The sequence below is a fragment of the Dipodomys merriami genome, unplaced genomic scaffold (assembly GCF_024711535.1).
Source record: "Dipodomys merriami isolate MVZ:Mamm:240054 unplaced genomic scaffold, mDipMer1.0.p SCAF_5, whole genome shotgun sequence".
Classification (NCBI taxonomy): Eukaryota; Metazoa; Chordata; class Mammalia; order Rodentia; family Heteromyidae; genus Dipodomys; species Dipodomys merriami.
This window is the reverse complement of record NW_027206068.1, coordinates 51907055-52025951: the sequence shown is the minus strand read 5'-3', so window position 1 is coordinate 52025951 and position 118897 is coordinate 51907055. Positions and strand designations below refer to the sequence as shown.

The 118897-nt window shown below is 37.5% G+C and overlaps 2 protein-coding genes across 3 annotated transcripts; both read left to right on the top strand.

The window, feature by feature from the left end:
• The first annotated feature begins 1383 nt into the window (after window positions 1-1383).
• Window positions 1384-49312, top strand: Asz1 (ankyrin repeat, SAM and basic leucine zipper domain containing 1). Its single transcript, XM_069997289.1, has 13 exons — window positions 1384-1494; window positions 2250-2349; window positions 4886-5008; window positions 7303-7414; window positions 27903-28014; window positions 28678-28812; window positions 30836-30960; window positions 31925-32000; window positions 37913-37969; window positions 39059-39168; window positions 45482-45587; window positions 46319-46432; window positions 49015-49312. The coding sequence occupies exons 1-13, from the start codon at window positions 1387-1389 to the stop codon at window positions 49165-49167; spliced, it is 1431 nt and encodes a 476-aa protein (XP_069853390.1). The 5' UTR covers window positions 1384-1386; the 3' UTR covers window positions 49168-49312.
• A 22107-nt stretch (window positions 49313-71419) lies between these two features.
• Window positions 71420-116688, top strand: Wnt2 (Wnt family member 2). 2 transcript variants are annotated; one of them, XM_069996625.1, is made up of 6 exons: window positions 72361-72422; window positions 72996-73103; window positions 74562-74788; window positions 80140-80417; window positions 96896-97160; window positions 116089-116688. In XM_069996625.1, the coding sequence occupies exons 3-6, from the start codon at window positions 74566-74568 to the stop codon at window positions 116316-116318; spliced, it is 996 nt and encodes a 331-aa protein (XP_069852726.1). In that variant the 5' UTR covers window positions 72361-72422; window positions 72996-73103; window positions 74562-74565; the 3' UTR covers window positions 116319-116688. The 2 variants fall into 2 exon arrangements, with proteins under 2 accessions (XP_069852725.1, XP_069852726.1); XM_069996624.1 differs by lacking the exon at window positions 72996-73103 and having other exon boundaries at window positions 71420-72422.
• Window positions 116689-118897: the final 2209 nt, after the last annotated feature.

Below are 118897 nucleotides of genomic sequence, written 5' to 3'. Positions count from 1 at the left end.
ACTTGAGTCATAACTCCACTTTCAGCGTGTGTGTGTATGGTTAATTGATCATAGTTTCATGGACTTTCCTGCCCAGACTGGCTTCAAACCGGGATCCTCAGATCTCAGCTTCCTGAGTTGCTAGGATTACAGGCATAAACCACTGGCACCCAGCTTCCAGCCTGGCTTTTTGCTGGTTATTTGGAGAAGGAATCTCAAGGCTTTTTCTGCCTGAATCGGCTTTGAACTCAAGGTGTTCCAAATGTAAGCCTCCTAAGTAGCTAGGATTATAAGCATGATCACCTGGTGTGCTTTCATCTGATACAATGGCTTTCCCTTAACAGGTGGAATCCAGAACTGGGCTTGTGGCCTAAAATTCTTCAGGTTTCATTGAAACCTGAAGGGGGAACTGGGGGAACTGAGGAGTTCCCCCAGTCTTCTTTTCCCTCAGGGGTATCTGCATTTCATAGCAGGACAGTACTTAGTTTCTAACTATAGGCAAAGAGACCTGGGATCAGGGGAAATGTAAAGAAAGAATCCTTAAAGAGGTATTTTTGCCTGGCTCCTTGTCACCCCACCCCACCCCTTGTCCAGTGGCTTTCTGAAAGTTTAGGTGATGTTTCTTCGGGATATAATCTGGCAAATTTAAATCTGTCTCCCAGGACACATTACGGTGAGAAAGGGTTTGGCAGGGGGAAATAAAGGGAATGAGAGAGCGCTGAGCCTTACTTGGCTTCTGCTACATATGAAGCATTTCTTGCCAAGGGAGAATATTACCTTAAGAAGAATGCTTAATTTCAATTCTCTGAAAGGAATTGGTTGTGGTGAGCTGTTTTTGCCAGTCCCACAGGCGAAGCAGGATGGGTGGTTCTCCACTGACTCCTTCAAGAAAGGTTGAAGAAGCCAGGTGCCAATGGCTAAGGCCTATAATAATCCAGCTACTCAGGAGGCTGAGATCTGAGGATCATAAGGTCAAAGCTTGCCAGGACAGAAAAGTCCATGAGATGTTTATCTCCAATTAACCACACGTTGGAAGTGGAGCTGTGGCTCAAGTGGTAGAGCACTAGCCTTGAGCACATAAGCCAGGCCCAAGGTTCAAGCCCCAGGACTGGGACAAATAAAAACAGAAGAGAAAAGAGAAGAAAAAAGGACAGGTAAAGAAAAAAAAAGGAAGAAAAAGAAGTGAGGAAAAGAAAAGTTGATGACCGGGTTGGGAGGGAGGGGGTTGCATCTTAAGTGATCTATGCGCAACGAAGTGCACACACGCCTGCGCAGTAAACTCCGAGCGCAGCTCTTGCTTCTGCGCATGTCGGTCGGTCCTCAGGGCAAGCCACGTTCCTGCGGCCCACGCGGGGCACAGTGCGCAGGCGTCAGGAGAGCTGTCTGGAGAGTACGGCGGCGCCGGGAATGGCGGCGCCTAGCGAGCTGCGGGGCCCGTCAATGGCTGGCGGACGCGAGAGCAGCGACAGCGAAGATGACGGCTGGGACATTGGGTCTCTGGACCGGTCATCTCAGGTATGGGAAGAGGCCTGGATTCGATCTCGAAGGCGAGGCCTAGTATGGTGGGCTGAATTCTTCCCGAATTTTCCGCCAATCTCTCCACCTATGGACGTTTGGCCTTGAGGCAAACCCGCAGATGTTTCCTCTTGTTTCCCAAGTGGGTGTTGTGAGTGTGCGCGTGTGCGTGTGCTCATCGGATGCAGTTCTTCGGGCGGTGAAGTGGGCCCTGGACATTGCCTTTGGGTTGACCCTAACCCCCGATTCTAAGGGAGCGCCCGGCCTTTGGTCCTGCAGGCCGCGGCCGACGCCATCCTCCCGCCACCTCCCCGACCCGGTGGGGAGCTGGGACGGCCTGTCCCCCGCTACCACCTGCCAAGCTACACGTGAACTCTTCCAGAGTTTTATGGATCTGACACTGAAACAAACGAAGGGGGAACAAGGGCAGTCTTGGTACTCACCAGACATTGTGTTGAAAATGAACTATACAACTTGTGGGCAGAGACAAGAAGGAAAAACGGAGAAAGAATTAGGGAAGGGCTGACATTGTCCAAAAAAGAAATGTACGCATTACCAGACTTAATGAAATGGTAACCCTTCTGTACATCACCCTTATAATAATAATAATGAAATTTTAAGTGACAATGAAAAAAAATAAGAAAAATGGAAAAAAGAAAGAAAAATCTCACCTACTTATCCAAGCATTATTATTATTTCATGGTGGCAGTAGTAATGAAACTGACGTTTTAACTTTATGCAATTTTTTTTTTTAGAAATTCAGAAGGCCATTACCAGTTGAAGAAAAAAATGAAGCATTTAAGAAAGCATTGACCACGGGAGATATTTCCTTAGTGGAGGAGCTCCTAGATTCTGGTGAGAGTTAAGGATAGTGTCAGGTGAATGCAGTTAACTTAATTAAGGTTCCTGATTGTAAAAGGTTGGTGGTGTGTTTCTGATAGAAACAACCTTATGTGTCCATTTGTATGTATCTTAGTTGGATCTGGAATAATAACTGCTTTAAATGCTCTCTGTATACTAGCATTTGGAATATTATCCAATGTCAGATGTCCCTCAGACCTACTTCAGGAATCATAGGCTGATTAATCCTATCTCAACCTCTTCCTCCTCCTTCTCTTCCTCCTTCTCCTCATATGTTTTGGTACAGAGCAAATCCTTGCATACTTGTTCCAGTTTTATTACATACTGAAAATGGTTCTTTACAAAAGGTACTTCCAGTAACTTCTAGTGCATCAATCTCTTTATGTAAAATATTATTCTGTTCTGTCTCCCATATGTTTTTCTGAGGATTCAGTGTAATATTTTGAATTACCTTCCTATATAAATGTAAACTATGGACTATATGACTGAAATTATTCAAAATTATCGCAGGCACTCTAGATACAAAACGTTGGTACATAAAATAAATGTAGCTATCAAAACTTGCTCTTTAAAACGCTGCAGATGAAAGCATATGAATTTTTTTAAGATCATAGCATTACCAAAAATGTGCTGGTAAAGGTGGGAAGAAAAAGAGGAGTATATATGGCATTTAGTATAAAATATCTTAGTAGTCATCAACTCTAATATTTAATCTATTTGTGAGAACCAAAGTAAGGCATCTTTCAACAATACCTATATGCTTATGCTTAATATTAGTTTCTATTGTTGTGGTCAATTCTGGACTTGAACTCATTACTTTGCACTCTCATTCAGTTTGCTTGCTCCACTGGAACTCTACTTGTAGAGTTCAATTCAGCATGGCTTGTTATGTTTAAAATAGAGTCTCTAGGAATTTTCTGTCCAATCTTATTTAAAACAGAGCCTCTGGATCTCAGCCTCATGAGTATCTAAGATTACATGCATGAACCACCAGTACCCAGCCTTACTTTTTTCTGATGGTACTTGAACTCCTGGCCTCATGCTTGCTCAGCTTGCTTGCTCAGCTATCCTTCTACACTTGATTCATATTGCCTGCCCTTTTTTAGCTTTTCTAAATGAGCTTTAAAATTTTGTTAATTAAAACCAAGCTTCAAATGGTTGACTAAACTTAAATTTTGATCTCCTTTTAGAAAAGGCTTTATGTTAATTTTATGGGCTGTTTCATCATCTTATTTTATAGTCATTCTTATATTAGATGTTCTTCGTTCCTTCCCAATTTTAGATCAGTACAGCCTTTTGTTTTATTCAATAAATATGACCAAACCAAGTAATGTTTTTTGAAAATCATATCATTTCAAGGATTTGTACCATTAATAATTTGAATATATTTAGTTCACCTGGTTTCTTGTCCTTTCTTGACAGTTATTATCTATTCCTTCCCGTCTGAATAGTCACTATTTTACTGAGTATAAGTAGCTCACACCTATAAATTCTAGCTATTCAAGATGCTGAGGTTTTAGAATTTTGGTTCAAAGCCAGCCAAGACACACAAATCCAAGAGACTCTGATTTCCAACTAACCAGCAAAAAAGCTGGAACTGTAGGCATGGCTCATGTGGTAAAATGCTAGCCTGAGTGAAAAAAACTGAGCAGCATTGTGAGGCTCTAAGTTCAAGCTTTGTAACCAAGGCTTTTTCTTATAAGGTACAACTTGGTGGGTAGGGGAGTCTTGACTCAAGACTTAAGACTTAGTGAGTATGCTACCACTTTGAGTCACAGTGCCACTTCCGTTTTCCTGGTAGTTAATTGGAGATGAGTCTCAAAGACTTTCTTTTGGGATGGCTTTGAAACACAATCCTGTAATCTCAGCCTCCTGAGTGGGTAGGTTTACAGGAGTGAGCCACCAGCACCCAGCTGTACGGTACAACTTGATAATAATTTTTGCCTTATACTTTTTTATTACCCTTCTTCAAAATAATTTTAAATTCTGATCTTTGGATATCCTTTTATTTTCCTTCCTTTTTCCTTACCCTATGTCTCTCTGTCTCTGTCTCTCTCTTTTATCTACTGCCCTTTATTGTTTTTTCTACTTATACTTATGTACTTATTACTGCCTTTCTCTTGTTTTTTTTAAATATTTTAAAGACGTATGATTCTGCATCAGGATAATATTCTAACTTAAAAGAAATTCTATCTCTGTGGAGCAAAAAGGAGATAGTATGTAAAAATCTGTCATGCTAGAGATACTTTGAGAGAGAGAGAGAGAGAGAGAGAGAGAGAAGAGTATTATGGTAAAACATTGCTCACACCAATTCTCTTTGAACATGCCTATAGTGAAACTAAAGTTAAAATATTCTGTTGAAGTCCCAAGCCATTACTACGAAGAAATTCTCTTCTAAACTGCATGGTATTTGTTGCTATGAGGATATACTTCACACATATTGAGGTGGAAGTAAGATTTTTTTTGTCTTTTTTGTTTTTTATTTTGGCTTTGTTGAGGAGGTTTTTAAAACTTGTTTTTAAATTGACAGGTATTAATGTAGATTCCAGCTTCCAGTATGGATGGACACCTCTTATGTACGCTGCCAGCGTTGCCAATGTTGAACTGGTTAGATTCCTTTTGGACAGAGGTGCTAATGCAAGCTTTAGTAAGGGTAAGGTATTATATTTTAGTGCCAGTATTGGTGCTTGAACTCAGGACCTTGAACTCTCACTTATCTTTTTCTTTTGCAGCTGCTATTCTACCATTTTAAGCCGTGCTTTTCACTCTTCCAGTGACAAAGTTACAGCTTTTCAAATTGGAGATAAGAATCAGATTTGTCTGCTAGATCTGGTTTGATTCTCGGAGATCAGCCTCCTGAGTAACTAGGATTATAGACATGAATCACAGATGCACGATTTAAGGATTATATCTTTACTATGATTTTTTATTTCCAGCCAGAAATTATGCAATATGAAAAAATTAAAGCAATTTGAAAAGCCCATTCTACTAGTTGTATTAGGTAAATAGTGAACAAAATGAAGTTAAAAACCTGTTTCAAAAAACTTCCAAGATGATTCTAGATGTTATCTTTATAATATATACTTTATAACATATACTTTTAAGTTCTGTGCTAGACAGCTTTGACAATTTTCTTTTCTTTTCTTTCTTTCTTTCTTTTTTTTTTTTTTTTTTGGCCAGTCCTGGGGTTTGAACGCAGGATCTGGGCACTGTCCCTGAGCCTCTTTGTGCTAAAGGTTAGAGCTCTACCACTTGAGCCACAGTGCCACTTGTGGATTTTTCTGAGTAGTTTATTGATGATAAAAGTCTCATGTATTTTTCTCACATTCAATAATGCTCTAAGTACTTTTAAAGAGCAAGAGTACATGTGTAAATCTAGTGTCATTATTATATTGAATTATTCCATACTTTGACATTTTTAATTGTAATTCGGATACAGGTTTTATTTTAGAATTAATTTTCATATTAATTTTTAGCTATATTTGCAAACCATCTCTATTCTGTAAAAGTTCCTGTCTTAGTTACACACTCCGATGTTTCTACGATTTTATTTTTAATTATTCAGTGAAAGCTATACTTCAGAGTTTTGAATACCACCTTTACAATAGCAGTAAACACTCATTAAAAAGAATGAGAGTTTTGAAAGTAAACAAAATATTCTACTTGGGAGGTAGAGATCAGGAAGATTATGAGTTGAAGACAGTTTATGCAAAAAGTTAGTGAGATCCCTATTTCAATCAATAAGCTGGCCATGGTAGCACTGTGGTTCTTGCTATGGAGGAAGATGTACATGAGGTGGGGAGTGGGGACTGGGCTTAGGTTGGTTCAGGACAAAACTATGAGACCCCACCTGAAAAATAACTGAAGCATAAAAAGGGCCTGGGATATGGCTCAAGAACAGAGTACCTGCCTATCAAGTGTGAGACCATTTAAATTCAACACCACATATATGTATATATATAGCACTCAAACTGTTTGTTTTTTCTTCCATCTTCTCCCTCTCTGTAAACAAAGAATACTTTGTTGTAAAACATTTTACTTTTTAAATTTTTTTCATGTTACATTTTTAAAGTCTATGTACACATAAATTTGTTATGTGTCACAATAGCACATTAGATAAAGAAAGTAGGTATTAGTTTCATGCATTAAATATGATACAGTCATGAGAACTATAGTGTATTAATGCAGAAGTGGGACTAGACTGTTATGTCAGTATTGCACCACTAATGTAAAACACGGCTATTGTGAACAGACTTAAATTCCTGAGTTTTTAATTGATGTGTTTTTATGTGTTGTTAATATACTCTCTTCTCTTCTGATGCCATAGGAACCAAGTGAAGAAGAGTGTTAGGAAATAGGATGAATTCAAAGAGATCAAGTAAAAAACTGAAAAGAAACTAATGAAAGTAGCAGTTTATGATAGATTCAATAGGGGAAGGCATATTTCAAGCATTGTCAAATAAGTGAGAAAGTGAAATCAGAGACAATATATCGTTTTCCAACCATGAGTTCAGCTACAAAAATTTTGATCAATCAAAATTTACTCATAATAAGGTCTGTGGTATAATTACATTCTGGTTGTTGTGGGTTTTTTTTTTTTTTTCATTTTTGAGACAGTATCACAGCCTAAACTGGCAGGAACTCATATAACTCAGGTGGGAGCCCAGGTTCTCCTTGAACTTGAAATCCTCTTTACTTAGCCTCCTGTGATAGAATTATAAGCATGAACTACTATGCCTGGCCAACTTCTTTTTGTTCTCCTGAACAAATGGAAATAGGAGAAAGAAGTTAATATATGTGCTTTTTAGATGAAAGGGATTTATCCCTAATCTCCTGTTTTGTAAAGTGTGCCAAGAGAGAGATCTGGGAAGGGGTGTAAGGAAGTCAAGTAAACATGCTTCTTAATGTGTAAGGATTTTTTTTCCCCTTGCTTTTTATTCCCTATAGATAAGGTGACTATTTTGATAACTGCCTGTTCTGCTAGTGGCTCAGAAGAACAGATCTTGAAATGTGTAGAACTATTACTTTCAAGAAATGCTGACCCAAATGTTGCTTGTAGGTAAGAGCTTTACTATCTTCAAAAGTTTAAAGACATTTGCCTTTGACTCTTGCTAATCATTTGATACTGCTAATTTTAAAACTGATGAATATTACTTGGCTAAATAGTTGTTGATTGATGAAAATAGGTCACAAAGTTGTGGTTCCCGGTGTAAACAATAACAGACTCTATATTTAATGTTTTGGAGCATGTTGCAAGAGTTTGGAATGCAAGCCGGGTGCTTGTGGTTCACATGTGTAATCCTAGCTACTAAGGAGGCTGAGATCTGAGGATCGTGGTAGGAAATTATCTCTAGTTAACGACCATAAAAGCAGAAGTTGTGCTAAGTGGCTCAGAGTGGTTGAGCACTAGCAAGGACCAGTGCCCAGGCCCTAAATTCAAGCTCCATGATCCACCAAAATAATAACTGGAATGTGAAAGAGGACAATAAATTATCATTTAATGTTGTCATAGATTGGAACATCAGAGAGCTACAAAGTAAAACTTCATAAATATTTTCTCCTTATAACATTTTACAACTATACGAATGGTAAGAAAATATATATAAAATATTTGACTTTCCTAATTAGATACCAATTTAATTGTTTTGGCCAATTTATTAAGTAATCATGTATGTATAATAGTGTTTAGGCACATAAAAACAAACTAAATATATTAAGAATCTATTGAGATGTCAATAATAGTTAGAATGGATCAGATTGCCTACAGTTTCTGCCACATCGACCTACTTATGTGGCACCATATTCCACTCCACCTTCCTGTTAAGCCCGTTTGTCTTTTATCTAATCTTCAAAATAGAGAAGTAGGAATTAGCCTGTTCCACAGAAATGTCTGGCATGAATAGAATAATTGTTCCTAATTTATCAATTCAATTAAGATCTCTTGCTTGGTGTGAATAGTCATAGTCTTATGAGGTACTCTTGGGCTGTAGGTCATTTCCAGATATTCACTGGAATAATTTTTTTAAAAGCAGATCTAGTTTGAGTACTTCTCAAGCAAAGTAGATTTTGCCTGTCTATTTTAGACATTTGGCAATGTCTAAATGATTGTTACACCTGAAAGATGGTACTAGCATTTAGTCACTTAGGGGGATGCTGCTAACATTTTACAATTCATAAGATAGCCCTCCCAAACCAAGAATTACCAACCTCAAAATATCAATAGTGCAAAACTTAAGAAACTGATCTAGTGTGAAAAAGGAAAAGACTTCCATACTAGATAATCACTAAGTAAGTAAAGATTATAAAGAATTTAGTCTATCTGTAGATTTTTAGTGTTTCAACTCACAGGACTTTTATTCTGTCATTTATGGCATAACTTCTAATTAGATTATAACTAATTAAGATGTACCTTGAAATTGGACATGTGCTTTTAGCACATCTAATTAAAGCGAACATTCATTTATTCAGTGGTTTGGAACCAGTGATCAGGCTTGCTAGCTTGCCTCCCTGAATTCAATGCAGATTTTTTTTGCTTAATGTTCTTCAACTTTTTACAAACCACTTCTACAAGATAGTATAGATGTGGCTAAGCATTGATGGTATGCACCTGTAATCATAATGCTGAGGAAATAGAGACAGAGGATCTCAAATTTTGAACTAATTTATACTACATAGCAAGACCATGTCTCAAACAAAAAAGAGAGAGATACTGTAAATAGTGAAAGCTTTATCTTCTCAATCACTTGCTACCTTAACACAATGAAGGAGAGGATATAAGCCAGTATGTCATACATCCTAAACTATCCTTCCTCCCCAGGAACTAGATAGCATATTTTAATATACATTAGATATATCTGGAAAAGAAGACTATTTGAATTTAAATAACAAAATTTGTAGCTGATACTTTGACAGAGATTTAAAGTCAAGAACTTGCTTGCTTTCCTGGTGCTTTACCACTTAAGGCATGCATCCAACCACGCTGTTTTCTGGGTATTTTGGAGATGAACTTCAATGATTTTTCTTTCCAGGCTGGCCTCAAACTGCAGTCCTTTGACCCCCAGTCTTCTGAGTAACTAGGATAAAAGTTCTGAACTACCAGGAGGTTGGGATATTCATGCTTTGAGGCTAGCTAGGAAAAAAATGTTTTTCAGACCCCATTTCAACCATTTAAAAACTTGGGCATTTAACATGCACTTGACAACTAAGTTGTGCAGGAACTATAAAGAGGAAGTTCAAAGTCTGAGCTGGCCTGGGCATAAATGTGATATTGAATTTGAAAATAATAAAAACAAAAAGGACTGGGATGTTAGATTGCCTACCAGCAAGGGGCTCAGTATTAAGTTCAAACCCCATCACCCATACACACCCATACACACACACACACACACACACACACACACACACACACACACACACACGCACGCACATACACACGTACTCTTGAACTGGTACATTCAGCACTTAAAATTAGTGAGGTTTTTGTCTATACTAAGCTGCAACAGGTATTAACTCACTTCTACCAGTCTTGGTATTTTACTAAAGAATGCCTAGACCCGTTTTACACATCCAAATACCAGTTAAACAGCCAATGTTTCTGGCAAAGCAGTTGTTATATTCAGATTGGTCAACCTTTATATATACATACATATATGTATATGTATGTATATATAACATTTATATAATATATAATGTTATATATTATATATAACATTTATATACATATATATGTATAAGCATACATATATATGTATATAAATGTTTTTATTGTAAAAACTGTACAGAGGGGTTACAGTTACATGAGTAAGGTAATGAGTACATTTCCTATTAAATATTATTACCTCCTTTGTTTTTCCCCTACCATCTCTTCCCTCCCAACCTCCCCAACTCACACCTCCCACCCCCGGCCCCGCCAAAGTTGTAAAGTTCATTTTCAACATAGTGTCTTGTACATCTCATTGTTACAATGGGTCAACCTGTATCCTTATTTAAGCATTTTGTTATTTCCCTTCCCCTCCCCAAAATGTACATACAAGAAAAATGTACATATAAGATGCAGGGCACTGGAATCAAATACAATGAAAACATGGATTATACCATGGGGGAAGAAACAAAAAAAATCACATAATACATTATAAATACATTAAAAACAATAGCAAGAAAGAAAAGCCCACTTGTGTCCCTATCTTGGGGTTCATTTCACTTAACATCATTTTATATGGTCATATGTACATAGCTTTTGACTTTTTCTGCTTGTCCTAGACATATACTAGTTATTGCAAATAAGGAAAACCATGGACCTATGTTTCTTTGGGCCTGGCTTACCTCACTTAATATAATTTTTTCCAAGTCTTTCCATTTCCTAACAAATGGGGTGATGTCATTCTTTCTGATGGCGGCAAAGAATTCCATTGTGTATATATATATATATATATATATATATATATATATATATATATATATGTATATATATATTATATGTATATATAATATACATTATATATTATTATCTATAATATACATATATTAAGAAAATGTGGTGCATATATATATATATATATATGTACACACACCACATTTTCTTAATCCATTCATGTACTGAGGGGCATGTGGGTTGGTTCCATATCTTAGCTATGGTAAATAATGCTGCAATAAGCATAGTTGTGCTGGTAGCTTTAGTATGGTCTTGTTTGTGATCATTTGGGTAAATGCCCAAATGTGGGATTTCTGGGTCATAGGGGAACTCTTATGTGGAGTCTTTTGAGGAACTTCCATACTGCTTTCCAAGGTGGTTGAACAAGTTTATAGTCCCACCAACAATGCAGAAGGTTCCCTTTGGCCACATCCCCACCCCCACCCCCATCCCCAGCATCTGTTATTAGAGATTGGTCAACCTTGAAATAAGAGTTTCATAAAATGATGTGGCATATTAATTTCAATAGATGTTTTATTACAATTGATAAACTAGGACACATAAACTAGTGCCCAAGGTTTTGATATAATCATTGTGTGATTATTAACTGGTTGAATGTTATTGTCTGTTTTAATAAACAACAGAAACCCTGGGAAAAATGTTGCTTTCTTTCTCAGATTATAAATTTAGTTATAAATGTCACTAAAGCAGCTTCGTAGATTAAGTGCAATACTGGTTTACAGTATTAACTTGTTTTCCAGTGTTAAGTAAATGTTTGACATAATCTTTTGAAAACATAGAAGCCACAAAAACATTCTTTCAAAACTATTTTTAAGTAGCTAATTTAGGAAAGCATTACTAGAGCTAAAGGTATGACTCAGTGATAGAATGCCTGCCTAACCAGTATGAGGCTCTGAGTTCAAACCTTAGTACTGAGAAAGAAAGAAAAAAGAGTTACTAGAAATTTCCCCCTTTTTCCTAGCCTCTTTAAGCTCATAAATAATACATTTTTATCATAAAACATCATTTAGCATACATACACATAGGCACACACATACATAGAGTTTTGAATTAAAAAATGAGGTTGGGATATTGTCAGCACTTAATGAGTATATCTCTAATAGTTATATAGAATTTATTAGTGCACTGTAATTAATTGAACCATTATTGTGTTGATAACATTTAGATTGTGTACAGTTTTTACATTTTTCTGTTACGTGTTGGTATAGAATAGTGCTGGGGTACATAGCTCAGTGGCAAAGTGCTTGCTAGCAGGTGCAGTGCTCTGGGTTCGAGACCCAGTACTAGTAAAAAAATAATAATAAAAGGACACTGTCTCATGAGCCAGATTGCCAAGTTTTGATTCCCACTTTATCATTCATTAGCTCAGTAATTTTAGAGTATTTTTCTTTTTAGTTTCGTTTTTATAATACGAATGTCATGTAAAAAAGGAGGGTTTTTGTGCTTTAGCTACAGAATAAGGATATGAAATCATTTTTACTAACAGGATAATAATACTACTGCATACTAGTTCTATAGAAAGACTTCTAAAAGTAGAATTATTCAAAGAGCTTATAAATTTAAATAGTCCTCAAAGTTTTTTTTTCCACTTTACACTGTAAACTGTATGAGGGAGCATCTGTTTTAAAAATATTCTTGACATCTTTGTAGGCTTGGTGATTTTAGCAGTTTGATGGCTAAAAATGGCCAAGTTAAGATTTGCTTTATTTTTGCAGTGCTAGGGATCAAACCATGGGCCTATGCAAGTGCTTCACCTCCGACCTGCATTCCTAGCCCAAGCATAGAACATTTTTCTTTTTATGATTAATTTTAATATATTATTCACTATTGGGCTGGGAAGGTGGCTCAGTGGTAGAGCGCTTGCCTTGCATGCATGATGCCCTGGGTTCGATTCCTCAGCACCACATAAGCAAAAAGCAAAAAGCTGGAAGTGGTGCTGTGGCTCAAGTGGTAGAGCACTAGCCTTGAGCTGAAGAGCTGACGGACAGCCCCCAGGCCCAGAGTTCAGGCCCCACGACCGGACCCAAAAAAGAAATACATATATATATACACATATATATATCACTATTAATTACATATTTCTTGTTACCTTTTTTAACCTCTGTTCTCCTTATATATAAGAACTGATTTTAACTTTGTTAACAAGTTGGATTTGAGGGTTGTGTTACGTGTTCTGGAACTAGGGCTCCAACTCAGGGCCTTGCACTCTTGTTTTGACATTTCACTCATAATTTGTAGTCTACAACTTGAACCATGCCTCTAGTTCTAGTATTTTTTTCTGTTTAATTGGAGACAAGAGTCTCATGGATCTGTGTAATATAGCTGGCTTTGAAGCTAGATCCTTTGACCTCAGCCTCCTGAGGATTGTAGGTATGAACCAACAGCACTTGGCTTTTGTTAACAGCTTTTCTTGTATGTGGTAACAAGTATCTTAGTTTAACTTTGCATACTTAATGAAAAGCATTTAAGCATTGGTATTTATATGCCTGGAAATCTACCTGGTCCTTTTGAAAGCACAAAATGAAGAAGACAGAGGTGAGAAAGCTAGTTAATAGAAAGCTTTTAACACTACTTTCTCAAAACACATCTCCAGAAATCAAGATCATTCATACACACACACACACACACACACACACACACACACACACACACACACACACACACACACACACACACACACACACACACACACACACACACACACACACACACACACACACACACACACACACTCTTACATTAAAAACTTCCAAATATGATTCAACTTATTAGTATCTAGTATAAAGTTACTGTATTTAAATTGAACTCAGTTGTACGTCAAGTAAACTTACTTTGGGTAATTGGTAAGTTTCTCGATCATCATGATGTTATTATATATGCTGATTAGGTTATACTTATACAAATGTCTCGATATTAGTTCATTTAATAGTTTGCTTTCCTGACATTGCCCCATTTGTTAGGAAATGGAAAAACTTGGAAAAAATTATATTAAGTGAAGTAAGCCAGGCCCAAAGAAACATAGGTCCCATGGTTTCCCTTATTTGTAATATCTAGCATATGTATGAGTCAAGCGGAAAAGGTCAGATAATGTGATGTCAGGAAAATGAACCCTTAGATGTGTATTTTAATGTTTTTTTCTTTCATGCATGTGTTTCTAACACATTTATAAGATTATCTCTTTGTTGCTTTGTATGTCCCTCCCCCACAGTATAACCCCTGCTTTCACTATATTTGATGTCAGTATAACTTGTGGAGGAGATGGGGAAAAACCAGTTGTTTAAGGATACAGGTGGACCTGTTGCAACAATGAGAAAGAAGTACAAGTTGTCATGTCCAAAACGAGCTTTACAACGTCGGTGCGGGCGGGGGGGGGGGGGAGGGAGGGAAGGAGAAGGATTGGGATGGGGGGAAGGGGGAGGCTGGGAAGGGATGTGAAGGGTAAACAAAGGAGAAGGCTGCAATGCTTGGTAAGAAATGTACACATTATCCTGCCCATGTAATTGAACTCCTCTGTACAGTATGTTCACAAATAAAATAAAATAAAATTAAAAAAAACAGAGTCAGGGGAAGTGACAAATATATGTCAAGGCCAATACTTGTAATTATTATGAATAATGACATTAATAGACTTTTGATATTCTTTTTGGCTCCAATTAGGTTGTTTTATAACTATCATACAAAAATATTTTTCATTAAATACAAAGACAGTATATAAATACAAATATAAATAAAAAGTGAAATACTTTTCTAAAAACAAAAAAAAATAGTTTGCTTTCTTTTTGTCTATTGTTGTATTTTAAATTCTAGCTTTGAAACTTAAAAACTTTTTTGTTTCTCTTTTATGCTGGTCCTGGGGCTTAAACTCAGGAACTGGGTGCTTTAGTTAAGCTTTTGTGATCAAGACTAACACTCTTCAACTTGAGCCACAGCTTCACTTCTGGCTTTTTTGGTGAATATGATGGATTTTCTTACCCTAGCTAGCTTTGAACTGTGGTCCTCGGATCTCAGTCTCCTAAGTAATAGGATTACAGTTATGAGCCACTGAACCACAGCTCAGTTTTCATTTTTTTTATTGTGAAAATACTGTACAGAGGGGTTACAATTAAATGGGCAAGATAATGAGTACATTTCTTATCAAACATTGTTGCCTCCTCTTTGTTTCCCCTTCCCATCCCTTTCCATACTCCCCCTCTCCCCCCCACCTGATTCCCCCCCCCACCAAAGTTGTAAAGTTCGTTTTTCGACATAATGACTTGTACATCTCATTGTTGCAATGGGTCCACCTGTATCCCTAGTTAAATGATTTGTTTTTTCCCTTCCCCTCCACAAATTATACCAACATCAAATACAGTGAAAGCATGGGTTATACCATGGGGGAGGGACATACAAAACAATGAAGAAATCATCTCATAAATATGTTAGAAATAATTGCGTGTAAGAAAAATACACAAAAAAACATTTGAATACTTTGGAAAGCAGTATGGAGGTTCCTCAAAAGACTCCACATAGAGCTCCCCTATGACCCAGCAATCCCACTTTTGGGCATTTACCCAAATGATCACAAGCAAGACCACACTAAAGCTACCAGCACAACTATGTTTATTGCAGCATTATTTACCATAGCTAAGATAGGGAACCAACCCAGATGTACCTCAGTAGATGAATGGATCAAGAAAATATGGTATATATACACAATAGAATTCTGTGCCTCCATCAGAAAGAATGACATTGCCCCATTTATTAGGAAATGGAAAAACTTGGAAAAAATTGTGTTAAGTGAAGTAAGCCAGGCCCAAAGAAACATAGGTCCCATGGTTTCCCTTATTTGCAGTAACTAGTATATGTCTGAGTCAAGCAGAAAAGGTCAGATAAGTTGATGTTAGGGGAAAGAACCCTAAAGTTTGTTTCTCGACATAAAGGTTTATACATCTCATTGTTGCAATGGGTCCACCTGTATCCCATTTAAACAATTTGTTTTTTCCCTTCCCCTCCACAAATTATACCAACATCAAATACAGTGAAAGCAGGGGTTATACCGTGGGGGAGGGACATACAAAGCAACAAAGAAATCATCTTATAAATATGTTAGAAACAATTGCATGACAGCAAAAACATTTGAATCTTGGGGTTCATTTCACCTAACATCAACTTATCTGACCTTTTCTGCTTGTCTCAGACATATACTAATATACTAGTTATTTCAAATAAGGGAAACCATGGGACCTATGTTTCTTTGGGCCTGGCTTATTATGTGATTTTTTTTCTCTAAAATATTGCCGAAGAAAACCTTCAATATGTCATATAACAAATTACATCATCCTACATAACTGAAATAATGGCTTTCAAAATATAGGATTTTTTTCATTCTAGTATAAAATTTCTTAAAGAACCCACAAATTCAGGGAACTATTATAGGAGTATTATATAATATAAACTATTTAATAGCATATAATATATAATCATGCATGTGACACATGAGTAATATACTATATGGGTAGTATATAATATGTTGTTTATAAATTACTTAACTTTAGTGCATTGTTCTCAGCAGTATAGTACTAACCATAAGTTTTCAGTGAGAATACAAAAGAAACAAAATGGTATACTACTATATGAATATTTTTTCTCTCATTTGTCATTTTGTACATTATTCTATGTTTTTATATAAAATTGTGTAAATTTTCACTGTTAAAACTTAAGGAAAACTACCAGGTGCTACTGACTCATGTCTATAATCCTAGCTACTCAAAAGGCTGAGATCTGAGGATTGCAGTTGAAACCAGCCTGGGCAGGAGAGTCAATGAGACTCTTCTCCAATTAACTACCTAAAAGCCAAAATGGCTCTGTGGTTCAAAGTGGTAGAGAACTAGCTTTGAGCACAAAAGCTCAGAGATAGTGCCCAAACCCCAGGATCGGCACACAAAAAAATTGAAAATTATTTTGAGGTATTTTAGAATCAGAAGTTTATATTGTAAATTACTTATTTGTTTCATGATCTTAAGAAGCCTGTGATTGTCAAGCTCCTTGATGCTGTCTTCTAAGAGAAATGGTAACTTTTTATTGGGTTCTGGGTATTATAAACATTTGTACAATTCTGTTTGCTTCCAAAAAATACTTAATTTCTTTCAACTGATAGAACAATATCTAGTCAGATATTGAGATGGCTCAAGGCTAGGTTTCAGGATTAGTCTGTTTTCCTTGTATTCCTTTAATTTGCTCATCTTAAACTAGGACAGTTTACCTGAGTCATAAAGTGTCAGTTTTATATTTCCTCAGTCTTACAGAAATCCTGAAAATCCTCTTTATAGCTGGTTTTAGCTTGGTTGTAGCCCATACCCTCAGCATGCATTTGTATAATGTTATCAAACATAAATATTTTGAAGACAAAAAGCTTAGCAGATCATTTCTCGGTAGGGTCAGTTTCTTTTATTTTCCTTTTTCCAGATTTTTAATCTTTGAAGCTTTTGGTGCTGTGTCAGCTCTGAACTCCAACTTATGGTTCTAGAATTGTGAGAATGCTTATTGGTACTACTTTCTACTGTTGCTTCCCAGGAATTGGCAGATATCTTCCAGAAAAATAAAATTGCCAAGACTGTGTGGGATTTAATTCACAAATACTTCCTTTTTACCTAGGGTCTTGGCTTCTTAGGGTTTCCCAGACTTGGCTTTTCTTTATGTTTTGTCATTGTAACAGAAATACGTGAGGCAGAGTGTATAGGGGGGAAAAGTTTTATATATCTCTTAGGGGTTTTTTGTTTGTTTGTTTGTTTGTTTGTTTGATCAGCATGGGGCTTGAACTCAGGGCCTGAGCGCTGTCCCTCAGCTCTTCAACTCAAGGCTAGTGCTCTACTACTTGAGCCACAGCACCACATTCGGTTTTCTGGTGGTTTATTGGAGATAAGAGTCTCACAGACTTTTCTGCTTGGGCTGGCTTTTAACCACAGTCCTCAGATCTCAGCCTTCTGAGTAGCTAGGATTACAGGCATGAGCCACTGGCGCCCAGCTATCTCTTAGTTTTGAAGGTTCAAATCTATGGCACCTCTGCATTAATTTTGTTCTACTGAGGACCAGTAAATGGCACATGGCAATGTATGAGGAATCACAACTCAAAGCAGGAAGCAAGTCTAAGTGCAGCCAGCTCAAACTTATATAACAATTCTCATAAGAATTAATAGGAGTCAACTTGGAGGAGAGAGGGGAGAAAACTGGGTGAAAATGAGGGAGCGAGTGACACTATTCAAAAGCAATGTACTCAATACCTGACATGTAACTGTAACGCCTTTACAATTAAAAAAAAAAAAAAGAATAGAAATCCCCTGAGAATACTTTGATCGTGCTGATCATAACCCTCACCCCATCTCTAAAAGTTCTGCACAATCTCTTGTCCTAGTACACACTGCAATTTCAACATTAGAAAATTTGGTGGACACTCAAGCCATATATAAGCCATTGAATGTATTTGCATTTTATCAGCATTTCTAGCTTTTCTCAGAGCTGATGTAATAAAACTTTAGCTGGAGGTTAAATTACCAATTCTTAACATTTTATTGTTGCCAGAACTTTCATCATACTTGCTTCAAAAATCTCTTGCATTAAAATGTGGTATATAAACACAATGGAATTCTATGCCTCCATCAGAAAGAATGACATTGTCCCATTTGTTAGGAAATGGAAAGACTTGGAAAAAATTATAGTAAGTGAAGTAAGCCAAGCCCAAAGAAACATAGGTCCCATGGTTTCCCTTATTTGCAATATCTAGTATATGTATGAGTCAAGCAGAAAAGGTCAGATAAGGTGATCTTAGGAAAATGAACCCTAAGATATGTATTCAAGTAGTTTTTTTTCATGCATTTGTTTCTAACACATTTATAAGATTACTTCTTTGTTGCTTTGTATGTCCCTCCCCCACAGTATAACCCCTGCTTTCACTGTATTTGATGTCGGTATAATTTGTGGAGGGGAAGGGGAAAAACAAGTTGTTTAAATAAGAATACAGGTGGACCTGTTGCAACAATGAGAAGTACAAGTTGTCATGTCAAAAACAAACTTTACAACTTTGAGGGGGAGGGGAGGATGGGGGGGAGGCTGGGAAGGGATGGGAAGGGGAAACAAAGGAGGAGGCTACAATGGTTGATAAGAAATGTACTCATTACCTTGTTCATGTAATTGTAACCCCTCTGTACAGTATTTTCACAATAATAAATAAAAATTTAAAAAATCTCTTGCATTTTAAGATGATTGTTGTAAATGATAAAAACTTGAGTGTATAATACAGAAATGTACATAAAAATATGTATACAAAGGCAGTTTATGATTAGTACAGAGAAATGAATTATTTTGAAAGTACTTTTTCTTCCTGTCAAGTTGAGTGGTTTATTTCTTCTTTTCTTTGTATGCCCTCTAGTGGAAGTTTTATTGAAACGAAATAACTGAAAAATAAGACCTGGCTCTGTATAATCCCCTAAAAAAAGCATTTTAATTACATTCTGTAATGTACATAACCTAGTTTTAAACCAACTGTTAACTAAAAATTTTAAGGAGGCCTGAAGAAAATGAAAAAAACTCCTTAATATCACTAGTAAATTCAACTGCGTTTTATTAAAGTACTTAATATATTTTAAGCACTTAGAAAAAGGAAGAATTAAATCCATGCTGCAAGAATTTGTCAATTAGTAGAACAGATGACTAGACTAGAGTAGGATACAGCAGTGTAAGGCAAATGGTAGTAGAAAGTGTCGCTAGGAGCCAGGTACTGCTGGCTCTAGAATGTAATTCTACCTACTCAAAGGCTGAGATCTGGAGGATTTCCATTTGAGGCCAGCAGACAGAAAAGTTCACCACAGTCTATCTTCAAAATAAGCAGGGTTGGAAGCATGGCTTATAACAGTAGCGTGCCAGCCTAACAAGTCTGAAGCCCTGAGTTTAATCCTCAGTACTATCAAAGAGGAAAAGGAAAATGACTATAGCAACATACAGTAGGAAAACGTAACTAAGAATTGGATAAATGTGACCTCTTATCTATGACCCTGCTTTCAGACTTGGTTTGCTTAAAAGTCTTTTCTATTCCTCTCACTCTAGACTTATATTTGTCAATGAAATGTGTTCATTTAGGCAACACATAGTTGGTCTTGTTTTTGAATCCAAGCTTTCCATTATTTCTGTCTGTATCCTCACCAACATTTGTTGTTTATTAATTTGATAATTTTTATTCTGACTGGGGTGAGATAGAATTTGCATATCTTTATGTTTAATAATATTGAGCACTTCATGTATTTATGAACCATTGGTATTTCTTTTGAGAACTGTTCAATTCACTTGCCCATTTATTAATTTGATTATTTGTTCTTATGCTAGTTTTTTGAGGTCCTCATATTAAAGGCTAAAGGATGTTCATTTGAATAGTTGGCAAATATTTTATTCCCATTCTTTGTTCTGGCAATTGTTTTGTTAAGTGGAAACTTTCTTTTTTGGGGGGGGTCCAGTCATGGGGCCTGAACTCTGGGCCTGGGCTCTGTCCCTCAGCTCTTCACCTCAAGGCTAGTGCTCTACTACTTGAGCCACCGCCATTTCCGGCCTTTTTTTTTTCTGTTTATGTGGTGCTGTGGAATCGAATCCTACCCAGGGCTTCATGCATGCAAGGCAAGCGCTATACCACTGAGCCACCTTCCCAGCCCCCAAAGCCACCTTCCCAGCCCCATGAGTGGAAACTTTCTAATCTGATGTAGTACCATCTGTCAATTTCTGGTTTCGATTCTAGGCAGTTGGAGTCTTATTCTGAAAATGATAACCTGTGCGTCTAACTTTGTGAGTTTTCCTGTAGTATATTTTAAAAGTTTCAGATCTTACTTTGAGTCTTTTGATACATTTGTAGTTGATTTTTATGCAGGTTTACTAATAGGAGTCAAGTTTCTTTCTCCTGCAGGCAAACTATTTGCTGAAAAGACTGCCTTTTCTCTTCAGTTTATGTTTTTGGCTCCCTTGTCAAAACTTAGATGGCTTATAGCTGTCTATATTTACTCCTGGGTATTCTACTCTGTTTCATTGATATTCAGGTCTAATTTATGCTGGTATCAAGTTTTTGTAGGGTTTTTGTTTTTGTTTTTACTGTGGCTCAGTAGTATAATTTGAAGTCTGGTATTGTAATATGTACAGCAATGTTCCTTGTGCATTACATTACTTTTGCTATTCAGGATATTTTATACAATTTCACATAAATTTTGGATTTTGTTCTATTTCATTGAAGAATTACATTGTAATTGCATTGGAAATGTAGATTGCTTTGACAATGTTAATTCTTGCAATTGAATATCATAGGAGGTCTTTCCAACTTCTGGTATTTTCTTTAATTTTTTTCTTCCAGGTTTTATAGTTTCATAGTAGAAGTCTTTTACTTCCTTAGTTAATACTTATATACTTCCTTGTTTTTGAGGCTACTTTGAATGGGATTATCCATTATTTTTCCAAATTCTTGTTCATCTTGTTATTTACTGATTTATAGAAAACCTAGTTTTTTGTGTTAATTTTTTTATCCTCCTATGTGTCTGAAGGTATTGACTAGATCTGGAAGTTTTTTGGTGGAGTTCATTGAATTTGTTAAATTTAAGATCATATCTGCAAATATGGACAATTTGACTTTTTTCTTCCTCTTCTGAATCACATTTCTTTCTCCTGTCTTATTGCTCTGACTAGGAAATCTTATACTTATACTTAAATATGAATGATGGGGAAAGTGGACACCTTTGTCTAGTTCCTTAGGGGTAATGATTTCGGTTTATCTCCATTTAAAACGAACTTGGCCAAAGATCTGTCATTTATAGTCTTTACTAAGTTCAGATATGTTTACTGTATTCCTAGTTTCTCCCAAGCTGTTGTCATGGAAGGATGCTGAATTTTATCAAAGGCCCTTTCTGCATTGAGATGATCATGTGATTTTTGTTCTTGATCCTATTTATGTGCTGTTTATTGATTTATATATGTTGAACACTTTTTGCACCTCTGAGATAAAACCTTCTTGGTCATGACATATGATCTGTTTTGTGTGTGTATCTGTCATTACTAGGGCTTTTAACTCAGGGCCTATGCTATTGCTCAGCTTTTCACTCATGACTGGCACTCTATTGCTAAATACAGTCTTCAAGCTGACATTTTGCTGGTTAATTGGCAATTGAGTCTCAGACTTTTCCACCAAGGTTACCTTTGAACCACAATCCTTAGATTTCAGACTCCTGAGTAACAAAGATTAGAGGTCTGAGCCACACTGGCCTTCAGCATAAGATCTGCTTAAGTATTGTTGATTTAAGTTTGTGAGAATTGTATTGAGAATGTTTACACAATGTTCTCTTTGATGTGTATCTGTATAATAATTAGAATGAGTCCAATAGTATCCCTTCCCTTTTTATTTCATGGAAGTATTTGAAGGAGTATTGATGTTCTTCTTCAAAGATCTGATAGAACTAGACAGTGAATCCATCTAGGTATGGGTGTTTCTTTTGGGGGAGACTTTACCAATTACTTCAATCTCATTGCTTGCAATAGATCTGTTTACATGTTTATATACTCTTGGTATAATTCATTTTTTCTAGTTTCTCATTTATTTAAGCATAGGTTTTTCAAAGTATTTCCCTATAATGCTTTAGATTTTATTTGTATTTCTTGTGATAATTCCTTTTTCATCTCTCATTTTATTTTTATCTCTTTCCTCATCTTTTATCAAATTAGCTAGGAGCTTATTAGCCTTCTAAGAGCCAATTTTTTAATTTCTTCATGTAGTTTTTTAAAATATCATTTTCATTAATTTCTGCCTTTTTTTTTTTTTTTGGTTGGTCATGGAGCCTGAACTCTGGGCCTGGATGATGTCCCTCACCTCTTCAGCCCAAGGTTAGGGCTCTACCACTTGAGCCACAGCACCACTTCTGGTGTTTAATTGGAGATAAGAGTCTCATGGACTTTCCTGCCTGGGCTGGCTTTGAACTGTGCTCCTCAGATATCAGCCTCCTGAGTACCTAGGATTACAGGTATAAGCCATGGGTGCCCGGCTAATTTTTGCTTTTTTATGATCTGTTAATGATCGATTTGGCTTGTTGTTTTCCTAAAAGTCTGAGTGCCTCATGTTTGAAAGCTCTCTCTCTTTTTTATTTTTATTTTTTGTATAGGAACTCATAGCTATAAATTTTCTTTCTTAGCACTGCCTTTACTATTACATGCTGGAGCTTTCAGTGTATATTGAAAGATATGTTGTGTTTTACTCTTATTTTGTTTTTAATGATGCTTGCTTCGTTATTTTTCTTTTTAAAATAAGTTTTTTACTGTGAAAATACTGTACAGAGGGGCTACAATCACATGAGCAAGGTAATGAATATGAGTACATTTCTTATCAAGAATTGTTGCCTCCTCCTCTGGTTTTCCCCTACCATACGTTCCCTTCCATCTCCACAACGAAATTCCCCCCCTGCCTGCATCGCACCCCCAGCCTGAATTATAAAGTTCATTTTTCGACATAGTGTCTTGTACATCTTACTGTTGCAATGCACTCCACAAATTATGCCAACATCAAAAACAGTGAAAACAGGGGTTATACAGTGGGGGAAGGACGTAAAAGCAACAAAGAAATCATCTTCTAAATACATTAGAAACAATAGCTAGAAAGAAAAAAACACTTGTGTCCTTATCTTGGGGTTCATTTCGCTTAACATCATCTTATCTGACCTTTTCTGCTTGTCTCAAATATATACTAGTTATTGCAAATAAGGGAAACTATGGGACCTATATTTCTTTGGGCCTGGCTTACTTCATTTAATATAATTTTTTCCAAGTCTTTCCATTTCCTAACAAATGGGGCAATGTCATTCTTTCTGATGGAGGCATAGAATTCCATTGTGTATAAATACCACATTTTCTTGATCCATTCATCTACTGAGGGGCATCTGGGTTGGTTCCATATCTGAGCTTTGGTAAATAAGGCTGCAATAAACATAGTTGTGCTGGTAGCTTTAGTGTGGTCTTGTTTGTGATCATTTGGGTAAATGCCCAAAAGTGAGATTGCTGGGTCATAGGGGAGCTCTATGTTCAACCACTTTCCAAAGTGGTTGAACAAGTTTACATTCCCACCAACAATGCAGTAGGGTTCCCTTCTGTCCACATGCCCTCCAGCATCTCTTGTTATTAAAATTATTCATTATAGCCATACTAACTGGGGTGAGGTGGTAATCTCAATATTGTTTTGATTTGCATTTCTTTTATGGCTAGGGAGGTTGAGCATTTCTTCATGTGTCTATTGGCCATCCTTCTTTCCTCTTCAGACAAGTTTCTCTTTAAATCTTTAGCCTACTTATTAATTGGACAGCTGTTTCTTTGAGGATTTATTGTTGGGGGATTTAAATTTTTGAGTTCCAGGTATATTTTAGATATGAGACCCTTGTCTGTTGTATGGCTAGTGAAGATCTCCTAATCAGTAGGCTTTCTATTGATCTTGCTAGCTATATCCTTTGCCGTGCAGAAGCTTTGCAACTTCATGTAATCCCATTTGTCCAGCTTTTCTTTGATTTGTTGTGTTTCTGGGTCTCTATTAAGAAAATTTTGGCCTGTGCCAAGGAGACCTAGGGTTTCTTCTATTCCTTCTTGTAATGTTTTCAGAGTGTCTGCTTTGACTCTGAGGTCTTTGATCCATTTGGAGTTGATACAGGTGCAGGGTGATATATAAGGATCTAGCTTTAGTTTTCTACAAGTAGTTAACCAGTTTTGCCATTTACTGAAGAGGCTGTCTTTCTTCCATTCTATTCTTTTAGCTTCCTTATCAAAGATTAGGTGGCTAAAGGTCTGTAGGTTCATTTCTGGCTTTTCAATTCTATTCCATTGGTCCTGAGGTCTCTTCTTGTGCCAGTACCAAGCTGTTTTGATTACTATGGCTTTGTAGTAGAGTTTGAAAGTGTTCTTTCTTTTAAGGATCGCTTTTGCTATTCGGGGTCTTTTATTGTTCCATATGAATTTTTGGATTGCCTCTTCGATTTTCTTGAAGAATGAGAATGCAATATTGATAGGTATCGTATTGAATTTGTAGATAGCCTTGGGAAGTATTGCCATTTTCACGATGTTGACCCTTCCAATCCAGGAGCATGGGAGGTTTTTCCACTTTCTAAGTTGTGTTTTGATTTCCTTTTTCAGGTTTTTAAATTTTTTCATCATAGAGGTCCTTCACTTCTTTGGTTAAGTTAATTCCTAGGTATTTTATTTTTTGAGGGGCTATTGCAAATGGAGTTGCTTTCCTGATTTCAGCTGCACTCTTCTCATTGTTGGCATACAGAAAAGCCATTGAATTTTGAGGGTTAACTTTATACCCTGCTACTTTGCCAAAGTTTTGAATCAGCTTGAGTAATTTGGGAGTGGATTCCGTGGGATTCTTTAAATACAAGATCATGTCATCTGCAAAGAGGGAGAGTTTTACTTCATCTTTCCCTATTTGGATCTCCTTTATGTTTGCATCTTATTGCTGTAGTTAGGCATTCTAATACTAAATTGAAGAGAAGTGGAGAGAGTGGACATCCTTGTCTCATTCCTGGGTTTAGAGGAAATGGCTTTAGTTTTTCAGCATTAAGTATACTGCTTGCTGTAGGTTTGTCATATACAGCTTTAATTGTATTGAGGAATGTTCCATGGATTCCTAATTTTTCCAGAGCCTTCATCATAAAGGCATATTGGATCTTGTCAAATGCTTTTTCTGTATTTATTGAGATAACCATGTGATTCTTATCTTTTTTACTTAAAAATGCTAAATAGTTTAAAAAGTCAGACAAAGAATACATTTTATTTTCGACAATGTCAACCCTACCTCACTCCCTCCCAGTTTTTGCCTCCCATCCCACTCATAATGTGTATAGTTCATTTTCAGCAGAGTGTCCAATGAGCACCATTTCTGTATTTGTTTACTCTTTGTCCCTGCATTTCCCAAGTGGGATTATTCTTTCTTTATTTTCCTTTGATTTTCTTCTTCAGTGATTAGGGTTTGGTTAAGTATTGTTTGTAGTATTGATTTAGTAGTCATAAACTCTTTTACCTTTGTTTATCAAGGAAGGTTTTATTATTTTGGGGTATAAAGAATACACTATGTAGCACTAATGTAGCTTCACTGGGTACACTAATAAATATAACAGGCACTATATATACAATTGTATAATATATTTATGGTATATCTCTGGGGGGTGCAAGAGGCTATTTAACCCATGATTTCAGTCTGGGTAGAAGGGCTCTGTCCCTCGGCATTTAGCACACAGAGCCAGGGGTTAGCCCCTGGACATTGAATACTTTGCATGCTTCAAGCTCAAGGCTTCATTGTTGGCCTTGCTTAAGGCAATAAGGTTCTCTCCTGGCACAAAGGGTGAAACAGTGTGCAGATGCCATACTCAGGCCTTCTGTCCCCAGTGCTTCTAACAGTGCTCAGCAGGGGTTCTCAAGGCTCCTTTACTTGTAGGCAAATGGAAAAGCTTCCTTTGGCATCTTAGCTGCCTCTCATGGCACTTTTGCTATGGTCGTGAGTCACCCTTGTACTTCTCTACTGGCAAATACAACAGTCTCCTATGCCAATGCCTCTGCTGTTTGGCTCCACAGGAAATCCCAAGCATCCATCACTCAGACCTGCTACAGTCCCCAAGCCAACACATCTGAAACCTTAAACTGACAGTGTAGCTACCCCCATTTGAAACACTACTAATATTAAATGGAATAAACAGGAATAAGGAATAAATGTGCTATAATAAAAGGAGAATTAATAACAATGTAACAAGTAAGCTGGGCACTGGTATCTTATATCTAATCCTAGCTACTCCAGAGGCTGAGATCTGAGGATTGCAGTTTGAAGCCAGCCTGGACAGCCCAAAAAAGCTGGAAGTAGACCTATGGCTCAAGTGGTAGGATATTAACCTTGAACACAACAGCTTAATGATGGCACTCAGACTCTTGAGTTCAAGACCTAGTACTCATTCTCTCTCTCTCTCTCACTACACAGTGTAACAAGCATAAATCTCTATATACTAGATCTCATGGCTGCTAAATTCATAAGCCAAAATTCAGGAAGAGGTTGATTAAAATGCTACTGTAGAAAGAAATTTTAACATAAATCTCTTGGCAAAATGAGTATATATAAACTAAGTAGGAATTTAGGTGTATTTATAATGTAATTAATATGTCTGTTTATATAATGAAAGAAAACATTACTAAAACTGAATGCAAACTTTATAAGTTATAGAAATTACTATGGCTATTAGGTGTTGGACAAAAATAATTATTATTATCCTTAAGGAAATTACAGTCAAATTGGAAAACACTAGATAAGTTAAACAAATATATTTTGGCATGATAGCAAGGTATGATACCATAAAGGAGAGAATTTCTAAGATTTTGTAGCACCTCAAAGAATTTGGAGGTATACTTTGTTGGTTTCTAAAATCATCCTCAGATGTAGATTATATTAGCCTTTTGAAGTGAAAAATGAAAAGCCATTTCAGCCAGAATATACTCTGAGGATAGGATGCCCTGAAGAATGAAAATTTGTAATTCATGACCTAAAGATCTAAGACAATTATTAGATTGGAGTATATTTGCAGATGTTAAAATAATAGTGAATTTTATAGGTGCAATCTTGAAGTTTGTAATCTTGAAATTATTAAATTATTAAATATGATTATCAAAATAAGGTTCACAAATGTGAAGGAAAGCCCATAGACAATCAGTAAGACATACACAAATGATGAGAACCTAAATACACTAAATACACTTAACAAGGAAAGAGATAGAGTAGACTTAAATAATGGAGAGACAGTAAAATTGACAAGCATGCTGACCTGAAACAGAGAAATCCACTTGTTGATGCCATTCATTACTAATTTCCAGTGTATCATGTTAACTTTTAGATAAACACATAAAGAAGCTTGCATTAAGTTAGCAATTTTGTTTCTTCACTAGAGGGTGCTGTGTAAGCATTCAGTTATTTGCTGGAAGATTGGATTTTTAAATTACCTACTTTACTGAAAGCTTTTACTTCTTATTTTTGTGGATGGTTAAGGTCATGAAATTGAATAGTTGCTAAGAGTGGTATTAACACAAATGTTTCTTTTCTCCTCACTAGGAGACGTATGACACCAATCATGTATGCTTCTCGGTATGGTCACACTCAGGTTGTTGTACTCCTTGTTGCTCACGGAGCAGAAGTTAACGCCCAGGATGAAAATGGTTATACTGTAAGAAACATTTTTACTTTCCTTTTTATTTCTAGAACATGTAAAAAAAACAGTAGGAATTTTTGTTTGATTTTTTTGGTGTATGGGGTGCTTCATTTTGTTTTTTTGTGTTGTGTTTGTACTGGGGCTTGAACTCATAGCCTGAGCCACAGCTCTACTTCTGGCTTTTTCTGGTTAACTGGATAAGAATCTCACAGACTATCCTCATATCTTGAGTAGCTAGAAATATAGACATGAGCCACCAGCACCACACTTTGGTTATTATTTTTAAAAAGAGACTTAAGATGTAATAATTTAAGAATGGCTGAAATATACTACTATTTGAACACTAACAGCTGAAAGATTTTTTTTTAATTATTTGACTCTTTTAGTCAATAAACATATAGCGTGGGTTATAGAACACAAATAAGAAAATATTTCAGTGACACATGGTTTATTTTGTTGCAAGCATCACTTAACTCTGTAAAACATTAGTTTTATGAAATCTGTGAGCACTGCAGTCTGCTTTGCAGTTACGATCTTGGAAATATGTTGACGTTATATTGTGAAATAAAGGGATTAAATAATCTCATTAATGTTGTTTTTATTCTGTTATAAATACTATAGAGATCTTTCTAATCAGTATTTATACTCCTTTAAATTTTTCTTTTCCCCCACTCACAGGCTTTAACATGGGCAGCACGTCAGGGTCATAAAAATGTAATTTTAAAGTTGCTTGAGCTTGGAGCTAATAAAACGCTACAGACCAAAGATGGAAGAACACCAAGTGAGATTGCAAAAAGAAATAAACATCTTGAGGTATCAATTGATATATCACTAAATATGTTTGTCACATTATCATGTATAAAACAGTTATTTTGTTAGAATCCACAAACATAATGATAGCATTTGGGGTAAGTATTAATACTTAAAATCTGTTTTCTTCTCACACTAGATCATGAAACCTTTATTTTGCTAATTAATTCTTCCAAGTCAGAAGCATTAATAATAATGTAGTTTAATATGAGTAGATAATAAAGTCTGTTCTTAGAAATTACATGTTAATGTACTATTTAATAGACGAATTTTTCATATTGTTTCATATTTTTAAAAGTTAACGTGTTGAGAAAGTTGATAAAATGTCAACTTTTGAACAAGATTTGAACACATTAAAATGCTGTTTTGTGATTTTAGTAAATATGAAAATTTTAAATTGTTTGCCAAGCGCTGGTGGCTCACACCTGTAATCCTAGCTACTCAGGACGCTGAGATCTGAGGATTGTGGTTCCAAGCCAAGCTGGGCAGGCAAGTCCGTGAGACTCTTATCTCCAATAAACCACCAGAAAAACAGAAGTGGTGCTGTGCCTCAAGTGGTAGAGCGCTAGCTTTGAGCAGAAGAGCTGAGGGACAGCCCCCAGACCCAGAGTTCAAGGCCCAGAGTTCAAGCCCCACTACTGACAAAAAAATAAAAATTCTTTGAGCAATATTTATTCCTGTACATGTGTGAATGTAAATAATACCTTGAGTTATGATCTGCTGTAATTAAGATTTTTAAACTCAGTAATATTATTGCATATTAAATACTCCATTGGTGTAAACTTTTGGCTTGAACATTAAAGTTTTAGCCAGAGGTCTATAATTTCTAAATAAGCATTAGATATGGTATAATTATAAAATTAAGTTACTAGGTTCGAATTTAAAACATTGAGTTTCTTCATTTTAAAATATATAAGAACCTGGAGGGCCAGGTACTGGTGGCTCACGCCTGTAATCCTAGCTACTCAGGAGGCTGAGATCTGAGGATCATGGTTCAAAGCCAGCCCAGGCAGGAAAGTCTGTGAAACTCTTATCTCCAATGAACGACCAGAAAATGGGAAGTGGCGCTGTAGCTCAAGTGGTAGAGCACTAACCTTGAGCTGAATAGCTGAGGGACAGCATTCAGGCCCAGAGTTCAAGCCCCATGACTGACCAGAAAAAAAAAAAAAAAACTGTAATCATTAGACCACGCCCCTTGAACTGAACATAAGATAACTCACTCTAAATTTTCAACCATCTGCTAAATATGTCCACCATGTTCCAAATAAAATCAGCATTTCTAAAAGTATTTTAAAGGAGATGCTAATTGCTAACATCTTCAAAAGGAAGTTGAAAGTTTTGCTTCTAAGATTTGAAAACTCAAAACTAAGAACTACTTTACTGCATTACTGAATTTGGGGTAGATGACACCTAATTTTAAATAATAAAAAAATGTGAATAGCAAAAGATATCATTTCTTTTTTTTCTCTTTTTTAATTTTTTTTATTGTGAAAATACCGTACAGAGGGGTTACAATTACATGGGCAAGATAATGAGTACATTTCTTATCAAGCATTGTAGCTTCCTCCTTTGTTTCCCCTTCCCATCCCAAAATATCATTTCTTAAAATCTATTTTGACAGATTAAATGACATACCTTGATTTCTTAAGCAGTGAGATCGTGAAAAAGGAATTTTACCACATTGCTTTGAATTACACAGTTGGGATGTGTATACATTTAATCATGCTTACTACTTACCTCCTGCTTGGAAATATTCCTTATCTTTCTAAATCATTTGTTAGAGTGGTATTTCACTTTTATTTTATATATTATTGAAATTATTATAACTAATGTCTCTCATTCATTTTTGCTATTTTGAATTGGATGTATGTTTCTCTTTTCTGATTGGTCAAGGAAGCATTTATAAAAGTTTTGTCAGGGTAGTAAATTGCCAAAGCTTGTCTCATCTGTTTAGGTTTCTTTAAATGTAAGTGATAATATATAGTAATGTTAATTATACTTGAATTATTTGTGAACATTTTTTCAGATCTTCAGCTTTCTTTCTTTGACTTTAAATCCACTGGAAGGAAAACTTCAACAATTAACTAAAGAAGAAACGCTTTGTAAGCTATTGGCAGCTGATTCTGATAAAGAAAAAGATCATATATTTAGGTAACATATTTTAGTTCCAGTGAAAAGTTCTATAAAAATGTATATGTTACAAATTTGGCAACTTAGATATATGGTGTTTTTAACTTTCACAAGCATTTTTAAATATTCAGAAACATCTAGATTTTAGGTGCTCTGTTAATCTGGAATTTTACAAAAATATTAATTTGTTTATACCATCACTAAACTTTAAACCTTTATTAGATATCAGATTTTATTTTTGAACATTGAAGATTATGGTAGTGTAGAAAGTAAAGTTCAAGAAAGTTGCAACAATGAGACGTACAAGTTGTTATGTCGAAAACAAACTTTACAACTTTGGTGGGGGGGAGGAGGGTTGGGGGGCAGGGGAGAATGGGATGGGAAGGGGAAACATAGGAGGAGGCTGCAATGCTTGATAAGAAATGTACTCATTATCTTGCCCATGTAATTGTAACCCCTCTTACAGTATTTTCACAATAAAAAAATTGATAAAAAAAAAAAAAGAAAAAAAAAAAAAAAAAAAAGAAAGTAAAGTTCAAGAAAAAAATCTTCTCTGAACAATTGTTGTTCAGCACATGACTACAAACCATTTGCCTCCTGACACATTTAATGTTTTTACTTATTACAATTAAAGAGATTTAATGATGATATTTATTGATGAATATTTTTATTTTTTGGTTAGATGGACTAAATTTTACTACCACTACTTTCTCTCTTTTTTGGTGTTTGCTTTGTGTTTGAGAGTAACTTGGTAACATAGCATTTACAACAAGTATTATGAAGCCTTGGTTTTGACCCATTATATGACAAAGAAAGCTTACTTGTTTTTTTGACACAGCAATACTTCTGGTATGTAAATTTACAAATTGTACATAGACTTATTTTAATTCATTCTTAATCTCATTTTTTCTGTGAAATCTAACTATGTGTAAATGTTATTTATATATGTGTGTTCTGAAACTGACGTTGGTGTTGACAAACACAGTTCATATACAGCATTTGGAGAATTGGAAATATTTTTACATGGTCTTGGACTTGAACATATGACAGAATTGTTAAAGGTAAGATTTAATATAACTTACATTGAGTTATAACTATTTATGTACTGGTTAAAACATAACAGTAAATATTCATGAGCAAATGTATAAATGACATTCATTTTTTCAGATTTGTAATACAGCACATTATAAACTTACAATAAGCATTTAGGAATTTTTACTATAGAAATTTACATATGTTCTAATTTTGCTAGATTTGATTCACTGATAAATTCTCCTGTATGCATACCTTTTTGCCCTTTTTAAAAAATTTTATTGTAAAGGTGATGTACAGAGGAGTTACAGTTACATGATTCAGGTAATGAGTGCATTTCCTTTTTTAAAATTTTTATTTATTTTTTATTGTGAAAATATTGTATAGAGGGGTTACAATTAGATGGGGAAGATAATGAGTACATTTCTTATCAAACATTGTAGCCTCCTCCTTTGTTTCCCCTTCCCATCCCTTCCCAGCCTCCCTGCGGCCTCCCCACCCAATCCCCCCCCCCACCAAACTTGTAAAGTTCGTTTTCGACCTGACAACTTGTACTTCTCATTGTTACAACGGGGCCACCTGTATCCCTATTTAAACGACTTGTTTTTCCCCTTCCCCTCCACAAATTATACCGACATCAAATACAGTGAAAGCAGGGGTTATACTGTGGGGGAAGGACATACAAAGCAACAAAAATAATCTTATAAATACATTAGAAACAAATGCATGAAAGTAAAAAAAACATTTGAATACATATCTTAGGGTTTATTTTCCTAAGATAACCTTATCTGACCTTTTCTGCTTGACTCATACATATACTAGATATTTCAAATAAGGGAAACCATGGGACCTATGTTTCTTTGGGCTTTGCTTACTTCACTTAATATAATTTTTTCCAAGCCTTTCCATTTCCTAACAAATGGGGCAATGTCATTCTTTCTGATGGAGGCATAGAATTCCATTGTGTATATATTCCACATTTTCTTGATCCATTCATCTACTGAGGGGCATCTGGGTTGGTTCCATATCTTAGCTATAGTAAATAAGGCTGTAATAAACATAGTTGTGCTGGTAGCTTTAGTGTGGTCTTGTTTGTAAACATTTGGGTAAATGCCCAAAAGTGGGATTGCTGGGTCATAGGGGAGCTCTATGTGGAGTCTTTTGAGGAACCTCCATACTACTTTCCAAAGTGGTTGAACAAGTTTACCCTCCCACCAACAATGAAGTAAGGTTCCCTTCTGTCGACATCCCCTCCAGCATCTGTTGTTATTAGAGTTCTGGATTACAGGCATTCTAACTGGAGTGAGGTGGTATCTTAATGTTGTTTTGAGTTGCATTTCTTTTATAGCTAGGGAGGTTGAGTATTTCTTCATGTGTCTATTGGCCATCCTTCTTACTTCTTCAGAGAAGTTTCTCTTTAAGTCTTTAGCCCACTTATTTATTGGGCTGTAGTTTCTTTGAGGATTTGTTGTTGGGGGATTTAATTTTTTGAGTTCCAAGTATATTTTAGATATGAGACCCCTTGTCCGTTGTATGGCTAGTAAAGATCTTCTCCCAATCCATGGGCTTTCTATTGATCTTGCTAGCTATGTCCTTTGCCATGCAGAAGCTCTGCAACTTCATGCAATCCTCATTCTTCAAGGAAATAGAAGACGCAATCCAAAAATTCATGTGGAACTATAAAAGACCCCAAATAGCAAAAACTCTCCTCAAGGGAAAGAACACTACTGGAGGAATATCAATACCAAATTTCAAACTCTACTATAAAGCCATAGTAATCAAAACAGCTTGGTACAGGCACAAGAAGAGACCTCAGGACCAATGGAATAGAATTGAAAACCCAGAAATGAACCTACAGACCTATAGCCATCTAATCTTCGATAAGGGAGCTAAAACAATAGAATGGAAGAAAGACAGCCTCTTCAGTAAATGGTGCAGACAAAATTGGTTAAATACTTGTAGAAAACTAAATCTAGATCCTTATCTATCACCCTGCACCAGAATCAACTCCAAATGGATCAAAGACCTCGGAGTCAAAGCAGACGCTCTGAAAACATTACAGGATGGAATAGGAGAAACCCTAGGTCTCCTTGGCGCAGGCCGAAATTTTCTTAAGAGAGACCCGGAAACACAACAAATCAAAGAAAGGTTGTACATTTCCTTTTGATCAGTGTCATCCCCTCCCTCATTCTCTCTGAGTTTTCCCTCTCCAACTTTCATCCCTCCAAAGTTGTACACAGTAGTTCATTTCCAACATAGTGTCTAGTGTGTTTCACTGATGAATTGGCTCACCCTTTGTCCTACCATTTCTGTGCCCCTCCCCAAATCAAATAAACTTACATACAAGACAAAGGGCACAGAAATCAAAAACAGTGACAGAATGGAATAAGCCAAAAAAAAAAAAAAAGGAAAGAAGAAAAGGAACTGCAAACATTATAATAAAAAAAAAACCCTCTTCCATTTCTTGGTGTTTATTTCAGTCAGAATCATTTTATATGATCTTAATCACATAGTTATTGAGCCATTGTTATCCTCTCCTAAGAATATCCTCCTTTGTTCTTACTGTATAAATGTTTCAATTGCTGTTTAATTAATCATGTCCAGGTGTAATTTCCTTTCACTGTCTTCATTAGATTTATAGGCATATTATAGTTATTACAAATGAGAGAAAACATGCATCCCCTGTTTCTTTAGATCAGGCTTACTTCACTTAGTATAATTTTTTCCAAGTTTTTCCATTTCCTTAGGAATGGCACAATGTCATTCTTTCTGATGAAGCATAGAATTCCATTGTGTATATATACCACATTTTCTTGATCCATTCATCCACTGAGGGATATCTAGGTTGATTCCCTATCTTGGCTAGGTAAACATTGCTGCAATGAACACGGTTGTGTTGGTGACTTTAGTGTATCCTGGTTTGTGGTCTGTTGGATAGATGTCCAGAAGTGGGATTGCTGGGTCATAGGAAAGCTCTATGTTTAGTCTTGAGAAACCTTGATACTGCTTTCCAGAGTGGTTGAATAAGTTTACCTTCCTGCCAATGGTTCAGTAGCATTTCCATTTGGCCACATCCCTGCTAGCATCTGTTATTGTTAGTTATCTTGATGATGACCATTGTGACTGGGGTGAAGTAGAATCTCAATCTTGTTTTGATTTGCATTTCTTTTATGGCCAGAGATGTTGGTCATTTCTTCATGTGTCTATTGACCATTCTTGTTCAGAGAAGTCTCTCTTTAGCCCATTTATTAATTGGGTTGTTGTTTCTTTGAGGATTTGTTTTGGGGAGGTTTAATTTTTTGAGCTCTATGTATATGTTAGATATGAGGCCCTTTTCTCATGCATAACTAATAAAGGTCTTCTACCCTTCTGTGGGCTGTTTACCTTGATAGCTATGTACTTTGCCATGCAGAAACTCTTCAGTTTGACTGAATCCTATTTATCTAGGATTTCTTTCATTTGTTGTGATTCTGGGTCTTAGGAAGTTTTGACCTGTGCCAAGTAGCCTTAGTTTTTCCCCTATGCCCTCCTGTAATGTTTTCAGGTTATCTGGTCTTACATTTGAGGTCTTAGATCTATTTAGAGTTGATTCTGGTACAGGGTGATATATAAAGACCTAACTTCAGTTTCCTAAATGTGTATAGCCAATTCTGCTAGCAACATTTGTTGAAGAGGCTGTCTTCCATCCTGCGTTTTTGGCTTCTTTATCAAATATTAGGTCACTGTAGGTCTGTGGGTTCATTTCTGGGTCTTCTGTTTTATTCCACTATTCCTCAGGCCTATTCTTGTGCCAGTGCCAAGCTGTTTTATTACTATGGCTTTGTAATAGAGTTTGAAACTTCTGGCTCTTCTGTTATTCTATATGAATTTGTGGATTGCTACTTCTATATCATTGAAGAATGAAATTGGAATATTGATGAGTAGTATTGCATTGGATTTGTAAATAGTATTGTCATTTTCATGATGTTAATCCTTCCAATCCAGGAACATGGGAGGTTTTCCACTTCTTTACATCTGCTTTAATTTCCTTTTTTATGTTTTTAAAGTTTTCATCATAGAGGTCCTTCACATCTTTGGTTAAGTTAATTCCCAAGCATTTTTTAGGCTATTACAGAATAAAATTTCATGTTTTTGATGGGTCAGTTTGATATAGTTTGAAATTTAGAATATTTGTAAAATATACTTTATATCTAATTTTAAAGAACTACTGTTACCTTTATGTAAGAAAATATGAATGGAAATAAGAATATTTCCTAATTTCAGCTTTGCTCTTCTCATTGTTTGCATACAGAAAAGCTAATGATTTTTGTAGGTTAATTTTATACCCTGCTACTTTGCCAAAGTTTCAGATCAGCTCATGTAACTTGAGAGAGGAATCTGTGAGGTTCTTTAAATACAGAATTATGTCATCTGCAAAGAATAATAGTTTTACTTCTTCTTTCCCGATTTTGGATCCCCTTTATAATTTGCCTCTTGCCTTATTGCTCTAGCAAGGAATTTCAGTACTATATTGAAGAGAAGTGAAGAGAGCAGACATTCTTGTCTTGTTCCTGAGGAACAAGAGGAAATGTTTTTAGAGGAAATGGTTTTAACTTTTCATCATTAAATATAATGCTGGCTGTAGGTTTGTTATATACAGCCTTTATTATATTGAAGAATGTTCCATTAATTCCTAGCTTCTACAGAGCTTTGATCATAAAGGGATGTTGGATCTTGTTAAATGCTTTTTCTGCATCTGTTGAGATGATCATATGGTTCTTGTCCTTGCTCCTGTTAAGGTTTGAATTATATTAATTGACATCTTTGCATCCCTGTATTGAATTCCGTTTGATTATAGTGCATTATTTCTTTGGTTAGTGTTGAATTAATTTGATCAGAATTTTATACAGAAGTTTTGCATCCATCTTTATCAAGGAGATGAATCTATATAGTTCTCTTTCTTTGATGAATCTCTACCTGGTTTTGGAATGAGGGTTATGCTGGCTTCATAGAATGAGTTTGAGAAGTTTTGGAGTGAGTTTTTCTTTAAAGGCCTTATGGAATTTGTCTGTGAATCCACGTGGTTCCGTTGCTCTTTTTTTTCAGTGCTAATTTTGTGTAAAATGATAGAAGCCTGGTATAAGATTCTTGCTCTGAGTATTATCTGGAATTTGTTATTTAAATATCTTTGTTTATAAAGACAATATAAAAGCTAGTATAGGGTTGTCATGAAGGTTAGCTGAAATCCTATGCTAAGCATTGTGGGTGCTTTAACACATTGTGGACTTAGATTAGATGACAGTTATCAGCTAGATGAAGATGCTAAAGCAGAAAATTCACTGCTTAAGATACATTCCCCTCAGGAACACATTGGTTCTGATATTTCAGAATTTAATTTGATTTTATATCTTGGAACTTACACCTGTCTGTCTGGAGAAATCTTAAGTAAAAATTCATGTTTTTGATGGGTCAGTTTGATACAGTTTATATACTTTATATCAAATTTAAAGAACCACTGTTACCTTTATGTAAGAAAATATGAATGGAAATAATTTTTTTGAATCTGGAAAACTAGATATGCTTATCATTTTTAGTGAATACATGCTGTCTCTCCAGTAATGAAGTTTAATAACAACAAACCCTATCACTTACAGAAAGTTGCCTTAAGAGTGGACTATGTGCAGGGCGCCAGTGGCTCACACCGGTAATCCTCGATACTCAGGAGGCTGAGATCTGAGGATCGTGGTTCAAAGCCAGACCAGGCAGGAAAGGTTGTGAGACTCTTATCTCCAATAAACAACTCAGAAAACCGGAAGTGGTGCTGTGCTCAAGTGGTAGAGTGCTAGCCTTGAGCTGAAGAGCTGAGGGACAGTGCCCAGGCCCAGAGTTCAAGCCCCATGACTGACAAAAAACAAAAAAGAGTGGACTGTAACTAGTGAGGTTTTTTGTTTGTTTTCTACAGGAAAGAGATATAACTTTAAGACACCTTTTGTCCATGAAAAAAGATGAATTTACAAAGGTTAGTATCAGTTTCAAAACCTTCATATATATTCCTTGGTGTTGATTTTACTGTGAATAACTGTATCTAAAATCTTACTACAGTATCAAGTTACTTAAACACCAAGAGTTGTGGATTTAGATTTTTTTAGATTGTCGTATCTTCATTTCCAAATGCTTTGTCAGACAGACTGCTGATAAATCAATTATTTTTGTAGATGTGTGCACATACATGTATCTTCCAAATAGTATGCTTTTTGTAGGTTCTAAAAACTATCAGGACTTAATATTTTGCCATCAAAAATAGCTATAGCTTTACATTTGAAATATATATTAAAAATAGCTATGACGTATTTATTAGAGATACTTGGATAAGTGAGATAATATAAAAAGAGTCAGTAGTCTTAGCCATGTGCTAGTGGCTCATACCTATAATCTTAGCTACTCAGGTAGCTGAGATCTGAGGATCATGATTCAAAGCCAGCCCGGGCAAGGAAAGTCTGTGGAGATTCTTATCTCTACTTACCCACTAAAAAGCCTAAAGTGGGCCTGTGGCTTATGTGGCAGAGTGCTAGCCTAGAGCAAAAAAAGTGAGTGCCAAGTACTGAACTCCTGAATTCAAGCCCCAGTACTGGCACAAAAGAAAAAAAAAACTGAAACATGAAACACATGAGAACTTGAAATCTTTAATATATCTAAAAATCAAAATAAATGTACAACTTAACCAACTCTAATGTAGAAAATTTTGTGTAACACTAAAAATAAAATTCAGATCCTAAACAGAAGGATTATTTCTCACTTATCACTGATAAAATTTCAAATATTTTGAAGGAAAAACCTATTTTACTGTACTTTGGACTATTATACATTAAAATCTAGTAATTCGATTCAAGACTCCATCACAGCTATTAACTATATATACCAAAATAATTGACAATAATAACTGTATACCTAAATGTTTTGATGATGTAACTAGCTTTGTAACAGCAATAAAATATGTTTAGTATATTTGTTATTTTTCCAATATTTCTTTTTTTGAGATGCAAAGTCTTAGTGGTTTTGAATATTAAGTGTTAGCAATCTCACTACACCTTAAAATTACTTTCATCAGAATGGAATTACAAGTAAAGATCAGCAGAAAATCCTGGCTGCTCTGAAAGAACTGGAGGTAGAAGAGATAAATTTTGGAGAGTTACCTGAAGTGGCAAAGTTGGAAATCAGGTAAAGCTATTAGTTTACATTAATATTGTTTATAACATTTTTCTTTTTTAGCTTAGTCTTAAAAATGTCTGCATCATTTGATTTGATCCCATCATTTTCCCAAGGAAAGATTTGGAACACACTATGTTCAGAAATGATTGTATTTTATAAAATTAATTTCACTAAGTAATTTTACCAAGAAAAAAACATTGCATCTTGTTAAACTTACATTAAAACATTTGTGTTTTCTTTTATTGTTACTTGCTAAATTAAGTTACGTTTTTTCCTAGTATTGCTCTTACTCTTTTTAAATCATTTTAGATGTCATATTCAAAACTTAAGAATAGCAATATTTTCACTAGGGCCAAGTCATTATATGACAGATTTTATTATATGAACTCCATTTTCAATATTATAAATTCTTCAAGCACTGATTACTAATAATCTAACATCAGTTTCTAAAATATTTTTATAAATATATAATGGATATATTAGTAAATAGTTTATTAATCTTTTTATTGTAAAATAATTACACGCTGAGTGTTGGTAGCTCATCTCTGTGATCCTAGTTACTCAAGATGCTGAGATCTGAGGATATGGTTCAAAGCCAGATGAGCAGGACAGTCTGTGAGATTCTATCTCCAATTACCTACCAAAGCACCAGAAGTGGAGATGTGGCTCAAGTGGTTGAGTGCCAGACTTGAGCAAAATGCTGAGAAACAGCACCCAGGTTGGTTTGAAACCTTGGTACCTAAATAAATAAAAATTCCCTTTCAAAGAAGATAAAGTTCCATGCAATCTTAACCAGTTTCACATGTTCCTATCTTGCAGAATGTTAATATGTTAATATCAAAAGCAGAAAACTGGCACTGGGGCAATTCACAGAAGCTATTCATAGTTCACCAGTTAAATAGGTACTCATTTTTATGTGTGTGTGTGTGTGTGTGTATAATGCTGTGCGATTTTTATCACATGCAGTTTCATGTAACCAAGATCACAATCAATATATCTAACATCCTATACCAGAAGCTTCCCACACCTACCCTTTTTTATCAACACTCATATTTTTCCAGTACCTAACCTGTTGCCACCAAATATTGGTCTCCATCTTTATAATGATTTTATTCATGACTATTATATAAATGGAATTATATAGTATATGATATATTCTTGTGAAATTGAATTGTTTCACATAGGGTCATCAAAGTTTGTTGCATGTAGCAGTCAATAGTCCTTGTTGTAGATGGGTAATACTCTGTGATGTGCATACCGCACAGTTTGTTCAGCCACTTGCCCACTGAAGGACATTTTAGTATTTTTTATTAGCATCAATTAATTGTACAAGGAGGTTTCATTTTAACATGTCCATTTATGGTACAGTGTATCTTGGTGGGAACCACCTCTTCCATAGTCCCTTTCTCCCCCTTCCCAAACCAATCTTAGCAAGTTTTAGTGTACCATTTTGATGCATATACATAAAGTATTTTGACTGTGTTTGCACTCACTTTATCTTCTCTCCTCCCCTACACCCCAGACATCTGTCAACTTCGGTGTTCATTTTTATTAAACTATATACAAATGTAATCTTTGCCTGACTTATGTAACTTGAACCCCTCTTTTTTGGCATTTTAAATTAAAATATACATGTTAATTGTTTAGAGGGGGCGGAGGAGAGGGGGGTAAACTCAGGGCCTGGGTGCTGTTCCTGAGCTCTTTTGCCTAAGGCTAGCACTTGAGCTACAGGACTTCTTCAGGTTTTTTGGTGGCTTATTGGAGATAAAAGCCTCCTGGACTTTCCTGCCAGGGCTAGCTTTGAACCATGATCCTCAGATTTCAGCCTCCTGAGTAGCTAGTATTACAGGCATGAGCCACTACCACACAGTGTTTGTGTGTGTGTGCGTGTGGGAGAGAGAGAGAGAGAGAGAGAATCATATTATGTGCTCATGTGGATGTTTTGTTCATATTTTAGGCCTAGCATTCACACGTTAGAGAAAACATGTGACCTATTGCACCTGGCTTCATTTAATTTGATTTCCAGATGTTTATTTTCTTGCATTTTAGCATAACTGAATTCTCTTTATGTCTTAAATAATTTTACACACACACGTGCGCACACATAAACATACCTACACATTTTCTTGATCTGTTCATCAGTTTTAGGGCATCTTGGCTGTTTCCCATCGCTTGGCTATGTGAATACTGCTGCAGTGAACATGGTGATGTAGGTCCCTCCATATATCCTGACTTGCATTCCTTTTAATAAATGCCCAGAGTGGTATTGTTAGGTTGTGGGGTAACTCTATTTTTAATAGGTTTTTGAAATATATCCATACTGATTTTCATAGTACTTACACTAGTTTACATTCCCATCGGTAGTTAAGTAGCAGTAGTAGAGTCTCATTTCCCCACATTTTCACCAAATTGGTTGTTTATGTTCTTCATAATGGCCATTCTTACTGGTCTGAGGTAACATCTGTTGTTTTGATATGAAATTCCTTTTATGTCCAGGGATGTTTAGCATTTCTTCATGTATTTTTTCTTTTGTTAGTTTGTTTGGGTATATGCTAGTCCTGGGACTTGAACTCAGGATTTGTGCATTGTCCCTGAGCTGAGCTTTTTTTTGCATAAGGCTAGTGCTCTACCAGGTGAGCTACAGCTCCACTTTTGGCTTTTTGGTGGTTAATTGAGTTAAGAGTCTTTTGGACTTTCCTGCGGAGGCTGACAATACTATTCTTATCTAAAGTTAACCTTGTAACTGTGGTACAGATAGATTTACATATTATTTTGAAATTTAGAACAGTCTCTTGGATTATTTTAGATGATTCAGATTTCTCAAAAAGTTTACTATATAGTTTAGATTATGAATCTTCCTCTTCCACATTCCTTAGTTACATGTCTTCATAACAGAAAGGTCTAAAATAATACCTTATATCAAGATAATGTTAGAGGTCTTAAATATTTAGATGAACTGTGAAGGATGACTTTTTTAAACCAGCAAACCTTCTTGAATATTTTCGTTCATTTTATTTTCATTATTATTTTGGTGCAAGAATAATCTATGTTCTATATATGACTGACTTACAAGTTAAATTTTCTAAGTTATTTGTGTAATAACAGGGTGAATTATGAATTTCTTTATGGAATTTAACAGAATCCTGAATGCTTCACTTATTAAAACTGCTGAATTTTTTGAAAAATAAAACTGGAAGGCATATATTCCAGGAATTTTACCTTGTTATTAAATCACAGACTGTTTACATGCTTTTATGGAAAAAGGTTTTACTTCCCATTTATTCAGAGTCATCCTTTAAAGAAGAAATTAGTCATTAAGTCATAAAAAAACTAACAGCAGGAAAAGTTGAATTGATTGATTATAATCTTCTGGTAATGTGGCTTCAACAATTCAGCTACTGATTTATTTTAAGCTATTTTTCTTCTGTGTGTCAATTTTTCTAAAATAATCTGTTACAAGAATGTATATACATACTACACTTACTTTTTGGTATTAGTATGCATGGAGAATTAAAGAATGTAATTTAAAAATTATAATAACTACCCCCATTACTGATTTGAGGCATTTTGAACAGAAATAATCAATTTTCAACCATTTCTGCAAATATCTTTTGTCTGAGCTCTGTGCTAACCAATATCCTCTTCTGAAATTGAAGTTCATCTAGCAACTATTTCTTTCAGAAAAAGATTTTTTTTAATCTAAGTAGATAAAAAATTTCATGAAAAGCATTTCTCTCATATCTATTATTGATAAAAATTCTCAAATTGGAAACTCTAAATATTTAGTTTCAGAGAAATTGTTGACTTTGATTGTATCAGTATAATTATTTTTCCCTTATTAAAACTACTTTGAAACTGTGTCATTTAAAACACAATAAAGTATAAAAGGCACAATGTAAACTATCAAGTGAAGTATGATGTCAGTCATTTACATCTATAGGAAATGTGCAAGAAATATGTACTATTAGAAAATATTCTGGCTGAAAACAATACTTCAATGTCTTAAGATGGTATGAATCTTGATTTTTTTTCAGGTCCCAATTGAGCACATAGTAGCTTTATTTGTAAAACTTTTATTATATATTTAAATTTTTATCTTAATACATGGTTTCAAAATATGACCTGTTAGTTTAACCTGCTTATATTGTGTTAGGTTTCTGTAAAAAATAACTTTTAAATCTCAGTAACTTTTTACTATATCATGGGTGTTCTGTAGTGGCCATTCTCTTTGTTTTTCAGGGAGCAGACTAGAAGAACAGCTCCAATCTACAACATGTACTATACCCCTAAGTAAAGGGAAAAAAGAAATGTAGCAGTAGAACTACTCAGTGGCTCTTCAAACATGTGTTCTAATGTTACACAATCACTTCCAGTCATATTTTACTTGCCAAAGCAAGTCATATGACCAGGCCTTATGTCATTAGGGTAGGAAGTATACTGTTCTGAAAGCAAGGAACTTAGTGGTGATTAACATAGTTAAATGCACACACACACACACACACACACACACACACACACACACACACATTATTTAATCTAATAATTCAGTGACAGAAAATATCAGTCATATAATGTATGATATGAATGATAGAGTCATGTTTTACATAACTTGCTTATCTGTATTCGGTGGCCCTGAAAATTATGTCACAAGAACATTTTACATTTTGGTTTCTTTAAGAACCTAATTTTGCTGTTGTCATCACAATATGAGGTGATAAGTTTATATTCCATATACACACATGTGCACACATGTTTCTTAATACCCTATCTAGAAGTACATACCTTTTATTGCTTTAACTCAGAGCCTGGGTGATGTCCCTGAGCATTTTCTTTTTTTTGGGTCCAGTCATGGGACCTGAACTCTGGGTCTGGGCGCTGTCCCTCAGCTCTTCAGCTCAAGGCTAGCACTCTACCACTTGAGCCACAATGCCACTTCCGGCTTTTTTCTTTTTGCTTATGTGGTGCTGAGGAATCAAACCTCATGCATGCAAGGCAAACGCTCTACCACTGAGCCACCTTCCCAGCCCCCCTGAGCATTTTTGCTCGGAGTAATGCTCTATCACTTGAGCCACAGCTCCCTTGTGGCTTTTCAGCAGTTAATTAGAGATAAGAGTCTCACAGACTTTATTTACTGCCTGGGCTGGCTAAAAGTCACAGTCCTCAGATCTCAGGCACCTGAGTAGCTAAAATTTCAGGTATGGATGACAGACACCCAGCTTCACTTAATATTTTAATTACAATTCTCAATAGATCTTAATTTCATTGAGCTCATTAAATTAAAAATTCATATGAGATTAATGAATTACTTATTAATTATCTTATGAACTGTCAAGTTATTCTTTATCACCTCTTATTTTGGATCTTTGTTATTCTACCAATTCTCTCTACTTCCATTTTTTGTGTTTTTTTTATTCTATACTGCTCTCCAAATAAAATTTTTCCTAAAAATCTGATTTTCCCTTTTTCTATTTGAAATCCTTTATTAAATTTAGATTATGAAAAAAGTAGTTGGCGCCACTGGCTCATGCCTTTAATCCTGGCTACTCAGGCTGAGACCTAAAGATCCCTGTTTGAAGCCAGCCCAGGCAGGAAAGTCCATGAAACACTCTTCTCCAATAAGGCTGGAAGTGGAGCTGTGGCTCAAGTGGTAGAGTGCTAGCCTTGAGCAGAAGAAGCTCAGGGATAGCACCCAGGGCCTGAGTTCAAGCCCAGGACTGGCAAAAAGAAAAAAGTTAATCTGTTTAATAAATGTTTACATAGAGGATCATCTCTTACTGCTTCCTCATAATTGGTACTTTCAGACTTCTGTACCTACTAATTTTCCAGTCTTACCTTATCCAGCTGAAAACTTCAGCTCAGTTCAAGTATCATCTCTATAAAGTATTTTTAATTCCCCTTTCCAACCTTACTGTGTGATAGTAAATTAATTCTTCCTGAGTTTTTAACTATAAACTAATGTTAGTGACATCAGGGGTTATTGGAAAGAATTAAATATAGATGTAAATAAAGATACAAATAACTAGAATTAAATAAAGATACAAGCAAAGTCCTTCACATAGAAAATATCCAAATATTGGTTCTTTCATCTCCTTTCTTCATGTTCCTTTAAATAATAATTGAGTGTTTTTATCCATTTAAAATTTGAGATTTTCAAGATTAGAGATGTGTTTTTCTTTTATACTGAGTTAATATTTAGTTCCTTTTATATTCTAGCTGGTAGATGTTTTTGGAAAAGAAAATATTTTGTGAGTGGATTTTAGTAACTGCCATTAAAATGAAGCAAATTGCTTTTATGTGATTTCTATTTGTCTCCCTTCTTTAGTGGTGATGAGTTTCTCAACTTTCTTCTGAAATTAAACAAACAGTGTGGCCACCTAATAACCGCTGTGCAAAATATCATTACTGAGTTACCTGTAAATTCCCAAAAGGTATTCTACAAAATTTATTTACTGAAGAAAAGTATGAATGCTGAAGAACAAACTCTTCAGATAAGTTCATGATCATTCCTTAAACAGTTCTGATCTGGGAAATTACAACAGTTTTTCAGTGTAGATATAAATAAGTAAATTTTAATAATACTACTTTACATATTAATTTGTTGCAAAACTTAGTATTCTTACCCTCAAGCAAAGGAAAATGAGTCAGTTCAAAACTTAAACTGATTTATATTTTGAATTTGTCATTTGCTCTTAATGGGGATTTAATTAAGTATAAAGTGATAAGGAAACCCAAGCGAAAGTTGAAACAAAGTAGTTACTAAAAAATACATTTTTGTTTAAAGAAACTTTAAATGGTAACTTAATGAAAGCACACTTAATTTTTAGGGGTTTTCCTATGGTTTGGGTTAGCTATTTGCTATGAAAAATTTTGGAGTAACCAATTAAAAAAAACACAAATTGAATTATTACTACAAATATTATTACTGTTAATTTCAACAAGGAAAAATTTTTGTAGCTAGAACTGAAAAATACATTTAACATGTAGATTGAACTATTTACCTAAAATTACTCACCTATGTTTAGTGTCAGGATTTATCCCTAAAGAAAAAAATGAATCTAATGTGCAAAGATAATATACACATAAAAAGTTGTGAAAAGTTGTTTCTATTCTTTAAAATATTTCTATTCATAAAAATACTACCTTTTGATAATATTGACAGATAGTACTCGAATGGGCTTCTCCACGAAATTTTACTTCAGTTTGTGAGGAACTTGTTACTAATGTTGAAAATTTGAGTGAAGAAGTCTGCAAACTGAAAGACTTAATTCAGAAGGTATGTAAACATTAAAATGGAAGAGCTAAGGGAAATGCCTTGCAAAATGCTAGATAGTGAAGCAGATTTGACAAGAGTATCAAAATAAACAGTAAAGAGGGAAAAGACAGTTTCCACGGGAAGAAATATACACTGGAAATAAACATTACTCATCATCAAAGAAATGCACACTAAAAACACTATGTGTTTTTCCTGTTTTTGATTAGCAAGTAAAAATATATCACTCTAATGATAGTCCCTAGTTAGAGTTGACTAAACAGATGTCTTCATGTGAAACTGATGGCATAACCCCTTCAATCTCAATTTGGCAAGATGAGCTGAGACCATAAAAAGAATTATATCTTTTAACTAGTAGGTTATTGTAAAATGGTCATTTGCCGTCAGTGCCATGTATTAGGGGAAAACTTAATAAACTAGGATACGCTTACTTGTTACAATAATTTGTAGCCACAGACTATAAAATGTTTGTAACTTCTGACCTGAACCTTAGGTTATTAAATTTGTATAGTGTTAACCAACAATTCATTTCATATTTTCACTAATATTTAATCAGATTATTTTCCTCAGAATAACTTTTATAGATCGTTGATTTTTTCTAATTCTAGCTATTATATGTTTAATCAAAAAGTCTTTTAAAATATTAAACAAATTGTATAAAATCACAAATGGATAAATAAGCATTCAGAATTCTTGGAAAAAATAATTCCTTTCCAGTGAAGGTGGCATCTTAGAAGTTGTCTTGCATGTGACATTTATACATTGAACAGACTTTGTGAGCTCCTGCTATGTGTCAGGTACTTTTTCTACACAAGCTAGATACGGAAACTAAAGTCGCTGAAAACAAAAATTATAGCACCATTCGTCTTCACTACCTCCATGTCATCTAAAAGAATTGATGTAAAGTAGTATTGATTTTACTTAGCATATTTTTCATTGAGATCCTAGAAAATAGGGAAGGATTTGTGTATACAAAAGCTTTCTACAAAGCCTCAACTTCTAATGTAAGAAGTTTCTTAAAATATATTTACTTCATTTCTCCCAATTTGAACTGAAAGTTTAGGGGAAGAAGGAATGAAAGATAATAAGAAGCATTGTTTTAGAGACTTAACCAACTCTAAAACATAATACAATTAAATACTAAAATTATGCCTTTCTTTGCTGTAGAAAGCTTTTTTTCCTGTGACTTTCTCTACCTACAACTTACATATTTCTGTATAAGAATTATCTGTAAAAAAACATTTTTATTCTAATAATGAAATACACATTCTTTGGTCTAGAAAAATCTTAATTTTTTAATAAGCTAATAGATTGACTTTTCTAGTTTAGTCTTAGACTTTATTTAAGGAAGAATGAAAGATTCCAAGTTTGGGAATCATGCTTGGATGCTGCCATGCTTGTTACAGTTGTGATTTTCAGAGTTTACCAATAATAATTAAAGGTTTTTAAAGACGTATACAAGTTATCGCAGATAAGTGTACACGGGTAACAGAGAGAGGGTGGGAGAGGTCAAGGCTAGCCTTTAGCACCACATTATTCTCTTTCAAACCAACACAGTGACAGCTGTTGTCAGAGAGGGTCATTCTAAATAATTGGTTAATAAAAGGAATGACTGCTCAGGATTCTGTAAATGGAGCATCAGTGTCAAAGAGGAATCTGTTGCTGAATAAAGACATTTGGAAGTTAGACCAAGAATACAGTCTTAATGAGATTGGCATTGAAGTCCAATTTTCTGTTATAAATTTAAAATTAATTTTGCAGACTTAAAATTAAATATTTACATTGTAGAATTTAGAAGTCGTTGTTCCTGCTAATGTTGGAAGTATTTATATCACCACTCCAGAACAGAATGTTTCCACTAAATTTCACTCTATAAATGTGCTTGTTTCTTTTATCTTTCAAGAATCTTCTTTCTGCTTTTTCTCCCTCTCCTGTTCCAGCCAAATAGCCACTTCTTTCTACTTTTTTCTCTTAACCCTCCTTCCCCTACATATATACTGGGGAGAGGCTTCTTTAGCACAAAATTTCTGTCTGTGGGAATTGAGAAACTAAAATCTGTTGGGTGCTTTGACTTTTGAGAGTGCTACTTTTAAGAATACTTAAAGCTGGGGTGACACTTGTTTCTGCAATTCTATTTAAGTAAGTACTAAACTTTTAGCATTAGTATCTGATCTTCCAGTTTTTGCTAAATTTCATCTATTGTATACTTGCTGTAAGAGTAGCTCCTTCTTTTGTAAAACACTAATTGATATTTAATACAGAAAAGAAGAAATACCAATTATTGGTCTTATAATAAAAGGTTTAAACTGACTACATGAAAGGATCTTAACCTCAGTTACATAAAACACTTTTAAATTGTGATAATCTGAAACATATGTAAAACTAATAATTTGTAATAATGGCATGCTGGTAAAAAGCTATCTTTCAAGACATGTATTCTCTTTAAATCTCCCACAAGAATCTTAAATTACTTCTACCTAAACTAAATGAACTAATATAGAACTTTTTTTTTTTTACAAATCTAAGGTGTTTTCATTTTCAATATATTATGCATTAACTCTTTTTTCTCTTTTCCTTAATATCAGCTGCAAAATGAACGTGAAAATGATCCAACTCATATACCATTAATGGAAGAAGTATCTACATGGAAGAGTAGAGTTCTAAAGTGGACCGCTATTACTGTGTGCGGATTTGGGCTGTTTCTTTTTATTTGCAAGCTAACTTTCCAGAGAAAATAACCCAAATATTTGTTTTAAGTTACATGTTCATCTTATTCAAACTACCCTACCATCGCTTTTAATCATTTTGGCACAAAGTAACTTTATTTCTTTGCCTATACTTTATAAGAAAAATTATGATAACATAAAGCACAGTTTTTCTTTAGGAAATGATTTGTCAGTTTGAGTTATCAATAGTTTGTTATGTTTTATGTTAATGTCAATCAAGAAGTAAATTACATAATACTTTAATGTGAGCAGATGACTGAATAACATTCAAAATAAAACCTGATATTCTTTATATTCTAAGAAACGTGTTTATTTGTCACAAAGATTCTTACCGAATATGTAAACGACTCTTCTTCGCTACCCTTTCTGGTCAACGATGGGAATGGCAAGGAGGCAACTACTATTCTTAAGAGGGTTATCTTTCCCAATTGTTCTGGCCAGTGTGAGGTGAACAGCTTTTCCCTACCATGGGATTTGCTTTGCTAAGGTCCTAAAGCAATGGTCCAAGCAACTATGAACTGAGATCCCTGAAACTGAACAAAATCAACCTTTTTTTCCCTTTAAGTTGCTTTTCTTAGGTATTTTTTCACAGTGATGATAAGTTAATTGATATAGAAGATGGGTATTGGAAGTAATTAGTAATGAATCCAAACCTAAGACTATTCCTGACTGTAAATTGGACCCTTTTGAACTGGTTTGTGGGAGGAATTTGGAAAAGTTAGGAGAAATTGGCTGGAAAATGCTTAGCATGGCGTTAATTGGAGATTCTGGTGAGAGCTCAGAAGATCAGATTGCCGAAAGAACTGTAGACAGTAAAAACTTCCTGAGGTTTTCTGTGGAAATGAGCAACCTTTCAAGAACTGGACTAGATGCAGTTGTATTGAATGTGGTAAATAACTTGCCTACATTTTATCCGTGGTCTAGAACAATATGTGGGGCTGAATTTTAAAGGTTATGGCTTAGTTTGCTAAAGCTGCACAGCACCTGGGCTATGGGTATTACTGGATGTTTTTAGCCAAATTTGCTGAAAATTGTAAGCAAAAAGTAGAGCAGAAAGATTTTTAAAACTTGTAGTCTGGAAAAGTGCAGATACCACTCATTACAGGTTTGGGGTATAAAGTATAATCCCATTTGAAAGGCTTTCTCTTACGTGCATCTTGGTACAGTGCTCACAAAGGGCCCTTTCTAAGGAATTGTTTACCTATATTTATCTATGCTTGCATTCAAAAGCCTCTGTAGCCATGGCTCAAGTGGGTCCAGCTGTTGAGCTGTGGTGTCAACCATGTGATGCTAGTTTTGCAGACATGCAGAATGCAGAAGTTGTGGGCCTCCACGGATTGGGAGAAGATCTTCACTAGCCATACAATGGACAAGGGTCTCATATCTAAAATATACTTGGAACTCAAAAAATTAAATCCCCCAACAACAAATCCTCAAAGAAACAACTGCCCAATAAATAAGTGGGCTAAAGTCTTAACGAGAAACTTCTCTGAAGAGGAAAGAAGGATGGCCAATAGATACATGAAGAAATACTCAACCTCCCTAGCCATAAAAGAAATGCAAATCAAAACAACAATGAGATTCCACTTCACCCCAGTTAGAATGGCTATAATCCAGAACTCTAATAACAACAGATGCTGGAGGGGATGTGGACAGAAGGGAACCTTACTTCATTGTTGGTGGGAATGTAAACTTGTTCAACCACTTTGGAAAGTAGTATGGAGGTTCCTCAAAAGACTCCACATAGAGCTCCCCTATGACCCAGCAATCCCACTTTTGGGCATTTACCCAAATGATCACAAACAAGACCACACTAAAGCTACCAGCACAACTATGTTTATTGCAGCCTTATTTACTATAGCTAAGATATGGAACCAACCCAGATGCCCCTCAGTAGATGAATGGATCAAGAAAATGTGGAATATATACACAATGGAATTCTATGCCTCCATCAGAAAGAATAGCATTGCCCCATTTGTTAGGAGATGGAAAGGCTTGGAAAAAATTATATTAAGTGAAGTAAGCCAGGCCCAAAGAAACATAGGTCCCATGGTTTCCCTTATTTGCAATATCTAGTATATGTCTGAGTCAAGCAGAAAAGGTCAGATAAGGTGATGTTAGGGAAATAAACCCTAAGATATGTATTCAAATTTTTTTTTCTTTCATGCGATTGTTTCTAACACATTTATAAGATTATTTCTTTGTTGCTTTGTAGTTCCCTCCCCCCACAGTATAACCTCTGCTTTCACTGTATTTGATGTTGGTATAATTTGTGGAGGAGAAGGGGGAAAACAAACCATTTAAATAGGGATACAGGTGGACCCATTGCAATAATGAGATGTACAAGTGGTTATGTCGAAAATGAATTTCACAACTTTGGTGGGGGGGGCGGGAGGAGGATGGGAAGGGATGGGAAGGGGAAACAAAGGAGGAGGCTTCAATGCTTGATAAGAAATGTACTCATTATCTTGCCCATGTAATTGTAAGCCCTCTGTATTTTCACAAAAAAAAAAAAAGAACAAACATGAAATCTGGAAGAATTCCAGTCAGCTGGTGAAATTTAAAAAAAAAAGTTGTGGGGCTCATGGAGGTCTTCACCCAGATGTCAAAGAATTATATATGTAGTTTGTGTATGATGATATTAGGTCTTGAACATGGGGCTCCATGCTCTCACTCAGTTTTTTCACTTACAACTGGTGTTCTGCTACTTGGACCACAACTCTAATCCCAGCTTTTTGCTGGGTAATTGGAAATAAGAGTCTCTTGGATATGTTTTGACAGGGCTGGCTTCAAAGAAAGATCTGCAGATCTCAGCCTTTTAAGTAGCAAGGATTGTAGGCATGAGAAGAAACCAAGGACAGAAAAATGATTGTTTATAGTATATTTATATTTTTATTCACCATGTCCAGTTCTCTTCATTTACTTTCATGGGTTTGTTACCAGCTGGTATTATTTTCTTACCCCAGTACAGTCTGTTCCCATTCACCTACTTTGGGGGGTCCGGTTGTGGGCAGCTCTTCAGCTCAAGGCTAGTGCTCTACCACTTGAGCTACAATGCCACTTCCGGCTTTTTTCTTTTTGTTTATGTGGTGCTGAGGAATCAAACCCAGGGCCTCAGGCATGCAAGGCAAGTGTTCTACCACTGAGCTACCTTCCCAGCCCCCATTCACCTACTTTGGGCTATTATCTTGTACTTTGTATATGCCCTCCTAAGGTTTTTGTAACCTTTATGGCTCTTTCCATTTGTCCTACATATGTATTTTTTTTAATACTTTTTCACCAAACGTGGATGTTTAAGCCATTATTTCTTTGAATAGTTTTTCTCTTTCATTTTACGCTTACTCCTAGTTTTCCCATTATTCCATGTTGGTACACTTAAGTGTCCTACATACCTCTTAGGCTGTATTCATTTTTCTTCATTACTTGTTTCTTTTATCGATTTACATAATTTTTATCCATTTTTTTACATCCACTGATTGTTTCAAGGTTTGTTGAATCTTCTTATCAGTTAAAATTGACCATTAAGCTATTGAATGCCTTTTTTCTTATAAACTGCTTTTCTTCTTGAGTAGAATATCTGAGCCACTGCTCTTGACGTTGAGTAAAGCAAAAGCCTGTAGTCATCCGATTCTCAAAACATGGAACCTCTGCCCTATGAGTAAGCTGTGAACAAACACAATAAAGGCCACAGTATTCTTAGCTTGCTGTGTGCGAGGGGTGAAGTTGAAGTTTTGTGAACCGTATAACTATTAAAGACTGAAGACCATAGTGGCTTTGGCCAAGAAGAACATCCTGATTATGAAAGATTGATTTTGCAGGTAGAGAGTTTTAGCTCCTTTAGTGCCCATTGACTTCACCTTTGACCTAACATCCTTATGACTACTGAATACAAGTCTTTAAATATGTAACTAAGTTTAGCAGCCCTCTTGTCTCACTGACCCTACAACTAACAATACTGGAATATTCAACAGCTGAAACCTACAGAAAGATATCCTTGCTTTGCTATAGCCTACCTACCTAATGTCCCCACTGAAAGCATTTTGTGAATATATTGATTGATGATCATTGTTCTCTGTCTGTGAAGTTCTCCTATAATGATACATGTCATGCAGGGTAACTTGAATGAGAAGCACTGATGATGGTCACTCATACTTGTCTCAGAATGAGTGATTTGTTTATGTCTTTTAAAACAATTTTTATTTCAGTTTGACAGGGATGGGTATCCTCACTTTATGGGGCTCGGTGGAAGGAAGGAGGCCTTGGTCTTTCAGCCATATTCACCAGAATTTAAGACCCCTGTCTTCTTGGCTATGTCACCTAGAGTAGAGCTTCTGCCCAGCTGAGTTAACTTTGAGAAGGGATGATGAGGGTCAGAGAGGATAAAGCCTCAAATGCTACAAACTTACAGAGTTTTAAAAGGTTTTCTTAGATGTTTCTGCATTTGTCTGTGCTCTCAGGACATTTTACACACTAAGGGGTTGTATTTTTATCATTTCCTCTCGCTTTGCTTGTTTCTTTGGGGAGTGAACCCATGGAGTTCCTACTCCTAACCTGAAAGTGAACCCCCAAACCGTTACTTTTGGAATACATGCTTTGTGCCTAGTATAATGCTGAACCCAGAAGTGAGCAAGAATCTTTTTGAAAAGCCTGAAACATTCACTGAGTATTTTTATAGAAGCTTTATGTTAATATAATCAGATGGTGAAAAAATTTGAAGAGCATCTAAAGTATATTCTGAACAAAAGGAAAACACTGCCTATGTTGTAACCAAGTTATATTCAGCTTAGAGAAGTGAACATTTTCAAATCCTCCTTATGGAAAGTATTTCAACTCACACATACTTTAAATGAATTAAACTTATTCAATGTGGGAAACTAGGTATTTAAAATTGAAAAGATTATCACCCCAAAGTGAATTCATAACAGTTTCAAGTCCCCAAATCAAAAATGAGATTTTTTTTAAATAGGAAGTTGTTCTGGTTTATAGTTTTATAATATGATGACAACTCTTGGGTTCTTAAAGAATCCAGATAACCATGATGACTCCTGTTTTGCACTCCAAGTCACTCTGTCACTGCTTAATAAATAATCATTTGTAACTCTGTGGGGGTGGAAATAGGGTGGGGATTTTCTTTTTTGGCACATTCACTAGTGAGTAATACATTTATTTCAAGTGCCAATAAAAATGTTATACTGGATTTGTGGGACACATGTTATTAATTCTAAGCTGTCCGAATAGTTCCTTATCATATTTTTCTACCTGTAAATTCAGATTGTCTTATCAATTTTGCAAGCAAAAATAAGTTTTCAGTACTGTATATTTTTCGGAAAAATGACATTTACAGAGTGGCACTATCTCTGGACTGACTGACCTCATTAGATAGTGTTTTTCACCTTTTCTGAGCTGCTCTTTCGTAATTGTTTATATGTTTATATATATTTCAGTTCATGTAAATGAATGATTCTTTTTGGGAATCTAACACTTCGAACTCATTTTTTTCCTTTGTGAAGTCCTTTTCTATAATTGCATGCTGCCGTTTTCTCTCAATCCTTAATCTCCTTAATACTGTCAGTGAAACAAAGCAGCTGTCCTTTGTTTTCACCCTGTTGTCATTAGCTCTTCCCATCTCCAGGTTATCCTCATCAGCTGAAAAACAGATTATCTCTCAAACTGAAAGAATAATGACATCTTCAGAAATGGCTTCCACTTTGAATTATGAAATTAGAACAAAACCAGTGTGGGTTTTAATACCTAGATAAAATGGAATCCTTCCTGATTGGCTTTACTGTTGGTATACCATTCAGATATTTAGTGAGTAATTTTTAATTCTTGGTTGTTGCCAATATTTTGTAAATCTTGGTAAACTTGTAATAAATAATTACTGACTGCTTAGTATTTGCAAAAATGTGGCATATAGATAAAAACCATACTTTGTATGGGATTTTAAAAAACTAATTAAGTGCCAGGTACTCCTGGCTCACATCTATATAATCCCAGTGACTCAGGAGGCTGATAATTGGAGGAATGTGGTTTGAAGCCAGTCTGAGCATAAAAGTGTGAGTTTTCATCTCCATGTAACCACCACAATGCCAGACTGGAAGCATAACCCAAGTAGTAGTACATATATGCATGCATGCAGGTGCACACACACACACACATATAACACACACACACACACACACACACACACACACACACACACTAAGCATTAAGGATTTAAACTTTAAAAATACTGTCTACTTCATAGGAGAGAGTATAGTTATGGAATTTTCTGTTTGTTTTAAGTTTCCACAGAGTGTAGCAATAGATTTATTTATCTTTGCCTCTGTGAGTAGGGTTCAATCTCAACATACAACCTTCCTACAAAACCCTCCTACAAAAACAGCCTAAACAAAGGAAAAATTGGCAAAGTTCCTTATGTGTGAAATCTTTTAAAAGAGATTTAGGCCACTTGTAAGGACAACTTACCATACGTGTAAGATTAATTCAATGAAACCAATATTTGGAGTTGCAGTATGTACTATTTTTCCTATCCCCAAAATAAGGTTTATTAAAATGAAAATCCTGGCCGGGTGCAGGTGGCTCATGCCTGTAATCCTAGCTACTCATGAAGCTGAGATCTGAGGATTGGAGTTCAAAGCCAACCTTGGCAGGAAAGTCTGTGAGACTCTTATCTCCAATTAACCAGAAATGGTGCTGTGGCTCAAGTGGTAAAGCACTCTCCTTGAGCTTCAGACCTGAGGGACAGTGCCCAGGCCCAGAGTTAAAGCCCCACAACTGACAAAAAGAGATCTGGATTTTTTTAAACAATACAACTACAACTCAAGTTTGTAGCAATATTACCATGAACTATTATGCTCATGGTAATATTGCAATAACATGTAAGAACTACAATGTGTATTTCATTTTAGTAAGATATCTTGAAATGGACTTGTGATGTGGCTCCCAAATCTTCCTGTAGGAGTAAAGGACATTTTCCCAGCTACCGAGAATGCAGTGAGCAGACAACCCTTACCTGTCAGCCTCCTTTGAGAGTTTCCTTTGCTAAAGTTTGCTGTATATCCTGTTCCCAGGAATGACTAATGAACATGCTATACAGGCTGAACTTCAGAGACTCTCACTAACTTTAGACATCAGAATAGCCATTGCACTACAGAGTGCCAGTGACTGGCCAAGCCTTCCTTGGGACTGTGTCACAGCTCATCTCCTCCCTAATACCTAATCGTGTTTCCTGCCTTCCCTTGCACTCAGTAAGTATCCTCTATGCTAATCTCTCAAGGAAGCCAACCCTGCCACTAATCAGCAATGCCCTTGCATAAACTATATGCTTATGATTAATAATTATTACCTATAAAACTTGTTTCCCAGCCTGAAAAATCAATATTCTGAGCTAGGGTGGTAGTTTTGGTATTAAATGCATTGATATAGGAATGGTTGTAGAATTGGTTTTTTGTTGTTTTCTTATTGTGAAAATACCATACAGAGGGGTTACAATTACATGGGCAAGGTAATGAGTACATTTCTTTTTTTTTTTATTGGGAGAATACCGTACAGAGGAGTTACAATTACATGAGCAATCAAGCATTGTTGCCTCCTCCTTTGTTTCCCCTTCCCATCCCTTCCCATTTCCCAACTCCCCCACCCTCCACCCCTCCACCCCCGCCAAAGTTGTAAAGTTCATTTTTCTACACAACGATTTGTACATCTCATTGTTGCAATGGGTCCACCTGTATCCCGATTTAAACGATTTGTCTTTTCCCTTCCCCTCCACAAACTATACTGACATCAAATATAGTGAAAGCAGGGATTATACTGTAGGGGAGGGACATATAAAGCAACAAAGAAATCATCTTATAAGTATGTTAGAAACAATTGCATGAAAGCAAAAACATTTGAATACTTATCTTTGGGCTCATTTCACCTAACATCAACTTATCTGACCTTTTCTGCTTGTCTCAGACATATACTAGATATCGCAAATAAGGGAAACCATGGGACCTATGTTTCTTTGGGCCTGGCTTTACTTCACTTAGTATAATCTTTTCCAAGTCTTTCCATTTCCCAGCAAATGGGGCAATGTCTTTCTTTCTGATGGAGGCATAGAATTCCATTGTGTATATATACCACATTTTCTTGATCCATTCATCTACTGAGGGGCATCTGGGTTGGTTCCATATTTTAGCTATGGTAAATAATGCTGCAATAAACATAGTTGTGCTGGTAGCTTTAGTGTGGTCTTGTTTGTGATCATTTGGGTAAATGCCCAAAAGTGGGATTGCTGGGTCATAGGGGAGCCCTATGTGGAGTCTTTTGAGGAACCTCCATACTACTTTCCATAGTGGTTGTAGAGTTTTATAGTTAAGAAAACTTGGGACCAGAAAGGCCTGAATTCTAATTTCACTCTGCTACTGGCTTTAGAAAACTCTCACCCACCCAAAGTTCTGTATTGTCATCTATAAAATGAGAATAACCACAATAATCACAATAATTACCTTTTATTGGGCACTTACTATATACCAATAATATATATATATATGTATCTTACTTAAATGAATGTAATAAAACCTATCTTGAATCAACTTACTAATGAAAGCTATACAATTAAGAAGTAAGTAAACTACAGAACATATAAACAATGAGATTTCTCAAACTGCCAAGACTAGTATTTTCTATAACAGTATATAATTTAAAAAAAAATCTTAAATACTTATTCCCTATTTTTCTCTCTTCCTCCCCACCATCCCTGCAATACTTAGAATCAAGCATAGGGCCTTGTGAATGCTAAGCACATATTCAACCCCTGAGCCTAGACTCCAGTCTTAAATATACTTAAATTCTCTACACTGACAGATATATTCAGAATCCACAAAAACACAGTTAAAAGGTCAAGTAAAGAATAAATTATCTGATAAGCCTTTTCCTCTCCCTTTTCAATAAGCAAATGTAAAGATGTGTCATCAGATCAGATACAGATTAAAACCAGAAAACACTTGTCTATAACTTAGTTTATTAAACCAATTATGATACTAGAACAAAGGTATCACATGTGTACCTCACTTTATTCCCTTGTTGACAAAAATTTTGAGTTATCTTTTACTTAGTCTTCTCAACAGCCTGGCACTGTGTCAACCACAGCTTCTTTGCTGAATTTAGTAGTGGAATCACTGTTGTAGAACACAACTATTTTCGATGTGTTAAAACTGATGCTACCACATATCTCCTGTTTGCCCCTCCAGAGCTTCCCTTAAAACTTTCTCACCCTGGAAGGCCAACTTTATGAAGTACATGAATGAACCCTTCATCTGCTGGTTGAGTTTATCCTATGAGGAATCTCAACAAAGTATATGATGGAAGATGTGATATGGTTATTTATTTGAGCATTTATTCACCTAGCTCCTTCCCTGCAAGATTTCTTAGGTTATCTGTGTCCCTTAACTGAGGGCACTTCTCTCAAGACAGTGTCTACAAGATTTGTTCCAGGGTTCCAAGAATCATCATCTCTTCCCCATGTCCCTGTTGTCTGAGGGTGGTAACAGCTCCTTGGCTCACATCTTAAAGTCTCTTTGTAAATTCATCCTCATTGAATTATCCTGCCCTCTGTTTCCAGGTGAGAGTAAGACTGAATCACTGCTATATGGCTCTTTGAGATCTTGCATTAATTTATAGACATACCAGCATTACATAAGTGTTTATTACCCTCATAGCATTCCAAATCTTAGTATTAAATGACTGAAATTTACTTCTATTTGATAGAATCAAAGTTGAATTCTATACTTTTCCTGATTAGTAGGAAGGCCATTTTCCCTATCAACATAGAACTATATGTTCACTTTACACTGAACTCTTTTTAAGTATTTGAAATATCCCTTAACTGTTACTTTCTGTGTTCTTCTGAGATGAGATCTTGATGAATCAACTTGTGTTTTCTTACTTTAGTCATGTGTTTTATATTTTGGCTCTTAATATATCTGAAATTTAGTTCTGTATACAGTGTATAATAACAGCCTCATTGCATTTCTTTCCTTATTTCAAAATAGTCGTCAAAGTATTCTTATTGCATAAACCATCTTTTCTCTATGATGCCTATTTCCTACATTGTTATATGCACATGGATTTGTTGATGAATCTTACACTTTATTCTATTATCTTTTATCGCAATATCATACTGTTTTAAATACTGAGATTTTATGAAATATCTCAATATTTAGTGGCACAGTGTCAATATTACATATAAATTTTCTAATTGTTTATAACTCAGAAACAGGATTTTTATAGTTTTGCTTGAATCCATTGATCTTAACTATCTTATGCATTCTAGTAGTAATATCCATTGATATTTTTGAGGCTTTCTATGCAGATGTTCATAACATCTAAAATAATGAATTATTAATTTCATATTTCCTTATTTATCAGGACATTTTAATATTTCAGTCCCATAGTTAATAATAATGATTTATAATAAATGTCCTTACTTCATTACTTTGAGAACTAATATTTTATTATTAAATATCAGATTTGCTGTAGATCTGATAAATTCCTTTCAATTGAAGTTTTCTTATTTCTTTCTTGTGAACCATTCTTAAACATATAATTCATATGAATATTTAGTTTAATTGCATATTTGTTTATGTATTTTGAGATAATCGTGTTTCCCTTTCTTGTGTTTATATGTTAAATTACATAGACCAATTCTTTTAAACATTGAAGTATTCTTGAATTTCTTAATTATAATTTACATATACATGGTTTAATGTATTTCTGACATTTACATTTTAACCATAAATATTACTAAAGTATTTCCTTTCGGGGGATTATCCTTGTTTAGTTTTATTGTCAAGATAATGTTTACTTCATAAAAATAAGTTGAAGGCCCATTTTATAAATCTTCCTGAACTTGTAGTTTTTCTCCTTTTCACTTATATTACTTGCTTTGGTCTTCTTTTTCTCCTCTGTTTTATAAGAAACTTGTTTCAGCAGTAGGTATAATAAAATTAGAAACTTATCTATTAAGCATTTCAAAGAGTTTGCATGTTTTTGTTGAACTTTCTAATAAATTTGTTTTCTAGTTCATTAATTTGTTCTTTATCATTTTTTGTTTTTCTGATGTTATTCTGCTATTTTTCTAATTGTGAAGGTATGTGTATAGCTTATCATATTATTCCTTTTTTCTAATGTAATCATGTTACTTTTAGTTATATCCCATAAATTATGTCATAGTATTTCGATTCTTTCTCCGTTTAAAACATTTTATAATTTCTATTATGAATTATGTTTTGATCAGGGATTATTTAGAAACATTTTTAAATTTCCAAGCATGCTGTTCTTACAAATTTATCTTGTAACTAATTCATAGCTTAAAATTGTGTTTATAAAAGAATAAATGATTTTTGATTAGTCTAGCTTCACATATACAATTAAATTTTTATACATGTTTTTTTGGGGGGGAGGGGAGTCCAGTCGTGGGGCCTGAACTCGGCCTGGGCGCTGTCCCTCAGCTCTTCAGCTCAAGGCTAGCGCTCTACCACTTGAGCCACAGCACCACTTCCAGCTTTATTTTCTGCTTATGTGGTGCTGAGGAATCGAACCCAGGGCCTCATGCATGCAAGGCAAGCGCTCTACCACTGAGCCACCTTCCCAGCCCCTTTTCCTCTTCTTTCAATATGTTGATGATAAAAAAAAAAGTCACAAAGGCCTCCCTCATAAACTCATGCCCTTGCAATAAGATAACAGATTCATTAAAGAACTGGAATCCTTGTCTCTACTCCTTATGTCTAAGTAGGCCAAAAGATTTTTTTCTTGGTTTGTTTTTGCCATTGAGACATTTACAAATATGATCATATAATTTAGGTATTGGCTCAAAAGTTGCTTTTGCATTAGGATTTGTTCTCTTATTGGTTTTCCTGATCTTTTATCACATGAACTTTCAGTAACTTAACAAATAATGAGATAATTATGGCCCAGTTATCACAACAGAAAACTCAGCTATTATCAGTAGAAAATTGCTTATGTATGTACTGTTTCAATTTCTGACCCACAGATAATGAGCTAATAAATGATTTCTGTTTAAAGCATCTAAAGTTTGTCATGGTATGTTACAGAACAAAAATAATTGTTAGGACAGATGGGCTGAACTAAGATTATCCATTTATCAGTTGTTATAACCTAGTATTAAACTGTATTATGAAAATTCAAGACTGCTTTGTTAAGAATTTAAATTTTTTCTTGCAATGAGAGTATGTATCTTCTATCTTATGATAAACCTATTTATCTCTAATATTTTTGCCTTAACACTTAATGTGTCTGATTTTAATAGTTAATGCTTTACACCATTCTGTTTCCTCATGTAATATTTTTTTAAAAAAACATATCACTGCCATAAAAGAAGTGAAAAACGTATCCCTAGCCATAAAAGAAGTGAAAATCAAAACAACATTAAGATACCACCTCACCCCAGTTAGAATGGCTAAAATCAAGAACTCTAATAACAACAGTTGCTGGAGGGGATGTCAACAGAAGGGAACCTTACTGCATTGTTGGTGGGAGTGTAAACTTGTTCAACCACTTTGGAAAGTAGTATGGAGGTTCCTCAAAAGACTCCACATAGAGCTCCCCTATGACCCAGCAATCCCACTTTTGGGCATTTATCCAAATGACCACAAACAAGACCACACTAAAGCTACCAGCACAACTATGTTTATTGCAGCCTTATTTACCATAGCTAAGATATGGAACCAACCCAGATGCCCCTCAGTAGATGAATGGATCAAGAAAATGTGGTATATATACACAATGGAATTCTATGCCTCCATCAGAAAGAAAGACATTGCCCCATTTGTTAGGAAATGGAAAGGCTTGGAAAAAATTATATTAAGTGAAGTAAGCCAAGCCCAAAGAAACATAGGTCCCATGGTTTCCCTTATTTGCAATATCTAGTATATGTATGAGTCAAGCAGAAAAGGTCAGAAAATGTGATGTTAGGAAAATGAATCCTTAGGTATGTATTTAAATGTTTTTTTTTCTTTCATGCATTTGTTTCTAACGCATTTATAAGATTATCTCTTTGTTGCTTTGTATGTCCCTCCCCCACAGTATAACCCCTGCTTTCACTATATTTGATGTTGGTATAATTTGTGGAGGAGAAGGGGAAAAACAAGTCGTTTAAGGATACAGGTGGACCCGTTGCACCAATGAGAAGTACAAGTTGTCATGTCGAAAATGAACTTTACAACTTTGGTTGGGCGGGGCGGGTGAGGATTGGGTGGGGGGTGGGAGAAGGCTGGGAAGGGACGTGAAGGGTAAACAAAGGAGGAGGCTGCAATGCTTGATAAGAAATGTACTCATTATATTGCCCATGTAATTGTAACCCCTCTGTACAGTATGTTCACAATTAAAAAAAAATAAAAAAATAAAAAAAGATATGTTGTATTCATAAACTGCTTGTTCAATGGCAACTCCTTTGTGTTACTATTTAAAGATAATAAAAATGGGATCACTGTTGAAAAAAAAAGAAAGTATACTTTCCAGTCCACTTACATATATTATCATTATTGGTATATTTGCACTTATTTCTACTATGTCTTTTGCTCCATTTCCTAAAGATTTTTCTCCTTTTCTGCTTTATTTCCTCTAAAATTGTGAAGTTACTTTTATTCTCCTTTTCCTTTTGCATGAAATATTTTTATTATTTTTAGTAATTATCCTTAAACTTACAATAATATTTATATGAGTTATTTTTCATCACTATAACAAAAATTATTAACAGAACAACTTAAAGAGAGGAATTATTCATTTTTCTCATAGTTTCAGAAGGCTTAGTCCGTGATCACTTAGCCCCATGCAGTTAGATAAAGTATTTACAGCAGAGGAAGCCTGTGTGTCACAAAGAAAATTCTTCACCTCACGGTGGACAGGAAGGAAACAAAGGAAATAAATGGGGACCAGATATAACCTTCAAACTCATGTCCCAGTGACCTACTTCCTTCAACAAGGCCCCACTTTCTACTTTTCCTTACTTCCCAATAATACCATCATATTGTAAATCAAAGGAATAACCTAATGATTAGGTCAGACCCTTCCAGGTCTAATAACTTCCCAAATCCCATCTTCAGGCAAATAAGCCTCAATACACAAGGCTCTATATGACATTTTATATTTCACCTATACAACACCAGCTGGAAAGCATAAAGTGAAGCAGTAGTTTGTAGTGTAAAACTACAAACCAGGAAATCTTACCTCTGATCATTTTCCTTTTGCTTTACTTGGCCTTGTGCACTTGATTCTGTACTTTTCAGACATTTGAATAACCCCTTTTGTAAAATGTCAGTTACAATCAGTGTCTTTTAAGCTGATAGTTTTTTAAGTTTAAGGTTAGAAGTCCTCTATTGAATACTGTGTTGCCAATGTGTTCTCCTAGTCTCGGGCTTGCTATTTCATTTCCTTAAGGGTGTCTTCATGAGCAATATTTCTTAATTTTGGCTAAGATGAATATATTTCACTTCTTCACAGTAGTTTTTATGTTCTTTTTAAGATTTTGCTTATATGAAGGTCACTGATTTTCTCCTGGGTTTTATCTTAAAGCTTAATCATTTTAGCTTTCACATACAGGTTTGTAAGCTATTGATTTATGTTTTAATTGTAGGAGATAAGACTCAAGATTAATTTTGTCTATTATATATCCAGTTACAGTATCACCAAATATTGAAATAGTCTCCTTATTAAAACATGTTTGCATTTTTGCTAAAAATTCAGTTGGACCTTTTTGTAAGTTTCTACTTTGGGGATCATTATTATGTTTTATCTGTTTGAGTATTTTTACACCAAACCATCTTACCCTATTTATAACAACTCATAAACCATGCAATGTTGATATCCATAATATGAATCTTCCAACTTGATTTTTTTCCTTAATTGTCATGACTGTTCCAAGTCAATGACATTTCTATATACATTTTTAATCAGCACACGAGGAATGTATCTCCACCTGAAAATTGTTTAGATGACAAGAACTTCAATTTCAAAAAAAATGCCATTTGAAATAAGACAAGAGAGAGAGACAGAGACAGAGACAGAGAAAGTTCTTTTTTTCTATTTGGAGAGAATATGAATTATTGTGTCCAAAGGGAAGACTATGGAAAATTGTACCTTACAGAGATGGGAACCACAATGTCTCCTCTTGTCACTGCTCTTCTACAGTGTTACCTTTATTTTGATGTCAAGAAGCACAGTATATTTCCTGCATTTTTCAACCTAGATGGATCCAATGGCTGCTTGGATGAGATTCAAATAATAGTTCTTAACTACATTGGTAACTTGTATTTCCTCTGACCAGAAGTTCTAAGCCAACCTATAAGAAGTCCATGCAATGCAGATTACAGAGGTGCCAGATATAACAGCCATCCATATTGGCTCTTCAGCCCAGTTAAACTCTCAGGTGAGTCCAATCCCAACTGAAACCACCATGCTATATGAAGGTTTGAGGCATAAATCCCCAACCTAAGTGTAGTTCACAGAACCATGAATAACAATATATTTATGTTTTAAAACACTAGGTTTTAGGGACTTTTGTTACATACCAATAGATAACTGAAAGCTGAATATTTGTATTGCTTGTCTAGGGCACAATATGTATTTTTTACTTATTAGAATCTATATTAGATCTAGTTTCATAATAATGGATTTATTTTCCATTCAAATACTTTCTAATATAGCTAAGGCTTCTCCTGTGACATTTAGATTACGAGTGTGTTATTTCATTTTTCAAGAGTTCTGAGATTTCTCGTTTTCCTACTAATTAAGTTCTCATTTAATTCCTTTACACTCATGGAATACATTTTGAGTGACTTTGATTTTTAATTTGTTAAGTTTTCATTACCCAGAATATGTTCTATCTTAGTAACCGTTTCATGTGCATTTGAAAAGAATGTATACTCTGATGTTTTAGAGAGAAATGTTTGGTCAATAACAAATAAATTCAATGGGTTAATAGTGTAAGTTGTTGATATTTTTAGTATTGTAACAGTTTAAGATAGGACAGGTGACTTCTTCAGTTATAATTCTACATTTTAGTTCTGTCAAGTTTTGCTTACTTAAAATTCTGGTTTTGGTATACACATGCTGAGGAATGTGTCTTGTTGGTAAGCTGATCATTTTATAACTTATTTCCCTCATTTTGTGCAATCTTTTTTTTTGCTTAGATACCTACTTAGATATTGACATATCTATTTCAGTATCAAATTCATCTATATTATTTTTTCTAACTTTGTTTTACCTACCTGTATTATTATATTTGAAGAAAATTTATCTATAGGAAATATATAATTGTGCCTTGTGTTTTAGCCATACATATCATCTTTTCAAACTATTGCTCTTGAACTCTGTGTGTGTGTGGGTAAAACATATGTATATGTATATGTATGTGTGTGTGTATATATATATATATATATATATATATATATATATATATATATATATATATAATTATACTGGGAATCAAGTATACCATTTTCGTAATGTAGTCCTTTGCTGCCTTGGGATTTTTAATCCCTTTGTTTCCCCATGTATTTTTTTTAATTTGAACTTTTTTATTTTAATTCATTAGAATTTTCCATCCTATATCCTAACACTAACCTATTTGTATTCCCATCCTATCTGTATTGGTTTTATGTTGTTTCTGAAGGATCAGTATTATATATACATATTTTTTACAATGCACTCAGAGCTATTATTGTAGCACTTTAAGTGGTATGTAGAAAGTTAGCCATCATATAAGTCCCTTCTCCCTCTCTATTTTTCCAATTCTTTTTTTTTAAATTTACACAGTTTATTGTACAAAGTTTTGTCTTTTTCTCACTTCTGTAAGTTTCCTCTTTTTGTTTTCTCCTACGTACTTGTGCAAAGTCGTTGACATTTAACAAAGCACTTTATGAATTCAATACATCTTGATCATTGTCACCCCGTTCAACATTTTCACCCATCTTTCCCTTACCCACCCCTTCCCTCATTTTTCTTAATTTTGTTATATATTGGATTCCTGTCTGCCTCCCCCCCCCCTCTTCTTTTTCATTTGTCTACCCTTTTCTCCTTGATCCTACCCCACCCCTTTCTAGTACCTGTTTCCTGGTGCTTTCTTTTGGGGAACTTTTGATTTTGGATTTCTAAGGGAATACACTATTTGAGTTCTCACTTGCCTCTAGTGTATTCAGTTGATACATTTGTATATTCTTGTATACCATACAGTTAATTTACTTATGAGTTTGTAAGCTAAATCCAGCTTCCACTTGTAAGGGACACATGGATCCTTTGTTTCTCTGGGCCTGATTTACTTCACTTAACATAATTTTTTTTCCAGTTCATGCCATTTCTTTACAAATGGTACAATATTTGAGCATTGGTGGCTCATAACTGTATCCTAGATACTCAGGAAGCTGAGATCTGAGGATCATGGTTCAAAGATAACCCAGGCAGGAAAGTCTGTGAGACTCTTATCTCCAGTTAACCACAAAAACCCAGATGTGAAACTATGGCTCAAGTGGTAGCGTGCTATCCTTGAGCATAAAAACACAAGGACAGTGCCCAGGCCCAAAGTGCAAGCCCCAGGACCAGCTAAAAAAAAAAAAGTACAATATCATTCTTTTTAATAGATGAGTAAAATTCCATTGTGTGTGTCTACCTGATTTTCTTGATCCATTCATCCATTGAGGGGCATCTGTGTTGATTCCATATCTTGGCTATGGTAAATAGTGCTGCAATAAACATGGTTGTGCTGGTGGCTTTACTATATACTAATTTGTAATGTTTGGGGTAAATGTCCAGGAGTGGAACTGCTGGATCATAGGGTAGTTCTATATTGACTTTTTGAGGAATTTCCACACTGCTTTCCAGAGTGGTTGGACAAGTTTATGTTCCTACCAACAATACATTAGTGTTCCCTTTTGGCTGTACCTTTGCCAACATCTGTTATTGTTTGTTTTCTTGATAATGGCCATTCTAACTGAAGTGAGGTGGTATTTCAATATTGTTTTGATTTGTATTTCTTTTATGGTCAGAAATGTTGAGCATTTTTTCATGTGTCTATTGGTCTTTTTTACTTCTGAGAAGATTCTCTTTAGCTCATGTGATGGTATTGATTTGAGGCATCCTATTATTTGAGATATTCTGAGCTTTGGAATTTCTAGTTTATGCCTTTGGCACAATTTATGAAGTTTTATTTCTGCAAGTGTGTATTTGTGTGTGTGATATGCTTTATATTTTTATAGTCTTCTGACCTTGGATATATAAATCTATTTTATGTGATACTGAATAAATTTGGCACACTATTTCAAGAATTATTTTACTCCATTTTTCTTTCCTTTTTGGAAATAGTATTTACATTAATTGTCAATATTTACTCTTCAAATTATATAACTAAAATAATTACAAGTACAAATTTTATAAGTTAAACAATTGCATTTTGATTCTAAAATTTTTATTTGTTTCTTATGGCTTTCATTTCTCCACTGAGATTTTCCTCTATTTGTTTATTGTGACAATATTTCCCTTCAAACCATTGAACATATTTATAATAGTTGTTTTAAAATTTGTTTCCTGACAGTCCCTACATCTGGACTATGTTAGTTTTGTTATCACTGTGACTAAATACCTGATGTAAGCAACTTAAAGAAGTGAAGATTTAAAGTAGGTTCTAGTGACTCATGCCTGTAATCCTAGCTATTCAGGAGGCTGAGATCTGAGAATCGAAGTTTGAAGCCAGCCAGAGCAGTAAAGACCCTGAAACTTTTTATCTCCAGTTAACCACCAAAAAGCCAGAAATGGAGGTTTATTTTAAATAGTGTGTGGAGGAAGCACCTCACCATATGATGGATACACCAGCTAGGCAGCAAGCATTTATCAACTGGGCCTGTGAAGAAATTTTTCATGTTCAAGACATATTATAGAACATCCCAGAGTCCATTTCTATTGTCTGCTTTTTCTTGAGTATGGGTTATTTTTAAATTTTTTACTTGCCTATTAATGTTCTATTGTTAATGATACCTGATAGGGAATCTACATTATGTTTTGTTTGTTAGTTAGGTGTTGTTTGATGCCAAGGATTAAACTCAGGCATACTCTCAGGCACACTAGGTAAGTATTCTACCACTAAGCTATACCCAGCCTAGGATGTTGTCTTATTGGTTGTTTGTTTTGTTTTAGCTATTCCTCTGATTCTGTCTGGTTTGTTTCTATTCTTTGTTAGAGTTTATAATATAAAAAAACAGGATTTTTAATTTTGTCCTAAGACATATTTTTTATACTAAGGCATGATTGTTACTTTTAAGAGTTGGCCTTTCTACCACCTCACCTGAAGATCTAAAGCGCTCAGTGAAGTTTCTCTACCTTGTTGAGCTAAATTTCAGTGTTTACAACTGCATGACATACAGAAAGTGATCTCTTTTAGGCCTTCTTCTAGTCTTGTGTAATATTCAACCCAGCTTCTTGTCCAAAGACTCATCACCTTCAGGTAGGCTTATGAGAACATTCACAGTTAACTATTTTCAGGACTACTACCTTGCCAATTTCAAGAGTCCCAAACTCTTTTCTATTTTTTTCTACTTTTCTTTTCTACTAAACTTTAACTATGGCGATTACGACTCTTAAGCCTAACATAAAGAGGACATTTCTCATTTCTCTGGTGGACCTCAGCTGATGTGTTTTCCTTCTCTCCAAGATCATAGCTGTATGTTGCCTACTTTCCAATACTTGAAAAGATATGCCTTGTGGTTTTGTCCAATGTCATGGGTCTTTTTTGTAAAAAAAAAAAAAGTCAGGTACATGTTACTTTCTCAGGGATAGAAACAAAAGTCATTGATGCACATTAACCTAAGTGCACAGAATAACTGATACTCGAACTTTTCTTTTGGTCAGTGAGTGGCTGACCAAATCACCACCGTAAGAAGTTAATTCAGACAGAGAGACAAATGACTATGTGGTTGAAGAAGTAACTCCATTTTTAAAGGGTGGAGATGGTTTAGTAGTAAATTGGTTCTTTTCTCTGCCCTGGGAGATTAGACAAACAATGGATCTAACTAAGAAAATAGACTGACTCATTTGGCTACAATATTATACTGGAGTTACAAGCAAACCAATATTAATCTCCAAAAAGAGACTTAACTTTTGAGTACTGTATATGAACTTTACAGTCATTTCTGAGATTTGTCACTGAAGGAATAAACACTCCAATATTAAATTAATAGATCGAAAGGCGCGTTTCCTTCCCTGTCATCTGCTATAGCTAGTCCATAGTCACATGCAATTACTTCATTATCTTCATTAAGATGTAAGTTATGCTAAAAGATTTTTTCCCCTGTAAACCTTCATGTCTCCTTTTCTAAAGCATTTCTCAAAATCCTTTCCTACTTAACACCTCATCTTACAAGTGAAGACTACATAAGAGAATTCGGTGCAGATGAGAAGGGACTAAAGACCTCCTGGGTAGTAGGAGACTATGGAGCTCAGTAATGGTCACAAGTGAATAAGGGTGGAGTAGGGAGGGAAATGGAATCTCAGATCTGGAAGAGACAAGTCATTTGGTCCAGACTGCCTCTAGACAGGTCAGCAGGGGTGTTTGGGTGGACCTTTTCTCACATCTGGATTTAGCCTCTTTTGAACTTTCTCAGCCTCTGCCTTTCAGCAAAGCTGATTTCTGCTCTGCAAGGCATGTGGGCTTCCTCGTGTTCTTCAGGATGAAGTTCTCAGGGGCAGATTTAATTAGCTTTGAGGATGGTCCATTCTTTTTCCAGGAGTCCTGTTTTAGGTTTAGGTCATTCTATTGGCCTCGCTATCAACTGAAGGGCAGGTCTCCTGGCCACTCAACAATTCCCAGGGCAGACAGGAAGGGTTTCTAAGCTGATGGTGACAATCCACACACTTCTAATACCCCTGTGTTGTAAGGACACGGTGCTGACATGGGCGGGACTTTGTATTGGGGATTTTAGAATCCTCCAAGTTATCATTCTCCATAAAGGAATCATACAAATGCCTACTTTCCCTAGGTATTCATCCACACCCCTATTTATTTACCATTAAATAAGAAACTTTAGCATGGAAGGTATGATTTCTCCAGGTCAGCTCTCTCTCTCTCTCTCTCTCTCTCTCTCTCTCTCTCTCTCTCTCTCTCTCTCTCTCTCTCTCTCTCTCTCTCTCTCTCTCTCTTTCTGTCCCAAGGGGCTGGACTTACTTCAAAACAAACAAACAAACAAAAACTGTGAGCCAAGCCAGAGGAGGTATAGGTTACCCCATTCTTCAGCTTCATCCAAGAAGGACCCTTTGGGCCCACACACAGAGGTGCATTGGGCAGCTCTGTTCTTGGCTATTGCGCCCCTCCTCCACCAGCGTGCACCCGTACAAGGAGCAGAATTGCACTCCCTCCCCTCTCCTCCCCTCCTCTTCCCTCCCCTCCTCTCTCTCCCCTGGCTCATCACTGACACGGAGCAAGCCGAACTTCCCCCTGGGTCGCAGCCTAGCGATACGGGGAGCAGCCCTGGCGCGGAGCCCCGCTCTTCCCGAGTCGTGGGTGGCTCGGTGCTTGTTTCCCTCCCCTCCCTTTCCGGACCCAAATGGGGATGTATCTGGGTCAGCCTGGGAGGGGCTGGACCTGCCACGGACCGGAGTGGGGGAAGGGGGTGGCGATGACAGCATCTTTCAGGTTTTTTGGCATCTCTGAGCTTCGCTTCGTCCAGCCTTTCACCGAGCTGGAGCTGACGTTCTGGCGGGTCCCAGCCCCAAGAGGTGGGCGGGGTGGGGGTGAGGGGAACGATCCTTCCTATGTGGACGCGCCACTGGCGCACACGCGCGCGCGCACACACACACTCACACACTCGCGCGCGCGCGTTCCCCCAGAGCATGCTCCGGGGTTGGTGGTGGGTCCCCGCCCCGGGAAAAGAGCAATGGAACAGTTCACGGTCGCCTCGAGTTCCTGGTCTTCCTTCCTTTCCGGTGATAAACGGCGGGGCTGCAGGCCAGTTGCTGCTCAAGATGCTCCACCCGCGCGGCCGACCCAAGCTCCTATCTCGGCACGCGCGTCCCAGGTCCAGGATTAAGGGTCCCTTTACCTTCTCCCGGCGCGCAGCACAGGCTAACCACCCAGGCAGTGGGAGGTGCACCCCGAGCTGGGCTCAGACCCCGGGCGGGTGCCTGGGCTGCCTGGGATCCACCCTGGCTCCGCCAGCACTTGGGGAAGATCTGGCTGTGCGTAAACGCCGCACCTTTTTTGGGGGGGGGGGGATGAGGATCTGGATCTGGTGGCGAAGCGTGAGTGAGATCCCAAGGGTCAGGCACCCTCGGGCTCCGCTCTTGCTACGCAGGGCTCAGGGGATCAAGGCCATAGATCTATATTTCCCTGAGGCCTAGCCCCTCCCTTCCTCAACCTCGGCGTCCCCCAAAGATAACGGGCAGCTCCAAATGTACAAGTGCGCGCTCTCCCTCTCCTCTCCTCCCGGGGACAGAGGGAAGCAAGGACTTGAAATTCCTCCCCGCTCCGTGCACCGTGTGCACGGACCTTTGGCACGGCGGGGGACCTGGGCGCGGGTTCCTGCGGCTCCGGTTCCCCGGTGATGCTCGTTGGCGGGGGAAGGGGGTGGGGGGCAGATCCCCGAAAGGTGCCCGCAAAGGTGTTCCTCCTGCCCTGCGCACCTCACCCGCAACCATCTCGTGTCACCGTTTCATCCACCACCCCCTGTAAAAAAGAACAATCAAACCCCCGCGCCCCCTCCCCGCGCGGCACGGCGCCCCCCCCCGCTGAGCCCAGTGTGTGTGTGTGTGTGTGTGTGTGTGTGTGTGTGTGTGTGTATGTGTGTGTGTGCGTGGGGGGGTGGGGGCAGGGGGGACATCAAGAAGGGCCCGGGCGTGCGCGGGAGGCGCGCGGGGCTCTGGGGGGCTTTCCTGTGCCCCCAGCGCCTGGGGAATTAGGCGTTGGGCGAGGCGGCCCCCGCTGGCCTTTATCGCTCGTCCCTGCTCGCTCGCTCGCTCGCTCGCTCCTCTGAAACTTTATCAGCGAGTCTCGCCACTCGCTGCCGACGCGAGAGGGGGGCGGGGGCGCGGCGAGGCGCCGGCAGCCGTGACGAGGCGCTCGCCGCGCTGAGCGCTTCTGCTCGGGACACGCATGGCGCCCGCACACGGAGTCTGACCTGATGCGGACGCAAGGGGGTTACTATGAACGTCCCTCCCGGTGGAATCTGGCTCTGGCTCCCTCTGCTCTTGACCTGGCTAGCCCCGGAGGTGGGCTCTTCATGGTGGTAAGTCCACGCACAGGGGCGCGCGCGGGCTGGAGGGGGGAGAGGACAACGCGAGCGGTGGGTTTGGGGGAGACTTGGGGTTTGTGACCCTCCCATCCCCAATTTTATTTCACATTCCGAGCTGAGTCCCTTGGCTTTTCTCAAAACCCATTTCAGCTTTGACAACTAAACACACACACACACACACACACACACACACACACACACACACAATCTAAAACAACAACAAAAATCTACTCACATGCTCACACTTACAGCCACTCTCCAGTCAGAGCTCTGAAGGTTGGGGGTTTTTTTTGGAGCCCATTTGAGCGATGGCAAAATAATAATAATAATAACAATAACTAAGCTGATTTCTTATTCCATGGAGAGATTTCTTAGCATGTCCTCTGGCTGTAGCACAGACGTGTGTGTAAATCCACCTTGAAAACTACAACCAACTCCCCCACCCTTGTGCCCTCAAAAAACTGTCTGGAGATAAACGAATTCAGGCAGTCAGGAATTGTACAGCCTAAAGCGTGTGATTTTTGTATAATTTCTCGTCTTTCCACATTCCTAATGCTTCACCCCCAGTGAGGCAGAAGAACACGTTGCTGCCTCCAGGTAGAGACTATAGCCTTGATGTGAAGTCACTAAAGAGTCCAAGACACTACCCTGCTCAAAACCATCACCCCCAAAAAAGTAAGCTTTGTTGCTGTCCTTTGTAGGTTGACTTGTAATTTATTTTGCATAGTGATGAAGCCTTAGCATCCTTAAAAGATCCAAAGGCAGATTCTACCTATCCAGACACTCTTTCTCATCTCACAACTTTCTGACCTTGGAAAGAGACCGATTCGAAACCCTAGCAGCTTCCTTGTAGCTGGAAGTTTCAGAGCAGAGCCATACTTAGAAAAGATTGGCTTTGGTGGGATTTAGATAAAAGCTTGATAGGTTGGTAGATGATTGTTTGATAGAGATAAGATAGATAAGTAGATTAAAAAAATCTGGCAACAATAAGGAATCTCAGACAAATGAAGCAGGGGATTTTCAAAGACGACACCAGAGTTCAAAGGAACAAAGTGCTGTTGGGAACTAGGGTTCAGTTCCTTCCTAAGCCAGCTTTGAACAGGAAGGCGTTTAACCTTGACATTGCTGACATAGGATCAAAGATTGATTTATCAGACTGACCATTTTTCAATAAAATGACTATTTCTGTTTCCCTGGATATATAAACGTTATTTATTACTCGGGCATTTTGTCACATTGTCTCTCAGCTGCCACTTAAATATATTTTTTAGAATTCACAGCTGTAACGATTTTATGATAATATAAAATAATGAAAATACTAGAAAAAGGCATTCTCCTTGTTTGAGCATTTCAAAAGACACCTATGGCAGCTAGGGTTATATAAAAGGTACCTTTCTAAACATTTCACAACTAATAGAGAACATCTGGGTAAGGATGATGATGTAACTTTTTTTTTGTTAAAGTTTCTTTTCAAAAAGTACTTTATGGAGCTATAACACTGATTCTTCCAAACATTTAGCGTCCTTAATAACAATAGAAAGAATTTCTTCCCAAAGGTTTTCTATAAAAGCCAAACGGAGCTAGAAAATGGAAATATTTAAAGGATTCTTTAGTGTGGAAAGAACGGTGTGTCTGTGGACAGAATGTAACATCGGATACCAGCAGGTGTTGATTAGATAGATGTAGACAGTTTTCAAGACATTAGGTCAAATAAAAGGGAGTGAGCAGCCTCTAAAAGTCAGCTGCCTCCAAAGCCAAGTCCAGACACATGGTGTCACTGAGAGCTCAGGCTTCTCCGGACAAATCTTTATGCCTTCTCCCCAGCACACACTGCAGCCCCCACCCTCTCCAGTCCTGTCTGCAGAATTTCCTCTACTGCCCTGCCAGAGCCTTGTCTGGTAGCCAGGAGACAGTCATCACTCAATTTGGAGGTGGCTTCTATTAGATAACTCATCATGCCTCCCCTGCCTACTTCTCTGCTGAATCAAAACACAATAACCTCTACGGTTTCATTGCACCAAAATGATGAGGAATTCCTCCGTGAAGAGTGTTTTCAACTCAGGTGTCCCCCGAGATCACTGAATTCTACCTGGCTATTCGCTTCCTGCTCACCTGTGTGTTGGTTTCTCACAGGTACATGAGAGCTACCGGTGACTCCTCCAGGGTGATGTGTGACAATGTGCCAGGCCTGGTGAGCCGCCAGCGACAGCTGTGCCACCGCCATCCAGATGTGATGCGTGCCATTGGGCTGGGTGTGGCTGAGTGGACAGCAGAGTGCCAGCACCAGTTCCGCCAGCATCGCTGGAACTGCAACACCCTGGACAGGGATCACAGCCTCTTCGGCAGGGTCCTGCTCCGAAGTGAGTGTCCTGCCTTTACCTAAATCCACAGGCCCCCTCCCTGGGTGTATGGTCTTCAAAGCCCTTGCTGGTCTTGTACCGTATATTGTGTCCAGTGGGTTTGCACTGTGAGGTGGCATGTTCTCACTGTGCAGATGAAGACTATAATAATCAAGGAATTGTCTGAAGCCTTATGGGCCTCAGGCTGAAATCTTAGTGTTCTTTGCTCTGTCCATCATTTCAATCCTGCTTATCCCGTTAGGTTCAGGGTTTTGTTTCTAGAAAGGAAGAAGCAGCCAAAGCAGAAAACAACCTTTTTTTGACTTATCTTTCTGGTGCTTGAACCTCACAGAAGATCAGATTACAAATCCTCAGACCACTTATCAGTCAAAGCTCATTATTATTACAAAAAAAAAACCCTAAATATGTTATTAAGGAGCTGAATATCTTCACCTCTTATTTAGCTATCTAGCCTTGGGTCATTCTGTATCTAAACTAATCATTATTTGCAATAGATTATAAATTTCAGAAGGGCAGAGATTAGTATGTGTCTTGTGTTTTTCTTGCTTAGCATCATTTCAATTACTGTACACACTTGCAATGCGCACCTATTATTTTCCCAGCCGCATTTTACACTGTAAGATTATTCATAAAAGAGAAGATTAGAAACCTGAAATGCATATTTATTTTGCCTTAGGACACTTAAGCATAATCTAATTTTCTAATAAGCTTCTGCATATTCAAAGGACTTCATTAGCTCATCGGAGAAAGTTAATTGAAAGTCAGGTTGTATTTTTGAATAATCATCACCTACTAAACTGGCACTTTTAGCATGCTTCAAAAAATAATACTGGTCCTTTGCTATGACCATTCATGTGAAAACCCCAGTAACAGGGAACTTTTCACTCATTTTTGCCCACCCCTTTCCCCCATTCCCAAGAAAATCATCCAAGCAGTTCACTTGGTAATGCTTAACAGAGGGTGTTTCTATCATGTAATCATCACAGCCCTAGGGTTTTATGAGGCCAAATGCATAACTGAATGTCTCTAACATCCCCCAAGGGTGCAGTACTCTCACTCTGAGTATCCCTAAAGTTAATTTACTGCAATATTTTGTGATTTTATTCTCCACTTTAAGAACTATATTCTTCTGCATTCCTTTTGGAGTTTCGATATGACATTGCAGATTTTTGAAAGGATAATAGTAAACTTCAGCCTCATGGAATTTTAAGATTTCACCTAAATAGCTCTGTGATTCAAATACAGTGCTGAACTTTGCTTGTCAAAGAGAGTATGCAAATATCTATCACAAGTAATCTTTGGATATGTTATTTACAGGCTCTCCATTGCTACGCAGAACAAGATTTTTCTTCTATTTCCAAGGGTGCAAATCACTTTTCTAGTGATTTCAAATTGGATATACTTTTCACCTATGGGAAGATCACTTCTAGATACATTTAGTTGTTTCCATTTGTGGAAAGGAAAGACATTTAGATCACAAGTCAAAGGAAGCAATTTTGATTAGTGAGCCTGAGGAGGGATTCATTAATAGAAATTTTTGTGGAGTTGCTGAGAGGAAAGGAAGAGGTTAGAACTAGAACCGGAACTGTCTTGATGTAGTCTGAAGCCTGAGGTAAATTAGAAATTACAACTTGTACTTCCTTCAGGTTTAGTTTAGACAGATCTGAGTGCTTTGCCCAAATGCTCAGAACTTAAAACATTCCCCTATACAGTTGTTTTCTATTCTTGTCAGAAAATCAATTCTTTCTCAGTCATTTATGCAAACTCCTGTGACTGTCAGTGATGATTTTTGTGTTGGTTATGGGAAGGCTGAATTTGGCCAAGAGCAGCTTATCCTGGAAATAATCATGACATTCCCATGAAAGCTATCCAAAGATTTTTACAATTAATTGCTTGGCGGGAAATTTACATAGTAGACTTGTGAAAATTTTCGTTTGGAAACCCAAATAAGCTTGTAGGTGAATAGGAAAGGCAAAGGGCAAACACTGTTGTATGAAGAACATGTTGCTGAAATATCCCATAGCCATAGTAAAATGGAGACTACGTGTTTTGCTTTAGAGAAACATTTTTAGGAACATTTGCATTTACCCTTTCAGAGAAAACCTACAAATATTCTTTTAAAGGCTGAGTGCTAATGTCTCATACTTGTAACTCTAGCTACTCAGCAGGCTGAGATCTCAGGACTGCACACAAATTTGTAGGGCACAAATTTTAATCTCCACTGAACCAGCAAAAAACACAAACAGAAATGGAAGTGTGGCTCAAGTAGTGGAGTGGCAGCCTTGAGCACAAAAGCCAAGTAAGACCTGAGGCCCTGAGTTCAATTCCCCTTGCCAGCACATGCATACATGTGCACAGTGCACATGTGCGCACGCACACACACACAATTTTAAAAATTACATCTTTAGAATTCTAAAAAATGGCTTCTTACCCAAAAGATATCATCATTATAAATGTCAAAAAAAAGCGAAAAAAGTTTTTTGGGTTTTTTTTGTTGTTGTTGGTTGTGGGGCCTGAACTCTGGGCCTGGGCGCTGTCCCTCAGCTCTTCAGCTCAAGGCTAGCACTCTACCACTTGAGCCACAGCACCACTTCCGGCTTTTTCTGCTTCTGTGGTGCTGAGGAATGGAACCCAGGGCCTCATGCATGCAAGGCAAGCACTCTACCACTGAGCCACCTTCCCAGCCCCAAGAAAGTATTTTTTTTTAAGAGTTGAATAATCCATGACCTTCCAAAAACTCTACCTCCTGCAATTTTTGACTTCCCAGGCAACCATCTCCCAACACAAAACTATGTCTGTGTAGTTCATAGACTTGATTAATCTTAGTCCAAAACTGAGAGAAACATCAATAATAACGCCTCAGGAAGTGTACTTATCACCATTTAGGTTTGGATTCTGTTTCATTTTGGGATGGTCTTAGGAAGAATGAGTTTTTCTAAGAAGAGGCTCAAGATCAAAATTTGTTTTGTTACAAAGCCAACTCTTGAAATGTGCTACTATTTCACACATAGTGTTTTAGTGATTCATGTGAAACACTTAACTGGAAACATCTTTAGGCAATATCTACATGATACTAAAACATATGTAGAGGTAAAATGAAAAGTCAATCAATGTGCTAAGTTTTTATCCAAATAAACAAAAATCTAGCTATTTAGTAATAATAATAATAAATAATAAATAATAAAAAATCTAGTAATTTAGTAATAATAATGACAAATGACATATATTTACAGAGGTAATTTTTTTTCTTTGGAAATTATTTCTGAATTGTAGCAAATTGTGATTTTTCCCCCCTTTGAGCCAGCAAGTTAATGTAATGGTTTGCAAGTTACACAGAATGAATTCTGTATCTAAAAATTTATCTTTACTATCTGATCATTGATTTACTCTCCCCCACGTCTTTTAAAGACTACTTCATCAGATTTCTTTTTCCCCTCTTAAAAACTAAACATAGTAACACATACTTCAAGCATTTGAGAAGATTCTCCCTATGTGGCATCTCTAAATATGGGCACTAGACTCCAAATCCCAAACTAGGCATTAGAAGATAAACAAGGCAGCTGTAAACTTTAAGAAGGGAATAAATTTTATTTTTTCTAAAGGCTGCTACAAGAAATTAAGCCACATTTGCATCTCTTGGTCATCTCTGTTTACACAGCATCTCAAGTCCTATTAGAATGTCTAGAATGTTTATAACATAAACTGGGACTCTTTAAAACAACTCCCAGGACCACACATTCTTCTCAGAGGAGAGAGAGCACTGCCCTGCTACTGGTGGCAAATATTCATCTCCTTGATTTTTACTGGACTATGAGTGCATGACTAGGTTCTTTTTTTTTCCAAATAGAGGTTTTTGAGGGAGATATTTTGTGAAAGCTGAGGTAAGTGCCATTTAATATGGTGTAGATATGTTTTCCTGATTTTTTAATAATGGGACTAGCAGAACAAATATTGTAAGGGACGTATAATAAATTGTAGCCCTGAATGACAAACGGAAACAAGCAGGGCTTCGATGTGAAAATGTGGTTCATTCTCCCAGATGTGTGGTTCAAAATGTCACACTCCTCTTGACATACTGAATCACCGAATATTTCTCTGCTTTCAGCCTTGCATTGGCATTAGGTAGTCCGGCCTTTTTTTTTTTTTGATTATTAATATATTTGCTGCAGCAACCATTAATAAAAAGGCATGCTAATAACAATGAAATACAGCTCCACTTGAAAAACGAGGTGCACAAGGACCCTAAAGAGCCTTATATCTGTCACTATACTACAACACCGTGTTATGAGTTACTACAGATTATTAAAATAATTTAATGTAGTTATTGCACTGAAATATGTACCTTTCAGCCTGTAAGTGAAAGTAGCCTGCTCTCTAATAAAGAACAATTCTAAGAAAGCACCCCAAAGGGTTCTTGCCCAAGTCTAATTATAGGCGGTAAATTTGTTTCCTTCCAGAAAAACCAAAGAAAAGCTTTTCACTGTCTTTTACCCAATACCAGTGATTAGTGCAGGTGTTCCAGAAGAAAGTAAATTCACCCTTAATAGTTAGACTTAGTATGTAACTCAAGGATATTGCATATTGCCTTTAACAATCTCTCAATTACTTGTGAAAGTTGATGCCAAGCCAAAGCTCTCCAGTGTTAATGCCACAGGCTGGATACTGCCTCAATCCTCTTCTCACCTCTGCCGCTAGATTTCTTGGAATTCAGTATTTCAGTGTTAATCAGCTGAGTGCACACGAATGTGCTCAGTAATTTGTGGATGTTCGTGAGGTTTGGTTTGGATTTGTCTTCCCTTGTTGGTCTCCAACAAACAATCTTCCCACCTCAGCCTTCTGAATAGCTTAAGACTACAAGCAACACTACTGTGCCCACCTTGAAAGAATTTTTCCCCACAAAGGAAGCTGTGCTATCATGAACACTGACCACATTTTTTGGAACAAATGACAGAATAGTAGAATCCAAACTGTATTTTGTGGGAGAAGAAACTAAGATGACAGATACCATGCTCCTACCTCATAGGATAACCTAGGGTTCTAGGTGAGTGGACTTGTGTGAGACTCATGGGACCGGAGGAGCCAGACAAGGCCATCTTTGCCTTCTTATACTCGGTATTTAAGAAGACTTGCCCAACAGATACCTAAACTGACAGAAATTGACATGGGGGGAAGGAATCATATTCAAGGAAAATTCTTGACTCTAGAAAAGACCCTTCCAGAATAATGTCCAATGCCTTTGTCAGAGGCAAAGTATGCCCAGAGAGAGGTCAAGTATTAAAACAGTCATTGTGTAAGACTTATTCTGAATTACCCATCCCAGACCACTTTTAAGCAAAGCATTTTTGTTTCAGGTAGTCGGGAATCTGCATTTGTTTACGCCATCTCCTCAGCTGGAGTTGTATTTGCCATCACTAGGGCCTGTAGCCAAGGAGAATTGAAATCCTGTTCCTGCGACCCAAAGAAGAAAGGAACAGCCAAGGACAGCAAGGGCACCTTCGACTGGGGTGGCTGCAGTGATAACATTGACTATGGGATCAAATTCGCCCGCGCATTTGTGGATGCCAAAGAGCGGAAGGGGAAGGATGCCAGAGCCCTGATGAATCTTCACAACAACAGAGCCGGCAGGAAGGTATGGAAATGCAACCGTGCTCATTTTGAAGACTACGTGGCCTTTGACTCATTCAGGCAGAGCTTATCTTCAGCTTTCCTAAAGTTGATAAAATACTGTGTAGTCACAACTTCCCACTGCCCCTCAGCCCAGAGCTGTTTGTTCTAAAGAATACCACCAATTGGGTTGAAAGATCCACACCCGTGCTCCACCTTCCTTCCCACAGCTGAGCTCAATGAGTCCACCCATTGCTTTTGGCTTGGTGGTGAGCAGCCAGTGGTTTATGGTCCCTTTGGATACTGTATTGTCTGGGCAGGAGATACAATCTGTGGTTTAGAGCCAGACTGTAACCCTAGCTACAAAAGAGGATGAGATCTGAGGATGGAGGTTTGAAGCCAGCCTAGGCAGGAGAGTCCATGAACTCTTATCTTCACTTAATATCATACACACACACACACACACACACACACACACACACACACACACACACAAATCTGTTGCTTAGGACACCAATGGTATATATTGACTACTTACATGTAGGGCACCTTAAGACATAAAGCAATTTCTCTTCAAGTTTTTCTTAAAGCCAGTCACCAGCCATGGTTTGTTGGCCTCTAGATTCCAGGATGTTTTCTTTTGGAGCCACACCAGCCCTAACCATAAAGCCTTAGCTGTGGTTTCTGATACTGTATGAGTGAGGGAACTGGGGAAGACATGGGCCTTGTTCATTTCATCTTCTTGAACCTCCTGAGCTGCTGACAACTGGTCAGCCAGTAGTCACTCTCAAACACCCACTTGTTACTTGAGAAAACTGAGGCCCAAAGTGCTCAAGGTGAGTTAGTAGAGCTCAGGTTTCAACTTCTAGTCCAAGTGTGCTTCTACCTTCTAGGGATTCAACCATTTGAATGCCAATGTTCCCATCTAATGACAATCCCAGCCTTTCTAGATGGAGGCCTGACCAGAATAATATGGAGAAAGAATAACAAGAGACTCTGAATGCAGCTGCGTGTGTCTTTTTGTAGAAAACATAAGCTGACAAAGCCAAAGAAATATTGGATTGCAACCCTTATAGACTACCTAACATATAACTAGGATTGATCTTTTATTGGCACACATAAAAATTTGCTTGCTATTAATATATATAAAGAAAGATTAAGATAAAATTGAAAGTCAGAGGAGGGGTGTCTTGAATGAGAAAAAGAATAGAAAAAAATGCAAATCTGTTTTGATGCAATCCTCTGACTAGGCTCCTGGAGAGACCAAATCTCATTTAAAGGAAACTGGGAGAAAGCAAGGCTTGCATAGCACATGCAGTAAGATGAGTGTGACCTGAACTGTTTACAAATAGTACCTTTTCTGAACTTTAAAAACCCACATTCCTTCTTTTTATGTAAATTTATTAACTTATAACGACTATTGCCAAGAATATAGACTGTGGTTGTGCAATCTGACAACTGTTGGTAACTGTTGTTTGTGTAGTGAGTTAGATAAAAGAATTTTACATTGACCTTTGTTTTGACCTTGATAGCACACATATAAGTTATAAAGTGTGGTGTCTTTGATAGGAGTGTGCTGCTTAATTACTTAGACAGGATATAGAGTTAGATGAAAGCATATGATCTTACACAGCATCCAAAAGAATGTTGACTTATAGAAATACATGTTAATTTAGCAAAATAGATCATTTGGTATTGGATTTTTCAACTCTTCAAGACAATAGATCCTAGCTATTATATCCTAGGCCCTGTATAAACACAACTTCGAATGTAAATCATGTGATAGTTCACTGTGTCGAGGTGAACAGCTGTCAGGCCTCAGATATCCTCCTGCCTACTCTGCAAAACTTAGGAGGCTACTTTTGATTGGAATAAAAGTGCACACACTGACTTTTTAAAATGTGGCTTTAATTAATGGTGGGTGGGCAGACTTTTTCAAGGAGATGCATGATGTCAGTGAATATGAACTTTAATGAGAGTAAATGTATTGAGATAAACATGCGTCTCTAATTCTCTCCTTGCGGTCATTAGATTTCCAGTCCCTACTCCCCTTTGTACCAGCAACAGAAGGCCAGTGGAATAAAAATGAGAACAGGCTGGGCTTGTGTTTGAAGGCAAGTCTCTTGAACTAAGCCTCCCACTGGCCTGGCTCTAGAACACCTCAGCTTCCCAGGGCTGACTGCAACATCAGTCTACTTTTTTCTTCTTTGTACTTTTTATAGTGTTTTCAGTGTTGAATTTGACTGTCTTCTACTCTGGAAACTGGGAAGAGTCATGGTGAGATGGGGGAGGGGAAACAGATCCATTTTACTTAAAAGCAAAGCCATCTTTCCCAAGGTTGTTTTGTATACTCAAAGCTAAAAGTCACAATTCAACACTGTCATTCTACTGGGTCTTAATTTTCCCTCAATATTTGAACTGTTTAATTCATGTATTATAGCAGCTGGTTAGAGCACCCTCATGTGTCTCTATACTGTAATATCATTTAAATACTCTGTGATTTCATTTCTTTTCATCATAGTTTCAGTAGTCTTAATAACAATATTATGCATAACACTATAACAAAGATGAATCACTCTTGAACTGAGTCTAGTTTTCTATTTCCAAATAGAATGAAAAAAGATAAGTTTACCTAGTTTAAGAACATTCTTTTAAGGAGGAAATTCTACATGTTACCCCAGTTACTCACTTTAGATCTGAAAAAGCCCGGCTATGAAAACTTGGAAATTATATTAAGATAGGTTTAGGTAAATTACAAGTGAAAGGTACCTGGTTAGTATCTACTATCTGTTCCTTTTCACAAGCCAGTAAATTTATTTACTCTTTCCTGTAAGAAGAAATTATCACAACTACAAAGTTTCCTGAGAGAATCAGCATCAGAGTGACTCTTGTAGCCAAACTCTACCCCTCCAATCACTCTGCAAGTTTCCATAAGAGTAAACATTTTCCTAAAAGTAAGAGAATTCTAGAAAAATACTTTCTTCTCTTGTCTGTAGAACAGAAAGAACATGGCATGTGAGATTGCCTTAGTGTTAATCTGACACCACCAATGAATTTGCTTACTGTTTTTGTTTTGTTGTTTGTTTGTTTTTTAAAAAAGGTAGTATGTAGTTCTATGGGAAAACAAGAGTGAAGCAAATAGCTCAGAGCCCAGAACTCTGCATGTCATAAGTACTCAGTAAACACCAGGTCCTCTCCCACCAGTGAAGTAAAGGTTATTTGTTATTCAGGTGAGAGAAAGTACAAACCAGTGTTAACTGTCATTGGATTCAACTTGATGCTCCATTATCCACAGACCTATCTTCTGTGCAGCCTAACAAGGAAATAAAAATTGGTAGATACTGTCATCTGACTTATAAAGTACTACCAACTGTTTCTACAATAGCACTGTTCCTAAACCTATAGGATTAAAACTATGATTAATATTTCTAATGAAGCTAGGCCAGGAGGTACAAAATGATTCCCTTAGGGTCACGGATGGAATCATGACACACTGCACGTGGAGGTTCAAACCCAGTCATGTTTGTCTGTAGCATGCATTTCTATATCCCTGTTGTCTTGGCTTTGGAATGTCTAAGAAAAACAAGCAGTATTTCTATATTATTTTTCCCAAGAAATAATAAGCAATAGTTATTGCTGACTGTGAAAGGAGTTCTACTGCTAGAACTTTATCTATACCTCACAAATTTTCTACAGTGAACATACAACAGGAAAAAAAAAAACAACTTGTTTTACATGTTGTTAACCAGACTCCACCTTGTGAATACACTTTACAAACTTGACCTTACTATGATTGCCCCATCTCTTCTCTCTCCCTGCACTGGGGATTAAAAACCCAGCTGCTATCACCTGATATACCTCCATCCCTTTTGTTTATATCTTGGTTTTGAGATAGGGTCACACTAGCTTTGACTTGGCTGGCCTCAGTCTTGTGATCCTCCTGTTTCCACCTCCCAACCAGCTGGAATTAGAGGCATGTGACATATATAGAGGCATGTGACATAGACTTGACCATCTTTGGGGAATTCACAAAACTGATGCCACTCCCAATTTGAGAGCACTGTACATTGTTGGGCTAAATTTGGGTCAGCAGATAATTTATTAAGGACTTACTTAGGAAAATGTACATTTAAAGTACTGAGTCATATGTGAAAATGAATAAGAGGAAAAATTTCCTGGCTATAAGAAAGGAATCTTCAGTCAAAAGAGACAAGTACAATGCAATTGTCAGGCAAACTATGCTAATTGACATAGTAGCAAAGTCAGGAAAAGTCAGCTGAAGAGATAAAGGTTTGTGTCACAAAAGAATTGAGTGGTTGAACTGCAGATAAAGATTTTGCAGGGCTGAGATAGGGAAATGTTTTCCAGAATCTAGGGAATCTAAGACAAGAATGATACTGGAGCAGAAAGCACCTCAGGAAGTAGAGGAGTGACTAGGTCCTACGGGAGAGCTGGAGACTCAATGTTAAAGGGCACTGAGGCTGGAAATTGGTCTCAGGCAACTTCTGGAGAGTTTCAAATACCATGTAGAGACATTTGGATACCCTGGGGAAGGCAAGAGGAAAGTGCTGAAAAATGGGGGAGAAAAATAAATATTTAACATTCAGTTTTTATGCATTTGTTAATTTCTCTTGAGTCTCCTATGAAAGAGTATAGATAGCAAAGTTCAGATCTTCTGTGGTCTATTTGAATTGCTGACTTATAAATTAGATTCTTTTCCTAGGAAATTGTTAGATTTCTATCTCTCTGAATTTCGTTGTAGCTTAAACATAAATATAAACTATATATAAATATATTATATATAATTATACTGATAGAGTATGCATCTTCGTGTTTACTAATAGTTAAAATAATAGCATGTGGCAACTGTGTTGATACTGGTAGTTTTTAAAAGTTATTATTGGCTACTGTACTCATAAAGAGTTCTTAGTTACAGGTCTCATATTGACTGAGCTAATGTGGAAGACAGGGGCTCCGAGATCTAAAAACTGGCTTGATCATTTGAGTGCAGCCTTGGACAGTTACCTAGCTAGAGTCTAAGTATAATATAAAATGTATACAAATGTACAACATGCTTTAAGCAAGCCTAAGATATAATTATCATCCACATTTTACATATTACAATAGGTTAGAATGTACTGGCTAATTGAAATAATCTGAAATACAACTTCACTGGGTGCCTTTTATTTTATATGAGATGAGTTCCTAAGGTGAAGAGCCTGAGTGTCTGGTTGCACGCTGTGCCCAAACAAGTACTGCACTAGGTCACTACTGGTGAGTACCAGGGTCACTGAGTGTGACACACTTATAGCACTGGGATAAAGCAGATACTTGTAAATTCCATCCACAGGAAATGCTTCCAAAGGAAACAAAAAATAAATATTATACTAGATGTAACCACAATCTTACAGACAAGGACACTTAAGTTCTAATAAAGACTTCAAAGAATAGATCTCTTGGTACTACTTGAATAAGCAATAAACAAACCATGGGTCTGGCCTCAGAAAACTACAATATAAAAGAAATCACTCTTTTAAAATGAGCCAGGCAGTGGGGCTTGAGCCTATAATCCTACTCAGGAAGTTGAAATCTGAGGATCAAAGTTCAAAGCTAACCGAAGCAGAAAAGACTAAGATAGCCTTATCTCCAATTAATCAGCAAAAACCCAGAAGTGAAGCTATGGCTCACGTGACAGAGTGTCCTCTTTGAGTGAATAAGCCAAGAGAGAGTACAAGGCCTTGGGTTCAAGCTCCAGTGATAGCACACACACACATACACAGAATCAATAGGAAAGAAAAGAATGAAAACAAGCTTCACTGAAGAGTTACATTTTCTATTCACCTTTTCTTCACCCCAGTCTCCAATAATCTTGAACATCTTTATGGGATACAGAATTTGTTTAGCAGGTGTTTATTTTCTGATTTTTTAATTGATAAAATTAAATATATTTTGAAAAAAAATAGATCAATTCTGCCAGTCATTCCTGTCTTGCTGGACCCCAAACTAGCATATATGGTATATATCACATGAATTAAAAAAAAAACAGAATTAAAGTCTCTGAACAAGAAATAACTCTTAACAAAACTGTTATAGCTCTATGTAAGGATCTACTATTAGAGTGAAATGTTTCTCAGACTTGCCTCATTAGTCAATTGGAATTACTATATATATATATGGTTAGTCGAAAGTAAAGTTCTTGAGTTCCACAAATATAAATTCCACCCCTTATATTTTCTAGGTAAGCAAGCCCACCCACAATCACTGTTTTTAAAGGATGACGGAGCTCAAGATATCACAATGCCTTATTGAAGTTAATAAATGTTTGCATAGGCAAATCAACTGTGTAGTTTGATAATAAATATTCCTTGTTTCTCTAGTTCCACAGTATGTATGAGTGAAATGTATAAATTAGTCTAGCTTTCAGTAATCCCCATCTTGGAGATGTGGACCTTTCAAAGGATTTAATTATTAATAAATGTACTTGGCTCTTAGCCAGCATGTAAAAGTTAAATAATATGTTTTTAATGTGTGTTTTCCTCAGGAAAATGGATATAGGGCCAGAAATGGGTTAGCTATTTTGTAGAATACCTGTACTAAAAACGTGAGGAGGTACTAATGTGTGTGTGTGTGTGTGTGTGTGTGTGTGTGTGTGTGTGTGAGAGAGAGAGAGAGAGAGAGAGAGAGAGAGAGAGAGAGAATATGCACACGCCACGCACCAGTCCTGGGACTTTTTTGCTCAAGGCTAGCACTATACCACTTGTTCTGTGACTCTTCTAGCTTTTTTGGTGCTTAATTGGAGATAAGAACTCTCAGGAACTTTTTTGTCTGGACTTTGAACCTCAATCCGAGAGTACTAATATTTTTTAAAACACTTTAAATAATGTAGTTTAAATACAGCATGTAAAAATCTTAAATAAATTCTAAATAGGATTTAAAGGCAAAGTCAATTGTTATATTGACAAATATTTTACAGAATTCAGAGTGGATAGCCTTTGTTTTGATTGAAAAAGGATTAGAGTATAGATACATTTCAAGGTTTAAACTTAAAATGTGTAGGTACCCATAAGAAAAGAAAATTCCCTTTATTCCATGAAAAAGTCTAACAAATCCTAGGAGTCCCTTGGGATCAGTTTTCAAAAAAGCTGATTTCAGAATAATTTTATTTCTTTTGGGGAAACTTGTCTTTATAACTATCAAAATAGTTCTTTTCAAACTATAATTAGAGATGTAAACATTACAAAAAAAAAAACCTTGTGAGACTCACTGAATTTGTGGAGCATAAACCCTGAAGATTGGCAAACCTCTGTATGAGAATACTAGTAAGCATTTAGTGTATAGTTGCTGTTGAACAGGCTTGGATTGTACACTCCCTGCCGGGGCTATCTCAGAGTCTCAGAACTACCATTGCTAGGTGATTCAACATCCTCATCTACTAAACAGGTCAATAAGAAATGGAGATACTAATATGCCTTCTATGTTTGTAAAAATTAAACAAATTCTGAACACAAGCATATAGAACTTAATGTTTTTCCTCATTATTACACTCTGACAGTACATTGGGGCAGAGAAATACAAAATAAAATTGTTCTACATAACACATGCATTTTCTTCTTCCATAGCTCTCTACTCATCCACTGCAAACATTCACAATTCTGTGGTATAGAATTCCAATGTCTCGTATTTCTTTGTTTTTTAACGCTTTCAAAGTTCGTTAAATGAAGCTGGGTCCCAGTGGCTCATGCCTGTAATCCTAGCTACTAAGAAGGCTGAGAATCATAGTTTGAAGCTAGCCCTAGATGGAAACTCAGTGAGACTCATCTCCAATTAACCACCAAAAAACTAGAAGTGGAGCTATGGCTCAAGTGGTAGAACACAAACCTAGAATGAAAAAGCTAAGGGGCAGTGCCCAGGTCCTGGGTTCAAGCCCCAGTCCCAGTATAGGCACATGTGTGCATGCATGCATGTGCACACACACACACACACACACACACACACACACACACACACACACACACAAAGTTTGCTAAATTATTAAGTAGAAAAAAGCCTTTGTACATTAGAAGTTTACAATGCTCAAAGATTTAAGGGCTATATAAAAATACTGGTTAGATTTTAACACAGAAATAATTACAATCCTATTTTTGTTGTGAAAAGTAATATGTGAAGATAAGGATGGTTTCTCCATAGCTAAACATGAAAAGGGCACTTCTTATTCTAAAGGATTTCATGGCAAGTGAACAAGTGCATATTTCCAGGATGCTACAGAGTAAAATATTAGAGGGGATTCAGACAAGGGGTGAAGGGTTGATTAAGAACTGTGTGGGCCAGCTTAGTGATAAAAAGCCAGGAAGGTACTCAGAAAAGAATGAGATCCTAACAACAACCTGTAGTAAGACTCAAAGGAGAAAGCAGATCTTCTGTTTAGTGGGTGTGACCTTCAGGTCATTTGTTGTTGTTGTTTGTTTTGCTGTTGTTGTTTGTACTGGTACCAGAACTTGAACTCAGGGACTTGTGCTCTCCCTTAGTTTTCTACACTTAAGGCTGACACTCTACCACTTGAGACAGGAGGTAGAGCCTGGAAAGTGTTAGAGTGCCACTGGTTTTACTAGTTTTTTGGAAATAAGAGTCTCATAGACTTTCTTGCCAGGGCAAGATCTTCAGATCTCAGCCTCTTGAGTCTTTAGGATTACAAGCAGAAGCCAGTGTTGCCTGGCAACTTCAGGTTCTGAATGAAGCTTTCAGGGTCACACACTGGATAGAGAAAGCATTTGATTCTCTTTTGAGCATAATGGATTCTCTTTTGAGTTCTTTCTCATTCTTTTGTAAAAGCAGTACTTGCTGAGTTGGAGGTTTAGCTCAGGGAAGAGCACTTGCTTGGCAAGTGCAAGACTCTCAGTTCTGTCCTTAGCTCTGGAAAACAAACAAACAAACAAACAAACAAAAACAGTATTTGTATATAGCACCACAGGCAACACATTAAGCAGTGTATGTTAAAACGGGAAAATTTTTCTCCTCTTGAAAATCTTCCTCTTCTTCTAGCACATTTCAAAGTGCAAACTAAGGCTGTGGTGAAAATATATCTAGATATCTAGCCACACCTTTTCTTTCCAAACATCTTTTAAATGGTACATGTGGGACAAAAATTGTTTTAAGTGAACAATAAGAACAGCCAAAGAAATAAAAGAACTCAACAAACTCCTGGAAAGTAAAAGTAACCAAGAATATGGCTCAAGGAGTAAGATAATTGCCCACCAAACACAATGCTCTGAGTTCACTTGAGTACTGAAAATGGGAAGCAAATGAAGGTATGGTCATGGGTAAAGAAACAGAGAGAAGAAGCAGTCTAGAAGTGTAAGGGTAGGGGGTAGCAGATTGGGGTGGCAAGATCAGATGGGGCAACAGTCAAAAGTAAAAACAAAATTACCATGAGAAAATTGGGACCAACAGAGAAATCTACAAATAAAATCCCAAACCTCTACTTGTCTCTTCTATCCCTAAGCCTAATGCCCAGATTTCTGGCATTCCCCTGGGTTTTCTGGGTTTAAAAATTCCTCAACATTTTAGGCAATGCTCTGTTCACTCACCAGAAACAAAAAAGTCTGCTCTCCCCATCTTTATAACCTGAGTGCCTAATTCCTTTCTACAGCTTTGTTGTTGCTGTTTTCTTTCTTAGATTTGTTTGATTAGCATACCTTAGTTGTACAAGGGGATTTCATTGAGACACATATACACACATATGTACATACAGCATACCTATATATATATATATATATATATATTTATACATCATACATACATGTATACCATGCACCCCATCACCCTCCACCACTTCATCCCTAAATACATAAAGACTGTCTAGGAAATTCTGCCATTTAACTTAGTGGTATAGATGAAAAAGATGAGAAATTAAAGAAAAATGACCACCAAAGAAAAATAATTTAGAGATGAGATGAAGAATATTGATGTATTGAATGATGTAACTAACACATCTGTATTGATGTAATGAAAGAGAAAACCCTACTAAAATTTAATGTAAATTTAACAGAAGTTACAAGTAGTCCATTATAGTAATTACTATGGGGATTAGGTGTTGGACATAGAGAGATAATGGTTATTATCCTTAAGGAACTTATGAGCAAGTTAGAAAACAATAGATAAACAAATTTTTTTTGTCAGCCGTAGGACTTGAACTCAGGATCTGGATATTGTCCCTGATCTTTTTTCTCAAGGCTAGGGCTCTACCACTGTAAGCCACAGTGCCACTTCCAATTTTCTGGTAGTTGATCTTACAGACTTTACTGCCCAGAATGGCTTTGATCCAAGATCCTCAGATCTCAGCCTCCTAAGTAGCTAGGCTTGACACCTGGCTAAAATGAGGATTTTAATAAGATACTAACTAGTCTGTTACCGAGATTAAAGACAATATTAGCTTCCATAAGTAAGAAAGGGGTGCTTTGAAATAGTAATAGCTAGAGAACATGAAAGAATTTGGGATGGAAAAGGAAAGAAACCTCCTGAAGATAAACCAAAAAAATCTTACAGAGAAATGCAATTTCTTTCTCTTTTCTCAGCCAGTTTGAAACCAGTATCAAATGGGCAGACAACTGGAGTAAACATGTCAGTTTTGCTGCTGGAAAGAGGCTGCTTCAGAGAATGGAGCTATGAAGCACAGGGATTTCTGGGAGTAGTTCATGTGCCCTGTCACAGGCTGGCCATGGGAGACTATACAGGGGAGCCCTTGGCTGGTTGGTGAGAACTGAGCATCCCCACAGGCTGGCAAATCCCCATAAAGAAGGAACTCAAGCTGACAAGTGCTACTCCTTGTTTTAAACTTACCAGGTGGTCAAGTTATTTCTCTAAGGAGAAACAAGTAAGGGAGTTAGGGGAGCCAGAAATGTTACTCTTATGTAATGTCTTCCTCATGAAGCTAGGAAGAAAGTACTGAGAAAATATGAGATGAACTATAAAATATATGGAGGATCAATTCAGAAGGTTTGACACCTAACTAATTAGAATGTTATGAAGGGAGGCAAATATTAAAAAGAATGTTTCAAGCCAGGTGCCCTTGTCTCACATCTGTAATCCTAGCTACTCAGAAAGCTGAGATCTGAGGATCTTGGTTTGAAGCCAGCCCAGGCAGGAAATTCCATGCCACTCTTATCCCCAAAAAAGCTGAAAGTGGAGCTATGGCTCAAGTGTTAGAGCACTAGCCTTGAGCAAAAAGCTCAGGGGCAGTACTCAGCCCCTGAGTTCAAGCCCTAAGATTGGCATGAGAAGGAGAGAGGGAAGAGAGAAGAGGAAGGGAAGGAGGAAGGGAGGAATAGAGGGTGAGAAAGTGTCTCAGTGCTAAAGAATCTGAGAGACCAAACTGAAAAATCTACCAGTGTTAGGCAGGATTCATGAGGGAAAAAAATTCCTAAAGTGTGTTACTTCAGAACACCAACAATAAGGGAGAGTCTAGAAGCTTTTAAGGAAGAAAAAAAAAGGAAGTGAGATGAAAGCAAAGACTCATCCAAATGTTACATTTCCCATCTACAGAACTAGAAGCTAAAACCCTGCAGGACGTACCTTCAAAGTTTTGAGAGAAAATTATTTCAATGCAGAATTCTATACCCAGCCAAGCTATTAATCAAGTGTGAAGGCTGGAGGAAGACTTCTTAGACATGCAAGAATTCAGAAAATGTATCCTCCATGCACCTTGAAGGAGTTACTCAAGAATGCACTGCCACAAATGGAAAGAATAAACCAAGAAAAAAAAACATGACATGAAGGAAATAATGTACTCAGTATAGGAGGTGATACTGGACAGCCCAGCTTGGAACAAGAGGATGAAGCCTAGGTAAAGTGATTGTAAAGACAGAAAACATTAAGTGATCATCATTGGTAGCAAGTAACAAGAAAATTAAGTGATCATCATTGGTAGCAAGTAACAAGAAAATTTCCAGACCACTCCGAGAACATTCTTCCTTGCCAGAGAGATTGTAAAGTTGGATCAAAGATAGCAAGGTGCAATCACAGCATAGTACTAACTATACTCAGCTGCAAGATTAATCATAGTCATCCCTCAATATCTGTGGAGGATGGGTTCCAGAACCTCCCACAAATACCCAAATTCAACCTCTTATGTAAAATAGTATTTGCATATTCTACACAATGTCCTATATTCCTAAAATCATCTCTAGATTACTTATAGTACCTACTAGAATATAAATGGCATGTAAATAGTTCTATCCCATATTGATTAGGGAGTAATGATGAGAGTCTATTCAGTAAAGATGCAGCTATCACATACATAATGCATGAACAAGATGTGCGTGAATAACGCTCATACAGAAGTTCAGAGAGGACTGAAGGTGTATGAGAGGTAGGCAGCAATGTGTGTTTATACCTCACTTCATCTGAGTGAATTCAGCAGAGTGCTCACATTTGCAAACTGAAGTTTTGCTTTGGAATATTTTCTAGATTTTTTTTTACAGAATATTTTCAGTCTACAGCTGCTGGAACCCCTAGGTATGGAGGGCCTGTCATATTACAAAGCTATCATTTTCTATATTTCTTTTCAAATTTCACAGATCATAGTTTTACAAAGTGGTGGCATTGTGGCATTTATATACCTGCATAGATGCATACACTCATACAGTGTACCTTATCAAACTCACTCTTCTATCTTTCTCCTTCATCCCTCAGCTCCATTCTTCAACCAATTTCAGCAGGTTTCATTGTTCTATATTCGTACATGTGTATAATGTACTTCAACCGTATAATATTGTTTTCAGGTTTTTATAATCAACATCTGCATGTGCTATGGAAGACTTCACTATAATTACAGAATAGAGGTCTTCACTTTGGTGACTCAGTCTTTTGTATTCAGATATGTCTCCAGCCTTTCTACCAGCAGCCATGCACAGGAAGCCCCCATCCCCTTACCCAGTGCATCTGGAAACCTCGAGAACATCCTTCCACACATTCTGCTTCTCTGCCATGACCCACTGACCTATTGCTTTGTTAGCACTTAAGATTTCTCCCCACCAGTCAGTCGCTACCCCTCTTTTATTTCCCATACACCTACCTCTCTTTAATTCTCCCCATACACTACTAGCAGATTGTTACTTGTGGCAAATTTTTCTTAGAGACTCAGACATTTTGGAGCCATGGGGTAGGAAACAATTCTAATTCAATACCCAGCGCTCTCTGCATTAGAAATGCAATGCCAGGCACTGCCATAGATATTATACTCAGCTGGAGCCCTCTACAGGTTCCAGATTCCTGCCATGGAGCACGGATTTCTTGCCATGACAGTCCTGGTTCAGATGCCATGCTCAGTTCAAACTAGGTATTCGAATCACCTGAGGAACTGCTAGTACTGCTAAGGCCCACCCACCTGCCCCAAGGTTCTGCTTTATGCAGTCTGGGAGGGCTGGACATGATCCCAAGATGTCTTTAGTGTGCAGCTGGAACTGAGAACCACTACACTGCTCTTTCAGTTGCCAAGGAACAATCCTCAAACGCTGTGACCTCACTATGCAGTATAGTGTGACTCTTTTTGTTCTCCTCCCTTTGGCCAGACCATGTAATCCCTCTGCCTGCTGCCAGATGGTAAAAGACCATTTCCCTTCCTCCTCTGTGCAGATCAAAGAGTGGTTTCTGCCACAGGGGTCGTCCTGTACTTTGCTTTTACCACTGACTTCCTTTCCGGCATAGAAGACTGAGCTACCACATTATTCAATAATGCATAGTACACCTTAGGACGCATGGACCATAATTTGCTTAACCATTTCCTACTGGTATCATTTGGACTTCTCATTTTGCTGTTGCTAATTAACACTGCAGTGAATTTCCATGGAAATGTGGTGTCCTCAAGTAAGGACTGAGGATATAGGTCAAGTGGTAGAGTCTCTGCCTAGCAAGTACAAGGCCCTGAGTTCAAATCCCAGAAACACCCAATATATGCACAAGAACTTCTAGATTAGAATCACCAAGCCAAAGCATATGTACATTAAACATTTGGACAAGAATTGCAAAAATACGCTCCATTTAAGTGGCATATTAATATACTCTCCATCAATAGTTTGCTAAAGTAACTCTTTCCTCAGACTCTTTGAAAGCACTAAATAGTATCACCATGAACACAGCCTGTTATAAAAGGCAAAGAGTAAACTACCATTTGACTGTCAGTGCCCCACGTACATGGGAAGAGAGTGAGTGAGTTCACATAACCAAGCAATCAGGGGCTACTACAATGTTTTTGCCTCGTTGCTCCTTCAGCTAGTGAATGCTTCTGGCACATTTCCAGGCCAGTGAATGAACTCAGAATGACTTTCTGGAATGAAAAACATCTCTGCACACCTGACTATTGTAGCCTTCATCAGAAAGCAAGTTTTTGTTGAAGGGACAAAACCAGGTCAAGCACTAGGGAACAATTGCCCCGGATGAGCCAGTCGGGAGAGGCAGACTGGAGTACTGAGCTTATGTGTGCATATGGGGGTAATTGTGATGAATAACCTGCAGAGAATTTTACATAGGCAGCATACCAGAACCCCCCACCTACATACTCAGTAATTAGATCAGAAGCTCAGGGAGAGGGCAGGGCAGGGGGGAAACTTCCAAGTTCTTTGAAAAAGGTTTGTTGTTGTTGTTGTTATGCACTTTGGAGAATGTACTCAAGAGGATTTACTGCTCCATTTTCCTGTGCCTTCACTCCAGACACCCTTTGATTTAAGGATACAAGATGATGGGCAGGTAGTTCTTCCTTGGTGCCATTACTGAGCCATGACCACAGCCAGGGTCCAGAGAGGTTTCACAGCTCGTGATCCACTCCATAACCCTTCTTTGCATCTCATGACTTTTGTTGTCCAGGATCATAGCTCTCAATCATCACTAGAAGTTCTTTAAATATTACAATAACTTTAGAAACATGAATTAAACAAGAGGTTAGTGCTGAAGGAAAAATATGGCAATTATGTTAAGTAGTGAATCCTACTTAACATTTTAAAAAAAGGAGAAAAAGGGAACAAGGAGAGGTTTTTTTCAGTCAAAAAGCCTGCTGGGAGAAAACAGAAGAAATCTAGCTATGTATAGTGTGTTAGGGAGACATTTTAATCTGAGTTCAAATCCAGCCATTCCACATACTGGCCCTGGCATATGGCATTTTATCCCTGATTTTGTATCTGTCACATGGGAAGAAAGTAGCTCAGGGCTATGGAAAGGGCCTTGAGAGCGATCTGTTTACTGTCTTAGATGAGCCAAGGAGAGGATAATGCTCACTGAGTCATCTAGGTCTGACGCAGCTCTGGTGGTTCATCCTAAGATCAGAGCACAAACTTCTCTGGATTGTTCTGGGGTCTACCTGTCTCCTCCCCTATCCATAGCTCTCACAACTATGGAAGAGTAACCTTTATGTTAGAACTAGCCAAGGTGGGCTTGCCTCAATTTTCTTTGCTGCCTCTCTAAGAAAATACTGAGTAAATTCATGTCATCTACAGCTGTATCACTTAGCCAGAGTTGAGGATTAATCACCCTAGTTTACTGTTAGCTTCAGGGCAGCATGGCCCTGGCCCTAACTGTCTGAGCAACTATGGGCAAGAGCTTTACCCTTTCTAAGATTTGCTCTTCATCTGCAAAGGCAAAACAGTAGCCTATGAGTGGAAAGTTCTTCATCTAGCTACATGTGATCTGTGCAGTCAGAGCAGACATGCTAAAATACTACATGAAATTACCTTGGGGTTATATGCACAAAGTACATATGAGGCATAACTGAAATTTGCATTTAGACTTGGGTATCATCCATTAAGATATTTCATAATGCAAACATTCCAAATTTTTAAGAAAAATCCAAGACCCAAGCATCTGGTCCCAAGCATTTTAAAGAATAGATTCTCAGTCTGTAATAGTGTATAATTTTAAAACAGTGAAGCTATACTTATTAGCAAGTACTTTAGTTCATTCCCTCACTTTTTTTTTTTTTTATGCAAGTACTAGGCATTGAACTCAGGGCCTTTTGCTTTCGCTTAACATTTTTCAAGGCTGGTGCTCTACTACTTTTCACATATCCCACTTGTCACTTCTTGCTGATAAATTGGAAACAAGAGTCTCAAGGATTTTTCTGGCTAGGGCTGACTTCAAACTGAGATCCTCAGTTCTCAGCCTCCTGAATAGCTAGGATTACAGGAGTGAGCCACCAGTGCCTGGCTCATTTCAGCACTCTTTAAATCGACCATGTACCTTTTCAAATAGCAATCTTTTGTTACATTGACAGCCAATGAGGTTTGCAGGTAGGGCTCCCTGGTACTACACCCATTGCCCCTAACTTTACAATCAGTTGGCGTGTCTAAAGTGACTAACAAGTGGCAAAGTAACACTCCCATCATCCTCAGCGTCAGGAACCAGCCTCCTCAGCACCGTGAAGTCTTAGAGGTAAGGAGAGTCATAGCAGGAGTCACATGCTTGCGTCCCCTCCTCACAGAACCTGTGTCGCATCTCCCCTACTCCTGTCTCTTCTGGCAGGCTGTGAAGCGGTTCTTGAAGCAAGAATGCAAGTGTCATGGTGTGAGTGGCTCGTGTACACTGAGGACCTGCTGGCTGGCTATGGCCGACTTCAGAAAGACCGGTGACTATCTCTGGAGGAAGTACAACGGGGCCATCCAGGTGGTCATGAATCAGGATGGCACTGGCTTCACTGTGGCAAACAAGAGGTTTAAGAAGCCAACGAAAAATGACCTCGTGTATTTTGAGAATTCTCCAGACTACTGTATCAGGGACCGGGAGGCAGGTAAGTGCAAAAGACTTTCTTCAATCATCTGTACACCACGACTTCACATGATCTGTATTTTCAGCTGGTTATTCGTAAGTGCAGCCTGCTGCTGCCGCCTTTAGACTCATGCTCTTTGTTACATTGAAACCACACAGAAAGCTCTCCTGAGCAGATGGAGAACCAGGTTGATAATGTGCAGAACTGAGAAGCCAGTAAGAAGGTACATAGCAAAAAGTCAAAATATGCACATTAGCCAAATTGTTTCTTCTGAGCAAAATTCTACCTAGTGAATATATGTGTACTATGTGTAGCCACCCACCCTGTGTCCTTCCTGTGAGCCTGACAAAGACAGGGGAAAGCTTGGCCCTGAATCTCTTCCACCCCCCACCCCCACCTCAACTACTAAAGGCAGCTTGGGCTTGAAAGTTAGCCTTTCTGATACCTACCCTACTTTACATTCCCTTACTCTTTTCAATATGCTTACAAGTTGCCAAATACTAACGAGCAAGAATTTCTCCTCAGTCTCTTGGCTATAGGTGGTCAGGACGTAAGGAGTGTGTCAAAGAGACACCTCATTTATTAAAGCCACCCCCCTCACAGTTTGATGGCACCTTTTCCATCTTGAACACATGGGAAGGGCGACTCCTCTCAGCTCTAATATAGCAGTTGTTCTTACCAGGCTGATTTTATAGATGTATGTTTTCCATCTCTCACCTCTCCTGCTCAACACTGAACTCCAGACATATCTCCTTCTTTGCAAAGACCTTGGTGCAGAATAATGATGCATTGGAGCTAATCCAAGGGACTCATGCCTGTAATCCTGGCTATTCAGAAGGCTGAGATCTGAGAATCACAGTTTAAACCCAGCATGGGCAGGAAAGTTAGTCTCCAATTAATCAGCAAAAAGCCAGAAGTGGATGTATGATTCCAGAACTAGAGTCCGGTCCTTGAGCACAATCGATAAGCAAGAGTGTGAGGTCTTAAGTTCAGGTGCCAGTACCAGCACTAAAACACACACACACACACACAAAAAAAAAAACAAAACCAAAAGAATGAATTGAACAAGTCTTAGTCAACGAGAGGTGATAGAAGTCCACAGTTCACTTTGATTCCACTCACTTTCATAGTAAAAAGCAAAGAAATTTACTAGTAGGAAAAAAATTCCTGAAATTTAAATTCTGAGTTTTATTTTTATTCCACAATAATTGCAAAAGGACAAATAAAATAAGGCACATGCAGACAGCTGCTAATCTTAGACTAGCCATGATTACCAGGGACATCACTAGAAAGCCCAGGCCTCTATCTTGCCTTTGAGTAGTTGGATTTCCTTCGTGGTTTGATGAGCTGGCTTTCAGTGGCATGTGAGCAAGTTTGTACATGTAGGTTATGGATTAATGACTGCTGAGCAAAAGGACCAGATGCTGTGCCCCGCTGCATTCCTCACATGCCATTGGGACTGCTAACAAGTCATCTTACCTGTCACGCCAAAGTTTCAACCAAATCACTGTAAAACCTGTGCTTTGGTTTAGAATTTTCTCAGTTATCTGGCTGCCCTGCTGCTATTATCTAGCTGCTTAACCTGAGCCTCCTCAAACAGGGAATGGGGATGATATCACCTTGATCATTTTAGATCTTTTATATTAACACTTGCATGCTGATCGCTGGGCTGGGATTCTGCACATGCTATTGAATTGTGGCGCCAACCCTATGACATCTGTGCATTGGAACTAGTTCCTGGAGAAAACAAAAAATGCACTCATTACCTTGTCCATGTAGTTGAAACTCCTCTGTATGGTATTTTCACAATAAATAAATAAATATATAAAAATTTAAAAAAAGAAGAAGAGGGATGCTCCTACGTGATCAACAGAAACCAAAAACCAAATTCACATCTTAATTTTGGAAGTCAGAAAAGCAGCTCTAGATATTACTTTATCCACTTTTCACAGATAAGAGAAGTGAGTGACCTGCTCATAATCTCATGGGTAGGGGAGACAGATGTTTGGCCTCATGACCTTCATTTTGACCCTGAAGCCATACATTTGCCCCACCTATGAGTGTGAAGCAGAAGCTGCACATCCAATATCAGAAGATCTACTTCTGCCTGATTCTTTGGGTTGAAATCAGTTTACACAGAAAAGCAAACTATTAGATTCTCTTATGAATATTCAGTGAAATAAGAACCATACTTTCCTTTTTTAAAAATTTCCCTCACAGAGCTAATTCTGAGTAAAATCCCTACCACTTCTTTAAGCACTAAATTATTCCTGCATACGTTTTTCTTCTTGATCTCTGTATTAAAATGAAATTTTGTTTCTTGAAGTAGCAAACATATCTTAGTACCAACCATATGCCAGAGCTTGCTCTACCTTCCCTTACTAGTTCTAACAAGAAGAGATGAGTGTTAATATTCCATTTCATAAGAGAGGAGACTGCAGCTTGGAGAGGTGGAGAATATTGTCCATGGACTCATAGTTGGTAAGAGGTAGAAAAAGGCTCTCTGCCCTTTCAACCATTCTGCACAGCACCTCTAGGCATAGAACACACAAAAGAGTGGGATTTCTGAAGAAGCTATGCTATTTATTTACTCTTTTATTTCTATACTATCTTAAATACAGTTTAGCTTATCCAATCTCAAAATAAGATTTTTTTTATTTAGTTCTTGATTGGCATTGATGAACCAGGAGCTGCCTCCTCCTTTTCCTCCTTTTCTTTCTTCTTCTCCTCTTCCTCTTCCTCTTCCTCTTCCTTTTCCTCTCTCTCTCTCTCTCTCTCTTTCTTTCTCTCTCTCTCTCTCTCTCTCTCTCTCTCTCTCTCTCTCTCTCTCTCTCTGTGTGTTTTCTTCCTCTTCTTCCTTTTCTTCCTCCTTCTCCTAGCTAGTTTCAATATATTGGATCATGTTTCCAGTAAGATTCCAAGAATATTTGCCAATTATCTGAGGTATAGATAATTGATCCTCTTTTAGCAGAGCCATGCAAACCTTACAATTTCCTTTTAATTCTGGTGTCCGGGGATGATTATTTTCATGAAAATGTGATTCAGGATGCTTGATACAGTGTAGGCAAAAGTCCAGCTTGGTGAAAGAATATATTTTGATTGTTCATATTTGGAGTCATGTATAAGTAGCCACAGATGCTGTTTCAGCCCATGCCACGGCCCTTGCTTTTGGTTGTGAGGGAAATGGATTGCTAAAGATGAAACTTCCCCCTAGCTGGGATAAACTTCTGTGGTATGTGTTATACTAACTGGCCCAGTTATAGAAATTTCTAAGCATGGAATCATTCTGTAGTCCTAAAATCTCTTTGCAGAAGCAGAGAAATGTAACAGAATTCTGAGACCTGCAAAAGGGGAGGTTTCTTGCCTCTAAATCTCAGTGGATATATTGGATCACTGCCATGCTAAGGAACCTCCAAAAATGAGCCTGTAACTTAAGAGTCACATACTAAAAGACCCTCTCCCCTGTATTGGACAGTCACATGGCCCCAGTCAAGATCTGTTTTCTGGTCAATGGAACTCTCACATATTCAAAATAGTTCACTCTTATGGGTAGAATATTGGCAAGTAATCAGTATTGGAACTGCTAGTCAGCAAGTGCTTCCTGTTCAAAGCAACTCATGGACAGAAACAAGTAGGCTTTTTATGTCAATTAGGTTTGTACTGTGGATAAAGGCTATGGGTTTAGTTCGTAGGTGCCTCCTCAGATATCTGGTGAGTAACATCTTAGGGGCACTGTTCCTGAGTTTCTATATGCTTTTCAAACTTAAGCACATCAAAGTTGGAAAAGAATCCATGAACAAGAAAGTATCTAGGGGGATATTCATTCTTCTTGGAGCCCCTGATCCCTTACAAAGGTATTTTTTTTCTTTTTTGAAGATTTCTAAATACATGTCACCCAAATATCCCCTGACCTCATGGACCTAGTGTAAAAGAGTGATTTTTTTGCATTGGGCTTTCCATCTCCAGGAACCCTCTTTGACTTCAAGGAACTAATTAAAATGATTTCAGCCCCTGAAGGCTTTCACTGGAATTAGCATCATAGGTTACCAGGTGAGCCATCAAATGAAATCCTGAAACAGTGATAGCAGGGCTAGGAAATGATCGTGAGAAGAGTCACAAGATGGAGATTCTGGGATGTTTCTGGCGAAGATAGAACTCTGAGGACGGATGCTGAGAGCACCATTCCTGCTCAGAGCCAAGTCTGTGCTTCGCACCTTCCTCATTCTTGGCAAAAATCTCCGGGAAAATAAGAACTTAAAAAGTAATTTAACTTGCCCCAAATTGCATGCCGTGGAGTAGTAAGCAAAACAAAATAACTAAATTAAAAAAACAACCCAAGAATCCATACCTTTTTCAGTATATTACTTCCCTCTTGGAATTTAGATGAGGAGAGGAATCGATCTGTGTAATAAAAAGGCAATAGTGAAAACATGAAACTTTAATGCAGTGAGGTCAAAGGCAGGGAGGTCCAAAGGGATCAGAAATAGATGCTTATTTAGCTCAAGTTGTGTTGACCCTTTTCGTTTGCAATCCCTTTAAGATTTTAGGAGTGAATTGTCCATTGTTCCTAAGAAATGGTAAGAAAAGCAATTAAAGGGCATAGTATTATGGCAATAACAAGTCATTCTTCCTTGGTCTTTAATGAAAAAAAAAAAGATTATTCTGGTGGCCACCTATAAATACCTTCAGGTATTCAGGTTTGAAGAGTAGGAACAACAACCATGTGATGTTGTGAATGTGACATTTTGCAGGCCAAGTTGGAGACCACATCTTGAAGGCTGGCCCCTCCGGAGCTCTCGGTGGCTCTGTAGATAATCTACTTTACTTATTGCCCCAGGCATCTGTAAATCAAAGAAGCCCTTCAGTTAGAGATAGGTGCATCTGAGGAATTCTGCTGTCCTCTGCAGAGGTGTCTGCACCTAATCACAGGCCACTTTCACTGGTTTTAATATAAAACCCTGACTTGGGCCAGAGGTCACTCTGAGGTGAACAAATGTAGGAAATGAACAACACTTCACCTCTTCTCCAGTCAAATTTAAAAAACACAAATGGAGCTTACCAGTTGCATAACAGGTTGCTAAAAGCTGAATACCTAGCTGACTTCTTATAAGCTGTAAATGGTATCAGCTCCCAAATATCACTTTTTTCTCTACATACATTATGTATTTAGCAATCATGGTATTCAGAGATTGGTGATCTAGATATGCCTTGTGATATAGTCTAGTCTGCAGAAATTCATGAATGCTGCTTATGTTCCATGAAGCTGTTAGAAATAAAAGAACATGTTAGCTAATCAGTACAGGTGTAGGATGATCATTTCTTCACTAAACAAATATTTTGTTAGATCCTTTTATGTGCAAGGCACAACCCTGAGAATGGAAAGATGAAGAATATAGACTTGCTTCTTGCCCTCATGGATTCATGGGCCACTAGTCCTTGCAAATAAGCGAATGTGTCATTCATTGTTCCTAAGAAATGGTAAGAAAAAAACCCAAACCCTCCATACTGCTTTACAGAGTAGTTGAAGAAATTTACACTCCCACAAACAGTGTAGTAGTGTTCTCTTTTGGCCACATCTCCACCACCATCTGTTGTTATTAGATTTCTTGATTATAGCCATTCGAACTGGGATGAGGTAGAATCTCAATGTGCTTTTGATTTTCATTTCTTTTATGGCCAGAGATGTTGAGCATTTCTTCATGTCTCTATTGGCCATTCTTTTTCTTTTTTCTTTTTATTGTGAAAATACTGTACAGAAGGGTTACAATTACCTGGGCAGGATAATGAGTACATTTCTTATCAAGCATTGTTGCCTCCTCCTTTGTTTCCCCTTCCCATCCCTTCCCATTCTCCCTCCACCCCCCCATCCAATCCTCCTCCCCTCCCCCCCACGAAAGTTGTAAAGTTAGTTTTCGACATAACGACTTGTACATCTCATTGTTGCAATGGGTCCACCTGTATCCCTATTTAAACGATTTGGTTTTTCCCTTCCCCTCCACAAATTATACCAACATCAAATACAGTGAAAGCAGGGGTTATACTGTGGGGAGAGGGACATACAAAACAACAAAGAAATCATCTTATAAATGTGTTAGAAACAATCACATAAAAGAAAAAAACATTTGAATACATATCTTAGGGTTCATTTCCCTAACATCAACTTATCTGACCTTTTCTGCTTGACTCAGACATATAGTAGTTATTGCAAATAAGGGAAACCATGGGACCTATGTTTCTTTGGGCCTGACTTACTTCATTTAATATAATTTTTTCCAAGTCTTTCCATTTCCTAACAAATGGGGCAATGTCTTTCTTTCTGATGGAGGCATAGAATTCCATTGTGTATATATACCACATTTTCTTGATCCATTCATCTACTGAGGGGCATCTGGGTTGGTTCCATATCTTAGCTATGGTAAATAATGCTGTGATAAAAATAGTCATGCTGGTAGGTAGCTTTAGTGTGATCTTGTTTGTGATCATTTGGGTAAATGCCCAAAAGTGGGATTGCTGGGTCATAGGGGAGCTCTATGTTGAGTCTTTTGAGGAACCTCCATACTACTTTCCAAAGTGGTTGAACAAGTTTACACTCCCACCAACAATGCAGTAAGATTCCCTTCTGTTGACATCCCCTCCAGCATCTGTTGTTATCAGAGTTCTGGATTCTAGCCATTCTAACTGGGGTGAGGTGGTATCTCAATGTTGTTTTGACTTGCATTTCTTTTATGGCTAGGGATGTTGAACATTTCTTCATGTGTCTAATGGCCATCCTTCTTTCCTCTTCAGAGAAGTTTCTCTTTAAGTCTTTAGCCCACTTATTTATTGGTCAGTTGTTTCTTTGAAGATTTGTTGTTGGGGGATTTAATTTTTTGAGTTCCAGTTATATTTTAGAAATGAGACCCTTATCCATATGGCTAGTGAAGATCTTCTCCCAATCCGTGGGCTTTCTATTGATCTTGCTCGCTATGTCCTTTGCCATGCAGAAGCTCTGCAATTTCATGCAATCCCATTTGTCCAACCTTTCTTTGATTTGTTGTGTTGTGGGTCTCTATTAAGAAAATTTCGGCCTGTGCCAAGGAGACCTAGGGTTTCTTCTATTCCATCCTGTAATGTTTTCAGAGTGTCTGCTTTGACTCCGAGGTCTTTGATCCATTTGGAGTTGATTCTGGTGTAGGGTGATATATGAGGATCTAGCTTTAGATTTCTACAAGTAGTTAACCAATTTTGCCAGCACCATTTACTTTCTTCCATTCTATTTTTTTAGCTCCCTTATCGAAGATTAGATGGCTATAGGTCTGTAGGTTCATTTCTGGGTTTTCAATTCTATTCCATTGGTCCTGAGGTCTCTTCTTGTGCCAGTACCAAGCTGTTTTGATTACTATGGCTTTGTAGTAGAGTTTGAAATTTGGTATTGATATTCCTCCAGCACTGTTCTTTCTGTTGAGGATCATTTTTGCTATTCAGGGTCTTTTATTGTTCCATATGAATATTTGGATTGCCTCTTCTATTTCCTTGAAATAGAATATTGGTTGGAATATTGATAGGTATCGGATTGAATTTGTAGATAGCCTTGGGAAGTATTGCCATTTTCACTTTGTTGATCTTTCCAATCCAGGAGCATGGGTCTATTGGCCATTCTTATTTCCTCTTCAGAGAAATCTCTTTAAGTCTCTAGCCCCTTGTTAATGCAGTGGTTGTTTCTTTTAGGATTTGTTTGGGGGGAATTCAATTTTATCCGTTGTATGGCTAGTGAAGATTTTCTTCCAATCTGTGAGCCTTGTGTTGATCTTACTAGTCACGTCCTTTGCCATGCAGAAGCTCTGCAGTTTAATGTGATCCCATTTATCCCACCTTTCTTTGATTTGTTGGGCTTCTGGGTCTTTATTAAGAAAGTTTCCACCTGTGCCAATGAGCCTGGTGTTTCTCCTACTCCTTCCTGTAATGTTTTCAGGGTATCCGCTTTTACTTTGAGGTCTTGGATCCATTTGGAATTGATTCTGGTGCAGGGTGCTATATAAGGGTCTAACTTTAGTTTTCTATATATGTTTAGCCAATTGTGCCAACACCATTTGTTGAAGAGGCTGAACCAATGCAACAGTGATACAAGACAATACATTGGAAATGAACTTTACAACTTGGGTGGGGAGGGAGAGTTGAGGGGAAAAATGAGGGAGGGGGTAACAATGTTTGACAAGAAATGTACTCATTACCTTACATATGCAACTATAACTTCTGTACATCACCTTGACAATAACATTAAATTTCAAAACAGAACACAAGCAACCAAAACTAAAGGCCAGGTTATGGGACAATCTGGGTGTCAGGGAACCCACTTGATCCATTTTCTGTGAAGTTCTCAAACTTACATTATTTTGATAACATAAGGAATAATAAGATATACATCTCTTTCTGTTTTGAAACTTATAAAAATTAAGGAATTGATGTAGAAAAGGTGCTGAGAGAGCTAAGCCAGAAGAGAGTGGAGTAAAAAAAAATGTTTTGGCAAAGCTGATGTCACCATTTTCGCAGATAATTATTATGTCATATACTTAGTACTAGTTGCTCTCCAGTAAGCCTCCTTTCTAGACCTTCAAGTGGCATATCATATAATTCCCTTTCCTTCCTTAAAACACTCTACCTTTTAGCTTATTTGTAGCTGGTAGCCTTGGCCGGCTTCAAACTCTCAATTCTCCTACCTCAGCCTCCTCATTGTGGAGAGTGCAGGTCTGTGCCACCACATGGAGCTAAATATTTCATTTTCTTGACCCCTACAACACGTGCAGTCTTGTATTTATTCCTGCCCTACTGGCTAGTTTTCCTCCATTTCTTCTCTTATCATTTCTACAGTCTAAACCTCTTTTTGTTCTCTGGCCTTTCTTCTTGATTTGTTCTTTTTCATTTCCAGAGTTTTAAATGTTGTCTTTATCCTCATTTGTGTCCTCCAGCTTCTTCCTGTGTCCAATTCCCTGCTTAACATCTTCACCCAGATTTCTAATTTTTTACCAACTGGCTTCTGTTCAGAGCTGAACCCCTCAATTGTTCCTAATCTAAAAAAAGAAAAGTTTTCCCCCAGTCTTTCCCTGCTAAGAAAATGGCTTTACCACCCACTCTGGTGATCAAACAAAACTGAAAATCATTTGTTGCATTCTTCCCTTTTTTGGGGGGTCCGGTCGTGGGGCCTGAACCTCTGGACCTGGGTGCTGTCCCTCAGCTCTTCAACTCAAGGCTAGCGATCTACCACTTGAGCCACAGCACCATTTCCGGCTTTTTTCTTTTTGCTTTATGTGGTGCTGAGGAATCGAACCCAGGGCCTCATGCATGCGAGGCAAGCGCTCTACCACTGAGCCATCTTCCCAGCCCCATACATTCTTCCCTTTCTTTCCTCTAACTGGCTTCTGTGTCTTCTCTGCCATCCCCTAAGTCTGTGTGAAAATCATGTAAAGAGAGACATGTCTACCCATTACTCCCACCATGGACTGGGACAAGGTGCCCTCTTTGGGCAAAGGAGAGCTCTACTTATTCATTTGTAGCATGTGACAATGTATAATTTGTCACCTGTCCTCCCTGCTGGACTCCACTGGGAACTCTATGATGGCAGGAGCCATATCTGTCTTCTTCACCGAATCCCCAATATCTAGAATATGTGTTGAACTGAATTGATGGCAAATCGAAAACAACTTAAAATACGTATAGTAGATAAACTGATTTTTCTTAGTATAGCGTAACTTCCTAACAAAGGCAGCTTGGTTTCTTTACAAGGATTTAATAAATTCATCCTCTCATTACTCTCACATAACACACAACCTGTGGAAACCCCATTTAAGCTTAGGCGTTAAATAGAATTTTCCTTCGCATTCAAGTACAGCAGTAGGGCATTGACAGAGCTTCACATGTTGCTTGCTGGCCATCTCCATGGATGTGATCAAATAGATGCTCAAACAAATGAACCTATTATTTGAGCTGCCACCAGACAGTCCTTTGACTTTTCATTTATACTACTAGCGTTGGGATCACAAGGTAGGTTAGCCAATGCCATTGTTAATGTAAGCAATAGTATTTTTATATTTAATCCTAGTTTATAAATATGAAGTGTAATTTTATGTTATCTTTCAAAATATAAATTTAGTGAGATTATTGTATTTTAGTAAAACATCTTGATTTGAATTAACAGTGACAATGAGGTTAAACTTTTGAAAATTGAGAAAAAAATCATTTTGTTTTAGAAAGAGAAAAAATTCGCTAGGCACTAGTGGTTCAGACCTGAAATCCTAGCTACTCAGGAGGCTGAGGATCACAGTTTGAAGACAGTCCAGGCAGTAATATCTTTGGGACTCTTATGTCTAATAAACTACAAAAAAGAGCTAGAATTAGAGCTATAGCTAAGTGGTAGAGCACTAGCCTTGAATACAGAAGTTCAGAGACAACATCTAGGCCCAAAGTTCAAGATCCAGGATCAGCAACAAAGAAAATAATGGAATAAATGTACATTTTTCTTATTTCCAACTCTGACAAGAATTTACCTAATACATGTGGTGACTTCCTTTAGAGATGTGTGTAAAATAGGAAATTTTTATTTCAAACTATCATGTTCATGTACTTTGAATACTTCATTTAAGATTTCCCCATGAAACCCAGGTATAAGAGTAAATACTTCCTTTAAACTTACACACATTTCAAATTATTAAGGAAAGAGCCCTGCACTATAATTAGGAGATGTTGGTTCTATAAATTGCTACTCATTACTATTTCTAATAGTTACTAATTGGATAGCCATGAATAAAGAAGCTTTTCTTTGTCTCTTAAGACATAGTACTTTAATCTAGTAATTTCTTTTTTAACATTTGTATTATCTTTAAGTAGTCTAGTAATTTCTTTCATCCCTACCTTCTTCCTGCATTTTTTCCAGTCTTTGATATTTCATTTATTAGTTGTACAAAGGGTCTTCAATATGCCAATCCCACCTAGGGGTGTGTCCTGGTCAAACACAGCCTTCTATCACTCTGGCATGTCTTATTTCTTCCCTCCCCATTCTATTTTCATATATTTGAATTTCAACCGTATTCATCTTCATTCTCTGCCTGCCATCCCCACTGATACACACACTTACCCTTCAACAGAATCTGTTTTCCTTTCATTCTTATACCAAGAGGTTTTACTCTGGCATTTGTAACATGCATGTATTACATTTGCTTATAATAACCCTCTCTATGATTATCTCTTTCCCATCCCAATATCCTGTTGATTGACAGCTTTAAGTGAGATTTCTAATACCATCTTCTTACATGGTTGGAATATATTTTGGTATCATTCATCTGAAATCATCTGAAGAGAGACAAGGTTTCTACACTTTGCTCCCATGTGCACTTGGAGAAAGTGCCCTTGTGGGAGAAGTGGGGGCAGGGGCGGTGCTGCTGTTAGGTTTTAAGAAGCTGTTTCTACTTTACTATTTCATAAATTGGCAAATATACGCTGACCAGCTGAGCACTATATACACTTAAACTTTGTCCTTGAGGAGACAAGATCCAAATCCATACACAAGCCCTTTGGCTTGCTGTACATTTAAGGTCCACACAACTAGGCAATAGAGATTTGCCCCAGACAGAGGGTGCTGTGTGGAATACGTTCCTATAGGCTAGAATCTTGAAGGATGGAAAGATTTTCCATAGAAAAAAGGGGTAAGGAAAGTCAGTGCTGCAGCAGAAGGTGACTCTTAAGGACAGCAATCTACATGACTATGATATCAGAAGGTTACCTCAGTGGGCCAGGCAGGGAGTGAGGAGATGGCCTATTCAAAGGGTCCAAGTGGAGTGGGGGTAGGAAATAACTTTGGGCAGGCTACATAGACCAGGTAAGGAAGGCCTTCCAGATTCTGATTGGGTCAATGTTAATTCTGTTAAAGAATTTATTAACTTAATATGATACAGCTTTCTTGTACCAAACTTTTCTAAGGTAGGAAAACAAATAACATGATTTGAGATAAGTGCAGATCTTGTCTTTCCTAAGTAACTTTGCAGTTAGCTTTGCAGTTGTTAATGTGAGGTAGGGGTTAGATGAATGTGAGGTCTCTAACATTTGCTCCATAACATTCTTTTGTTCCCTCAATAAATCTGTGTCATTAATGACAACATGTAAGTCAACCAGAGGAGAAACAGCCTATTGGATGACAGGCTTAAGTGAATCTTGCTTTATGTCCTAATGGTCAACATATGGGCCTTTGTCAGCTGGTGTGGCAAGAATTTCCAAAGATGCAGGATGGAAGAGAGTGGGGGGGGCAAGAGCAGAGAGAGAAGAGGAGAAAGGGGGAGAGAGAGTGAAAGAGGATGAGAGAATGAGACTCTATGTGTGAGTGTGTGTGTGTGTGTGAGAGAGAGAGAGAGAGAGAGAGAGAGAGAAAGAGAGAGAGAGAGAGAGAGAGAGAGAGAGAGAGAGAGAGAGAGAGAGAGAGAGAGAGAATGAGAGAGAGAGAGAGAGCACAAGTAAGAGCCCTTCCTCCAGGTCCCAGAGGTATGGGTCTGGGAACTATTAGCCAAAGCCCTCTATTTCTCCTCTGCTGTCAGAAAGATGCATGTTGGTGGAGACAGAAATGTTTTTACACTGGGAACCCTGACTCCATTATTAATTTTATAGCTCTGGGGATGGGATTCTCAATGCCATAAGTTCCCTCACCATTGTCCTATCAAAGTTTGATATGTGGTCCCAAACATACATGCTTTAGCAACTCTTGTTTAGCAACTCTAAATTTCGAGTGCATACAGGAGCTCTTGTGAGTTGGGGTAAGGATATACCATGTAGGGAAGGTAAGATCTGTGCAGCGAGAAGGAGCATCTTCTTACAGCAGAGGCCTCATTAATGCACACCAAATTTAGGCAGCAAATGTCAGCAGTTGTTTGGAGGTAAAGATGATAAGAGGATTGGAGTCTGAGCCCATTATAAACTATTAGAACCATGTTAGCCAGCATTTTTCATGTAAGCTACGTTAAATAGTTTAATTGTGGGATATTGTGAACTGCAGACAAAGATCATCTGCTAAAAAAAAAATTACGTCAGATCCTTCACAAATTCTTTATTTGAATTAGAAGAAACAGAAAAGATGTTGAGACACTGGGCCTGCATTGCTCCATGGGAACCTTCCTTTCAGCACTTGGCAGTGATCCCTGTTACTTGCTATCGAAATGACCTTGGGCAAGTTACTAAATGTCTTGGACCTCCATCTCCTCATTTCCAGAATGGTGATTATCACAGTACCTGCTGTATAGCTTATGGGAATTAAATAATATAATAGAGTCAAATATTACTGCAGTGTTTAGTCCTTCGATGTCCTCTATAAGTTTGGAGTCTCTAATTATGAACCAAAAGCAAGTTAAAAGGGCAATAAAAGACAAAGAAGAAAAGTGAATAAAAGAAGTTAAAAAGGATAAAGGGGAAAAAATGAATGCGTTTCTATTGTTCAATGTTGAAAATGTGAAAGCTCTCCCTTATGGGCTTAAGGATGAGAGGGACAGTTGGGTTTTTGTCCCCCATGGCTATGGTTATGGCTATGACTCATTAACTAATATATTGGCTTATTACTTGGACAAAGAAATCTAAAATGAATGTGTCACAAACATCTAGAAGTAAGCAAAAAGGCATAAGATAAAACTCAGGGGCTCCTTGTCAGTTAACACTCACATATACATATATCTATATATATGATTAAATTTACTTATCTTTTATTTTAAGCAAAATGTTAATGCTCTCTCCATTTTTACAAAGACTGATGGGAGGTCCTGAAGACAGTTTAGCCCTACTGCTACCAATAATAAGGAAGCTCGCTATCAGTCCCTTAAAGCAAAGCACGAGCAGTCAGTTCCATGTAGATTCTGCACACAACACAGGCTCTTTGCAGAGTTTTAATGAAATAGCTCTATGTTTTGCTAAAATGGCAAAAAAAAAATGTCTAAACTGTTCTTCTATCCTGTGGTCTATCACTGGATCCATTTAGATCAAAACCTCAGAGAAGGCCAAGTTGTAGTCCATCGCTGGGCAGATCCATCCTTTCTTCTTCATAGACACCTCTTCTCCCTTCTCTGTCGGACCATTGTCTATGCTCCAATACCTCAGGAGACGCCCCCGCTTAGCTCTAGGATGCAACTTTGCTGGTAATCTCACACATGGCTCTTAATTCTCAAGAACCTCCGGTCATCTTCCTTCCTGTTGGCCTCATTATGCCCTGTTGGCACAGACAATGAAGAATGACATATTCCGAGTCCTTGTTTTCCATCATTTTATAAATGAGCATTCAACTATGAGATATCTCATTGCCACAATCCTGGTTACTTTTTCTGATACCACTTTTTAAATGTGTATCAATGGTTATCACTGTAGTCCTCTGTCTGAATTCTGAGGGTGTTGAGGTCACTTCACTGAACAGTCCTTCTCTTCAGACAGAGTCCAGTCCAGCTTTCTGTATATGGGGAATGAAAACCACCATTACACAGTTAGAACACCAGCTCCAATTGTATTGGGCTTCCAGTCCCTGGGGAAAGACCACCAAGTTAGAAATCAATAAAAGACAACTTTGCCTGGTATAGGAATAAACCACTTTACCTCCTGATCCTAGCCCACTAGCCCCACAGCCCTAAGCGGGATAGGGAATCCAATTTACTGTACTGTACTGTAGTCACAGTTTAATAAATGTAGATTGGTGGAAGTGAAGAATGTTTAGGTAAAAACTCATTTTCATTTGGGATCTGAATGAGAGTAGTTTTCATACCCACTGAGTGGTTCATTCACATCCATGGCTTCAGTTTCCTTTCCCCCCCCCCCAAAAAAAAAGATTTCTAGACCCATCACTTAATCCTAACTTGTCGTCTGAATCCTAGCAAATACTTTTAATAAATATTTCTGCCTGAATAACCCAACAAGACTGAATACCCCTCTGGATTCCTTTCTCTCCTCCAATTGTCCATGTGTCACCATGTCCCATGTGTTCAACTTGTCCCATTCTCACTGTTTTAAAGCTGGTTGCCTCCTGTGCTGTCCACAGTACTTGATGAGGTTCTAACTTGTCATTGTCTCCATGCTGGACCAGCTCAAGCCATTTTGGCTCCAGCATACCGGTGATACTTCTGAAATACAAATCAGATCATATAGCCATGTGCATTAAGATCCTCAACAGAATTCTTTTACCCTTAAGTGAAAGTTTCAATCTCTTATTCTGTTACACAGAGCCATTGGTGGATGCAGTTTCTATTCTCCCCTCCAGCCCCTCCATTTGAAGGTGGTATTCCAGTCATACGTAGCACCTTTCTGTTCTTCATAGACCAGAGCTCTGCTGCTTTTTGGACCTTGACCCATGTGACCTTCTCCCTCTTTCCTCCTCCACCAATGCCATCATTTTAGCCTTCTTTTTTTTTCTGCTCAAGATTGGAACTCTACCACTTGCACCGCAACTCCACTTCCAGCTTTGTGGTGTTTAACTGGAGATAAGGCTCGCAGACTTTACTGCCCAATCTGGATTCAAACAGTAATCCTCAGATCTCTGCCTCCTAAGTGGCTAGGATTACAGGTGTGAGCCACCATACCTGGCTCCATCTTAGCTTCTTATGGAAATACACAATGCACACAGAAAGTGTATATACCACTTGCTTCATTCACTGCACAGATAGGGGAGAAGAATGAATTTTCTCAAGTAAACACACCCATGTAACCCATGTCCAGTTCAAAACCTGAAAAGGTCCAGAGTTCTCGAAGCCTCCCTCACGCTCCTTGCTACACCCAAGAGAAGCCGTTACCTGGATTTTTCAATATCATTGATGTATTTTCCCATTCTTTATACTTTGTATGAATGAAAACCCTTGTCTGAAATGAAAGCCTGTATCAGATTATCTATAAAATGAACCTCCAAAATGTTTAGTGGCCCAAAATGACTATGAACTCCCCAATTGGGGCTCCTTAGTTTTCGCCATTCTGCCTGTTCATCCCCTTCATCATCATGTTTATTAACCCTGCCCTGTCTCCACAGCCACATGCCCTCCCTTCTCACTCATTCTTTCACCCCTGTGCTGTCCCCATCATCCACCGAAACTTCTCACATCATGCAGCTCCAGATGTCTCTTTGCTCTGGAATAGAACGAACACTTTTTCAGTTACTTCCTACGTGCCGTCTCTACCTCCTGCCTGGCAATCTTATAATTACGTCACCAAGGTGGGTGGTTCACTTTCTGTCACTTATCATGTAGTTTCCTGTCTCCACTGATTTCCCCTTCCCAGGATCCCTACCACTCTTCTTGACTTAGCATTTGAGCTGTTTCTTGATTTAACTCTGGACTTGCTAAGCACCCACTGCAGAATCAAACCCAAACTCTAGCACAGCATATAGACTCCCTAACCTGTTTGTGCTTGGTTCCTTTCCTAGTCTCTGCTGAAAACACTGCTCTCTACTTCTCTGCATGCATTTTTGTGAACTTGCTTAGGATTTCTTGCTTTTTATGTCCTTTCTTTCCCTGCACACCTGTTCTCATCCTTTATGTTCTGTCTCTATTGCAACCTTCTCAGTAAAACAACATATTTGAGAGATTTTTACCTGGTCCTGTTTCCTACTATTAAGATTAAAACTAAGAAATATCATTATTATAATATATCCCTTTGTACTTAACTTCCTCAGGGCAAAGGCTTTGTTCACTGATCAGTTATAACCCCTCACAACTGCACATTGTAGGTACTCAGTGAGCACTTACTAAGTGAATGGATGCATGACTAACAATTGCGGAGAACGTACTGTGGCAGGCAGGCACTTTGTCAAATCAACCTCAATTCATCCCCATGCAAATGCTATTCGGAAGAAATTATTTAATCCCAATTTTTTTTAACAAGATTAACTTGCCCGTGACCACAAAGATGACACATTGCAACTCTAAGAATGAACCCTAATTTTCCCACATTTTAAATAACTTCACTCTTCACTTTTTGTCTGCCATGAAACTTTGCACATGACTCTTCTGTGGTTTTCAGTATGTCTTGAGAAAATGAAATAATTATTCAGAAGTACTGAAAATATCTTTCCACATATTTATCCTTTCATTACATTGTGAGTCTTTTGAGAATAGGAGCTGGGCCTTATTTTATTCCTTCCCTTCCTCAAAATCCCAAACAGCCAACACAGCATCTTACACATGTTTGTGTTCACTAAATGTTTATCAAATGAAATAATGGGTGTGCTGTTTAGAGACAGCATTTGGCAGTAAGTACTTTTTGCACAATCAGAGCTTTTGAGTACTGTCCTCGTGGTTGCTCTGAATCCAGAACCAGCTGCTGAAGCTTCTTCAGTATGGTGTGGGCTTTGAACCACCCCTGGCTGACCCATCCTCCACCCTGACCCTAGTCCTCTACCATCCATCCTGTCCTCATGAAATTCCTCTGATCTGTCTTCCTGCTCTTAAAGGCTGACCAGGCAGAGAAAGTTCTCTCCCTCCCGCTCCCCCTCCCCCCTGCTTTTGTTGACCTCATGCCTTGCTTGAACCTTGTTGCTTTCCTGGTCATTCTGGACAGGCAGGGCAACATGACATTTATATAGATAATTCTAAGACAGAACAGATTGTGGTAAACAGAAAGTCACGAGGCCCTCTCTGTAGGAGATGGGAGGAAGCAGACATTCCTAGTTATATGATGGAGGAATTGTGCTGACTTTCTAAAAAGTAAATTTCTTTTTTTCAGGCCCACCAATTATTTAGGGTTGTGGATTGCAAGAAATAGAAAAAGAGGGAACTTAGAAGGATAGAGTGTCTAGGAACTCAAAGGATAGAGTGCCGCTTGGCTTATAGAAGTAGAAACAGAACCAGAAGGTAATCCAGCATTAGGTAGCATTCAGTTTCTTGGTCTGACCTTCAGTGTTTCTATACATTTGTTTCATTGTTCTTTATATGGATCTTCATTTATCCATTGCCCTTCATTTCAGAGCAAAGTTCCAATGGCTACTGAGTTTAAAGGAAATAGTATCTGTCTCTCAAAATTCACGTACTCCTAGAAACTCTACCTGATTAGCCCAACATGAATCAGATCCCCACATATGGTCCAAGCCAGATGAACAATGTAACGCTCTACAACATAGCTTCAAGGGACACATGTCCTTGGAAAAGCATCATTGTAAGCTGAGTGAACTCTCCTAAGATGTCAACTATACTTAGTTCTGCTATCTGATGAAATTCATGTATAGGAATTCTGGGTATTTCTCCTGGAAGAGAGCAGATTAAGAAACTTTCAATATTTGAAATTCTTAAAAGGAAAATATGCAAGTATATATTTGCATATGCTTGCATAAATATTTGAATATTTATATATTTCACAAATGGAACACTGATTAAGATGACATTCCACTAGTAATTCCTCACTTTTTCATGCTGTTTTGTTCTCAGAAGATCTGGAATCCTAGCTTTAACCAAGTATCTCCCACATGTCTCTCTGGCCTGTGAGACTGCAGGGTTAAACGGTGGTGACCCAGGTTGGGTTGCTTCTCCCTCCTCCCAGTCCCATAGAAAGGACACCAACTCTTCCCCAACCCTCTCCATCAGAAGCCAGAAGGCTGGTCTCTTTCTTATAAGCCAGGTATGTGGCCAGGGAATTCTCTCGCTTTTCCATGCTCTACAAATTTTGAGAACACTAACCTGGATCAATCACTGATGCTTTGCGTGTAGTTTGAGGATGGAAAAGAAGAAACCAGGATAAGTCCCTTTTTGCATTCAAATCTCCAAGGCAAATTCAGAGTTACATGTCCATCTTTCCTATACCCTGCTCATATGTCACCTCTAAGCTATACACAGAAGAGGAACCCACAGACAAAAAGTACAGCCCCTGCCTGTATTGAGGTGGGTCCAGGCCTTGTTCTGGAGGATAGGCCTCCTAACTCTTCTCCTGAGGCCTTATATAGACTGCTCAAACTATTCAAATGATATTTCTCTGGCTTGTTTTCCAGGCTCCTTGGGTACAGCAGGCCGTGTATGCAACCTGACTTCCCGGGGCATGGACAGCTGTGAAGTCATGTGCTGTGGGAGAGGCTATGACACATCTCGCGTGACCCGTATGACCAAGTGTGAGTGTAAATTCCACTGGTGCTGTGCGGTGCGCTGTCAGGACTGCCTGGAGGCTCTGGATGTTCACACCTGCAAGGCTCCCAAGAGTGCCGACTGGACAACTCCTACATGACCCCACCAGAGGTCCTCATCCACCTTCCCTCCCGAAAGGACATTCTTGGATCTGCAAAGACACTGGACCTCTGGGTTCTTGGGGTTGGGTAGGGAGGGGTGGGGCATTTCCCTAAGGTCTGTGGCCTTTGTCTCAGCAGAAGCCCCTTCTCTCTCCCTGGGGCCCAGGACTGCAGGCCACAAGCTGCGCATAATGTATACCCTATTCTATCCATCTTCCCCAGTCTGGGGTCACCTCTCTTCCTGCTGAGTTTGCTTTGGAAATGGCAAGACAGGCTGTTCTGAGGAGGAGGGCAATGAGCCCAGATCACTGTCACCTACGCTTTCCTCTATCTAGAGCAACTGGCTCGGGGGGGGGGGGGGGGGGGGGAGGGTGAGAAAAGCATTTCAAAGCAACTTTCTCTGTGTCTTCCAACAAATGCTCACAGTTAAGAAATCCCAAGCTTCCTTCAGAGGATGTGGGAGCAGAGCAAGTTAAAGAAAGCAGACCACCTGTCACCAAATTAACTTTTAATTCTTGAATAATCCCAGCAAGGCTTTTGTCTGACCAAGAGATGCTCACTGCTACGATCCTGTGTTATTGAGAAGTCATCCTTGCTTAGAGAGGTTGGTTGTGAATAAAGTTCAGGTTTTAAATGCAGATTGTGGTACGCATTGATTGCCATATTGAACTCTGATATCATAAGGTAGCAAAGGATGTCCTTTGATCCAGTGTTTTCATTTTTCCCAATAATCAAAGCTTCAGAAAGTAATTGCTTTCCATCCTTGCCCCCTCCATTTAAAGAATCACAGGAAACAAGACTGCCTTCGATGGGCATCGAGATCAAATTGGAAGAAAGATGGATGATCTGGTGGTATGTTGAAACTATTGGGTGAATATGGTGAAAAATGATTTAGTAAGTAGAATATCAGAAAAATATGTCCATACATATAAAGAGGGGGAAAAGAAGGGCAATTCCAAACTGAGCTTATGTATGTGACTCATGGAATTTTACAACTGAAAAGACTTAGAGGATGAAAACTTTCAGGATGACAAGACCAGTGGAATGCTAACAGAAAGGATTCCAGGCCTGGGTCAGGCTTTACCATGCCAAGACACTTGAGAGAAGTCAGTCCCATATGCTAAGGAGCATCAGCAAGTACCCTCACCCTTTACAAACTGTCTTTTCAAATTAAGATAGCATAATACTGTTGCCTAAAGCATTTGGCACACACCCTCGTCTATATGTTTAGTAACCATACTATATAATATTGCAAATATATCATGACTTGAAGACATTGTTTAAGCAACCCAGCTGTAATTATGGGAATATCAATATGCAAATAGTGGTTTGTTTTTTGTCATCAGCCAAAAGATGACATTCAAGGAAAACAAAGAGACTGCCTGTCACATTTTTTTATTAGATAAAAGTAAGGTGAAATCTATGAAACTTCCTATCATCACCATGTACAATTTGGTTCTCATTTTTCTTGCTCTCAGAGCTACATTCACTAACAAAGTATTTCAATATATGCAACCTGTGTCATATTATGGAGTCTAGCTCACTTTCACACAGACTTTCACTTTGTTCTATCTTTGACTTGGATCCGTTAGACTGGGACTTATGGAAAATAACCTACTGGAGTACCTTATCCTAACTTCTCTTTGTCTCTGTATATTTTGAGAGGGCTTCAGCCTTCTTAAAATGAACTGAATTTATTCCTTTTCCCTAGATCTCAAGGTCCCAAATTCATTGTGTCAGTTTTCCAAAGTTGCTCTTTCATCTTTTTGCACTGTTTTATCTTAAGTCTTTTCTTCCTTTTCTGCAATGCTGGGGATAGAACCCAGGGACTTATGCTTACTAAGCAAGAGCTCTGCTACTGAACCACATCCACAGTCCTCTTATTATTCTAGGGATTCAGGTGGTAGAAACATTGGAGAAACATTGCTTAGTGTGGGGATGGCCAGGCGAGGGAGCAAGTCCAAGTTTCCAGTTACACTGGGGTTTGGTATGGATGCTTTCATGGGGGTTCCAAAGCCATCGACTCTTCTGATACCACATGAATGTGAAGCCATAACACGATATATATGTCAGGTGCTGGTGGCGCATACCTATAATCCTAGCTATTCAGGAGGCTGAGATCTGAGGATCACAGTTCAAAGCCAGCCTGGGCTAGAAAGACTATGAGACTCTTATCCCCAGTTAACCACCAGAAAACCAGAAGTGGCAGTGTGACTTAAAGTGGTAAAGCACTAGCCTTGAGCAAAAGAGCTCAGGGACAGCACTCAGTCTCTGAGTTTAAGCTCTCAACCAACAAAAAATAAAGAAAACATGTATATATATATATATATATATATATATATATATATATATATACATACATATACATATAGATATTCTTCCTCACCCTAAATATACATATGCATATATGTGTTCATATATATTGGCATATGTATGCATATAAATATACTTACATATGTAAATTTAGAATGGAGAAGAACTCTAGAGGACATCTCAGCTCCCCTCCATTTGGGAAAACTGGAAAACTGAAACTGAGAGAAGGGAAAGAGTCCATATAGATGCCCTCCATAACCTCAGT

What these genes read in the sequence shown, in the direction of transcription:
- Asz1 (XM_069997289.1), top strand. Translation starts at nt 1,387, where the DNA reads ATGGCGGCGCCTAGCGAGCTGCGGGGCCCGTCAATGGCTGGCGGACGC. An exon ending in GACCCAAATGTTGCTTGTAG is followed by an intron (nt 7,415 to 27,902) that starts GTAAGAGCTTTA and finishes TCTCCTCACTAG; the next exon opens with GAGACGTATGACACCAATCA. An exon ending in GAAAAAGATCATATATTTAG is followed by an intron (nt 30,961 to 31,924) that starts GTAACATATTTT and finishes TGACAAACACAG; the next exon opens with TTCATATACAGCATTTGGAG.
- Wnt2 (XM_069996624.1), top strand. Translation starts at nt 72,340, where the DNA reads ATGAACGTCCCTCCCGGTGGAATCTGGCTCTGGCTCCCTCTGCTCTTG. An exon ending in GAGGTGGGCTCTTCATGGTG is followed by an intron (nt 72,423 to 74,561) that starts GTAAGTCCACGC and finishes GGTTTCTCACAG; the next exon opens with GTACATGAGAGCTACCGGTG. An exon ending in ACAACAGAGCCGGCAGGAAG is followed by an intron (nt 80,418 to 96,895) that starts GTATGGAAATGC and finishes CTCTTCTGGCAG; the next exon opens with GCTGTGAAGCGGTTCTTGAA.